This window comes from Zosterops lateralis, assembly GCF_965231275.1.
Source record: "Zosterops lateralis genome assembly, chromosome: 15".
Classification (NCBI taxonomy): Eukaryota; Metazoa; Chordata; class Aves; order Passeriformes; family Zosteropidae; genus Zosterops; species Zosterops lateralis.
The window spans coordinates 11,215,789-11,337,684 of NC_139775.1; the positions used below are offsets into that span (position 1 = coordinate 11,215,789).

The following is a 121,896-nucleotide window of genomic DNA, read 5'->3' on the forward strand; positions in this document are numbered from 1 at the left end:
TGTCTTTCAATTAGCCAACAAACCATTTAAAAAGGCTACAAAGTTTCCTTCCCCATTTAGGATCCCGTGGCAATTTTGATATACAAAAGCTTTAAACACACTATTTACAATAAATCCTACTACAAAATGCAATTTCACTCTCTGTTAATGTAGTCACCTGTGCACATCAGTTATAACTGTGTCTCCAAAAGACTTGAATGCGATGGATTAAGTTGCTTTCAAACTTGGGGAAGTGTATTTCTGGCTACCAGTTTGAGTAAGTTTCAAACCACAGTAACAGGTGGGACAAATCCTGTTGACTACACAATTATGCTCATCTTGTTCATCATAGGTTTGCTATCAGAGCTTTGACAACACCTATTTCATTTTCATCTAAAATACTGTTATGTCGCTCTTCTTAAAATACATGAACATATCCACTCCAACTGTGTTTACTTGATTTCCATAGAATTTTCTCGATGCTGATTAAAACAGCATTTTATATTCTTGTTTTATTAATGAAGCCCAAGGCAAAAAGCATTTGCCCAGAACATGAAGGTATTTCTTTAAGAACAGCTATCCCACGACACTGGTTTACAAACAGTGATGTACAAGTGCAATGTAGCTTTGTCACACTCCAGAACCCCAAAAGAACTACTGTTAAATGCTACCCTTACACTTATATTCTAAGGCACCACTGCACAGTCCAAAGACAGCACTGAGATCCACCTGGCCAAAGAGCAGCACTTAAAACCCAACACAACAGACCAAAACCACCTCAAACTGAGCTGAGTTAAATCCTGGAGCTCTCGGAGTATAAACTAAACAGGTACACAAAGGACACTTAACCTGTTACTTTTATCCACTCTAAGAGTATTTTCCCTGTACTACTTTGTAATCTAAAGACTACATTTACAAATGCTAATTCCCCTGAAAACAATGGTAACATGACAGATTATTCCTCCTGCCATTTTATACTCCACAGCAGCCCAGACTCCAATGCACTGGCAGTAAAAGCTGCCCAAACACTCTGAAGCCAACTTGGAAACCGAAAATACTCCTTTAATCACTTCCTGAAATACCAGGAGTGTCCTTCTGAGGCTTGGAGGCCACCTTTACGTCAATACTCTGCTTTCTTTGTGTAAAAGAATGCATTACAAAGTGCTAACTGTGAACTAGGTATGAGGTCAAACACTGACTGCTGATGCAGCCCAGAGAAGTTTCAAGCATCATTACCCCAGCTAGATTAGATTTTTATGGTAAAAGCCACAACTACTTTGTTGACAAAGTTAAGCTGGCAAAACCTAAGCAGTCAAGCTGCATATAGTCTGAAATAACTAAGTCAAAATTAACATCAGAAAACATTCAGGTTTTCTTTTTTTATAAAAACAAGGTAAATTGCAGGCTCAGAAGTCTTCTTCTAACATATACCTAGAACACCACAAAGTGGCCTTAAGTTCTAAATCCTACATTACAAGCCATGCCTTCACTTTTTCAGTGCAATCTGCAAGATAGTGATGTGCCTTGAATGCAGTCTCTATCACCAGCACCAGAAATTCAGGATATAAGACCATCAGTGTGGTATGATATTAAACTTCTAATCTATATGCAGAAGAAATGCTGACATTCAAGACATCATGGCATTTTCATTATGCATCTCTTGGGCTGCTCTTGTTAAAAAGATGATGCCTCAAAAATCCAAGTATTTATCAGATCAGAAAGCAGCTGACAAGGCAAGTTTGTGGTGTTCAGTTCACCACACCAAGTATTCCTCCAGTGTTTTGACAGAGTCCTCCAAAACAAACAGTACCGAGAATGTGAAAAACAAGAGTTTTTTTCAGAGCCATGTCCACCACTAGGGAAAGCAAGTTCACAGTAAGAGATTTCAGCTTGTCAGACATGACAGTGTTCAGCTGGTTCTACCAGGTTACCACCAAATTTCTACTGACTTGCAAGTTAACTGAAAACTGAAAGATGGCATTCCTGAGTAACTCAGGTACTTCAGCTCTTTAGCACCTGTTTGAAGAAAAGATTTGTTTCAGGTGCTGGTTTTTGAAGTATTACATTATACCTGACTAAAGTCAACTTCCAACTTAAACTCTGGTTTCCCTGGTCACCTACTCATCATTTAATCACATCACTGCCAACAAAAAGACTCATTTTGCCTAGAGCACAAGTAATCAAACATTTTAACCAGAAATAAACAGTCTAAGTCTTCATACTAAAGATGCTGTAAGGGAGAGCCATGACATTTGTAAAGACAGGCTGTAATTATTCCAGACAATTTATTAACACTACCTGCTGCTACTCCAGCACCAGTCTCAAATGACTGCTGTCCCCAGACGTGTTCCAGTGACCCACTCCCTCAGGCCAGCACCTTCCTGCTCTGAGGAGCTGCCCCTCCACATGACCTGACACACACAGAGCACCCAAATGCACTTTCTGCAGGAGGCAGGACTCTGGCAGTGAGGGCTGTGCACCTACATTTCCTCCTTCCTCCTTCCACATTTGTCAGAAACCTGATCACCCACCACAAACACATCGAGTTCAACTGCTTAAAGCAAATCCAAAATGACAAAACTGGAGGCAAATGAAGAAGCATAGTGGTGGAACTACAGATAATGCTGTGCAGGCCAAGAAAAAAAAAAAAAACAAAACAAGGGGAAAAAAAAAATCAAACTATAAGCCAGAAAAACAAACATCTGGAACTTTAAAGCACTTCCCTTCCTTGGAATGGAAGGCAGTAACAATGGGAATCACAATGTGCCAATTTCAGCCTTCACTGATACGTATCATTTTAGCACAACCTTCTAAACAAAGTTAAAACCACTGAATGATCCTTTGGCAGACAAGAATTCCTGTGACAAGCCAAAGAACTGCAGAGTTCAGGAACACCCAGTAAAGCAGCACTAAAGCACAGCCACATGCTGAGCACACTCCTATCAAAGTTCTGGCTAACACTGCCTTCTTACAGCCACGCTGGACACAGCCATAATGACATTCTAGTGCTTAAAATAAACTGGGAGGCTTACTTAAGAAGCCTCACTGCCACAAGACGATAAAACTTTCTGTCACATAACATCTATGCAGAATTTTATGAACATTAAACCCAACTTTGCTTCAACACAAAAGAGAAGGCATTATACTGACACCCCAACAGCTAATGCACCATGAAACATAAACAATGCAGGGAATTTCAGTACTGTTTAACCAGGCATTGTACGCTTCCCTTGAATTCACAAGAAACAGACACATTAAAGATACCCTTTTTCAAGGGTCTCAAAGTAAAACAGCTTTTAAGTTTATGAGTCACTGACATGAGGCAACAGAAAAGATTCAGCTACCGTCAGCTAAAGAGGCCCAGGGAAAACCTGCAAGATTCAGGAAGCAGTCTCGGGTTAGATTTTATCAGGGTGAATAAGAGACATTAACAGGCCCTACTTATGAGTAAGCCGGGGCAGGAGGCAGAGTGGGGCCCGGCTCGGCGGGGAGGGCTGCCGGGGCAGCGGGGGGGCAGCCCCTTACCTTTGTAGAGGTTGGTGACCGCGGTGGCGGCGTTCTGGAAGGGGACCCAGAGGGAGAGCCCCGGCTGCTGGCACACCCGGTCTGCAGGGAGGGAAGGACACACGCTGTTTATTTTGGAGTCACCCGCTCCGAACGGCCATGTTAGGTTTCGCCATTTTGTTCCACCTTCCGGAGCCAGCTCCGGATCGGGGCCGAGCGGGGCGGGCGGGCAGCGGCCCGGCCGGGGCGGCGGGCGCGGTGCCCCCGGAGCGGTGGGGAGAGCCCGGCCGCCCCCGCCCCGGCCCCGCCGCACAATGAGCCCGGCCCCGCTTCGCCATTTTGTCGGAGCCTCTTCCCGGGGCTGGGCGTCGGGAGCCGCCGGTAGGGCCGGGCTTCCCGGCCGCCCCCCTCCACCCGCCCCGGCACTCGGGGCTCGCCCCCGCCGCCCGGACCCTCCCGGCGCGGCCCCCGCCGGAGCGCCTCGACACCCCGCGGCCGCGCTCCGGCCCGAGCGCCCCGGCAGCCGGGGGAGGGAGGGGGTGCGGCCGGGCCGGGCCGGCGCAGGAGCCGCCCCGGAGGCCGCGCCGGGCGCTGTCCGGGCCGCGACAGCGGCTCCCCCTCCCTCTCGCCATTTTGTTTTCCCGTCCGTCTCTGAGGGCGGCCGCGGGCCGGCAAAGCCGCTCCTCCCGCCGCCTCGGCCCCTTTGTACCGCTGCGGGCACCTCCCCACCCCGGCGGCTCCGCGGCTGCTCGGCGCCCCCACCCCGCGCTGCCCGGGCCCCGACTCCGCCGCGCCCGGGCCCCGCCGGCCCCTCGGCCGCAGCCCCCCAGTGTGCCCTCCCCGGGCCCCCGGCCGCGCTCACCCTTGTAGAGCTGCGCCACGGCGGTGGCCGAATTCTGAAAGAGGTGCCACAGCTTCTGCTGCTTGTGCTCGGGCTGAGCCGCCGCCTCGTCCTGCAGCTCCGGCGCCAGCGCCTCCTCCTGCTCGGCCTCAGCCAGGCACTGCCGCTCCCACTTGCTGAACCAGTGCTCGGGCCCGTGCTCCTGGATCTCCGCCTCGCCCTCCTCCTTCTTGTCCTCCATCCTCCGCCAGGCTCCGCGTCCCACCGCCGCGTACACCCGGTCCCGACAGCCGGCCGCGCTCGCTCCGTGCGCCGGGCCGGCCCTACCTCACACCCATGCCGGGCCCGCCCGTCGCTCCGCCGGCCCCAAACACTCCGAGCGCCGGCACCGCCCCGAGCGCACTGAGAGCCCGGCCGAGGCGCCTGGGAACGCGCAGCCGGCCCGCCCCGCCCGCAGCGCTCGATTGGCCACCGCCGCCCCGGCACCGCCGGTCCGTGCGGGATTCCCAGCGTTCATTGGTCTGTTTGCGCGTCCGTCAAGCGGGACACCCCGGGGGGCGGGGCTAACGCAGGTTTGGTTACGCCGTCACAGCCCCGTGCCGGGGGCGTCGGCGCGGTGCGCGTGCGCAGAGCGCTGCCTCGCGCGGCCCCGGCCCCGCCCCTGGCGTGAGGCGGCCCCGCCTGCGCCCCCCCCCCCCCCCCTCCCCCGGCAGCGGCCCCGGGGCGGCCCCGAGCGGGCGAGGCGCTCCCGGCCCCGGGCGGGCCCGGCTGCCGCTCTCCGCCGCCCAACCGGGAGGTGGCAGCGGCCGCCGCCGCTCCGCCGAGGGGCACAGCCCGCCCGGCAGGCGGTTCCCTTCACGGCCCCGGGGGAAGATGGCGGCCTCGCAGGGCCCGAGGGCCGAGCCGTGTGACACGGCCGGGCCCCGCTCCAGCGTCCGGCAGGAGCCGCTGAGGGGTTTGCCCCGAGAGCTCAGAGCCGCGGCATCACTCTCCTGCTTGTTTTACACATTATTTACTATTCTGTAATTCCGCGCTGTACTCGGCACAGTCCCAACAAGCAGACTGAAGTCGCAGCTGCTTTGCCCACGTTTAAAATCCCTCCTTTACCTCGCGATCTCGTAACTTCGCCGCTGTGAAAATGCCTTTCCCAGCTGCTCCGGCCACGCTTCCAGTCAAAGGAAATATCCAGCTACTGTATTTCCTAAACCACTGAGAGTAATTACTAAGGACCACCTACTTTTGAGTTATGCCCTGTCACTCCTTGTGAGTAGAAGGGGTCAGAGCACCCATAACTTTGTACTTGTCTCCTTAAACTGAAGTTGTGGCATTGGTTTTTAATATAAGTATCTCAGATATGTACAGTAATGCACAAACACAAAGGGACAGATATTCCCTTCCTTTCTACGTGAGGCTCTGTCCAATTCTTGTTTAAGATTATGAACTTCAGCCAAATTGGTTCTGTAAATCATCCATTGATCAGAAGGGCAGTAAGGACTAAGTATTGTGATGCAACATGGATTTTTCTCCTGTGCAACTGGTTTAAGAAAGCAAAGAACAGAAAAGTAAATCTTTCTTATAAAGTACCTACAACTTGGAAATATGCATTCTTTATGCTCTTTAATTGTTGAAATATTGTAAAGCATCACACAGGAATGTATGATGGGCTTTTATTCTAGTATTTTCCAATAAATCAAGTACTGAAATTCATCTCCCTCAGCAGAAACACAGCAGAATTTCCTGTCAGCTTTCACAGGCTTTGCAGATGCTCTCTGAGATCAGAAGTTAGGGCAGGGAGCTTGATGGAAGAGGAGGAGACATGGCTATCCTGGACTTTGTCTACCACACATCTGTTTTTCTATTTCTAAAGAGTTGCATAATGTTGGCAACTATGAAATAAACAGTTCATTCCTGCAATACAATGTAGTGTCAGTCATGATTTATCAGGCAGACTGTCCTGAAATTTGGCTGTGGCTGATGCCCATTCAGTGGAGATCAGACAGGGAGTGGTAATGGATCTCTGGGCAATCCTGGGTAAAAGCTTAGCACCCGAATTTCCTGCTTTAATTTAGACAAACCTGGCTACACACCGTTCTCAGGAGTAGCTACAGTTGATAAGAACTGCTGGGATTCTGAGGGTTGTTTTCCTTTCTAAACATGTTGCACCAGGTGGGGTGGATAATGTTGGTGTTGTATGAATGATTTGAGACTTTTGTGAAGTGGCCATTGGTGATTTCTGGGATAGTAATGGAGAGAGGCTTAGCTTAGAACATAGGGATACTGAAAAATGTCATGTTTTTGGTAGAATAAAGAACTTTAACTTGGTCTACAGAATTCTTTATGCCACCTGAAGATAAAAAGGGTGTTAGGGCCTTGGGAAAGGAGCCAAGCGCTTTCTGGGATTTTAAGAATAATGTACCCAATGAGTCCTGCAGGAAGAGAAGGAGAATAAAATGGAGAATGAAGACAATGTAGATTGACTTTTTGAGGTTATTTGTGGAGGAGGCAGCAAAGGAGAGAAGAAAAACGAACAAAAGCACCGTGCATAAAACCCCTTAACACACCCAAACACTCCCCGAGACCTCCTGAGCAGCCCTGAGAACGCTGGTTCACTAAAGAATCTTTTCTCCCTAGAAATAAAGAACAAGTTTTGTACTTTTGACCCACCATCAGTGGCCTGGCACAAGCAGAACGGGGCTGGTTTTGGTTGCTGGTAAGGGATTTGTTGGCACAAAGACTGTGAGGGCACTGGTGTGCACATGGCAAATGTGGAATCTGAGTCATCTTAGTGTTTTGCGTCTTAATTTCCCCCATGGGAATGCTGTAGTGATGAGAGCATCCCAACTGAAGTATCAATGGAGATAATTACTGGAGCATGATGAGAATATGCTAATTGTAGGAGGCTCTGAAGACTTGTTTTATTCCCTTATGCAGACTCTTACTGGGGGTTGAATTTAATGATAAATAAGAGAAAACTTTTTTTTTTTTTTTTAATATGAAAATATAGAATGGGGGAAGAGAAAGGTTATAATACAATCTATCTAAAGTGAACGCTAACAGTTTAAATTATCTGAATGTGTAGATGGCTGAATACAGACATGGGAGTATTTCCACAGTGCTGCAGCCAAACTTGGACACTTGAATAAGAGAACTTTCACGATATTTTAAGAGGAGGAAGTGAAGGGAGTAGATATTGATTTCACCAAAGGGAAAACCCCATCTGAGTGACAATATTTTCATTTCTCTTCACCATTTTGTCCTTTGGGATCAGACTCTCAGTATGCTGTCCTCCAGAAAAGCAGGTCAGCAGGGAAGGCAGTTACTCAGCTGCAAATTGTAACATTTCTCAGACAGAATTTTTCATCCTGGGGAAGTCCAACATAGTGTGGCTGAGGAGGCAAGGAGCAGGTATTTATGAGAAGTTGAGCTCATAGCAAACAGCCGTGCACTGACTGTTGTATTCGCATTATCAAGACAATTGAAGCTGATCCTGATGTGCTCAGATGAATTTTTATGTCTGCTGGCTGTTACTGCTGTTCCCCCTGAAAAATGTGACAATAGAGCAGCACCCTTAGTGCAAACACTTGATCAGTCTGAAACAGGAACTGATTGACAAAGGCTGACACCATCAAATATGAGGGTTCCTTATGGTTGCAAGAGCTTCATATTCCCCTGGTTTTGAGTCAGGGAAGTAGAAATGTAAGGAAATAGGATTGAAGGATTTCTTTTCTAATATGTGCTCCTAGGTAATGGTTTACTCTGAAAAAACAAAACTAGGTAAGCACTGCAAAAAGTTAGTTGAATGCTGTTTTCAATTTTAAAATGTTCATAACTTTAAATGAAAGCATCTGCATCCTTCCTGCAATTTCTGGGAGCACTTTGGTAACAGCACTTCTAAGACCATGATCAAAATGATGTCACATAAAAGCAACTTGAAACTATGTGAGTAAAGCTTGGTCAATTTGGTTTTGCCTACAATAGTGATCCAGAGACTTTGCCCAAAAGCTGTTCTCAGTTTGAGGAGGAAAGCAGTTTGACCCTGCAAGAACAAGATTCTCCAAACCTCATGTCAGGGCTCTGATTTCAAAATCATTAAACAATCCAGACAAGGGGCAAGACTCTCCTTTTGTGGGAAATACCACATGACTCCTATGACATACAGATAATTTATGTGTGAGTTTAATCTCTGCCAAAAAGAGTAGGAGACACAGTTTTCAGTTTTACTGGGTTGCACCTCACTACATGTTTGGTTCCACTGAAATTAAAGCTGTTTCTTGCATAACAGGGTAAAACATGGGATGAATGGGCAGTTGTCCTGCTCAGTACTTCAGAGCAGCCTAATCTTTCTTCATGCCTTAAGAACTGCTCTGAAAGGAGAACTTTACTTGTCTATAAAATTTCTCTAAACAGTTAGTTTATTTTTTCTTAAAATGCTAACCTCTAGAGCATCATCAAAAATAAAACCAGTTTCTACATAGCACACCAGTCAAGATTTGCCAACAAGGTCCTATTGCTGAGGGCTGCATACAAATGAGAGAGATGGTCTTTGCTGTGAAGGACTAGCAAATAACATTTTTATGCTATACAATGAATGAGCAGATGACTTCTAATAACACCACCCTATTTGTCTGTGCACAAGCTGGTTGTCCTTAGTGTTGTCAGCACCAAGGAAGGTCTCCAAGCTGAATTCAGTTTGGGAGCTTCTGCTGTGGTTATGGTTAGTAAAACTGCTGGCCCAATATGCAAATTTTTACCCAAAATTGAATCCCAAAGCCATGTCCAAGGCTGCAGGAAAAACAATATCCCATAATTTCCAACTGCTACAGGTCACATTCGAACTGTAAAACCATCTTAATTGCTTACTGCCAATACATAACCGTATTAAATTTAAAAAAAAAAGGAAGTGTTGAGACAAACCAATGTGGAGGTCATCTAAGTATTTCCTTTGCTAGTAGAGTAGATTATTTGCTCCAGTACCTTCATGAGACAGGAAACCAAGGGATTTTAAAAAACCTGAATGAAAGTAGAATTTCTCCATGTGCATTTTTGGGGATATTTGTCACTATGCAAACCTGCAGCTGGCAGGTGTTTCAGCACTTACTGTCGTGTTAGTTGAAGGAGGAGCAGGATGCCAAAGGTCTCCAGTAGGTTTCCTGCATGCTCCCAAAGGCAGTTCTGAGTCACTGCAACATTTAATTGCTCTCTTTTTATAGAGCATCACAGACTATGAAAGAGAACGTAGTTTGCTCTGTCACTCTTTGCAGACTGTTTTGGAATTGCAGATTTCAAGGGTGTTTCTAAAGCTAACCCTGTGCTGAGGTGGGTTGGTTTGTTGGTTCGTTGGCAGGAAGTCTCCATCCAATGGCTTTCTCTCTGAGCTGTCAGCAAACCTGCACACAGCCAGAAATGTCGCATAACCCACCACTCCTGAAACCAAGAAATGGGGTCATAGACAGAGCACGAGTTCATTACTTGTTTTGGTGGGTGCAGTTGTGCAAACACTCACTTTGTGCTGCTGGAGTTGGCTTTGGAGGGCAGCATCTTCTCATACCTGGTGTTGTTGCAAATGAGAACAAATGCTCTCCCTTTTTCTGGTGCCCACACCAGTGCTGGAGCACTGCCTCAGCCTCACTGACTAACTCCCACTGTCCCAGACACACACCAACAGGAGTGCTGCAGGCTGTGATTCAGCTGTGCCCCTGGAGCTCTGCAGGGAGTGATTTCAGCAGGATTAGATGGCTGAGTAAGCCATGACAGCTCCCTGATCCAGCCTTTGAGGCTCAGCAGAACCCCCACTGAAGCTACTGAACATTTGGCTTGCTGAAGGACAAATGAATTTGAACATTTTCTTTAAAAGAGCAAGTGGATATATTGTGCATAGTTGTGGGTTGTAATATGAACAGAGGTTAGACATTGGATTTGGGATACCAACTTCAGTGTTCTTTCAATTCTTCACCAAATTATTTCTTTCAGAAAGTGCATCTCTCCCCACACTCTTCTAATCAGTTGAGTAGGAAAAATCCAAACCACCTACTCCCATGTTGTAATGTATGTAAAGACTGACTGCTCAAGTTTAAAGAATTTCAAGTGCTAAATATAATATTTACAGTCCTGGAGCTCAGTTATTGGAGGATTCAAGAACAGTTGGAATACCAGTAATCTCTTAGGACCCTGGCCAGGGAAGACTTCATTTAGTTTGTGTGGGAGTAGGATGCACAACACTTCCCAAAATGGATCCTCTAGCTTCTCTGCTCAATTCTCCACCTATATGAAGGAGATAATACACTTCTATTCCATCAAAAATGTGGAATCATACTTGCATTTCAGGGATCCCCACAGTGTCAGTTCTTTAAAACCTTCTTAACAATTTGTCCTGAGCAAACAGAACATGAGCTGGGGAAGGTGGTGGAATCATTTAGTCTCAGTGGACAATATATGTGGTTTCTCTTCTGCAATGATCAGTTTTCTAGCTCAGGGGAAAAGGGAGTGATATCCTAATGAAATACCTGGTCTCACCAGGCAGACTGCATAAAATTTTTTTGCCACGAGGTGTTAATAAAATGTTTCAAATGAAACCGGATGAAAATACTAAAGAACACAAAGTTTAACTGATGAATTCTGGTTTGTAGGTGCAATGTGACTTTATCACCTCTGGCTGTCTGGCTGACATTTGCCAGGAGCCTCAGCCAGGACAGCAAGAATGGCAGGACTGTGGCAGGAGTGGCAGGAGGTGGCAGGAGCCCCAGCACCAGCTCCTCCAGAGCAGCCTAAAATCACCTCCCCCGGGGCTCAGGGCATGATCTGAGCCCCCTTCTTCAGAGTGGAGTAGTGGTAGAGGGCAATGTTGTGAATAACAACCAAAACTTCAGCTCAGGTCATTAATCCTCTCCAATACTCTCCATAAAGAGTGAGTGCTGAGCCCCAAATGTTGCTGTGTATTGAAAAAATTGAAAATCCTCTTTCCCAGGTTTGACCCCAGTTTTCAACAGCTCTCTGCAGCAGAGGAGAGCTGCTGCTAATGTTCCCAGTGGCTGCTGTTGGATGAGTGCAGGAGACTTCAAGTGGCACTGGAGCTGAGGCTCGGTCTTCAAGTGCTACTTCAAGTCCTGAATGTATCAGGCTCCTTTGAGAAGCAGGGACAGGGAGAGATGGGTGTTGCAGAGTGCAAACCTCCTGTGATGGGGCAGTTTTCTGGGTTGCCATGGTGAGAGCAACCACCATGCTGTGCTCTGTTGTAACAGCCTCAGAAACACAATGGCCAGAGTCTATTCCAGTGCAGATTTATGAGGATGCTGAAGCACTTACTCCAAAGCATATTTTTCTCCCCCCATTGCTATAGTCCATTGTTGTCAACAAATGTTCTGTAACTCTTCCTGTATTTTACTCCTGGGAACAGACAGAAACAAACCCTAAAATCCAATAAACATGGAAATGGGAAATGCTTTCTCTAAAAACTTTTTTCTCCTAAATTCTCTTTGCCTTTTACTCCAGATCTGAAGTTCTAGTTCTGGCTTTGCAGATCAAAGTATTTTGGGTCATCTCTGCCTATTTTTGCTGCTCCATCTCACCCCATTTCACTGTGGGCAGTGTCAGCCAAATGGGGACAAAGTACAGGCACTCACCAAAAGGTCTTCAGCCAGAATTTTCCCTCCATTTCTTTTTTGTCAGCATTCCCAATTGCTCATCACATACCAAAACAGATGAGATTCGAGGCAATTTTCATCTCACTGTGTTTGGGACAGTGCTGGTTTTCAGTCAAATTGGTTCTCCAACATGGTCATTGGCCTCATGCAATGTGGAGGTGCCGAGACACGTTACATGAATCAATATAAAGTCATCAGGCAACAGCAGCTAAATACTGTATTCTCAGTCATTCTTCTCTTCTGCAGGTGAAATACTAGCTGCCAAATTCCTTCACCTTTAGGTTGTCTTTTGGGAGGAAAGAAGAAGGAGTAAGCTGAGGGAAGGAGAGTTTTTTAAACATCAGCCATCCCTGAGATAAAAAATATCTGCTGAAATGGTGAGGAAAAATCATAAATAACCCCAGTACAACTTGTAAAAGAAATAAGGCATTCTAAAACTCAGCTGAAATTTGTTTTAAATTCCCTGTGCCCCTGTTGGCACACATAGGCTTTAGCAGGCTGTGTCAGCTGGAGCTCTGCCAGCCCAGGGGTGCTCACTGCCATCCATCCAGGTTGTTTATCTGGAATAAAGTACCAAAGTACCCTCCTGCCAGCCAGCAGGTCCTGTCTGCAGGTGGCTGCTGGATGCCAGGTGGATAAGAGCCTGTGGGATCTGCCCAGGCTGGAATTCTTGGGCTGTATCATCATTTGGAGCACTGGGTTGGTTTCCTTTGATGCCTCAAGTCTGCCATAGGTTTGAAATGATTGAACTTGCCCACTCAGAGCCATTTTGGTACCTTTGTGTTTGCAATGAGTACTGTGAGTTCTACCTGGCTGCAAGGTACCTCTGATGTGTTTTCAGGGGCAGCAGTTGGGTCTTGTTGGATATTTTATAAAGCGTTTTTAGGTCTGGGGGTTTTTTCCTGTACCCAAAACCCGACAGTTGTCACAGAGCACAGCAATGAGATCAGCTATTTGATACATTTCCCTTCTTACCATGAATTCTTACTATTCTTCCTCTGAAGTTATGCTTTCCTGCTGTCACCTCTTTTGTTGTGTTGTTAGTTTCTTTCAGAACTGAATTGTTCTAGTCCATATCATGTTTTCTACATAATGTTTTCTCTATTTTGGAGAGAGTGACCATCATTTATCATCATATACCCCTTTCAAAAGCTTCATTTGTATTTATTTCTGTCAACTTAAGGTCAGTATGCCAGGTCCTTCCCTCTGAATCAGTGGAAACAAATTGTAAAAATACGTATGGGATATGAGATGTCTGCATTTTCCTCTCTGGAGCAGACTCAGGGTCTTGGCTCACGTTGTGCCACAGCTGGCAGTTCAAGGGATGTTGGAGATAAGGATGGAGGAGAAGGTGTGTGTCAGTGCACAGATGTTCAAATATTTGGGGGGGAAAAAGATACGTATTCTGTTCTTAAAAGCAATATGTTTCTCAAACAGCCTAGAAGCATCACAGTGAGTTAGAGTTGGGAAGGGATGGACTGCTGGTTTTCATTTGAGGAACTTAATACTGCACATATGCTTTTTATAACTGTTTTATCTGAATTTGTGACAGTTAGATTATCCCTTGGCTTTATATTAGTCTCTAATATATTTAATATTCATAGATCCGTAGTTCAGCATGTGTAATCAAATAATTACAGATGCCATTAGCTGAGTTATCACACTAATCTGGGTGTATTTCTATGGATAATAAGTTAATGAAATTATCACTTAATTTCTGGAGCCCTCTTCTCTGCACAGAACTGAAAAAGAAATGAAAGTGCTGCTCTTTTCCTTCATTAAGAAACTCCAGCCTTGATTAACAGGATCTGAACATCCAAACATTTAAAACTTGGTTTCCTGGATTTCTGCTCCCAGTGGCATTCACAGGAGGACAGCAGATTAACAAAGTAGAACAGAAACTCCCCATTTACACAAAGGCTGTGTGGGAGGGAGGAGGGAGCAGTGGTGCCTCCTCCTCCTCCTCCCGTGCTGCACTCCTGGAGCAGGGAACAGCCCAAGTTTTGTGTGGCAGGACAAGCTACAAGGGGGAAGATCTCTGTCCACAGGCAGCTGCCTTCCACCCCTAAAGCCTGTCTGTGGAAGGTGTTGCTCATCAGAAAGGCCAGGACGACAAAAATGTTGGGAAAGGAGATGTGAGGGGGAGGAGGGACTGGATGGCAGAGAGGCTGTTCCCCGCAGAGCCCCAGGCACTGACAGAAGGCTCAGTGATGGGGCCTCACCTCTGCCCTGCCAGGGCTGTGTCCTTGCTTTGTGTGGTGCAAGTCACACAGCAAATGGCTCCTCACTGTCACTGGCAGCAGGGCTTGTTTCTGCACTGCTTTTGAACCAGCTTTGAACTCTTATTCTTTCTCAAATAGATTTGAAAATTATATGAGGTTAGAGCAATGCTGGCAGCTGCAGAGCAGTTGGATCTCCAGGTGTTCCCTCCAGATGTTCTCTCTCACCTTACCTGATCCTCCCATCACCTCAGTGTCCATATCCTTCACCCCTACACAGCACACAAAGCCAGGCTTGGAACCCCACAGCATCCACAGGGGACAGAAGCTGGGACAGTGAGCCTGGCACAAGAACATCAGGAGCACCCACTCCTGGATGCCCCATCCACTGGAGAGCCACTGCAGCCCTTAGGACAGGGAATGCTGCACCTGGGAGAGCCAAGGGAGATGGAAACAGCCAGGGATCTCTTCAGGGATACAGGAGAAACCAAATAAAGGGATTCAAGAAATTAATGGATTCATTACCAGCATCACAGTGGTCTGGATGCTTCTGACTTAGGAATTCCCCAGGTTCCCACTACAAAGCCTGCAGGAATAGGGCCAAGGGGGTTGGCAACCATCTTCAGCAATGAGGCAAGTACATATCAGCCCTTCCCTGGTGCACACTCCCACAGCAATGGGTTATGGACTTCCTGAGCCCATGGCTCCATCCATTTCCAATAGTAATAATGCCCATCTGTCCCTTTATAAATAAAAACAAAGCTGTTGGGTAGTTATATACTATGGGATCATTTTCAGCAAACCAGACTGTAAGTAGCCTTTTTTCCTTCTGTTTGACCCAGGAGTGAGTGCAATTGGATGATGCAAAAGGATAGTGTGGTACCAAGGTGTGAGTATGGGGACCCTGCCCTTCAGTGCACTTGACACTCCTCTGGTCTGAAACTTTATGTCTGAGATCCTCTGTTCTGTCATTTGCAGAAAGTCAGATTTTCATAATAGAGTTTCTGGTAAGCAGGGAAAATAAATTGGAATTCTGGATTGAGCTTCTTGTTGAAGCACTACCTTATTTCTGGGTTTAAATCCCTCCTCATTTTCAGACCTATCCTTGGATGTGGTTCTTCACTTTCTATGCTGGGTATTGCTGTGAGCTATTAAGGGAATGTTATGTTCCACTTGAGAGGTGGTGAAGTGAAAATCACATAAATACTCAGGAAGAGCTCTTTGAGATACTTCAGGACTTAAAGACCTATGAATTTGCAAGCTCTTTACTAGCATGATTTCCTTTTATGGCACATGTTTGTATCAAAATTTGGTATTTTTACACTCAGATTTGACACGTGGATTCCTTCCAACAGGAATAGAAGGATGGCATCAGTCATCTGCATTTAAAATCCAAATGGAGGATGTTACATACAAGAACTGGCATTGGGTAATGAGAGGGAAGTCACCAGTGACTTCTATTGATCCTCAAAGTGTGACCCTGAGCAAGTCCTTGAATCTTCTGTGCCTCAGCCTGTGATGCTCAGACATGATTAGCATGTGTACTTTATCAGCAAGGTTGTTGTGCAAGTTATTTAATGAGTGCTTGCAAAATGATTTGCGGCATTTGAATGGCAGGGGCTGTGTAATTGCTCTGGTGTATAATTGCAAAGGCTGCAGGGAGCCTGTGGTGAGCCACTGCCTGCCTCCCTGCTGAATAACCCACGGACAAATGAGCATTTTAGTGCTGGGAGGAAAATCCAGTTACCCTGGAGCATGAGTGTGGATCCTCTGCATTTCTGGGCAGTTTGTGGTTCCTTGTGTAAAACTCAGGGGTAGAAGTTTGCTGCTGAGTGCTAAGCAGATTTTCCTAGTGCTCTCCTCTGACTTGAAAATATTATTTAAGCAGAGAAAAATCTGTCAAAGTCAGCAACAATCTTAATAGCAGGGAGAAAATACCATACTTTGAGTGTGTCTCCATAAAGATGAAGAGCTTGCCACTGGAGGTATGTCTGTCCCAGAGAAGGAGTGCAGTCCTTGCATGGATTTTGTCAGGCCTGTCTCTATAGCCCTGTGCTCCTCACATGTCCAGCTGGAAGGTCAGCCCATGGATAACTCTTAGCTGTGACATAACACTAAACCCTGCCAAACAAACCTGTCCAGCAGTGAGAAACATGTCCAGCACTGGATCTCCCTCAAGAGCCAGGATCCTGCTTGCCTCTCCCTCTGCCACCTCTGCCTTCAGGCTGATGTCCTCCCTGATGTCCTGGCCCTAAGGACACCAGACACAGCCCCAGCCAGGGCTTTGACCTTCTGTCTGTGTAAATAGAGCAGCTTTTTTCCAATGTTTGCACTAGAACTCCCAAACTGCAGCAGTGCAGAGAGGGACTGGTTCAGCTGTCACTTTTGTCACTTTTGTCACTTTTTTCTCCTGAGCAGGTATCTTTACAGAGAATTCTTCTGGTTTAAACTTCCCAGCTGTGTCAGGAGGCTTTGATACAAAAGCCTGGGCACCTTAAGACACAAAATATTTACTGTTAAAGAACATCTGTAGGAGCTGCTCCAAGCACCAGCCTGTGCTGAGGAGATGAATTCCTGCTGATTTGGCCTTTTGCCCCATACCACAGCAGTTTTATTAAAACTTCCTCCTCACCTTTTGAATTGTGCTGCTCCTTTGCGGAGCCAGGGCTGTGTCTCACCCCATGTATGCAAATCCCTCAACATAGGGTTAAAAATACTTGTTAAAAATTACCATGTGGTTCATTTTGTTCCACGTAAAGGTATATGCCCATTCATTTTGAATGTGAGTATAAATTCCATGGATTCAATGTAATCTGCTTCATTCCTCTGTAGGGATTTCACTCGGATGGAAGGAATAAAGCTGCTGCCCACCCTTGGACACAAGCTGACTTTGGAGGGGATTTAGAAGCATTTAAGCTTTAAGGTAGCACAAAGACAAGAAGTTTGGATTGCTATAGCTGTCTTACCTCGATTTAGTTTCAGTCCATTTCCTTAAGGAACTACTTGTGAGCATAATTTGAATAAGCAGCCTTTAATACGAAGCCCAGATGTGCTTATGATTGTAAATGACCTGTTTCTGTAGTGGGTGTTGAATTACTCTTTGTGATTTGGGAAAAAAAAACTCCTGAAAGAGATTTTTAAACAAATAAACCCATTTCTTAGGCAGATGCCAACTTAGGTGATAATCTAGAAATAATTATTCTTTCTACCACTGCAATATAAAACAGCTGTGGCATGACATTGTGAGCTGTGCTTTGGACAATGTCAAAAACCATGCCCAAAGTCACTAAAGGTCAGAAGGCTTCTTATATGGAAAAATCATGGGCAAAACTCTTAGTATCTTCCAGAATGAAAGAAATCTGTGTGAGCATTTCAGATTTCTTCATTCTGAGTGCAGATCTAATTTTTTTTAGGCCAACTGAGCAAAATGTCTGTCTAGAGAGCTCCAGAAAGAGGAACAAAAGTAAACTATAAATATTCAGCTCTTGATTTCAGATTTTAATAAATTATGAGCTCTGGGAGAAGCATTTTTTCTTCCAAATAACAACTGGCTTGATTCATTTTATAATTTGGTTGTAGAGTGCTTGTCACCCTCTATCTGGATACAATCCATAAGACTCTGGTAAGGCTTTGAGATGACACATCCTGAAGGAAATTGGGACCAAGGGTCTGATGAGGAACAACCACTCCCTGTGGAAGCTGCAGTCTGTATCTCTGTACCCGTGTCTCTGGCTATAAATAAAGCCTCCTGCACGGGCAGGTCTGATGTCAGACATGATGCACAAAGATTACCTGACCTATATAACAATCAGGAAGGGCTCTGGTGCCAGCCCCAGGCTGTGTCCCCACAGCTGGGTCATGGGCAGGACAGTGCTGCCACCCAGACACCCAGGAGCACATCTGGCACACCTGGGCACACCTTGGCTGGGCACACCTGGGCTAGGCACTGTTGGACTCCAGAACATCCCCTTGGATGACCTGGGACCCGAGGAAGGGAATTTGAGCCCTGCACAGGGGGGTGTGGAGCTGGTCCAGGGGGCTCAGAGACCTTGGCACAGAGCCCAGGAAAACCCTGGGTTTGATTTTAGTCCATGGGAAAGACTTCTGATACAGAGAGAGGAATTGCAAACCACTAGGAAGTGAAAGCAGTAGTTTAGCACAGTAGAACATGCAAAATTCAGTAGTTTGAGGGTTCATAGAATAGAGGCAAATGGGGGACAAAATAGTGGAATTTGGGTGGTACCTCCTGTCTCTCTCCTTCTTCCTCGTCCTCCATCTTTTGGGGTGGTGATGACACAAGGTAGTGAGAGTGGGTTGGGTCAAAGTAGAAACGACCCTTTTAGTGTGAGCACTGGGCATTGGTATAAAATAGTAAATAACCTACACATAGTTATCTGTATAAATGTGAGGTGATGCCCCATCAATGGACAGTCCCCTCATGTCCCAGCTGCTGTCTGGACCTCGGCTGGGAGTGGAGAAAATTCTGAGATATCAAATAATAAACATCACAAGAAACCTGAAAACAGAACCTTGAAGACTCCGCTTCTTTATACCAATGCAACTCGGGGCTTTTAGAGGGCCAAGGACTTTAAACAACTTAAATCTCAAGTGAAGAAACCCTCCCTGAGAGACACACCTGGGGCTGGGCACACCTGGGGCTGGGCACACCTGGGGCTGGGCACACCTGGGGATGGGCACATCTGGGCTGGGCACACCTGGGGCTGGGCACACCTGGGCTGAACACATCTGAGCTGGGCACACCTGGGGCTGGGCACACCTGGGGCTGGGCACACCTGGGCTGGGCACACCTGGGGCTGAGCACACCTGGGCTGGACACACCTGGGGCTGAGCACACCTGGGCTGGGCACACCTGGGCTGGGCACACCTGGGGCACACCTGGGGCATCCTGCCCGCCTGTACCACTGCCTTGGCTGGACAGCCTGGCTGTGGAGACACTTCCAGCTCTCAGGGAGACACAAGGAGTCAGGAGTCAGAAGAGGTCCCCCTTCCTGCATCACTATTCTCACCTTGGAAATATCTCTGCAGACACGGAATTCCGGTGGGAATCTCTAAGCTGCACCTGTCCGGTGCTCCCCTGGCCCAGTGGTGACTGTGGCAGCCCCCGGGCTCTCCTGTCGGGAGAACCGGCGATAAATCATCAACCTGCCCGTTTAGAAACTGCCGATGGATTTTCAGTGCTCAGAGGCGGATTTGTGGATGGGCAAAACCCTCTCCCGGAGCACTGGGCGGGATGGAGGGAAGGAAAGGCTGGGAATGCCAACTGTTGCATTGCAACCCAGGGAAAGAGATCTTGGGAAGGTGAATGACAGGGGACTGGCTGCCCTCTGCTGTCCCCTGCCCGCCGCTGCTGTCCCCTGCTGTCCCCTGCTGTCCCCTGCCCGTCACTGCTGTCCTCTGCTGTCCCTGTTGTCCCTGCAGCCCGCTGCTGTCCCCTGCTGTCCCCTGCCCATCACTGCTGTCCCCTACTGTCCCTGCCATCCCCTGCCCGCCGCTGCCAGGTCCTGTGTCACTGCTGTCCCCTGGCCCAGCTCCCAAGGAATATTTGCAGGGAGCGCCTGTGCCCCAAACCTGTGAAAAGGGTGTTTCTCTGGCGATTTTGAAATTATTTCATGTAACTTGAGGCTAAGCAACATTTCCTCCTCTCTCTTAGCTCAACGCCCACCTCCAGGGCAGGAGAAGGGTGGCCGCTCTTCCCCCCAGCCTTCCACCTACTGACCTTCCACGCGGGTTAATTATTTTAAGATCGACCCGAATATATATTTAGAAATTCCAGCAAATAACTTCTCCCCCAAAATAAACGCTTCCCAGCGCTGCAGGGTTTGCCGCACCATCACCCTGCGCTTCAAAGCGAGAACATGAATAACTAATCATAAATGTGACTCAAAAATTCACAGGGCACCTTTTTCCTTTAATAGAAACCATCACATTAAATTCTCCCCGCTGCTTTAAGAGGGGGAATTCAATTTACCCTCAAAAGATCATTAAACACTAACGCAGCTCTAACTTCGGGAACCTGTTTAAAGAAGTGTTTGTTTCCAGGAAAGATAAACCTTCTGGAGTTAAAATAACGAGTTGTGTCAGGAGTGACTCAGAGAAATCCTACAGAGAGAAATCCCGGAGTATCAATCCCTGGTCCAGGTTATTTGTAGGGATTTCCACCCCCTCTTGCAGAGCGGCTGATGAGGGGAGGGCAGCGCCTGTTGTGTGGGGCACAGAGCGGGTGGTGGCACATTGTCATCGTTGGTGCTTGTGGCGGGTCCCTCACGGTCCCGCAGGCACCGATAGTAGTCTCTTGTTCCCTGGGACTTGGAGTTGTGAGCAGATCGCCAGCACAGGTTCTGGCCCACACTTATTCTGTGTTTTATTCCAAACTCCTGCGTCCTCTTCTCTCGTTCCACCCGGTGCTGGGATACCTTTGTCTCCTGACGCTGAAAGATGTGCTGGGAGCTCCTTTTCTACGCAATGGTGCCAAAAAAGCTCTTCCAGATACCTTCCTCTGGGTGAAAGGAAGATTCCACCCCTACCACCCCACTGACACTGGACATGACAAAATAACCGGGCTGCTGCCCTTTCGGGGGGACATGTTTGGCTCGGAAGGGGGTTGCCCAACCCAGGAGCCCCTGGGCTACCTGCACAGCCTGGGCTGATCACCATCCTTGCTTAACATCCTTGCTCCCCATCCTCACTCCCCATCCTCACTCCCCATCCTTGCTCTCCATTCTGGTTCCTCATCCTCACTCCCCATCCTCACTCCCCATCCTTGTTCCCCATCCTCACTCCCCATCCTCACTCTCCATCCTTGCCCTGCCTCTCCATCCTCCATCCCACCCCTCCCGCAAGGGAAGCAGCAGCTTTTCCCCCTCTTGTCTCTGTCAGACGCTGTGCTGTGTCTGCCCACCTCACCCGCAGATTCCCAAGTTTTAGGGAAGTTGCTCTTCAGGTTGATGGGGCAGATCCCGAGCTCGGGCCGTGATTAGGAGCACTTTTGTGGGGCTCTGCCTCTAAAAGCGCAAAGCTTCCCAAATCATCTTCCCCTCTTCTGAAAGAGCAAGCTGCGGGTTACGAAAAAAATTATATAAAACCTGGGCTGAAATTCTCACTTTGACATAATTCCAGCGTGTGAAGCTTTAATAATAATAATAATTAAAAAAAAATTAAAAATCAATTAGATAAAGTATTGCGAAATGCTTCATATCGCAATTGAGAATTGGCAGCGCCGCAGGAACCTGTCTGTGTACCTGAAAGGCCTTTTCTGTCCCCTGCCAGCCCACTTTAGGGACAAATAGCTGGGTGTTGTTAAGATCGGGAGATTAGGGGGAGCTGGCAGAGCCCAGGAATGTGAGCTGTTAAGCAGACATCTCCCATCCATCCCGGCTGGGGGTTTGCCCTCCCCCCGGGGCCCTTCCCGCACAAAAGTCACCTTTTCAGCCCCAGAGCTCCCTGTGCAGCCTTTACAGAGCTTTAGCTCTGCCTTGTTTTCAGCTTCCACCGAGATGTTCCATGGTTTATTTATCTGCTCCTGAGATTGTCCCTGTGCCTGCGCTGTGCCTCATCCTTCTGCTCGGACTGACAGCATCCACTCCCTTGACAGAAAGGGACTTAATTTTATATCTTCCCTTTTTTTTTTTTTTTTTTTTTTGGTTGGTTGGTTGGTTTGGTTTTTGGTGTTTTTTTGGTTTTTTTTTTGGTTTGTTTTTTTTTTTTCTAAAAACCTCCTGAAGCAAGGGGGATTCGCACACAACACCTGGCAGGAGCTCCTTGCAAGGCTGACTCTAATTGTCACAAATTCTTGATAAGGAGAGGCTGCAAAGTCCTGAGCACAATATTCTGTCCTTCCCGTTCCTGCTGAGCTCTCAGATGTGCTTAAATGCCTCTTGGTGACTCTTGAAGTATGAATGTGCTCGGATACAGAGTATTTGTCATTGTGCACACTCAATGTTTGTGTCAGTGCCATCGCCTGTGGGCAAAACAATGAAACTTCCTTTTCTGCAGAAGTGGGAGCAGAGATGCCCCTCTGTGAGCTCGTCTCCCTCTGACATCAGAGAGGGACTCACAGATTTAAGATGCATCCAGCAGGTCTGAGGAGGTTCCCCTTCCTGCATCACTGTTCTCACCTTGGAAATATCTCTGCAGAACTGAAGTGTTTCAGGTTGGGGTCTGGGGAGGGCAGGCAGGGCTGTGCCTGGTGTTGGCAGCCGGGCACTGGCACAGCTGTGTGGGGAGCAGGGAGCTGCTCCTGTCCTGCATCAAGGGCAAGAGAAGAGCCCCGGCACTGGGGATGTTATAAATGTATATTATAAAATTGGCTTTTCGCAAAATGTGTGCTATATGATTAATAATGTTATGGTAAAGATATAGGATATAAGTGTTTTTTATTTCTGCTATTAGTAAAAGAAGATTAGGCAGAGTGGTAGTAGCTAATATAAGTATGCTTAAACTGTCTGTTTGGTCGAAATAACATCCAGTGAACATATAAAGAAAACTCTGCTACTAATATACCAACTATCAATGTCTACCACCTAAAGAAAGTACAGACCAAGGCCCCAAGCTGGAGGTGATAATGAAGACACAGCCACAAATCCAAATGCTCTAAAAAGGCAGACCCAAAGAGAGACCATGCAAAACAGTTCCTGAAATATAGAAACTAGTTTATGGAATTATATGAATATTCATAAACTGATGCAATTAAAAAGGGTATTTAAAGAATGTCTCTAAGATAGCAAAGTGTAGATTTAGCTGAATGCCAAGTCACCCGGCCGGCCATACTTGGCTTTTTTATCTCCTAATGGTCTTAATTTTTTTATTAAGCATATTTCTCAAAATTTACCAAAAAGTGAACCTCGTTTTTCACAGGGGAGCAGCTCACTGTGCCAGGCTGGCTGTTACCCACATGAATTGGGAGCAGGGTTATGGTAATTTTCGATGAAAGCCTGTTCCTCATGGGCACAGCAGCCCAGGAAATCCCTTCAGGGCAGGTCAGAGTCTGTGCAGGCCGTGGGGAGCTGGGAAAGCTGCTGGACTCCCGGCTCCAGGAGAGGTGGAGCACAAGGGAATGTGGTCACCTCACACAGGGTCACTTTGCCTTTAGAGAAACGTGAAAGGTCTCAACAGGCACCTTCTCACCAGAAATACTCTCCAGTGTGTTCGCCTTGCACAGTCTCTGTGTCTGTGGTGCCTCTGTCCCTGTGTGGTGTATCCAAAACAACATTCCAAATTCAAATGGAGCACCTTATGGTCCTAACAGGGTTAGGTTTGGGTTTGGGTTTGGGTTTGGGTTTATGTTTGGGTTTTTTCATTGTGCAGCTTTACAGCTACGTCTTTCTAATGAAACAAGAAAACCAGACCAGATCCTGACTGACCAATATCCCTGTAAACGCTTCTAGAGCAAACCTTCCTGGGATAACGGGTGGATGCGTCGCTTCCTGGGAAAAATTAATTTTCAGGGACCTTCATGCTGAATATTTTCACATAAAATCTGTCTGACACCTGTTAACGGGAACAGACCCTCAGCTGAGGCGGGGAGGAGATCAGGGTGCGGGTCAGAGGAGGGAGGGGATGGATGAGCTGGCCCGGCCCGGGTCCTTGTCCATCCTCCTGGGCACAGCCGGCCCCTCCAGGGACGGCGGGATTAGCTGGGAGCCGGTGTGTATTGAACGGAGGGAGAAGACTGAAAAGGTGTGCACAATAACGCTGAGTGCTTTGGAAATCACGGCCATCAGCTCGAATTAGCATTAAATCGCTGCCCTGAGCAGCGCCCGGGGCTCAGAGCAGGGAGGTACCTGCTCCCAGAGCTCAGCATCCTGATCCCTGCTCCCAGACCCCAACATCCAGATCCCTGCTCCCAGAGCTCAGCATCCTGATCCCTGCTCCCAGCGTCCTGATCCCTGCTCCCAGAGCCCAGCATCCAGCTCCCAGCATCCTGATCCCTGCTCCCAGAGCCCAGCATCCTGATCCCTGCTCCCAGAGCTCAGCATCCTGATCCCTGCTCCCAGAGCCCAGCATCCTGATCCCTGCTCCCAGAGCCCAGCATCCTGATCCCTGCTCCCAGAGCCCAGCATCCTGATCCCTGCTCCCAGAGCTCAGCATCCTGATCCCTGCTCCCAGCGTCCTGATCCCTGCTCCCAGAGCCCAGCATCCAGCTCCCAGCATCCTGATCCCTGCTCCCATAGCCCAGCATCCATCTCCCAGCATCCTGATCCCTGCTCCCAGAGCCCAGCGTCCTGATCCCTGCTCCCATAGCCCAGCATCCATCTCCCAGCATCCTGATCCCTGCTCCCAGAGCCCAGCATCCTGATCCCTGCTCCCAGAGCTCAGCATCCAGCTCCCAGTATCCACCTCCCTGTGCCCAGCTCCCTGTGCCAGGCTCTTCCTGGAGCCTTCAGCAGCCACAGAGGTCCTGGCTCTGTGCTTGGAACACACACACCTGCCCTCAGCTTCCCATCCAGGCATTGAACTTTCCCACAAAATAAGTAAATGAACATGTACTGGCCACCAGGAACTGAGACATAAAACATAAAGTTACACAGTTCGTAATGTCCATTTATCTTTTGGCATTTTTCGATAGTTGCAGTCCCTAAAGGAGAGCAGTGATCTCAGAAATTTCCTAACCCTTGCAATCATTCCTGTACTGAAGTGCTTGGCAAAGCAAGAAGAGCCTTACAGAGGAGTTACATCACCACCCCTCTGTCATCCCGTCATCAGCCTCAAAATGTGGCTGAACCAAAGCCAACCCAAGCACTGCACTCACCCCTGATCTCTACACAGGGTCCTGTACTCTCATTATTCCAGAAGCTTTATCAGGTGTGTGTAATTTATTGCAGAATCCTGCCTGGATGGCCCCGGGAGCAGTGAGAGCACAGTGCCCTCCCCTGGGGTGGGTGCAGGGCACCCCAGGCTCCCCACGGAGCCTCCCAAAAAGGGGGTGCTGCCCTCAGAGCACACAGATGTAGGGCCCATCTGGCCAGCCCTGCACTCAGGGGCTCCTCAGGACCATCTCTCAGCAGCAGCCTGTGACCCAGGGCCCTTTCAGAGGTGCTGGATGAGGTGACCTGGAGGGGACTCTGTTGTCACCACAGGAATTGTCTGCTGCCTGAGCACACAGACCCAGACCATTCACTTCAAGCTTTTTAGAAGTCAGATCTCCAGAGTGGAGGAATTGCTACTCTCTACAGGAGGGGAAACAGCAAAAGAGATTAATCTTCTCCAAGGCAAGTGAGCGTTCAAATAAAATTCATCACTCAGTGAAATGGCTGCCATTAAAGCAATACCCTCTGAACCTCATGAGAGTGGTTTTGCTTTAAGCACAGCCTGAACTGACAATTAGGAGACCTGTGGCTGATGTAACTGAGACCCCAAGGGGTAACAGAGACCACAGGGAACTCAGTCAAACACAAGGACAGGAATTACAGGACTGGAATCCCCATGAAACCAAGACAATCCTATTAGACTTCACTACTTATTTCCCAGTAAATCCATGGCACTCCTACCACATCATTTTTTGGAAGCGAGAATCACTCAGGAGCCTCAGCAAAAGTGCATGAGATTTTTTTCCTGTTGGAGAAGGAGACACCAGAAATCCCCAGTGCCAAGATTGTGCTGACCTGCAGTGGTGACCACCTCGGGCCAGTGGAGCTCTGCACTTCCCACTTCTCCTGGGAGTTACACAGGGAAGGTGATGAGGGCAAGGATGGAGTGCATCCCTCTGCCTCATAGCAGAGCTCCATGTGCTGGGACAGGTTGCAGAAAAACCTTGAAGTTTATTTTATAGCTGTGGTTGGAACAAGGTTTAGGAAACACAAGTAGCTCCACTTTAGAAAATTGGAAAAGTGCCTCCTTGGGAATAGGGCTGCATTAGCAGGGTGTTTTGGCTGATTAAGTGAATTTGCATGCAGATTTTGCTGTTTCAACAAAGAAAAAAAAGAAGATTTTTCATCCTTCTTGGCTGTTAATTTTTCCAGAATTTGCCTGCCAGGGCAATTGTTTCGGATGGCGAGCGATTAAGATCTGTTTTGCAAACAGAAGTATAATGAGGTTTTAATATCTGGTATTTCTACAGCAATACCCTCAAATCCCCATAAGATAAAATACACTCAGGAAGAACAACAGACATCTCCTGGGTTGTCACCAAGAAGTTTCTGGCTTCGGTGCTTTTGTGTGGTTTTCAAAAAAAAAAAAAAAAAAAAAAAAAAAAAAAAAAAAGAAACGAGATGTAAGATTATAATTATCCATGATGGCAACACAATGCTCATAATGAGAAAACAATGCTCTTTGGACTTCCACCCAGGGCAGCACCCGCCTCTTCCTCTCTCCATCCCTCTGAGTAGCTGAATTAAAAATAAAACACGAGCTGGAGGAGGAGGCACAGTGCCCATGGGCAGGAGGAGCAGCCCCAGCCCCGTGGCCCCGCTCGTGATCCTGAGAGTTCTGGGCCCTCGCCAGCCCTGTGAGGGAGGATATTGGATCATTTTTTGCTCTGACAACAGGAAGCCCCAGACAAGGCATTTCCCATTCTTGTTCCAGCATTATATGAATGGCCTTTTTAAAAAAAGGAATGTCCCACAAAGGAGTGGTTTTAACAATGCCCCTGCTCTCTCTGCATTCAGCCGAGTGTGCTCCTCACAAGTCAGAGCAATGCTGCTCATCAGGGCTTCCTCGGGCACCTCCTCCTCATGGCCCTGGCCATGGGACCACCTGCACTGTAAAAACAGCCCTTTATCTGGGGCTCTAACACTAATGGTCCTTACCTGGCACATTTCCAACAGGATATTGGAGTCAGATCCAGGTGCTGCCCAGACCAAGTGTTTAATGCTCACTTCAGTCATAGAGGAGGGAGAGGAGGGAACATCCCAGCCATGCTGGGGTCTCACTTCTGGGGTCCCACCACCTTCTAGGCATGGCTGAAGAGATTCCTGCTATCCTTGATGCCCAGGGAGAGCCCCTGCCAACTCTGACCCTGCTGTCTTACTGTCTCCTCTCCCCTTTTGCAATCCCCCTTTCTCCTCCTTTCTTCTGCAAACCCCTTTTCTCCCCAAATCTCTCTTCCTACCTTTAGTCCCTTCTGACACTGTGTCTCTAGAATAAGGTCTCATCTTCAGTTGCTCAATGTACAGACCAGCTTAGACTTCTCCCAGTCATTGTGTCAACAGCTGGACCCAAGAGAGGATAACTGATGCTTTCACTACTGCCCATCCCCTCCTTCCCTGTAGACATGGATCCTGGCTGCCTCCAGACACGCTGTCCATTAATCAATGCTTAGCTAAGTCATAAATAATCCCTTTAAACTCTTTTTGCAAGTCTTCCAGCCTTTGAACTGCTCTGTAAACTTTGCTCCAGAGCATCTTGGAAAGACCCTTTAAATGATTCAAATATTGCCTGAATTTTTCATGGGTCCTCTGCAGAGAGGTGACATTCGTTTGAACAATCAGCTTCCACTTGCACCACGTGGGCAATGGGACACGGAAAAGTTAAATGTTCTCCTGAGGGTCATGCAAAAGCCTAGACAGAGATGTGGTTCCTTGACCCCAGTGCCAGTCCTGGCCCCAAACCACGTGGCAAGTAGATATCTATCTCTCTAGGAGGATTGCCATGCTGATCTCATCACTGGCATCTCACCCTCCCCACTTTTTTATCTCTAATTATGTACTGACACAATTATCCTTCATTACAGAGAGTGCCCGCTGTGCACACACAGACAGGGAAACAAGCTCTGCACTGCAGCTGGGCCAGGCTTTATTCTGTCTGCAGCAAGATTTACCCACCAGCAGCATCTTTTAACTGTTGAGTGTTATAGAAACCAGTGAGGGGGGTGGGTTTTTGTTTTCTGCAAAGAACTGCCCTGGTGTCGTGGTTTACAGTTCATCCACAGAGATACAAATTGTTTTCATTTCTTCTCGCTTTTAGCATTTTCTGCAATATTAAGTTTATCATTAGACATGATAAAACTGCCATCACTAAAGGCTTCTGCTTGGTTCAGGGCACTTTCCCATGTCATCTACCTGTATTTATTTCTCCTTTGCAGGGATATAAATAGACAAAATGCATGGCCTGAGGCAATCTGGGTATGGCAACCACTTCAGAAGTCACCAGATGGAAATCAATCAGATTTTAACTGCATGAGAGTGAATAAGGATCCCTGGCCTGATGACTGCCATCCATGGGTCATCCATGAATGAGATTTTGGAGAGGAGAGAGGACTGCAAGTGAGGCTGAGGTGGAGCCCCACACCTCCCACTCTCTGTGCTGCCCTGACCCTCCAGCCTGGTTTCCCCCAGTGGGGTGTGGGGTGGCGGGGATGGCACCAGCCCCTGGCTGCCCTTACTGCCCCAGGCTCCTGCAGAGACCTCCCTGCACAGGGACTGTCCTGCAGCCTGTCCTGGCTGCACAGTCAGGGCTATTCCCTGCCAGTGGGAGCAGCTCCCTCCTGCCCACAGGTGTGTCCCTGGCACCTGCAGGAGGGGCCAAGGGCTCTCTTTATGGGGGCCCAGTGTCTCTTGGGGGGCTTCATGTGCCTCTGGTTACAAAGAGCTCCAGCCCAAAGGCAGTGGCCTTTCCCTGGCACATGGCACCTTCAGAGAGCCAAGGCATTTGGTGACAGAACTTGTCCAAATCAGTCATAGGTCAGTGCTTATTAACTCTATTTGTATCTTGATTCCTGTTTTGTTTCATCTTCACTTTTGGAGTCAACCTGAGAAAGAAAGAAACAGATCGTGGTGTAGCATAAACCTCTGTTTTAGCAGCTGAGGGTGTGAACCTTTATGTCTCACACCAGAAGGGAACTTCTCTGCTGTCAAGAGCTGGCTTTCCCATTTAATTCAGTCCTCTGTCCTGCTGCCAAGGGAATGGGTTTCAGATTCCTCTGAATTTTCTTGGATGAATGGCTAGACCATGTTGGTTTGCAAACTTACTAAAAAAAGGAGACAGGGCTGTGTTTTCATTTGCTTGTATTGTTTTTAAGGAAGTCGATACTTTCCACAAATAAAGATAGTCTTTGTTTCATGCATAACAGTAAAAGAAGTTGGGAAGATGAAGCTCCAGAAAATCCATCAGGAATTCCCCAGCCTGGTTTTTAATCTGTGTCACCTCACCAGGAGTGAGGTGCTTTGTGACTGATTCATGTTTTGATAGTGCTGTATTTTATGTGCCATTTCTCAGGTTTTGGCACCATCTGAAAAGTTCTAGTGAAACATTTTTGTGGAGGACAGAATGGGAGGAGGACTGAATGGGAGGTGGACAGGAAGATGATTCTCCCCGACTTGATGGAAGAAATGAAGAATATCTCCCATAAAAAAGAAGTGAATCTGCGAGTTCACAGGGCTGTAATGCAGCCTGCCCGTAGCTCTGCCATGCACTGTGCTCAGAAACTCTAAAAACTCTCTTTTTTTATTATTATTTTAGAATCAAGAGGAGCTGTATAATATTTACACCCTTCTCGAACAGAGCAGAGGAGTGAGTCATCACACTTATCTCACCAGAGTCCCTGACAGCAGCTCTGAGGCACTGGGCAGCATCACTGACCCAGAGCAGGGTGGGGGCAGCCCCTGCAGGAGCAGACCCACACCTGGTTGCTGGGCAGCACTAAGACACACACCTGCTACAGCAGAGCCTCTATCTCTCTGGACACTTTTTTAATTTGGGGCACACTAGTAAAGATTTGAGGACTCTTCAAGCAATTTTTTGTTTTCAAAGGAAGTCTTGGGCAAAGCCCAAACAGCTCTGGCTTGGTGAGTCAATGTTTCTTTCAAGCTTTTCACCTCATTTGCAACATGATTGGTAGCAAAGTGTATTTGAAGGGCTATTTTCATATGATCCTTGATGTTATTCCATCAGATCAGTGTAACATTAGTCACCATGCAGAGCAGAACCAGCTGGAAAACAGCACAGAAACCGTGTGTTGCTCTTGTTCAGAGTTCAGAGAAACGCTCAGACACAGCTCAGCATCCAGCTCTGTCAATGCACCTTAAATTGATCTTTTGTTCCTAATCCTGCCTTCTCTGGAGATAACGTCCAGTGAAATTGCTCTAACTTTATTTGTGTTGGTCTAATGCTGATCAAAGATCAGGATACTTTCACATCCAGAACATTATGAGATAAAGACCAATCTTAGAACCAGAGAGGGTGCGGAGCATGCCATGTCCTTCCATAATGAGCTGTGACAGGGAAATAAAATTACTTGTCTAATACTTCTGAATCTGGGAGGACTGAAGAGAGGTTCCAAATAGGTCCCTGTGTTACTTTGCTCAATGAAAATGACATTATTTTATCATGTTTTCATACTAAGAGATTGGCTTATATCCTTTTGCATACCAATAGCAACATTTCTAGTTCAGCATTCAGGACCTTTTATCTCCCCTACCACTCCACTGCACATACCCATTTCCCCAGTGAGCAGCTTCCAGCACGGAGCTGTGTTACCATTGTCAGGCAACCACCTCGATATTTGAGTGTTGTATCACAGCTGCCTGTAACACAAACTGAGCTGCTCAGGACAGCCCTGCAGCACATGTTTAGAGAGTGATTTGCCTAAAATAAGGGAGAAGAGATGGACTTTGGTCTCTGCTATTAAGCCTTCCCACAACCTCCTGCCAGCCCTTCCACTCTTCTCCACTGCTGAGCTTTGCCTCTCATTTTTCCCCTGGAACACGCTGGATCCGTACAGTCTCTTAATAAAGCACCACATTTTGTTCTTCCCCCTGCACGACGTCTCACAGTTTGGAATTTAGGAGCTGAGGCAAGAGGTGAGCAGGTTGGTTTTGGATGGTCTCAGTTTGCCACTATACCAGAGCTGAGGGAAGGTTAAACCAAAATGAAAAGCAAACAGCACTGAGCAAACTGGAGGTGATGATGGCAGTGGGAAATGAACGCTTTGGGGGCGGCTGCCAGATATTTTTTGAGCCACTCTCAACCTATGAGCTTTGCTTTCCGTTGATTTATCACCCTACTGCTCTCGGTATGAGGATGACAAAGACTCTCTCAAGCATCTTCCATGGTCTCCCATGCCCTGCATAGCTCACACTGGTGGCCCTGCAGGCTGTGACAGTGTCCTCCTGCATGTCTCCGGAGAGAAACGACAACTGAATGTCTCACAGAAACTTTGGTGACATCCCTGAGCATCCCTGAGAGGTTTGTGACATTTGGCCACTGCCACACTCGGGGCTTTTAAATTCTGGATCTACAACAAGGTCCTTGTGCTTGGGCAGCACATCTCAAAGTTTGCCTTTCTATCCCCCAGCTGGCTGTGCCTTGGGCTGCAGTGCAGAATAGAATCCCTTCTCTGCAGGAACAAGGGAACAGAGCACTGGACACTCTGGTTCTCAGGTTCGGGCTGTACCTGGTATCCACATTTGCTCTGGTGTACCAGTTTCTGAGTGTGCCCCTCTCATGGGAAGGGTGACATGTGAAGAAATAGGCCTCCTCTAATTAGCCAAATTCAAACTGTAGAATTGAGTGGCTTTTGCACAATGCATCATTTACATTTACCCAGGAGCAGTACCCCGGGTTCTTGGAACTTGTCAAGAAGGTTCTCACCTTCACTCTGGGAAGAGATCAAGTGGACAGTTAATATAAAATTTCCTTTTATCCTTTTATATTTGCTTATTGCCTCTCTCTTTTCAGCCCATTAGGAAACAAGGTCAGCATCACCTCAGAGAGTACCTGTCATGCTGTTTTGCTGTCCTCTACTTCTTTTTATTCACCAAAAGCCATCCTGATCTTGGCTGAGCTTTGCCTCGGCCCTCACATCTGGAGGGTCCATGTAGTGATGAACCAGGAAGACTGCATAAAGAAAAGGCACATTCACAAAACAGGAAAGGTTATTACCCTTAAAATTCTTCCTGTTATTTTATTTTCAGTGAAAATTTGAAAATTCTCTTACAGAAAGACCCTGGCCACGAGGCAGTGAAGTATTTTCCCAAGTTTCTTCCCAAGCTCTTGTAGGACAAGAGGGCTCCATCATCCCTGATGCCATCAGTGATCTTTCCAGAGCAGGTATCAGTTTGATGCTCCAAATTCTCACTGCTCCCTAGGCCCTGCAGGCTTGGTTATAATGTCCAGTGAAAAGTCTTCTAACCTGCTGAGCTGCTCTCTGGTGTGAGCTTATAAAAGTCCTGCTGCCTCTCTGCCATCGAGTCCAGGCTTGTCAGTAAGTGACTCTTCCTTCTGGAGTCCCACATGCTGAAAGCAGATTTAGTTTCATGATTGTTTCCCATGGAACCCGGGTGACTCTTAGTCCTGGGAAGAAGTAGGTCGTATTAGCGAGGCTAACAGGATTAAGCACAGTTCAGTAGGACACTCAGATGGCCGCGGATTTCTGCCCTGCTGACAAGCACCGTGCAGCAGCACATCACAAAGTGCCAAATGCCCCTGACAAAGGAAAAACTTATATTCGCCTTCCTTCGGTAAAAACCTACTTTTACCTTGCATAAAGCAAAAAACTGGGCAATCTCATGATGTGGTCCTGGGAAAACTCAGACAGAGGATGTAAAACGATTCCCGTTTTACCCCTGACTTGTCTCTTTATGCATTACCCCTCGGAGCACCCACCAGCAGAGCAGGAGCCGGGAGCGTTTGGGGGATGCGGGGCCGGGCACAGGCACAGCCCTGACTCCTGCCTCCATCAGAACCGCAGCGATTGCATCCTCACCACTGCCTCTAGAGGGTAGAGCAACCATGAGTCTCCACAGGGGCAGGCGGGCTGAGCAGTGCCATTTCAGGCTCCTAAAAGCTTTAAAATTTCCTTAGCAACCCTGCACAAAAAAGCTGCCAGTCAGTGCAGCCAGCCGGCGGACCCGAGACTGGTGATGCAGCAGTTTCGCAGCGCGCTGCCAGATCCATCCCGCTCCAAACATATTCATAGCAGTCTCATGGACGTCCCAGGACTGCTTTGGCAGCAATTGTGCGGGATAAATAAAGCTCCCATTGTTGCAGATGACTCTGCTTTCAATTGCACGGAATCCAGGCCAGCGGGGACTTCTGCCTGATAAAGGCTCGCCCATCTCGCACATTTGTGCCGCTGTTCTGTTAATGCAGGGCTCAGCTGCAGCGCTGCCCTGCACCTTCCCGAGTTTATTTTGGGGCAGCTGTTTCCTAGTCATTTGTAGCGCTTTTATCAGCAGCTACACCTCCACTGTAATGTTTAATTCTTGTGTGTCCAGCCTCACTGCCCTGCCGTTTGAACAGGCAGCAGTTAATATATCCTCGGCCATAGGCAGGTCTGGCTCTGCACATAAAAATAGAGGGTGTCTTTGCCTCAGAAATACTTTTGGGGAAGAGGGGTTTATATCATGGGATGCAAGTCTATAATCAAGGTCTTGTGTGATTTCTGAACTACTGAGTGGAAGGAATGGTGTTCTTTCTATGATATGCCCTGACAGAAAGTCTTTTTGTAGTTGAGCATGAGCTGTGCTTGTTCACTTACACCATCCCCGATCGTGACCTCTGAACATATGCCTGAAAACTCCTTGGATTTCACTAGCTGTAAATATTCCTTTCACAGAAGAAAATTAAAAGGGCCTGATGCAGATGTTTGCATTCTACTTTAACTTAACAACGCATTTATTTGCCCCTCCAGCGATCTACGGAACAATTACTGCTCCTGACTCATGTGCAGCCTGAACAGCACAGAGGTTCAGCCTCCTCAGAGAGAAATACCAGTCCATCTTCATTTGCTTAACTACCTTCCTCCTAAAACACTTCAGAAACTGCATGCGACTTCCCTGGAACAGAATTTTCTCACTAGTAGGCACCTGAATAATTACAAGTCTTATTGAAAATTTTATTCCAGCAATCTGCTCTGCCTATACAACACGTGTGTTTGAAGCTAATCAGAGCTCAGAAGGCAGTTTATATAAATCAGCCTGGGGATGGTAATATGATAGCAGCCGTGCTTGTTTATAACACAGCCTTCTACATGGTGCAAAGTCTGAGTTTGATTGTTTATAGCAGCAATGAAAAGCCATGCCTCTGCCTTGCCCTTTGATTGCTCGTCTCATCTGAACCACTGAAAGCTGCAAAAAAATTCCAAAAGCACTTTTTTTTTTTTTTTCTAGGTGTTTAATCCACTATGCTGCAGGCTGTAGAATAGGGGAAAATAAAAAAAGTAGTAAAGTTAAGGTAGGCAGTTTTTCAGGAGTCTAAGCTCTCTCACAGGGGCCAGAATGAGTGTCAAAGCACGTGTCCCTCACAGGAGCACTGGGACAAAGCTCCCCATGGCCCTGCAGCAGCTCCTGGCCTGTGCACAGCCAGCACACACAGCCCAGCTGGGCTCACAGGGCAGGCAAGGAGTGGAATGAGGACTGTGAGAGAGTCGTTTGTTTTCCCACTTCTCTGGATGCCAGACGTCTCAATCTGCTTGCAATTTGGGGAGGGAGAGATCCCCAGGGGAGCAGGAGGGAAAGGAATGGAGGAGGCTGCTTCCTATGCTCTCAGCATGGCAACCCACTGAGAAACAAGGGAAGACAGACACAAAACTTGCTAAAATACAGTCAATTACGTCTAAGGACTCTACAAAAGGGAAAATGTTGCTCATAAGCAATCCTCTAGGAACAACAGCAATGACGAGGCTTGGTTTCTGCACATTGCCCCGTGCAGATCAGATTCTCTGGTGTCTGATAGCACAGCTGTGCTCTCATTGCAGCTTTTATAACTGGGGAGGCATGGTGGGGCTCTCCCCTGCACAGCACACTATTGGAGTGACACACAGAGCACTCTGGGTGTATTCATTTGAGAGCTAATCTCCTTGCTGCTTTGGGGAAAAATGACAAAATGTGTAGGGCACAGCCTGACCCCTCACAGCCACACTGAGGGCAGTGCCTCACTGCTGGAAGGAGGGTGGCACACCTGACCTTGGTGCCAGGCAATAACAAGTAACACCACGTGCCTAACTTGGGGCTCACCTTTGCTTTTTCAGGCAAACAGGAAGCTTTCCCAGCAGGTTTCCCATGGCCCTGCTCCAGCCACGCAGAGCACACGTGGCTGGCCAGGGAAGCACAGAGCCCTTCCCAGCACTCCTGGTGCATCCCACACTGAGGAACCCCAGAGCTCAGGTCACCAAATGAGTACCCCAGCAACTGGCACAGTTCCTTCTAAAGCTCTGAGTGAACAGATCACTCCTGAGTGTACAATGACCACTCCATGGGCAGGGCTGGCTCTGCAGGGAAGGTGTCACTGTCCCCCATGAGCACAGTAGGGTGGGTGACACAGGCCTGGCTCTGCAAGGAAGGTGTCACTGTCCCCCATGAGCACAGCAGGGTGGGTGACACAGGCCTGGCTCTGCAGGGAAGGTGTCACTGTCCCCCACAAGCACAGCAGGGTGGGTGACACAGGGCTGGCTCTGCAGGGAAGGTGTCACTGTCCCCCATGAGCACAGCAGGGTGGGTGACACAGGGCTGGCTCTGCAGGGAAGGTGTCACTGTCCCCCATGAGCACAGCAGGGTGGGTGACACAGCCCTGCCTCATGGCTGTGGTAAAGGTCATGTGAAAAGCCACCTGAGGCTGGTGGCTGAACATGACCACGGTTTATGGCACACTGTTTTCCCCTTTACCAGGAATGTGGTGTCACCTGAGATTTGCAAGGTGCACCCTGGGGTGTGTAACAGCACCAAAGCATCCAGTGCACTGAGTTAATGGATTGGCTGTGCTGAACTGCTCATGTTCCAGAGCTTGAGGATGCCTCTTGCAAAGCCTGTAGCATGTTTGCATTTATTTTGTTATCAGACTCTCCTGTAGCTCCTGGGAGGGGAAGTGTGCCCACCCATGGCTGTCCTGGGCCCTTCCTGCAGGGTGAGCTGCTGCTGGAGAGTGAGCTGCTGTGTGATCCTCTCCTCTGCTGGTCCAGGCTGTGCTTGCTGTGAAAGACCAGGATATTCAGAGGGCATGCTCTAGTAATTTCATTGGTTCCCTTCATCAGTTTTCAGCATCCATCTTTAACCTGAATTATATATTTATATTTCTGGTGACTGCAACAGCTGCCTTTCCTCCTCTCAGCATCACTGACAGTAATAGTGTAAATGAACAGATGTATTTGCCTCCTTAGTGTACAACGAGTTTAAATCCATAAAGAAAAATTAGACTTAAAACTGCTATTTTGGTATTGGCCTTTTTTATTAGAGTGAGATACAAATCACAGAACTCTTAATTTTCTTTATGCTGCTGCCCAGTACCCTTGTTCATGAATTAGCTGGCATTTCTCCTAGTCCACCATCAGTGCGATGAGATGATGATAAACCTCACAGCAAACTATTTTGGGAGTGGGAGTAGGTAGTCTGAATTTGTGAATTTTTAATTCCAGATATATCTCAGAACCATCTTATCTTTCTGTGACAACATTCCTCTGGGACAAACTGAGATTGCCTACAGGTTACTGCTATCAATTTGTGCTTCTTTCACTTACTTAACCTATTTTTCTGCTTCCTGGATTCAACCATCAAGCTATCCAGTCCTTCAAGGAACGATTCAAACTTCCTAACAGGTAAGTCATTGATATTCAAAGACTTGTATTTCTTGGGAGCAGCTGTTCTACATGGCCTCTGCAATACCTCTATGTATTTATTTATTTCCAGTGTAAGGGTTAAGGAAGTGTCCCAAGCCACACTGGCTGCTGGCTGCTAGCCACCACACAAACACCTCCCATTTGTAACAGCCCCACTCAAGTGTCTTTTGCACATTAAAAACATTTAGCAACAAACACAGGCCACAGGAGTTTATGTGAGTCACTGTCCAACACAACAAATGACAAACGTGAGCCTCTAGTAAACTGCAGGGGTTTTAAACTGTCACCAAAAGTGGTTTTGGGAAAAGAATCTCCATGAGTGCTAAAGTAAAGCAAGGTGACAGGTCTGGAAGGGAGGATGTGGTCTTCCTGCTCTAACAGCCAGTTTTCCTCCTTTTCACTGATATGAGCCTGTTTCATGTAATTTCCGTAGTGAGTTTTCTGTATGCAAACTCACAATTACTACAATATGTGTGTAATTGGTTCTTCTGCTAGTTAATCGTGTGGCTAAATCATCTCTCCATAAATAAAGCAGGAAGAATCACACCCCATCAGTCTAGGAAAACAAATGAAAACAAGGTTTTCTACATAAAGTTTTGTAAAAAGACTTAATTCCCTCAGTCTCAAGAGGAGACAGAGTGCTCTGTCAGCCTTGCTGCTGCTGGGTCTGGTCATCTCCTGCTCCACTCTGGTACCAGCTGGTGTTCCCAAAGGGATCCTCCAATCCTGGCCATTGTCAGATGGGCTCCAGCAGTGTTTGCTTGGTTTTGGAAACCTGAGATTTATTATTTTGTTAGTTGATCCACTTCACATTCTGTCTTTTTGAGATGGAAAGAAGTGGATTGAAAAATAACTGAGGAAGAACGAGGAAGCTCCTTTGGGCAGGAACAGTCAGAGTGCTGATGAGCCAGAAGAACAGGAAGAACAATAGGCCTTTGTCCTTCTCACACTATTTTGTTTCCCTTGAAGTTTGATATCCCAAGAAATGACTCTCAAACCAGCCTTGGTTCCTTCCAGTTGCCTCAAATGATGCTTTCTGGTGAGAATTTCCAAAGTGCTCTGAAGATTTAAGCTTTGAAAAGTTTCAGCTTCCCTGACAGTTACAAAATGTTGTGGTTTTAATTTTTTTTTTTTACCAAAAAAAAGTGATTTTTAACTAAAATAACAGGGAAAGAAAAGTAATGAGCCTGAGTTTTACATAACAGAGAAAGAGGAAAAGGTGATTATGGGAGCCCAGGCATTGCACAAAGCACATGTGTTGGCACAGGTCTCCCTGTGCAGCTCCCTGGCAGTGCCCAGACCCACCAGAGGCAAAGAACCAAGGCTGGGCACACACTGCCCAAATGTACAGATCCCTCCTGGAGCTGCACCCTGGCACAACCTGCCTGTGCTGCCCATCCACACCAGGACTTCACCCTTGCCTCAGAGATTCTCTTCCCTTAAGGCCTGGGCTTCCATTCCTGCCTCCTTCCACCTCCACACCAAGATGCAGCTCCCCCTGCTCAGCCACCAATTCCCAAAATCACAGCTGTTCCTACAAGTCCTCAAGAGTCAGCTGGAGTCCTCCTCCAGGTTTCCTTGCTGCCCTGCTGCTGTGTATATCTACTTCACTCTTCTGTCTGCCCCACTGGGGCAGAAGATTGAGGCTGTCCCATGGATTTCCAGCCAGCCAGTCCTCAAGATTTTGCCTGGCAGGATTCAAAAATGGCTTATCTATGTACAACCTCTCCAGAACCAGCCAAATCAGACCAACAGTCTACCGGCCTCCAGTCCCTGCCACGCTGCCCAGAACCTCTCCATCACTGCCACTGTCTGATGCTGAACCAGGCTCCAGCATGCTTGGGCCAGCAGATTAGATCAGCAGTCTGAGGTCACAGCACCTTCAGCCTTGTTCCTCTCCAAGACAGAGATATTTGATCCTCTGGGGAACCAGGTCTTAGATTGCCACTGTCAGCCCAATATACTGAAGCAACATAACTCCAGCCTGGATTGGCCTTAATACAGAATTGCAGCAGCCCCAGTGCTGATTCACAAAAAGTTGTCCTTGTTTTGAGGGCAGTGACAAATGGCTAGAGGATTGGAAAGGTGAGCACAGTGGTGACATCTTTACACATACTGACTCTGGCAACATAATATTTCTGTGACTGTGTGACACTGCTATAAATTATTATTCACACACAGAGGAAATGAGGACACTGGACTGGAAAAAGTATCCTACTCCCTTGAAAGCAGTGCCCAGCTGTTGGACTGAGAGATGATCAGTAGCAAGGTGGAAGAATCTTTGTAAAACAACCTATTTAAACATCAAGTTGCTCTCACATTTAGACATCACTCCCTCTACTACAAGTAATTTTCAGCTCTCAAATTGTAGGCTGTAGAGAGGAAGAAATCAATTGCACTTGATTTGCAGGTCTGCAAATGGCCATGTGTGAAGTTATGCACAAGAATATCCCCTTTGCAAAGCTCTGTGAGCCTGAGGTCATCAGGGCTCATCGTCTTCCAGCTGTACCTGTGCTGGCTGAGGCACTGTCTGCCTTCCTCAGGTCCTGAGTGTCTGTGTAACCTGTGCAGGACTCCTTCCTACTATTTTAAACCCCTTAAGGCACAAGCTTCCACCTTTTTCCTGGAAAGGTGTGTCCATGATTCAGTACCTAGCACTAAGAAGGCATTTTTCATATACTCAGTCTATAGCTTTTGAAAATATTCTTCTCCTCTATTACCTTTACTTGAATTCCCAGAACCCATAATAGGTCTTTTTTATTTTGTACCTGTGTAAATCTGAAATATTCCACAGAATAATCCATTTCTGAATTGATACATGCATGGCTTTTCCTAGTTGTTGGTTTGTTCTCTAATTCTGGTTAAGCATTAGTGCTGTGAATGTCCAGTGAGGTCTTAGAGTGTACTAGCAACACCCAAACAGCATTTGGGTAGAATATCAACTCCTTAAAAAAAAAGGTTACTGTTGGAGAAGAAGATTCAGATCCTCATTTCAGTGAAGATTCTCAGTTCTATACCTTGGCTTCTCAGAAGGAGATAAACACAAGCCTTTATGACCCAGAGAGGTGGTGGCTGGTTACAAGTGCCAAGCACAAACTGGGGGTCTCCACAATAGGATAAGCTGCTCCATGGAGCTCCCAGTTTGAGCAGGAGTCAATGTTTTACCAGAGAAATAAATCAGAGGGCAAAAAATGAAAGAGGATGAGAGTGGGAAGGAAGTCTCACGGAACAATACAGAAGTTACAAAATCAATATCTTATCAGACTCTCCTGTTAAAGGACAGGAGTGAAGAGTCTCTTCAGAGGACTCAGCTCTAGTGAGTGGCTGCCCTCTCTAGAAAACTGGACTCTTACCCCTGGAGTATCAGGAGGTGACAAAAGAGAAGCTACAACTATGAGAAAAACCATGTCAGGGTGGAATTACTGGGAGAAAGGGGTGGATGCAGAAGCCAAGTCACATTTGAAACAAAAGGCGTGGTAATTCAGAGATTTCCATCATAGCATTGCATTCTCTGAAAGATGAATGCAAGGTTACAGCAAAAGCAGCTCAGAGTTAAGGAATGTTATCCTGAAACAGATGAAGTTTCTACTGGCTTGAGAAGCTTGATTTCTATAATATCAGAAACAATTTCCACAGCACTGGATGACTAAAATAGGATTTCGTGCTGTAGACCAAATCTAAAGCATTATGGTTTTGTAGAGGCATGGAGAAAGTCTGCATAGTTCACCTTCAGTGGCCTTTTCAACTTTACCTCTGGTTGCTGACAAAAATTTAGAATAGGGCTTCATTATAAGATTCAGGGTAAAAATGGCCAAGTGCCTCAAGTCTCCTCTTTGCAGGGACTCTCAGATGAGTTCTCTGCAGCACTCTACCATTTAAAATCTGAAAGATGATAAAGAAGTGACTGATGCATGAAACTCACTTGAGGTCAGCAAAGAAGTCTTTAAGAAACCAGACAACGATTGGATCCAAGGAAGTCAGCAATAACAGACCCTCATAAAGACCCTAGATAGAACAGAGCTTTTTGTAGGAGGTTTCAAAAATACCCATTGCCATATGAACTCACAACAAAGTCTTCAGAGTCTACCTTGGAGTAATTCAGTTCAGGTAAAAGTTGTTGGCATTTTTACATCAAGGAGCCAGACTGCTTGGATGCACTGCTTCCCACACGTATAGGGAAAGCCAGTGCCCTAACTTGGTGTTATGATGGGCTAAATCACCTAGGAACCATCAAATGGAATCATCAAATGAAAGCACAAGTTCCTCTTCACTTGCAGCTGTAAGTCTTCCCAAGATTGAAATCCAGCTGATCATCACTCAAAAATCTTCTCCTCCTTCTGATCAAAGGGCAGAGGCAAAAGATTCGTCTTTGATAGAAAGCTCCTGACAAGGACTTTAAATATTCCAGCCTCCTGGGGCTTGGGCTGTGCTGAAAGATGGCTTTTGGTCCTTCAGCTTCTGCTGTGGAGGATCCCTGAGACCGATTGCCTTGAAGCTACTCAGAAGCATAAAATCCTATTAATAAATAAGAACCCCTGTCCCTTGCTGTGACCAGAGCATTCAGGTGACTCTGAGTTAACCCTTGGGAGAAACATCCAATATATAACTAAAACTGCTCCAAATATCTTCCTCTGACCCTTCCCACAAGTTTTCTCAATAGAATCAAGTGGGTTTTTATTGTTAAAACCCAAGCTCAACCAAAATGTAGTAAGCTGGGATGTCAGCACCAGCTGAGTGCCTCCTATTCAGAAAACAAACCAGCTTGATTAAATACAATTAATATTCATGGCTAAATATTGAGGAGAAATAAAAGTAGTCAGATCCCACACTTGGCTTTGACTTCATCACTGTGGAAATGTTAATTCATGCTCTCATCTTGCTTCCCACACTATTGTCAGTTCTCCTTCTTTGTTCTTGAAAGTCCAGCTCCTCAAACTCTTCTGAATGTAAACTGCCACTGATAATAGGAAGAAGTGCAATTATGTGATTCCACCAGCAAACAACTCCATTTTCAGTTCCATTTCAAGAATCCCAGTTAAATTAATCCTTCCTATTTTCAAGTCTTCAAATTGCCTGAAGGAGCCTTCCAGATGCTTATCTCTGTGCTCCAAGCCCTGCTCTCTCTATTACTCTAATTGATATCTTCCTCCTCTCTGCAACAAGCTGCAAAATCCAGGCATTGCTGGGATAAGAAACTCCTCCTCCTCCTCAAAAACACATCAAGAGGAGTTTTCAGCAATTAACACTCTTTCTGCTGAGAGTTTCTGCTCAAGTGTCTGTAGCATTTACCTCTGAAAATTACTTTAAGGAAAAGGCAGCAAAAAAATAATCTCATTTGTTTCTCAAGACCTTTATGACAAAAGATTAAAGATACCTTTTTTCAATTCTGTCCTGGATTTTTGGCTGGCTTGCACTTTGACCTCTCCAGCTTTGCTGGCTGGCAGATAGCACAGGAAAAACAGGAGGGTGACAATGGCAATAAGGCTGATATTTGAACAATCAGAGGGCAGGGGGTTCTAATCAAATTACTTCTTCCTCCTACTGAACTCTAATTCATAATAATACTTACTCTGGGCTAAATTCAGCAGTCACATCTTTATCAAAAGCCAAAGGGCTTTTACTTCATGAGTTTCTTGTAGGAATGATGAAACTTCATAATTCTGATTTTTTTTTAAAAAAGAGAAAAAAACTTTCGTTCATTTTACTGGGAATTTTTGACCTGAAATAAAAACTTGAGACACTGAAGGACACTGCATTGATTTTTGGATCTTCCTGCCCAGAGCTCCCTGCAGGATCAGGGCTCTCATTTGAAAGTGATAGAAAGAGTTCTGTCTTCTAGGACCTAGTTTTATTCACTTCAAAGCAAAAGGTGTGTCTTCCCAAGCTTATCTTTTAGAAGTTTCTCTCATACTGGTTTCACTTCTATTTTATTCTCTCTCTAGGACCTTTTCTCTGCCACTTAACAAAAATGGATTAATTCAGCCAATGCTGTGACACTCACATGAAGTAAAAATGCCAACTACAGATGTCACTTGCCTTGTTTATTTAGTCATTCTGTGAATAGATTTTGTGAGGTTTGCTAGTGAAATAGTTCACAAGAATAATCTTCAATACTGGAATCCGATCCATCCGTGCAGACTCCACTGACTTCACTGGGTCTGCTGGGGCTGATCAAATTGCAGGATCAGTTCCTACATTTGTACTGAACTCTGCCAGGTTGTAAATAACACATTGGAAAAGAAATCAAATCCATCCCTTAGTATACAACAGATTATTCTAATATGACAGATACAGATTGGATGTAGCCATGGCATCCCCAGGTTACACTGTCCTTACCCTGCTTTCAGTTTGTTAAACAGTTGGGATGAAGTGAAGGCCAGGGTGAAGAAGAACCAGTGTCAGAGAGAAGGTCATCATCAGTGTGGAATCTTGGAAGTAGGAAGGGATTTGTGAAGGCAGGTTTTCCTTTGAGGAAGAAGGCATTGGAAGGAGATAAGGAAATTGCTGGAGGTAGATGGCAGGGTGAGTTTCAAGGCTCATCATCTCCACAGTACACAAAAGCTAAACTCAGCATCCAGGCTGGGATGTGACAGGCAGTCAGGCAAAGGGAGGTGATTTCAGAGAGGAGAAATGGCTCAAATTTTAAAAACTCACATTTTTTATGTTTTATTTTATATCAATTTTTATTTTAACATAGTAGTTTCCTTAATAGTTTATTTGCCCAGCAGCACTAACATCTGCCAGAAAAAAAAAAAAAGTGTTTTGTTTAGCAGAGACAGTACCTGCCTATCTCTGTGTCCCTTTCCTGCAATCCAAGCAGAGGAACACATTTGTGGATACACAACTTATGCCTCTAGTTAGCAGGGCCACCTTAAGTGTGTGCTGTGGTCTTTGGGGTCAGCCACTGGTGCTTTGCAGAGCAGGTGGACAGGTGTGACAAAGACAAGAACTGAAGTACCATCTCCTGAGTCTCAGCGTGGTACCTTAACTGGAAAGTTTCTGTTCTTGTGTTCAAGAACTCTCTGGGCAAAATGCACAGAAATTCTTTGGTATTCTTGGCTGAATAGAAAAGTGGCCAAATGCCATTACAGGTGATCCTTGTTTTTGATGGCAAAAATCAGGAAAATTAAAAATGAAACAATTTTTAGCAACAGGGTGATCAATTGCTTTGCCAAATAAAGAATTCACCTCATTTTCATCCCACTGCTCTATGCCACCTCTGTTGGGGTGTGCAATAGAGGGATGGACAGAACATACAAACCATTATTTTTTCTAAAAAGGCCACTAACTCACTTTAATACACACACAGCTCACATTCTGGACTGGTAAAGTATCTTCCATTCCCTTTTTACTTTGGATGTCTATTGCTGTAATACTTCACTTTATACTTTATATTGTCCAATAAAATATGATGAGAAAAAAGAATCATTGAGCTTTTCAAACACAGACTGATCACCACCTACCAGCTTAGATGTAAACATTTTCAGCAAAACAGTTCTGGTTTTATTGTGAAAATTAAAGTTTTTCAGTTCTTTCTTTTTTTAATAGTTATGACATTAGATGTCTCAACTACCTGTAAATGCCATATGAAGATTTTGGCTTTGCAAAACAGCTACAGAATATATTTTAAATTATGTAAATCTTTGAATTATGGTGTATTCAGTTGTAATGGGTTCACCACCTTTTATTACTAAGGAATAAGGATTTATATCTCTCCTTAAAATATAATGTTTGTGTGATTAAAGAGAAACCATCAAACAAAAGATCTCTGTATTGAGAACATCCTTGAAAAATGTTGTAATTATGTATTTTATTCTAGTTTTCTAAGGAAACAAAACTTAAGTTATTGGACTGTCTGCCTGTCCATCAGTCTCAAAAAAAAAAACAAAAAAAAACAAACAAACAAACAAAAAAAAAACCAAACCAAACCAAACCAAAACAAAACAAAAACCTAATCAGTAAAGGGGTAAAAAACTGAAGTGGGAAATACCTGCATACTTTGTGGAAATTGCTGGCACATTCAAGAATCATGGAACTATTGCAGCTTGGAGGGACTTCCAGAGGTCATTGAGTCCAGCCCTTGCTCAGAGAAAGACTGGGGTTATTTGGAGCCATTTGCCACTGGAAAGAAAAGCCATAAAAGTCTGAGGTTATTGCAGGATATTGAGTGTTACGAAATGTAGAAAATACATTTACAGGGCATGAAACTTCATCCATCCCACTACTTGTGGAACAAGTCACTATAGCTAAATACATACATTGCAGTCAAACAAATAACCTCGTTTTTCCAGCTCATTTTGAACTTTAACAACATTTTATGGCTTTTGCCTGTTGGCTTCTTGTCTCACGTGCTGCAGGAGGCTTGTGATTGTTTCTTTCCTCACACTCAGCTTGAAGGTGTTTGGCAAGAGCCACCAATCATCTGCTTCAGCTGGAAGGTCTCTGGTTTGCAATTATGTTGATCTAGAGCACCTGGGACAATGGATATGATACTTTGGGTCCCTAAAGAAAGGTTCCTTTCACTCTTTCTAGGTACAAGGCAGCACAGGCAATGGGGCAAGGCATTAGAAGGACCATGGACAACAGAATAGGGGGCTTCTGGCCAGCGTGGGATAATTTAAAACTACTTTTATCACTGTAACAGCAAGTGTCTGATTGTGCATATGTGAAATGGAAGAGAAAAACAATGAGAGACCAGAAGAGGCTGCCTGAGTGGGACACACTCAGTGTCTCGAGTGTGTGTCAGAGCCTGCTGGCACAGAGGCACGTCTGCATTCATGGATATTCACCCACAAACACAGCAGAAGAGGCTGCACAAGCAGCAACCCCAGTTCTGCAGGTTTAATACCTCTGTATTAAGGGCGTGTGCTGGTCATCAAATGGTTATACATCTTCTTAATTACAGACACGGCCACCTACACACATCGTGGAGCACCATCCGTGGTGCTGGAAATGAGTCCTCACTGGCCATCCCCAGGCTGAAGCAGGGCAGCAAATGGAGCCAAGTGGGAAGCCAGGTTTCCTGCAGCAGGGAGGAAACAAGCAGGCTGGCAGAAACACGCCTGGTCTGGCCGATTCTGCCACGGGGCACAGGATGGGCTGAGCACCCTCCTCCTTTCCTTCAGTTTTCCGCAGTTCCCTCCCAGAGTTTTCCAAGCAGTGGCCACCAGGCCCTGCTGAAGATGCACAGAGCAGGGTGGGATGAACCTCCCGACCCTGCCGCGGTCAGGATCTCTCTCCTGGAGGGCAGAGGCACAGGGAGACACGGGGCTCTCTCTGGCTCCCCAAGGCCCAGCCTGGAGCACAATCACGGGCTTGGGAGTGTTTTAAAAATAAACAGCATGACTTGGATTTATTTTTACATTTCAGGGAGGCTGAGGAGCAGGTCAGCCTCTCAAAACAAAGCCCATTCCTTCAATGGCATTTTAAAGACGATAGCACCTCTTTAACTCCATCTCATTAGGATGACTAATGTGGAGGGAATGCGGCGATGCTGCGGCCAGTCCCAGCCCTCCTGACCACACGGGGGGGATTCCCTTTGCCTCCTGATCCATGGCCTGGACCTGGGAGGTGAAATCCCGCGCTCAGGTGCAGCTTCACCAGATTCCCAGGGGGCAAGAGACCAAGAGGGAGGGTTGGGAGACAGGATGGAGGCCTGGCTTTACAGAAGATTCTGTTAGTGGGTGTAAGAAATTAAAGGAAGGAGTGAAAAAGCAAGGACAAGAATGAAAGGAATGGATACTTAGACTCTGTTCATGATGTTCCTGCTAATGGTATTTACTTTAGTTTTTTGTAAATATCAGTAACCCATGGCAGAGATTTGCCCAACTCTCTGCACAAAGAATTTGCCATCAGAACTACAGTGGATGGGAGTCACAGGAGGACGTGGCGTGCAGTGCAGAAACAGATTTGTAAGAAAATAGGAAGCATTTATGGATCAGCTGGATGAGTAAGCGATTTGGAATCAGCGCTGGAATGGAGGCAGTGGGAAGTGCTGGCAGCAGTGACCATGGCCAGGTGGTTATACAAAGGTGATCATCCCTTCCTTCAAAGGACAGAGCCTTCGTGTCTTGTGCTGGAGAGCAGAAAATCTCAGGAGGGAGTGGCAAAGGGTCAGGAATATTCAACAGACATATTATTCATGTAGTTAGGATAAAGTGTTAGCACATGTTGAGATCCAGACTTCACCTTAGGCTCAACAGTTAATAAGATTTCTATTTCCTGCTTAGGAACAATCTAATCACACTGCTACAATCATTGGCTGATGGTATAAAATGCCTCCTATTTAATTATTTCATAAATGCATTTGATATTGCTATATACCCGTACTTTAAATTTATTCCTTCTTAAATATAAATACTTGAATCAATTCTCAATAGATTTTTGCTATTTTTTGCACGATATAAACAACACATTTTAATATGTTTTTTTCAAAACATTTTAAGGTCCTTTAGACCTTATTGTAGCTGGACTCTCAAAAGATAAAGCTGACTTAAATTAGGAATATATGATCAAGTGCTGGATTTTGATATGCTGTATTCACAAACTGATGATCCATTGTTCCACATGCAGCTAATGACAGGAAAATTCCTGCCTCTCTCTTCAATACCTTTTTACTTCCTTACCTTTTATACTTTTCCACAATAAAGGATTTCTACAGATGATTTTTGCACAATTCTTAGTCCCCTAAAACAGTAGGAATTTTGGAACATTATCTCAACAATTTTGGAAAATTATCCACCTTGAAATGAACAGAAGCCCGGAGAAGTTTTTGCACACAAAATAATGTTTTTAAGGCCTATGATAACATGACCCTACAGTTAATTTTAGGGACTCGTTCTTTGCAGCAGTGAAATTGTTCTCCTCAGTTGTTCCTTGCCCACAAGCCCAGTGTCCGTGGCTGAAGAATCAGGTAATAATAACCCGTAGCCACCTTGTTGTGACATACTGGTTCATCCTGTATTGGGGATCTCTTGGAAGGGAGGATGGAGGGATGAGTTTAAACCTGTGTATGATTTAGGAGGTTGGAATGGAAGTCGTTAGGAAAGAGTAATTGTTCTGGGTGGTAATTATAGGGAAAGCCTGGCAGTAGGGAACTCAGAGTTTAGGACATGAGGAGACTAAAGATATGTGCATCAATCTCTGTCTGAACCTCTGCCTAATCTCCCCCTTTTCCTGAGACACTGTAAACTCAGATTTGGCAGATTTGGCATGTTTTTGCCTGGGTCAATAGTAACAAATAATTTCCAGATTTGTAATTAATTTTTCTTTAAAAAAGCTTTTGAAAATTCAGACGAACAACAGGGAATGTCAGAATATACATTTTGAGAGGCAAGCTATCAAATTAAGTGCTTATAAAACCTGATCCTCCCACTATGATCCTCATCTTTGCTTATTTTTCCATTTTCTAGACCTGGAATTTACTTCTTAAGGCAGGGTTTCACACACCACACCTGGAAATTATTTTCCTCCCCTGTTTACCCCTGTAGACTCCTGTGCTGCTGAGATGCCAGACACGTTGAATTTTCCCCTCAAATTGGTTCTGCTTTGCTCATTTTATAAACCAGAAAAACAAATAATTTTTAAAATTAATTTATCTACTCGCAGGCAGACCAGCACTGTCTGCATAGGTACATTTTCAGTCCCTTCAGGAGGCCTAATTTTGCACGTTTTGAACCCTTCCTTTTGGAGACTGCCCTGCTGCCTGTTTCCCAGGCTCCTGAAGTAAACACTGGACTGTTTAACAACTCTCCATGGCCTTCTAACTACACTTTCACCCTTAAATGAACCAGCTTCGTTGCTCTAACCGCAGCCTGGACCAGTCAGGTATTATCTATCCATCTGCACCCCTGCCCTCTCCATCCATCCTGGGAAAACAGATCCTGGGAGCGACTACATCCTGCAGACGAGGCTGGTGACAAAACAGTGGCACGCAGGCGAGGGACAAACTTGTTTACAGCAGATTCTTCCCTTTCCCCACATCACACAGATCCGTCTTTTGCCGCACGGGTGAGCGGCAGCGGGTGCCCGCCAGGGCCGGGCCGAGCCCCGCGCAAGGCCCACCTCGGGCACGGCCCCGCCGGAGCCCCCGGCCCGGCCGAGCCCCGGCTCCCTGTGCTGGGCAGGGATCGCCCTGAGCCCCCGCACGGCCGCGCAAGGAGCAGCCGGGCCCAGGGGCCCGCACCGGGGCCGGGCCGGAGCCCCGCGGGTCCCGCGAGAGGCGGCCGGTGTCGGTGCGCGGCCGAGCGGGGCTCCCTCCGCTCCCGGCCCGGGCCCGCACGGCCACAGCCGGCCCGAGCAGCGGGGTCTCCGCCGCGGCGGCCGCCGAGGGCCCGGCGGGCAGAGCAGAATAGGGCAAGGCAGAGCAGAGCGGAGCGGCAGAGCTCCGCACGCAGGTGGCGGCGGCGGCCCTGCGGGGAGGCCGCGGCGCTGCCCGGCCCCTGTCCCCGCCCCTCCGGCCTCCTGGGGCGGCGGCGGCGGCCGCGGCGCTGTTCCCCTCCCTCTCTCCCTCGCTCCCTCCCTCCCTCCCCGGCTGCGGGGCTGTTCCCCCTCATGCGGATGTGACATTTCACGGCGTTACCGCAGCCGCCATTTTGAGGCACAGAGCGCTGGAAGCGGCGGAGCGGCAGCAGCGCGCCGGGGCTCGGGCGACGGGGGCGGCCCGCGGGCCGGGAGCGGCGAGCCGGGCGTGGGCCAGCGGCGGTGCCGGGGCGCCGGGGGGGGCGGGAGGGCACGGCAGGGGCCCCGCGGCGCCTCCCCGACTTCGCAGCGCCGCGGACACCTCGCCGGGGGAAGGGGAAGCGCCGGGCGCCGCCGGGCCCTGACTCCGGGTCTCCCGTCCCCCCCTCCCGGTCCCCTCCCCTCCGGCCCCCGGGTAAGCCGCCGCCGCCCCCGGCCGGTCCCTCCTCCCAGCCCCTTTCCCCCGACCGGGTGCCGCCGCCGAGATTGGGCGAATAGCGAGTAAATACGTGCGCGTCTCGCTGCCTCCGCCGGCGCCCCGCTCCCTGCCCTCCGGAGCCCCGCCGCAGCCCCCCGAGCCGGGCGCGCAGTCCCGGCCGCTGCCCAGGCCCCTCCGCTCCTCCGCCCCTTCCCCTCCCGACACAGGCCCGCAGCCCCCCGCGGGAAAGGCCCAGCCCGCCGCCGCCGCCGCCGCCGAGCCCCAGCCCCAGCCCGACATGAACCACCATCAGCAGCAGCAGCAGCACCAGAAGCCCGGGGAGCAGCAGCTGAGCGAGCCCGAGGACATGGAGATGGAAGGTAAAGCCGAGCAGGGCCCGCGCCCTCAACTCCGCGGAGAGTTTTCCCCCCTTGTTGCCCCGCTCCCGGGGCTCCCCCAGCGCCGCGTCCCCTCGGGGCTGCTGGGCCACCCTGGGCGGTAAACACGCTGTGCCCGGGCCGCTCCTGCCGGCTCCGGGAGCGCTGCCCGGCGGGGCTGCGGGGGAACGCCGGGGAAAGTTGCGGTGCGGGCCCGGGGGAGGCGGCCCGGGGGGCTCCGCAGGAATTCGCTCCGCGGGAGGGGGAGGGCGCGGGGGAAGCGCCGCTACAAAAGGAGCCCCGGACCCTCGGAGCCTCCCGCCGGCCGTCGGGGCCAGCCCGGGCGGGGGGTTGTACGGGGGGTCCGGGCAAAGTAGTTGCCGCGATCCCGGGGCAGCGTTTAGCCCGGGGCGGGCCGGGGGGACGCGGCTGTGGCGGGGCTGCCCGGCGGGGCGGGGGGCTGCAGCCCTGCCCTGCCCGGCCGCTCATTGTATGCAGGCAGCTACGCTGCTCGCCATTTTTAATTAACCCTCCTCGGAGGGTTATTTACAGAAGCCGCTGCCGGCCGGGCCTGCGCGGGTCGGCGGGCAGCGCTGGCCATGTGTAGCGCCTGCACAGCCCGCGGCCCGCATCCTGCACCGTCATGCAGTTGCGCTGGCTCCATAAAGGAGGCACTACGTTTGCATGTTCCCTACCCCCGTCCGGTGTAGTCTCCAGTGGTGCCTTTAGCGGGGCCTTTTTTTTTTTTTTTTTTTTTTTTTTTTTTTTTTTTTTTGCACGCCCTCCCCTCCTCTGAATTCGACGCTGTAAAATTATTTCGGGCAAATGTACGGCGGGGTTTTCCTTCCCAAAGGAAGGACGGCCACAGTGAGGGAGCTGCTCCTACCGATTGACTTGGAGGTCAAAATCACTAACTGCCTAAATATCGTTTAGAATGCCTGGCTGTGAAGATGACAAATCTCATTCAGCCGTTTTGGTGAAGTGTGACATAAATACTCGCCAGCACAAGATATTTTGCTTGAAAACGGGACAATCGACTTAGCAAATGTACCTTTCTGCTAAATAATAGCCATTGAAATTGGGAGGAGTGAAGGTGTTTCAGTAGAAGTTTGTCACAGTGACTGGCGAGATTACATTTCAAGATTAGAAGGTCATTACATAAAGCCTGGCTTTTTAAAACATGTGTCTTATTTCATACAATACTGGCTAAAACTTATTTACTATATAAGTTACTCTTCATTTCTGTTTTAGTAAAATCTCCAGATTGATGTTTCTATACAATGGGACTAATATATAAAAGGAGGTGACTTAAAATATACCTATTTGTATACATACAAACATTAGCATCTTGTGAGTTACAGTTTCCAGCAGATTGTTTGATAGTCTTTAGTAATCTGCATTTCTCAGTGTCCTTTTCAAGTCCTTTCGAATATTGACTGTGTTTACTCTTTTTATTTTGAATTTTGTGGGCTGGATGCTCTCCCATGCTGGGCTCACTGTGACATGCTGGACATTTTTATACAGTTTAAGGGTGTCCTGAGCTTCTCTGGATTGCACCCTCTCTGCCAGTGGGAATATGGGAGTCCAAAATCCGTGCAGAAATCACTGTGCTGGTTGTGAACATCATGCTGGTGGCCACCTCCATTGGAGGGAAGAGTCTCTGCACATGTCAACATAGGGACACTGAGCATTCATCATTGTCTCAGAAATCTATTTGTAATCTGTTAGACCACACACAGCTGATTCCAACTGATATGACAAACTTGGTAGTTTTTGAGACTTTACAGAACTGTCCATTTGTGTAAAAACAAAACCAGAAAAGTTTAGGCTTTGGAAGTTTATTCCCATACTCTATTTTTCTTAGAAAAACATATTAATTTTACTGACTGCAGAGATCAGATTATTGCTAACTTTTAATAAACGTTGACATCATGGGTATATATTAATTTAACGTGTAAAACAATGTTCATCATCTTAATATATGGATGTTTGTGCTTTCTTTAGAGATGTTTTCAAGCAGTGAGGAAAAGACTTAATAACATGTAGTTAGCTTAATTTTAACGTGCACAGAGCAGTATTGGATGCCATTCTTCAGTGAATGATCACATTAGATTTAGGAGGCATGTGAAGAATGCACAGTGGAAAATTGCACATCTTGATTTTAAATTACTTGAAGGTTTTCTTAGTCTGTGTACAGGTACACTAGATGAACAATTTTTAAAGAGTGAAATAACAATTTCAGATGTAGTAATCAAAGTGTGGAATTAAACTCTTCAGGGTTGAATCAGTTACGGTATTTTGAGTGTTTGCTCTCATGTCCCTGTTTTTTCACCTCCTCTTTCCCTTATGACTAATTTACTCTTCCTTGATGACCTTATGGACACTGTGTAAATGAGAGTACTACTGGACAGGGCTTTTGGGATGAAGGAAGGATCAAGGGATGAAGACATTCCCTCTAGAAAGAAAAATATTCTCTGCATCCTGAAGGAAAGAAACAGTGACAGCCGTGGTAAGGGCCAGGTACCTGCCCAGCAGGACCAGGCTGGTGTGGCCTCACCTGCCTGCATTGCTCCCTGCAGTGCTGTTGTGTTACCAGCCATCCCTCTGTGTATTTAGTCCTGTTACCTGTGGGTGTTAGTAATCAGCTTTAGCCTCACTGGGTGATATGTGGACAGAGAAACTTTAAATTTCAGGGCACTGTAGGGGTTGTGTCCCTGTAGCTGAAGGCAGCTGCTTCCCAAGCTGAGAGGACACTTGGACATCGCAGTGTTTGCTGCTGCTGGTTGTGTCCTCGTGGGCCACAGCAGCACCTGGGCTGCTGCACATCCCTGTGACTGTTACAGACAGAAAGTGAGGGGTTAAAATGCAGTTCAGGTTGTTACTGGGTTCACCCTGCAGCCCCATTTAGTGTGTGAATGGGATGAGGGTTTGGCACTGGGGCAGGGAGGAACAAGAAGGGCAGTTTGAGGTGCAGAGATGCCCACAGTTACCGGGCCAAATTCTGTCTCTGGTCCTGGATTCTGTGTGCGCCCCTCATTTATTCACTGCTGCATAAAAGCATCTGATCCTGGCTGCCTTTGGGCCGAAACAGAGTGGGAGTGTGCAGATGAGCCGTTGGTGCCTGGCTCTTAGATAAATTAACAGTTTGGGGTGGTGATTAGTAAATTATCCTGTGGAAATTCTGCAGAGTTTATTTGTATGCTAAATAAATTTAGTGGAAGAAATATTATTTTTTTTTCTGTACTGTAAGTAGGGTGTGTAGTTTGCTTTATCATGCAAAGAATTAGGGCTCTAGCGTTGCTAGTGAGTTGCTCTATGAAGTGTAATTGAATCCAAGTCTGATACTTTATATATGCTTCCTCTGAAACATCTTTTCACAAATGTGTGCACTTCAAAGAACTGAGCTTAATACAAATCTACAGTTACATGTTGCATAGAGTTCTTTCATGAAAAGTCTCATTTGCAGTTTAATAACTTTAAGTTTCCCTTGTTTATAATTTGAATCTGGTTTTTTTTTTGTAGTTTCAGCCTCTGCCCATAGTTCCATAGGTACGTGTGTTTCTCATTAGGGAAGTTTCTTCCCTGAAGTAGCCAGCACAGTGTAACAGGCAGGGAACATGCAGTGACTGATAGGTAGTTCAGGTTGCAGACTTGTGTTCTGTCCTTGTGTCAGCTCTGCAGCCTCACAGGCAATCCCATCTTTTAAGTTTTCCCTTACTTTGGGCAATTTAAAATTAAGTTTTGAATTACAGGTGAAACAATGCAAGATATGTACCAAAAAACCTCTGGGAAAATGTGGCATATCTGTGTGTATGTGAAAAGTTTAAAATCACTATTTTGCAGTTTTTATGCAGCTGAAAGTTTGTGTTCCTTGCTCATTGGTGTTTTTGCTCATTACTGACAGAATTTGCCAGATTTCAGAGCCAGTGTGGAATACTGGTCTCAAATACTTAACTTATTTTTGCCTGTCTTCTAAATGCTTGCTTCCCTCTCATTTGTCCTCATTAGTATTCTCAATTCCTGGCAATTTAATATCATTTGCATACATAACCCAGTGTTCACTTCTTTTTCTGCTTGTTTCTATGCCTTCCTTTTGAAGGCCTGCATCCCTCTTTTTCCTTGTGCTCCTTTGCTATCTTCTATGTTGCTTTTAGCCAGGTGGTGATAAAATGAGGCTGTGTGTTTGAGAGGAGAATATACAGACTAATTTTATTATACAGCTGTGGGTATCTACTTATTTATGTCTTCTTCCTGCCCCTTCACCTCTCCTGCATTTTCCACAAAATAGATGATGGTCAAGCAAAGGAATATTAAAAATGCTGATGCAGTGGACCACAAGCAAAATTAGGTTAATTCTGGGAGAGTACCAGGCCTTGTAATGATCATTTTGGTAGCTCTGGAAACAGCTTGCCTGGCCTTGGGAGAAGATGTGCATTGGATCATTCTCAAGTAGCCACTTGATGCCAGCCAGGAAAATGGCCTTGGTGGCTTCTGAAGAGCACAGGCTATGTCTGGAGTTCCTTCTGTGCATTCTCAGTAAGTTGTCAGATTTAGTAAACTCTCCGTGAAGGAGCAGAAATAGTGGAATAGTGGAAAATGTGTGCAGGCTTCAGAGGGAAGGGCAGATCTCACGCTGCTCAGGATGAGCTGTGTATCTCAGACTTCCTTACAGCGCTCCAGTTGTTCCACGCTGTTGACTGAATTCGGAAGTGGTAAAAACTGCTCCCTATTGTTCCCAGGGAGTTCAACAAAGTAAAGTAGCAAGCTGTCAAGTTGTGTGAGGAGAAGTAATAAGAGCCCAAAAACTTTAAAAAAGCAAGTGAAGATAGTTGTTTAAAACTAACTGAATCAGTTTCATTGCTGCAAAGTAATTTATCACGAGAAAATCTAAACAGTGTATCCAGCCTGTAGCAGTTAAACCAGTTTAACCAGTACATCTTGCATGACATCATTCGATATTTGGGGTAAGGGTGAAAATGAGCTGGTTTAAAGCTTGTGAAGCATCCAATTCTTCTTGAATGATAATGAATTCAAAATAGGGCATTGTTTGCTTTACTTTGTGCTTTGAGGTGTCTCAGATCAGTTGCTGTTGTTTGACTTTGTATCTTGGGGCTGTAGGGCTTAGGGCTGTGGATTATGAAGGAGTAAAATATTGAGTGGCTTGCAATACGAGTTATTAGTAATCCATAGCAAGTGTGCTTTTTCCCCTAAAATACATATCCATATTAATATATTCAAAATCTACTACACGCTGATTTGACATTACCAGCAACAAGGTTAACAGTTACTAAAAGGTGTTCTGACAATTAGACACGGGGCTGACATTTGTCAAGTTATTAAATATATAGCGTTGTTTTCTGAAACACTTCCATTGGTCACTTAATGTATTTTGCTGCAGTGGTTATAGCATTTTAATTTCATATAGTAGCAAAAAGGGTGAAAGTGCATCTAATCAGAGGCAATGGCTGTAGCATAATCTGTATTGTTGCAGGCTTAGACTGCAACATTTTAACATTTCTGCTAATCCATTTATTTTTTGTCTTTGCTGATTGTAGTAAAACTATTTTTATAAGTTCAGAAACATTGAGTAGGGTTTGAATGACTTGCCAGCAAAATAAAGACTGGTGAGCTCAGAAATAATCTTATTCTGACTTTGATTTGCCTAGATTCCCTAGAAGGCTGAGATCTTGTCCACTAGAAAGAAATAATTAGGCTTTTTGAAATTAGTAGATGGGTTTTGAAAATATCGTGCTGACTAATTCCAGTTCGGGGAAGACAGTGTTAGTCTAAGAATCTTGGGGAGTCTCTTCAGAATTTAAAAATACATTGGAAAACTGTTTTATATTGAGCTTGTTATGATCTAGACTATCACAATTTGATTGTCCAGTGTAACAGCATGGGCATATTTGTTAGGCAAAATGTATTAAAAATATGGAGATTAAGTGATAAATTTTGAAAAAAACTTTAATTCCATGCTGTAATCAATACGGCATAGCTCAGCTAGTTTTTTAATTGCTCTTTGGCAGCTGTTTTGAACATTACCAAAATAAGTCATTCCTGACCCATATAATAGTGAAGATTTAAGCAAAACCATCATGCTCTGTAGCATCAAATGTCTGAGGAGAACAGGATGTTCACTGTCTGCAAACCTGAGTTCTCTCTGACTGCAGCTGTAAAGTGAGCTCCAGAGAGATGCCACTCAGGGAAGGTGTGCCAGGAGCATCCTGCTTAAACTGGGGAAGGAAAAACACTGTTCCCTCAGCCTGTTCTTGGATATGTGTTGATGTGTGGATCTACAGTCTTCCAGCTGTCCTGAACACCATCAGCCTTGGCTGGCACTCCACAGCCTATTGCAAGGCAGAGGAAGACAATGTGGATATGAGCTGGAATGTCCTGTAAGGAGAAAGTTCAAAATAGATTTGTTTGGGGTTTTTTTTAGCAGTACTGCAGTGTTTTGCAGCCTAGGAGAGGTGATGAGTTTTTTTAATATAGTCACATCTCTTTGATATGAAACATAAAATTGCTGGGAAACAGAACTTGGAGCGTTATATGTTGTGTGTTAAAGGGGTTTAATGCACTCCAGTAGAACTTGATTTAAATGCAGAGATCTGTGAAAATTATTAAGGTAATTTTTCATAATTTCCCTTTTCCTAGTGTAAATAGCAAGGAATGTGTAGGAGTATCATTGGTGTTCTGAGCTCTAATCTTGATCATCTGATGGTTTCACAAGGTGCAGTGTAAGATGTTTTTTAAGAATATGGCATCTCCAGCTGTGCATGTGTGTTTTGGTAAAGGTCTAAGGACAGTTCTAGATGTGTATCCTAATACAACAATTGGATGAATTTCTGCCATGTTTGAAGAAAGGAATGGTTGTGTATTCCCACAACAGAGAATTTCCTTCAGTGAGTTTTCTAATATCCCTGATACTAGATTCTAGATACTAGATTCAGCAGAACTTAGGTGGAGATTTTGATAAAAGTGTGAGAGTACCTATTAAAATTTGGTGATGGTTTTGAACTCCAAATACAACTTAGGAGGTTAATATTCTTTCTGATAAATAGATCAGTTATTAGTGGTGTGAATTGGTTTCATAGAATGTCTTGTCAGTGAATTTAAAATGTACAGACATTACATCTATCTTTAGTAGATAAGGTAATAAGGGTCCATTAAGGATCTGGTCTTACCAGGCTGCCTCAGCCCCCTGTATGACTGTGCTGTTTAGCACTATGCAGTTTTTGGATAGTAACCTGTAGCATTTTTTAGTCTTGACAATCTCTGATTGCTGGAAAAGAATGAAGAGATCAAGAAATGTTTGGGGAGTGAACATTTTATTTTATTTTTATGATTTTCCTCTTCCCTACCATGTAAAAATGCTTATTGTCTCAGTCAAGGTGGAATTCTGAATCCTAGTACAGGGACATGGTCATTTCTGCATCATCTTTGGTTTTTTCAAGACCTGAGATCACTTCACTTGGGGGTGGGGCAGAACTTGGATTCTCCCTTCCTGCTCACAAACTCAGACAGTTCCCTTGATGCAGCTGCCTCTTTGCTGCTCAGTAGTTGTGAGATGTGTCTCAGTTATTTTTCACCAGATATTTCTGGTGGTCACGGCCAGGTAACAATTTTTAGGCACAAGTTTTCCTTCAGAATGTTTCTTAATTCTTCCAGTTAGAGAAATGGTTAATTTGCTTCTTTTACGGATGTTGGAGCTGGCTGGACACTCACATGCTGCTGTGTGGGTATACAGGCTTCAGGTCCTAAAACAATGTGAGGTGTAGTTGTTGTAAAAGCAAATTTGCTTAAGCAGAATCTGTGTGAGCCTTTTATTATTCATTAAATCAAGCTAAGGATGAGTTAGATTTCCTTCTTCCTTGGGAATAGCAAGGAACTGACCTCTTCTAAAGAATTTTTCGGCTGGTTAAGTGTTTGTTGCTTAATAATATCAAGGGGTGAACCTAATTCTGGAGAACAGGAGAGAAACTATTAGAAGTTTGAACACAGAGATAACTCAAATGTGTCTGTGTATTATATGAATTAAACAGTGGGTCACAAGGCACATGCAAAACCCTCCCTACTAGTAGCAATTAGAGTAGTGGTATTTCACAATTTTCATCTGCTTTCCTCTCCTTCTTCTTCCTGTGTGGCTTTCACCTCCTCTATTTCAGTCTAACTGTTTTAAATACTTCTTGCACTCTTGCATCAAAAAAACAGTCCCCTTAAAAGCTAATATAGCACTTAGTAATATTTCTGTCATGCCACAAAGGTAACCATAAACTTAAGTGTTGGGTTTTTTCTTTTCTTTTTTTTTCTTCTTTCTTGAAGTGTCCTTATGGTTGAGGATTTAAAAATATGCCAAGTAAAATCAACCTCAAATCTGCCAGAACTAAAAATTGACTAATAATTCTTTAAAAGTAGTTTATTGTGAAAGTTTAACCACAAAAAAATTATAATAATTGGTCTTTTTCTTCAAATATACTGCTTCAGTCCCATAGTGATTTTAAAATATTTCCTTATCCTCAGTAGATTGTCTTGTTTTTTCAACTAATTTTGTTCATCAGGCTCATGCTTTGACCTGATACCTGTGCCCTGGAGTGTATCAAAGCAGGAGAGGGGGCTGCTGTGGGGAGGATGTGGTCCTTACCGGGAAGGATCCTTGTGGCTTCCCTCTGAAGGAGGGAAAGCTGTGCAGCTCCTTTGCTTATCAGCACAGCTCTGCTGGGGAAACCCTCTTGATTTTGATAATAGCACAGATTAATGGGAAGCTAATTAGAAAGTTGCACAACAATGAAGCTCGTTGTGCCTGTGTCAGTTACCTGTTGATAAGGCACGGCTGGTGTGTCCCCTGTGCTGGGCTGGAGATCAGGAGTCAGACCCGGGGGCTCTTCACTCCCTGCAGGGAGCAGGAGCTGAGCTGGCTCTGGGGCAGCCTGGGGTCCAGAGGTGGGGCTGAGCCTCTTGGCATTGCCACTGAGGAAAGGTCTGTGGAACCTCAGCATCTGTCTTCAGACTTTTAAACTCGGGATAAAAACACTTCAGCTTTATTGGTCAGTGACCTCTCTCTTGCTAGATTAAGAAAACATTCCAACTAATTCTATAAGACCTTTCAACATCCTGCAGTTACAGTGAACTGAGTGCAGTGAGAGCCCGTGCCTCGAGTGGTTCTCCTCAGCATGTTTATCTGTTTGCTGTCTTTCAGATCATGCATACCCCAGAAGTGTTTGTGTAAATCTGTATTCCAACTAATAATTAAGATGAATAAAAATTTAGATATTTTATGCCACCTTTGAAGAACAAAACTGTGGTCAAATCCAAGAATAGTATGTGATTGCTGTTCTAGGGACAATTGTGACTTTTTTTTAGAATAAAAAAAGTCTACTGGATGTGCAGAGCTTCCATGAGATTTTTGTTATCAGTTTTGACTAATAGTAAAGCTTACTCAAGGTCTGAACGTGAGCCATGGGAACCTTACTTATCCAAATGTATAAACACTTGCTTTTGCTGGAGAAGTTGTACCAGTAGCACTGAAGTCAACACAGACTGCCCATTTTGTTCAAGATGATTATTATTATTATTATTATTATTATTACCTGGATTTTGCTTAAATGAGTCCCGCAGAAGCCCACTGAGCAGGTGTGTGTGCTTGACCTCTCTGGAGCCAGAGGCATCTCCCACATCCAAGGAATCTCTGACTTGTGCAGTGTCAGGTGGCTGTGCAGCAGTCCAGCTGAGAATAATGACTGCAAGAAAGAGGAGCTTAACCCAAAATTGAGCACAAGCTGCAGGGAAGGTCCTTGATTTTGGTCTGGGCACTAGACTCCATTGTGTCAGATGGCTTTTACGTGCTGCTGAGAGCCAGGGGGAGAGTTGTGTCTAGTTCACTTCAACATTGCTACAGAGAAGAGGTTGTCTTCTGGAGCAGGGTTTTTTGACCTCTCTTGCTTCCCTTTTGCCTCCTTGCTCATAAAGAAGATGAATGAAGAGATCTGAATTTACAATAACTTCCTTATTTTGTGTATATTTTTAGCCTAGCTCAGTTCACTTGTCTGCCTTATTGTTTGGCCCCACAAACAAGTGGGTCAACTTTACTGAGGAGGATGAGGAAATTCTTAAGCCCTTAATGGCTTCTATAACTTGTTTTTAAAACATACCCAAGACCCTTTATTGAGCACCTGGGCCTGTCTCCCCCCAAGAAATGCGTTGCAGGGCTGTAGCAAAGTTCCAAAGGTATAAAATCCAAGTTTACAGAGCTTTTAGTGCAGACACATGGTTTTGCCATTATAAAAATTGAATGCTGTTCAGATGCAAACCACTTCTGGGGTTGAAGTTGTTCCTATTACAGGTCTGCTTCTGAATCTCTCTACTTTTTTTTTTTTTTCTTCCCACAAGGGTATTCCTTGTAGCTTAATATAGTTTCTTGCATTTTCCATCTCAGAGATACATCTGAGGGGTCTTCAGTTTTTTCACCTGTACAAAGTGGGTTATTATTTTCTGATTCAAGTACATATTACAAAGTCAAACAGTTACCTAATCTAAATTATAGATTTAAATATTAATATAAATTATAATTTAAAATAATAATTTAAATTAAATTATTATCTACGTGTATTTGTGGGGGTTTTAATCTCCTGTCCAAGCTGTCTCTTTGTGTGGGATAAAAATTTCCAGCTTGCATTCAGACCTGGAGTTGGTGTTTACTGCAGCTGTTTGATCAGCCAAGGTTTCTGGCTGGTGTATTGGTACTAATTTAAACAGGAGACACAGATTTATGGAATATGGTTGGAGAATAAAGGTTTTTAGCAGGTGTGTTAGAAGCAGAGAATTTCTGAGTTAACCTGCTTCCTGATCTGGAAAGTTTGCAGAAGAAGATGCATGAAATTTCTGTCATTTTGAATTCAGCTTAAAGTGTGCCTGTTGTTATTAGCATCACATTCACAGGTTAGACCTAGGAAGGTAAAATTGGCTTAGAACTGATGAGCTTAATTCTAGACAGGGTCTAGTTAGCATAGCTGGAGCAAAATGTTGGCAGAGATTACCTGGGCTAATGCTAATTTTTGATCTCTCATTTTTAATATACCTTGAAATGCACGTTAACCACCTCAGATGCATGTTTTATTAAATCAAAGGATGGGTGTACAATTGAAGTATTTAAAATTTTGGCAGCATACAGCTTTGTAAATAGATGTTTGTGTTTTCTGGAATAAGAAATTTTTAAAAGTAAATGGAGTTGTTGGGCAATTACAGTTGATTTCTACCCTAAATATGGACCTTCTGTGAGAAGCTTGTTAAACTCTGTGTTGTAAAACCACTGCTGGTGATGTGCAATTTTGATTTCTACATTGTGCTCAGAAATTTGGGGAGGGGTTATTAATTTGGTAACTTGCTTTATACTGTAAATGTATATATAGACATACTATGTATATATATGGGATATACTGCACTCCATAGCAGTCCTGTACCTGACAGCACTTCCTTCCCGGGGATCCATCTCCCAGCTGGGTGACCTGTTGGGGTGGCAGGACACTGCTCTGTGTTCCTCAGGTGAGGCTGCACCAAAGGTAGGGAGGAAGGGCTGCCTTGGGAGGATAAGCTTTAAAAATATCTAACTGCTTCCAGAAGAGAAATGTGCCCTACCTCCTGATCCACCTCAGAAGGGCACCTGGAGAGGTGGGCAGCTGGGAAGAATGCCTTGTTCCTGGTTGTAGCCTTGTCTAGGTGCTCCTTGGAGCTGAGCAGAGGAGAGGCTGGAGGGATCTCTGCTCCTTTTTCCTGCTGCCTCTGAGAAAGAAGATGGTGTGTTCACTGCCTGCCAGGCAGGGAGTGCTGCCAGCACTCGCTAACATGGAAATTTTAGTGGTATATGTTCACTTCAGAAGTTCAGCTTATATTCAAAAGATGGCTTTATACTTGGCTGTGTTGAGTGGGCTTGAATTTTCTGGGAGTTGGAATGCTTTCCTCACCCTCCTGTTTTTCTTTCCCATGTTAATTTACTCACCAAGATCTGTAACTGGAAGTCCAGAATAACTGTAGTAAGTCTATGTAACTGTAGTGGTTGAATGTGTGCAGCTGCCTCCTTGATCTGCAGAGAAATTTGGACTCTCTCTGTAATGTTCAGCAGCAGCAAAAGCTATTTTTAGGTGCTATTTTAATGGTAGTTCAGCACCTGAATATACCTGAATAATTTGATTTGTGGCCTACCCAGATTGCTTAGTCACTTTCTGTGTTGTAAGATTTGGGAGAAAATACAAATTGCGGTAGATATGCCACTTGTAGTGGTGAGAAATACCTTCTCTTTTCCACAGAGTTCTACCAGCTCTTTGAGATGTGTATTTTCAAGCAACAATAATAAGAGACAAGGATTGGAGTTAAGTTGTTTGAGCTCTACTGAAGTGCGTGTTACCATTTAAAAGAAGTTTCTAGAGCAGCAGTGAGAGAGCAGGAGCCAGCAGTGGCAGGAACAGCTCCTGTGTGCACATCATGTACCTGCCATCCGTGTGCATCATGTACCTGCTGAGGTTTTCACTCATCCTCTCTGTAGTTCTGAACAAAACTCAAAAACTGAAAACCCTTAATGTGCCAGAACTCCAGCTTTTTGTCTCCTGGTTTTCTCTGTTTCCGCCTGAAGATAAAGCATCATGAAGGTTATGGGCCTGTGTAAGCGCAGATTCTGGTTGTTGGATGTTGAGAAACTGTATTGCTGGCACTTGGATTGCTGATCCTGTTCAAGATCTGGCCAAAACTTGGTATATGAAATAAAATGTAGGGTCATTTCTTTAATCTCAGATAAAGTATTTATGTAAATCTGGTATTACAGTAATAGTGTCAGTAATACTAAAATAACCCTAAATTCTATAAATAATACCAATACTGTTTCTGATTTAGTCTTCACTTACAGAACAGAAAGTGTGAAAGCTGTATCTTTGTTGAGCCAATTTGCATAGTTGTTAAAACTGATAACAAAAATCTCATGGAAACTCTGCACATCCAGCAGACTTTTTTCTCTAAAAAAACATGTCATAGTTGTCCCCAGAACAGCAGTTGTAACATGCAGTTAATGCAGTGCAGGCGGGGCTGTTGTGGAGCAGGAGTTTCTCACTCCATGCTGGTTCTTAACCTCAGCTGCAGAGGGATGCCAGGATTCTGCTGGAATGCTGGGGAGCAGTGTCTGGAGTTTGTCTGTGTGTGTGCAAATGCATGGGGGCTGCATTTATTGGTAGGTGTGGAATCATCTTCCTCTTCCCCAGGAGCTGGAGCTCAGCATTCAGGTGAGAGTTCCCTGTACAGCTCAGCAGGGTGAGTTCAGAATTGTGCCTGAGAATGAAGCTTGCAGGGATTGGGAGTATGCTCAGACCTCAAGGCTGCTGGATTATATTCAGACAGGGAATGAGGACTGTCGGCATTGAAATCCTTACATTTGTAGCCTTTCTGTTTGCTTGAGACATTTGTGGAGTTGATTGCTAGTAGGATTTGCAGAAAATAATGAAAATACCCATCCCCCAGTTATAACCCCAAATTTGGCTGTGAACACTGCATGTGTTAGGTATGACGGCAATAGCAAAAGCTAAAACCAGGTGCCTGTAAGTTAATTGAAAGGTGTTTCTCTTTGTTCTGGGGTCATTTATTCCATGTCAGCACTTTGAAGTAAATTTTTTAATTTTCAAAGAGGAGAGGGTGGCATTTGCAGTGTTTTGAACACAGAAGGAGCACCTTTTTATCCTGCATTTTGCAACTCAGCAGTCGTGGATGTGGTATTTTCCCTGTGTGTGCAGCCCAGGCCTTGGGGTGCATTGCCTCTCTGCTGCAATTCAGCTGCAGGTGGCTTAAATCCCATGGCCCTGCCTTGAGAAGGGCAGTGTGGGGAGATCCTACAGCTTGATAGAGGTTTGCTGATAAAATCCCAGAGATCTCTAGCTGATAAAATCCCACAGATTATCATCTAGATGTTTAGAGAAATAATCTTTTTCACCTGGATTGTCCACGTCCAAGTGAGAAAGAGATGTACTCACCCTGTCCCTTTGTCTGCTTTTCTCTTTTTGGTCTTGTGGGGTTTCTTTGATCCTAAAGTTTGCTGAAAATGCATCAATAATAAAACATCCACAGGGACATTAAAATACCTGAGCTTGGCCATATGAATTAACAGTTTATGTTTATTTTAACATTTTTATGGTCAAAGGATGTAATGAGGGGGAAAAGATACATCTGCTATGTAAAAATCTAGACAACGTGTTGCGTCTGATGAGGTTTGTGAACAAGCTTAAACAGGTAAAAACTCTCCTGTTACATGTGCACAGATAAATTTCCTGTTGTGTAGTTTAGCTGTTTGAAGTGTACAAGTGTTGTTTTACCACCCAGATAAACACAGCACTGCCACTTGTGGCCACCTGGTTTCTGTAGGTAAAATAACTGAATATTCCTTCAAAGGGTCTGTTTGGTTCTTTTGCTGGTTTGAGAGCAGCTTCTCCTCCCTGATAACCTCCAGCAAAATAACCACTAAAGTAACCATTCTCTTTTCAGTCCTGGTCTATTTTATCTTCTCCTTTTAAAATTTTGTCTTTTATATCTCTTTTTATTCTTTATTGCAAAAGCACATTGTGTCACTTTCTTTCAGAGAAAAAGTTTCCCCCTGCAGAAGGGATAACAGTTGCAGTTAAATTACTGTCTTTAGTAATTCTTAAATCCTGCTCTAATTCTGACTTTGACCAGTAACATCTGGAGCTTGTTTCAGGTTTGGGTCAGACCTGACTGTAATGGCATTTAAATTGGAACTCTCTGGTTCAGTTAGTTTAATGAATAAAAAAATTTAGTCAGTTTTGAGTGAAAAACATGCAAGTAATGCATTAATTGCAAATACTTTTTTTTTTTTTTTTTTTTTTTTTGTATGTATGTCTATTTCTTTAGCAAGATCTCTTAAATCATGTCTTCTCTGCTCCTGAAAGAAGGAACATCCTTATGACTTCTTAATTGAATTTTTTTGGAGAAAAAAAGTCTGGAGCTAAGGAAGTGCCAGGAATTACACACTAGACAGTTTGTGGTGTACCTCTGTGTTTGGGTTTATTTTCCTCTTCTCCCCTGTGATCCACTGCCATGCACTACTCCATGCTCACACCCTTCAAGGAAAACTCTTAGCAGTTTTAAAGTCATGGAAAAGGAGTCCAGGAAGAAGAGAGGCCATGAGGATCCAGTAGTGGGGAGGACTGCCAAAGAAAAAATGTGCTTTTGTATTCTCCAGAGATATACTCTAAATAGTGGGAGCATTTATGGGGTAAAAGTTGTAGCAGGAAATGTGAATGGACTGACTGGAGCAAAAGAGATGTGAGTAGTGAGGGTTTCTGTCCCAGCTGTGTGTGAGGTTATAGTGGCTGATGATGACACGGACCACAAAATGCTGCATTATTAGAGAGAAAAACACAGGGTGTGGAGTAAACTTAAGGGACTTTGGGTTGTCCTGAGACAAAGGAAGAATCGTTCATCATCAATGGAATAAGGAATGTGAGATACAGCTCAGTTCAGGGGTGGTGTTTATACCAGCTTCTAGCCCGAGGTAAAGCAGGAAGGCAGTAATTAATTTTGGAAGTCCTCAAAATTTGCTTCAGGTGAGTGGCACTAGCAGTGGAGTGAAAATAGAAGTAGTTGGGAAGATTTTCCAGAAAGGATAGAATATTGGGATTGGGAGGGTATTTCTGGAATCAGGGTGTTCTGCAAAGCATAAGAAAGATGTCACTCACTAGTGATGTGCAGTAGCCAACTGTCCTAAAATGTGTTTTCAAGTCTGTTTTGTTGATTTTATGATCTAAGAATAGTTGACCAGAAAGCTATTGAAATCCTGTCTGAGGATTTGGCTTATGAAACAAAACCTAAATGTAATATGTAGTAAGGAAGTAAATACACAACAAACATGTGAGCAGTGAAATGCAATTTCCTCTTCAGAGTGTATTTCTAGTGAAAAATGTGCTAATTATAACTGCTGCCACATGTGAAGTAACTCGGTTTTCCAAAAAGGAGAAGAATTTTGACCAAATTGTTTTGTCTCCCTTTACAAGAGAGAACTAATTTGGGTGATTATTTGGGATGGTGACACATCAGGACATTACCAAGAGCACTGAAATATCCAAGAGCCCCACCATATACAATAAACTCCATCAGAAGCATCATTCTCCCTCCACCTCCGCCATTTGATTGCTCTTTAAAATGAAATTAAAATTAAATTACGTAGGTGTGAGGTCTTCCTTCTTGTACATCTCTCAAATTTCTGTTTCTGAAACAGTTGTTTTCATAAACCATGTAGTTTTGAAGTTTGCAGGTGTTACTGTATGAGGTACAGGGTTCAAGAAGCTCTGTCTGTGATTCAGTTCTGAAAGATTACTAGTTTAGAGGTGTCTCAGTGTATTATCAGTAGGTTCTTCTTTATTCTTGTTTGTATTACAAATTGCTCAGGTTTGGAGATCTGAATTTGGCTGTGCCTGTGGAGGAGTACACAGCAGTTCCTTTGCCTCATGGATTTCAGCATGTTTGTGTTAGGATTTAGAAAAGGAAGTTAGACTCAAAAATCTGTGTATGGCTGGGTGTGTATAGTGTTTTCTCTAGAATACAAAGTATAACTTCATTCCTGATTGTGATTGCTTAACTAATAGGCCTTGGGAAGCAGGGACTTGGTGCCTGGTCCCAGGGCAGCCTGTTTGGCACCAGAACAGCTGGTTGGCTATTTAACACTGAATAGTTAAACAGGAAAAGCTTTTTCAGTCACTTAAAAGTTTTCTTTTGTTTTCAGTAAGAAAAGAATGCGACTTGAAATTGCTGACAAAGAAAAGTGATAGAATTGTCAGTGGAGTGCTTAACTGAGGATTATAAAGTCCTCCTGCTGCATTCTTTTAAGAATTCCATGGTAAATCGTGGAGACTGACACCCGAGATTCCATCCAAAACAGTTTTTCAGCTGTGTTATTTGTTTGAAGAAAGTTGTTCTCCATGTAGACAGTATTAAATAATTAACACTGTTTAGTGCTAATTTTGGTGTCTGCTAACATTTGGATGTTTTCAGTACAGTAACTTTCATCTTCAAAGCAGTAGAGTGAAGCTGATCTTCAGAACATTTTACAACAATAATCAGCTCTTTCTTAGAGCCTAAGTAATAATTTTCTTGCATTAACACTTGGGGGTAGAAAGGTTGCTGTCAGAATGGAAAGGGAAAATAAAGGTTAAATCTTAGTTAAAACGAATGCTGAAGAAAGTGTAAACTGCTTTGGGATTTAATGGTTCTGTTGTAGAGACTGACGAAAACTCTTGGATCAGTGCTCTGTTAAGGCTTCTAAAATTATTTTAATGATTGCTGGCGTTCGTGCTAAAAAGTAGAAGAAAGCAGCCACCTGGCAGATGAATCAGTAGATTAAGGCTGGCCAGAAATTTAATGGCTGGGGTTTCTTGGGAGTGTCTAGACCCCAAAATCTTCATGGAGATTCTCAGTGAGAATGGGGACACTGATGGAGGGAAGGGGATTTCCAAATGGGAGCAGGATGGGGTGAACCACCCCACAGCCTCTGCTCCCTGGGGCACCAGCCCTGAGCCTTTTTCATCTTCAAGGCAGGGGCATCACCAAATCTCCTGTCCCTCTTCCACACACAGTCACTTCGTGTTCATCCTCTTCGTTCAGTGGAGCTTTTGCAGACCATGGCACAGTGCTAACAGGCAAGGCTGGAAAGTTGAGCTTACTAAGGAACAACCTCCAAAGCTCTTGGGAGCCACGTCTTTTAGGAATTTGGGAAGCTAGTGGAGAATAAAACTCAGAAGTCTATGTCATAGAGAACAAGAACACTTCTTTTCCAGATCATCCTGTTTGGGAAAAGGAACGTTTTTTGTTTTGCTTATTTTGCAGTTGTTAATTTTAGCTGAGAGTGTAATTACTTGTTAGTTACATCGAAAACAAATGTTAAAATTAACCCAAAATGTAAATTTTTTTGGTAGTAGGAATCTCTTAAAATCATGGTTTACTATTATGCTTGAAATGTATCTGTTACTAAACACAGCGAAAAGTGAATTTCGGTAGAAAATAATGATTTTGTCAGCATTGCTCCCTGTATGGCTGGCAGGAAGCAGTAAATGTTCCTGCGTTACCAGGCTGTGCACGTGTGCATGTGTATCAGTTCACATAAAGGACTTAACAAAACAACCTCAAACCTCAGGCCTTGAATGGTTTAATTGTTGTTGTCGTTTTCCCCACGGTTAATCTACACTTGTAAAAGCGACCCTGATGTGAGGTTAGGATTTATCAGTACCGGGCACCCCACGCTAATTGGTTCAGCTCTGCACTTCACTGCCTGGTGCTTCTTCAGAGCAGGAGGAAATTCACCTGGGCATGTAGGGCTCATCCTGCTCCCAGCCCCACACTGCCTGGGTGCTTCTCCACAGCTGGGAATGTTTTTCCTGAAGTGGAAGAGAAGCATGACTTTCCCTTCATTTTGAAGGAAAAGTTCCAAACACTTTGGCAATAGGCATTTCTTTTCTACAGTAAAGTTTTATAGATTCTCTAAAACTGTGTTCTCAGTCAAGAATTTCAGTTGGTGTTTTTTTTTTTTTTTTTTTTTTTTTTTTTTTTTTTTTCTAATACTTTAGGCTAGTAACAGGGTTTTTTGTTTGAATGTTCAAAAGGTCCTTATGGAAACCCTGAATATTTGCATAAGATTAGCCACACTGTATTGAGCAAAAATTGGTTAACCTGATGTGTTGAGGTCTGTCAGTGGCAGATGCTGATGTTAAACACGAGTGCAGGGGAGGGATGGCAAGTTCCCTTCTCTGCTGTGCACACCCCGAGGGTGTCTGAGCCTGGCCATTCCTCTGTACCTTTTCACTGCTCCTCATAGAATCTTCTTCCATTCACTGCATCGCCTTTGGAAGTGAACTGGGAATAATGAAGGCTTTGTGCAAGTTCACTGTGCTGCTGCATTTGGAGCACTGAGTGCAGCCTGGTTAACAGCCTTGCTCTCCTCCTCCATCTTGAAAAGGTATAGGAGAAGTAAAAAAGTTACAACAGGGAAAATAAAGATGGTACAAGGTATCAAATGGCTGTTTAGTGGTATTGACTGAGTAGATTAGGAAGGATCGTGGATAGCTGGAGAAAGATGTGCTGAAAGTCTGGAGAGCAGATTTTGTTTCTTTAGGTTGCGTTCTGGTCATTTAATATGCAGTCCCTCATGTATTAAAAGTAATAGAAAATCCCATATCCTACTCCAGTCACGAAGAAGCCAAACCAGCACATAAAACAGGCTTGATTTACTGTTCTTCTGTAGAAACAGTATCTTTCTGCTTCCATATTACATTCCAGATTGCTCTAGTACTCAATGCACTGTGCTAATTAGAGCCTGTGCTGGTTCTTGGTTGCAGAAACCACCACCTCAAGAAAAACTAAAACAGTAGTGAGATACTGTGCTACTGAGATCATCCAGTTGTGCATCCCAGCTGGGCAGTGTGTGCATCCAGTGGCATGGCAGAGGTCACCACTCCGTGTGTCCTCAGGGACACAGTTTTTACGTTTTTCTAGATTTTTCTAGATTCACCATGGGACTGCCAGATCAAGTTTGGAGATGCTTTGGCCTGGGATTTCAGGCTGCTTTGCTGTAACAAATTCCATAGTTACCCTCAAAGGAGCACTTTCTTGTGAGCATATTTGATTTTGACTCCTTTACTATGCAGCAAAGAAGCCTGGATTTAAGCTTGTTTGTGTTGTCAGATGAGAAGGAAATACAATTAACTGTGTGCTTGCCTGCTTTTTAACAGTTTTATGTAGTTTTTAATGTTATTTTCCTGAATCTGATTTATTTGTCTTTCCCTCTTCTCACCAAAGCCTAGTCTAGAACTACCAGCTACCAGCAAGCACTGAGTCAGATTCTGTGAACCTGGAATACCTTACAGACCTATCCATTTTTCTGCACAGCTGGGAGCATAAGGAAGAAGAGGGAATTTTGATCAGTGTTAGCAAATCTCCAGTTATAAAGGAAGACCTTTAAAAGCATCACTAAAAAGAACAAGAAGAAATACTGGAAGTGTTAGATCCGTAAATGTGAGGGGTTTGGGCATATTGCACAGTTTCTGTGGCTTGGAGTCATCTTTTTGTTAAAATGTTAAACAAAAGATGGGGCTAAAATAAGTGGGTTGTATTTTTTGCTCCTAGTGCCTATAAAATTAATTCTAGTGCAAATCCATATTGTTATCCAGTGTTATTCTCTACTAGGAAATTAATTTTGCTTTTAAACTCCAATGTGGACAGATCAGCAGTGTTTCAACAGTTTAAAAATCACATCACATTAGGAAAATACATTCAAGCTACCTTCCTGTGTTACTGTTAGTGTGAGCAAAACTCAGAGTGCTTCAAGGCTGAGTTCAGGAGTGAACTCACAAATTAGCATTTGCTGTAAGGATGAATCTGGTCTCAAAACAGAGTTAGAGAATCTGAAATAGTGACGAATAATATTTTGACTCTGTAAAAAGTAGCTGCGCAGAAGCAGTGCATCTTCAGAGCTAGTTTGGGCAAGTGGTGTGTGTGATCATACCCATGTAAGGCAATGTTTTGTGCTACTGGTAAGTGTGCAAAACCTTTCTGCTGCTTAAGCATATTGTGAGGGTTCAGTTCTTGTATTTAATTAAATGGATGTACCCCAAGACTCTCTGAGACTGTGGATTGTACTCATCCAAAATGATACAGAACTGAGTTCTGAAAAATTTATGTATCAGAGTACATAAAAATTGTGCTGGTCCAGGTGGTGGAAGTGTGTACTTTTCTAGACTTCTGCAAGGAAAGAGGGAGGTGCTGAGGGGAGCAGAATCACTAATTCTGTAATGTGCTTATATTATTGTCCATATAAACTCATTTGAATTGCTTTTTAATTGTCTGTCATAAACACACCAAGAACATGTCCACAGCACTGCAGCATGCTGCTTATAGTGTCACACAAACATAAATACCCTGTGGCCCTTGCGCTGCTCTGGCTCCAGCTGAGGGTGCATCCTTTTCTTCCCTCTTTTAGAACTTCATTTTTTCTTTGAGCAGTTTTGCAGCCTCTCTAAGGATGGCACAGATGGGAGCCTTTGTTGTTGCAGCAGAGAAGGGCCATTACTCAGTAGAGCAGCAGAACATAAAGAGGGGTGTGATACTGGAAAAACACATTGTTTAGGGTGTGTTCGGTAGGTTGGGACCAAGTGCCCGACCCGCAGCAGAGATGTAATCACACTGCCATCTCTGGAATGTGCAGAGACAAGACGTGACGAGTTGGGATAGTTGCTCCTGTAGTCCTGTTGCTCTAGATACAGCGAGGAGAAGGTACTGCAAGTCCAGGAGCTGCTGCCATAATGGGTCGTGACACTTCTGATGTTTTGGCCTTTCCTGATCATGAAAGAAAATAATTTATCTTGTCAACTGTTCTAGTCACTGATTTTTGAGTATTACAGGGTAGCCAGAAGCAGTCTTCCTGCCTTTCTTCATGAGCTGATGGTTTTCTAGATGCACAGCCTGAGCTAAAAAAGCTCTTCAGACTAAGAAAAGGAACCTTCTCTTGCCCTGATGACTGCCAAAAAGTTGTGACACTGTATAATGCGTAAAACCAGGATAATGAGACAGGCAGGTTGGTATCTTCTGCTAAATAATTTCACTCTACTGAAGAAAAACTCACAGGGCTGCTGTCTACCCCAGTTATTAAACACCTGGGGCGTAAAAAGCATTTGAACTATCCCTTGAAACGTGAAGGCTGCCTATACACACTCTTCACCATGAGCATAAAGTTGTAAATTTGTTGGATAATTATGGGCGTGTTGTTAGTGTCCAAACTGGACTCTGGTTCATGCAGTCTTTCATCTGACATTGAATTATTCATAAAGCAAAGGGTTAAACTGCTGAAAGCAGGTAATTTAGTCACTCTTGGTTTCAGTAGATTTTTGGGGTGACCTCTTCAATGGCAGCTTAAAGTCCCCTGAGTAGTTGTATTGATAATACCCAAAATGCTTTTTATGTGTCAGAAGGAAATTAATCACATTTTAAAGACATTTTAAGGGTTTTATTTTGTAAAGTGCCATCAGACTGCTCCTGTCTTTGAAGATCAGCAGATAAATGAGTTGCTGCAGCAAACTCCTTAGTTACAGAGCAGGTTCTGGGTAGGCATTTGTTCTCAGCTATTTTTCTATCCACAAAGTTACATTGTACCTCCTGTTTATTTTCCCATGAAGATAACTGTGTCAGTGGGCTGAAGCTTCTGATACTATTTACCTTACAGACTGGTATTGTTCATGCGTGTTGTCCGGCGTTCAGGGGCTTCTTAGAGTGTAACTGCTTTGTTTTATCTAAGAATAGAATAATCATGTAATCGAGTAATACAATTTTGTTCCCATTCATTGGTTACATTGGCGCAGTTAGGAACCAGTCTGGCCGTGCTGTGCTTTGTCAAAGTGTCCTCTTTGGCCAGGCAGACCCAGTGCTGGGAATGAAGGGCAGCAGCAGCATAATGATTGATCAGTGCAATAAGTGGCGGCTGCAGTGTTGTTACTGTCTGTCTAGTCATTGCTACATATTCTGCAGGCACGGCAGAGATGAGTCGGCTTCCAGGAAGTTGTCCCATCCCAGTTCTTCATTTGCTGTCTTGTGTAACATCATCTCCTTCTGTGGGAGATTTGCAGTTCCCAGTCAATAATGCAATAATTACTTGTTTCAGATGACAATTAGAGAGCAAGAGACTTCCGTGTAATACTGTTTCATTTTTGTTTTGGGTTTTTTTAAAAGATTTAGCATTGACTACTTGCTCTTTAGTAAATAAATGTCTTTTCTCTTTTGTTTCTAGACGTAATAGAGCAAATTTTGAAAGGATTGAAGATCTCTAGCCCTTTTCCCCTAGCTGGAAATCTCACTTCCTATGCCCCTAATACCTTTCTCCCTTAGTTTGTAAGCTTTGCTCTGCCTCCTGATACTTCTGTAGAAGCTTTTTCCCCTTAAGACTTAGTCATTGTCCTTCATAACTTTCTCATTAAGGTACATACATTTCTAGATACACCTTTTGGCACTGGATCAAGTAATTAAACATGGAGAAAGAAAAACAGTAAATGAAACCAAAGTAAAATTTCCCCAGTTTCGCTAATGGGAGAATTAACTTTTAACTGCTAAGACAAATGACATAATATTTACAAACAGTTATCTACATCTTCATCCTTAGGATCGTGGGGGTTTATGTACTTACCTTTTCCCTCTTCCCATTCTTCTGGCCAAAATAATCTCAGTCTCTGTTACTGTTTGAAACCTTTGAAACGTTGTAGGTGAATTGCTTTATTTTTGGATGCCTTTTGAAAGGCAGCCAGAGTACAGAAATTGCTTGATTCCTCTTCAGATTTTTCATTATAGCAACCTAGGACTGTCTTGGAGAAATGAAACTGTGTAGAATGCTTTTCATTTAATTCCTTTTCTCTTGAGTCCCTTGGTGCAATAAGTGGTGTTTGTATTCTAACTGCAGGTAGGGATTAGAGGCCAAATGGTTTCTCTTACTTTGGAAAAGCTGAGTTCTTTCAGAGCAAGTAAAGGGGGAAATTTTTCCTCTGAACACTTCTAATAGTTCAAAGATTGACTACTGTAAATGAATTCCATTCAGATCATGGAGTTGGGAGCTTGTTGGGCTAATTTTGGTACATGTGGTTGTTTTGGTTTTATTTTTTGGCCTGAGTATTTGTTTTTTTTATTGGTTTGGGTTTTGATTGTTGTTTTTAAACCCTGCCCTCCTGGGAGCCACCCTATTCATCTGGCTTTCAGAGCAATGGTTTCCAGACTCCTGGAGAAGCAAGCTGCTGGAGCCCACAAGTTTTCTTGTGAGCTGTTATGGGCACATAAAAACCAGTTCCCCAGGAGTGTCTGCAGCCCCCTTACAGGCATGGTCTGGGCAGATTTGCTCCAAAGTTGTGAAGTAACCTGTTGGCATTGTTTCTTCCAGCTCAGGGCAGGTGTTTCTTCATCATCTTCTTCATATTTTTCTAACTTTCTTGTTTGCTTTCAAGAAGTAATATTCTTGCTTTCTGTGTGAGTCTCTTTAGCATCCTCTTTTCACCACCACAGTTTGGTAATTGCTTTGGAAAGTGTGGCATTTACTGCTTGCTTTAGGAATTTCTCAATTATGTGTTTTGATATGCTGCCCAATGGCTACAATAGCAAGGATCAACTTGGTGGTTAAATAGGTGATATTTATTATAGCACTTGGAATCAGAGAGTGTTTCTTTGTTATGATTTCTAGCAGTGATGATTTCTTAATTTTTTTTTAAACTTGCATGCTATTACCTGTGTCAGGCTGGTATTTTAAACTATGCCCTGAAGTAAACTTTTAGATATTGATTTATTTAAAATACTGATACATTTTAAAATAATAATTTTTAAAAACTTTTGAAGAGATAATGGTTTGTACCACAATAGAAGAAATGTTCTGTAGTGAGTGCAGAGGACCATGACTCTGCTGGGCTGCCCTGGGGGCTGTGACAGGTTCAAGTCCTGACACTGAGATGCAAAGCTAGACCTGGACTGGGTGTTTGCATGCAGTGGATATCCTTGATGCTGATGTAGGTTGGCTGCTACAGCATGGACTTTGCTCATTTGCATTCTCTGACTTTATTCTTATCTCCTGCCACCTGATATTTTAGCTCAGTAAGTTCTCTTCCTTGTGTTTACTGCAGGTTCAGTCATCCTCTGGAATTCACACACACATGCCTTTGTATCTGTATATGGTGTTGTATTTGCCTTTAAAAATAAAAAATGCCCTTTTAAAACCTTCATGAAGGTTTTAATTCTGGAATGTCCATTTAGTCCAGCAGAAGAGGAGAAAGTCATGGTGTTTTCTGCTTTCCTCTGCTAAAAACAAGACCCTGGATGTGGAAGTTTATGGTACTCTCCAAGCTGCTGCCAGCACTGAATGACTGACCCTTCAGGCTGCTGATGCTGCCCTTGGTGCTACTCTCTGCTCATTTTAGGATTGCTGTGGCATTGCATGGAGGGCTGTGCAGGCTGTCTGCAGGGCCTGTAACAGCCCTCAGTCCCAGTGATTTCCAGCGTGAGGCGGATGTGTGTGATAACTGTAACCAAGTTTTAGTATCGCTATTACTCCTCCGCTGTGGTCGCCTTAACCTCAAAAGGAAACAAATGTTTCATAACCTGCTGGGGAGAGACTGCTTCAGTTTCTCCTCTGTGGCTGCCAGCTCCAAAACCTAATGGCAAACATTATAGATAGTCTTTCAGACTTTGACTATGATGTGAGTCATGACTGAAAGCTCAGTAAAGTTACAGCTTGGTGTCATCATTGTTAAATAGAGGCAGTTTGAGCTGTGGTGGAATCTCGTGGAGTCATTCTGTAGCTTTTGGCCACACGTGACTGCCAACACATGTTAGAGCTGAGCAACGTGTCCTGCAGCTCATGGACACAGCACTCTGCAGTGCTCCTGTCTTAGAACTGGATTTAAGTTATCCCAGAAGTCACGTGAACTTGACAAAGTTTTTTCTACTTTCTCATTCATCAGTAGGAAAAAAAAAAAAAAAGGCAAACAGATTCCTTCCTTGTAGATTTGAATGTTGTGAACGGTAGAGCAACAGAGCAATGTGTCTTACAGTGACACTTGAGTTCATGTTATTAAACAGACTGAATCCATCAGAACAGGTTGTTGTTTTTTTAAAATACAGGGGTTTCTTTTTTTAATCACTGATGCTATTTTAGTTCTGATTGCTTAATAGTGTGAGTATTCAAATATGATAATACTGAGCTCATAGTCCATAACAGGCAGATTTTTTTTCATATATATACTTTCTATAGGGTCTGTCATTGTATGGCAGGTTTATAGTTTCAGAGAACTTAGTTGGGTTTTTTCCCTTCTCCCTCCCACTTTCCCCTGCAGCAATTGCCACAACCGTTTTGCTTTCAGGCTTTCATCTCAACACTTCAGTGACAGACTTAGTTAATGAGTGATGAGAAGTGTGCACCTGCAGAGTCATTTATATATAATCCAGTTATTTGTCTGTGTAAGGTGACTGACTTCTTACCAGCTTCCCAAACTGTGGCATCACACTCCAGTTTTGTTTCAGTTGCATATCTCAGTGTTTAGACTTCAGCATTCATGATCTTTCAGTAACTAAGTGAAAACTATTTTGTCCACAAACTCACTAAAACCTGAAATGTCTCTTTCTTGGAAGTTGTCTTAACCTCCAAACACAGAGACCCTCTGTAAACTCTTCAAGATATAATTTTCATTTGTAATACAGTGCCATGGACAGAGAGAAAATGGCATGGGATGTTAAATATTTCAGAAGAAATTGTCATCTCTATTTTCTGTATTGCATTGCATTTCTTTTTGTAATGAAAGAATATTCACAAAAGTTTGTGTTGCAAGCTGTATTCATTTAATATTGCAGTAATGTATATTTAAAGAGTTAAAAACACTTCCTATTCCTAAAGTCGCTTTGTTGTGATGCTTCCTTAATTGATGTGGTTTATGTTAACTTTCAGTTGATTCATAGACTGCATCTCAAATTTATTCCAGGGATATCATTAAAACTGGGTATGGTGATGTGGGAATGGACAGATGACATGACTGGAGTGATGTTGACACACTATGGTTTAATTAAAGACAGCAGTGGATTAAGTAGTATGTTTTGTAGGAAGGTTTTCCTGGCCAGTGTGGACAGGTATTTTTTCTCTTTCTTAATCCTGTAATGTCTAATTTGAATAAGTCTTTGGCATTGCCTCTGCTTGAGGCAAAGGAAAACATGTTTCTTAATTAAACCTTGGTATGATTTTACAATTCTTTCCTATGAGCTCTTAAGGACGAGAGAGAAAAACACAAGTTACTGGTTTTCAGTACCCTAGTAGAAAATGCGTTTTGTTATACTGCTTGCTGGTACATCTGTTGAAGAGGGATTGTGTTCTGTTTGTGTAAAGGATTAGTAGAATTTTATTAGCATTTAAAATGCTTCCTTTGTTTACAGTAGCCAAAAGCATTGACTGGTGTTATCTGGTTTCCATATTGAAAGCTGTATCACAAACTTTGTGTCCATCTATGTCAGAAGCAGCAGCAGGGGCATTCATCATGGTTCATTTGTCTTATCACTGAACAGTATCTCTCAGAAGCTGTCTCTGTTTAAGTTGATTGCTGTGATCTCTAACTCCTCATACTTTCAGAGGATGTAGAGCAGTAGCTCACAGAAAGCTCTTTATTTTCTTCCTTAAGGACAGTTCTTTCCCGTGAAACACGGTGTCAATATTTAAACTCCCTGTTAAAAGATAACATTGGATGTGCTTTTGGTGAAGAATGGAGCTATTCCTCAGGTGTTTGCTGCTGTTTGTTTCCAGATACTAAGTTGCACTGATGATAACTTTAGGAGGAAAAATAATTTTTTTAAAAGATTAGTATCAATTTATTGTAAACAATTGTTGCATTTTGAGAACATGCTGTATGTTTTTGGAATGCAGTGATCCAGAGAACAGCTTTCTGTTTAGACCAGCATGTGCTGTTAAAAGGTTAAAAAAGCAGGGGAGAAGGGAGGATGGTGAAATGAAATTGGAGATCTTTCCTTCTCACTCTTGATTGTTGTCATTTTCCCTGCTCTTTAGTTGCAGGAGTTTAAACCTGTCCCCCCATGATTTTGTTGTGGTAAATGTTTAACTTGCTGTTGTACTGCAGCATTGCCAGTGCCAATTGCTGCTGGGGGAGCCCCTGAGGCTCCTCCACACCCGGGCCAATCTTCTGCAAACCTTTTTCTTACAAAGTCAAAACTTCAAGTCATGCTTGATTTTGCTTTTGTTCTAAAGCTGAGAATTTAGAAAAGTGCACATGTTGCTGTGTGTGCTGCACAGTGTGTGTTTCACAACACCCCTTTCACTGGTACCTCAGCGAGATCTGCTGCACCCTAATAAGTGTCCAAAAGCCGTGTGTGAGCATTACGTTTGTGATCCAGGGTAGCTCTAATCCACCAGTAAGTCTCTAACCTGAGCTGTTTCTGTCGTGCTGGGGGCAGAGGTTACTACTTGTGCGGATTTACTAGGAGAGTAAACAATCAGAATAGAAGTGCTGGGTGTGAAAGTATCTTCCTGTGTGCTGTGAATTGGAATGAGGCTGCAAAAGCATGGTCTGCTCTGAGGAGAGGCAGGACTCTGAAGCACCTGGTGACTGATGCTACTGCACTTCCCCCGTGGCTTATCCTACCTTTGGGACGAGCTCCCTGGCTTTTGAAAGGCTCGGGAGATGATTACACAGCGATCTTGTGTTTGTCTGTTTTGCCCAGGAGAAACTCAGCTGCAATCTGGTAGAAGGCGAGTGTGCAGGGTAGCTGGCAGTTCTTGCGAGCAGCCTGGGCCCTCCCCCGGTCCCTGGGTGTCCCCCGGTCCCTGAGTGTCCCCCGGTCCCTGAGTGTCCCCCGGTCCCTGAGTGTCCCCCCGGTCCCTGGGTCCCCTCCGTGCCCGTGTGGAGGAGCCCAGAGCCGGGGGGAGCTCGGCCGGGCCGGTGGCGAGGGCAGCTCTGTCCAGGGTGCTGACGGGCGAGGGCACGGCCCGGCTGCTGTGCTGGAGCCTGGATCGTGCTGTGTCCCTCGGGAAGGGTTTCCAGGCTGTGGCACAGGTTACCTGTGTCCCCGGCAGCAAATACACTTATGCGTCGCTTTTGTATATAAAACTGTTCCTGGTTACACAAATCAGTGACCTTGGGGCTTTTGAGGGGTATTAAAATATGTAGTTAATAGCATGAGTTGTATAGAGATGAGAAACTCATCAGATCCTTTAAATTAGAGTGTCTTTTAACTAGTGTTTGTCCTTGAGATGGTTGCAAGGGCTTATAAGTTTTACAGTTTGATGATAAAACCCAGTTTAGTTTATCCAAGAATATATCCACTTTTCTGAAATCATGCTGAAAGTATCCACTGGCTTTTGGTGTGGAAGCAATGGAAGGAGGTGTTCAGTTGTTGGAGGAATCAGGAAGGTGCTTGTTCAATCAAAGCAATGCATCTTAGAAATAGTGGGGTTTCAGTTCATCAGGTTGTCTCATATCTCTTGGTTTAGTGGCATTTACATGTGTAATGGTCACTGGAGCAAAACTTAACGGCAGTGATGGCTAGAAACTGGAAAATGTTCTTCTAAAATGTTCCTTAATCCCGAAAGATTTCCTTTTCAATTTTCCCCAAGTAAGATTTAAATCTTACCATTACATTTGATTAGAGATTCAGGTTTTTTCTTAAAAAAAACCAGTAATGTTGAAGATATCTTTAAGTAACTTTTTCATTTAGAAAGTCTGCTATTAGGAACTTGTGTAAAATTTTCTTGCATTGTAAGAATGCAAGAAAAGGTAAAGAAAAAGTTCTTATTTTATGAGACTTGATTATGAGATGCTGATTGTAAGGCCATTTGGAAACTTAAAAGTCAGTTTATGTTCTGTGTATGTGTATTCCACATTAATGTGGACCATTTTCTTCACCCATAAATATTCACCTATATAGAGAATTTTCATTAGACACATATCAGTACAGCTGTTAAACAGTAACTTTATTAAATACTGTTCTGTCATGTGTCTCATAAACACTACCTGAGGCAAAACAGTTAATTTCTGATTGTTAATTACATGATTAATTCTTACATACTTTGTTTTATTTTAGCTGGAGATACAGATGATCCTCCAAGAATTACTCAAAATCCTGTCATTAATGGGAATGTAGCGATGGCTGATGGACATAACAACACTGAAGAAGACATGGAAGATGGTAAGTAAATATTTGCTAAATGTGGTTTATGGGTTTTTTGGCTTCTTTAGTTTTATGATTTTGAGGAAAAAATGGTCCATCTCTTATCCCATATCCTGTGTTCTGCAGCTCATTAAAAAAATGAATCCCTCTGCTGCTGGTTTTCTGTGTAGGCATCCCTTTGACAAAGCTGTACAACAGGATTAGACTTCTGAAGGCTTGGGATTTTTTTTCTGGTACTCTTTCTAGGCACTCATTTAAAATTGCTGAAAGTGCTTCTGTCCATTGTTACGTTTTGTGATACAGTCCTTTAAAGGTGCTGCAGCTGGGCTTTGCTGAATAGTAATTTTATCAGTTATGCAATTCCTTCAGGGTATTTAGAATCCTTATCTGTCCTGCTCTCATCAGGTGGCAGCTGTGCTCTGGTTTTGTCTTTGTGTGCTAAGTCAGTGGTAACTATTCTGTTGAATAACATCTTTTGCTCTCAGCTCTGATGCCTAATTTTACTTGCAAAAGCAAATGTAAAATTATGTATTAATGTCCTGTTAATAAAAGGAAGACATGTATTTTTGAAGTCATTTTCTTGGTCCATTAAATGAAAAATGAGAGTGTACATTTTGTTGCAGAAGATCAAATAATCATAACTTTGAGTATATTTAAAGAAAGGTAACAAGTTTCTAAATCTGTTATGTTTAGTGAGGAAAATGGGCATTGATATTTCTTTTTTTAGGAAAGGATATGGACAGGGACTGCTCATTTTGAAGAATGAAGTAAAATTGAGTTGGGAGAAGGGAAACATCATATGAGTGGGATTTGTTCCATTTTCCGTGCTGTCTTGTGAGAGTACAGTTAGGACTAGGCTTAAACATTTAGTTAGATTTGGGCAAAAATGTTGAGTGACTTTTTCAGAAAAATCAGAGTTTGAGGTTAAAGGTCAAAAAAGTGCTTACTTTCATGTGTTCAAGGAACATAGAATGCTGATAGAAAACAGTAATGTTCCATGAAGAGAATAGGGTTTAAATTCAGAACAAGAGCGTCTCATGGTTGAATCACCTCTGTATCATTGGCAAAGATAAAAATTTCTATGATCAGAGTCTTGCAATGAAAGAAAAATGTAGTCTTCTTAGCCTATGAATTTTATTTGTGTGATCACCTAATCCCATTCAGAGGGTTTTGATTTATTGCTCAGTGTAAATAGGTGAGACTGAAACAGGGAATTCTGTTCTTATCAAAAGTTTTTATAAAAGATGTTAAATGTCTGTCAGGCTGTGATATTTAGAGGGTGGCAAGAGAAGACCACATGGGTTGGCCCAACTGGCTAGAACAGATCTCTTTAAGTTCTGTTCTTGGTAGGGATGTTTTTATGTAGAAAGCCGGATAGTGTTTGCTGTTGGTACAACCACACGTAACACGTTGGTGAATTAGAAAACTCATTTGTCTACTAGTTGGTCTGCAAATACTTGTACGAATCAGCCAAAATAGGGACTTGAACTGCAGAAATAGCTCATGAATGCCAGGCTATATCAGGGCTGGCAAGTAATCAGATATTCACCTCTTCATTCAAAATAGCATTGACTTGTTAACCACAAAACTACTGTGAACCTGTTTGTGTCAATTCCCAACTGTTTGACTCCTCTCAGAACTGAGTGTTGAAGGTGCTGAACCAAGGAGAGGTATTTGAGAGGAGGCTTGTGAAAGCTTCTCATGCCTTTATGGGCTTCCAGCCTGGTCTGGAGCTTGGGCCACTCTGCAGTGGGACATCCTTCAGGGTGTGATTATTAAGCAATACTGTTAAGAGTTCCTCATTATCACATTTGAATAAGGAGTGTCTGGCTACATGTTGGTGCTGCTACAGCTGTGCATTGACACAGATAGAAAAGAGTGTTATTGCAAAACGTTAGAGTTGCAAAAACATTCCTGAAGACTTGCATCACATAAGTGGATGATGCCTCTTTTCCAAGTCTTGTAAATCAGATTAGTTGCTTGCTGTTGCATTATTTACACATCAGTGCAATTGCTCTCTTCTTTTTGTGCTCTTGCTAACCTGGTTTGCAGCATGATGTGCATGGGTAATGGACAGCTCAGAGAGTCCTAAGACAGGAAAAATGGGAGATATGGGCTTCTCTGATAAACATGCAGTTTTCCTTTGCTGTTACTCATAGCAAGGGGCATCAATCTGAGCTGATACAGAATGCATGAGGAGAATTTAGATACCTCTTCAGTGAAATTAATGAGTTTAATGGTTCCTGTGACAGAGGTGAACAGTAAGATGAAAGCTTGATGCTTCCAGCTGGATCACAGAAATTGGCTTTCTGGTGATTTTCTGAGTTCAAGAAACTTTTGAGGTGATTTTGTTATTCCAGCTTAGCACATAAAGAAATGACTGATAAGATTGGGAGGGGAAAAAAGTGCAGCTCTCATCCCCTTTGCTAGGCAACAAGCTGCAGGCATTGTGAGGCACAGGGAACGGGAGCAGCAGTGGACCACCAGCAGGACTTTCAGATAAGGCTGTGTTCTCTCAAGCACTGTGACCAGTACCTGTTGCTGCTCTGTGTGAAGTCTTAGCAATTAAAAAGAACCAGCTGAAGGACTGTGCTGTGCTTTGTATGGAGAATGACTTAAATGAACCAGACTTTGAAAGCTGGAATAGCAGCCTCTGCAAATAAAGGAAAAAATAATACAAACAAGGCTCTGATCAAAACTTGTTTGCAAGTGCATCAGTATTCAAAGCAACACATAGAATAAATTCTCTTAGAAGTTAAAGTTCAAACAGAAGGTCCCTAGCTGAACATAAACCCACAGCTTTGCCATTACCTCCTGAAGTCTCATTTCTGTGAAGAATTGCAGAGGCAAGAAGGCTTTCAGAAGCATCAGTCTTAGCTGTATGCTGGTATTGCATGCTGTATTTGGATCATTATTAAAATATTCATAGAATATTCAGCCAGTTTTTCCATTAATAATTCAGGTTCAGAATATTTTAATAACTCCAGTGCACTTTCAAGGTAGCAACATTTACTAAGAGAATAAAGAAATCTGCTTTTCCCAAAAGTATCAACATTTAAATAAGTGTTTCAGCCTTAAAATGGATCATACTCAGTATTTGGATCTCTGATTTGAAGGATCTTTCTTCTGTTAAGATGCTGAATGTGACATTCATCACATAGCAAAGACAGTCCATTGCATGCAATTTCTCCAGGTATTGTCAGCTGGCTCAGTCCTTCTTACCTTGTGTTCAATTTGTAGTTCTGGGATTTATAAAAGTCTCACTTGCCAGTCACTACTAAATTATCCTGCTGCCAGTTGCAGTCTTTAACTGGCATCTGGAGGACATGTTCATGATGGCAAGAAAATACTTTATTTATTGATGTACTCAAAATAATTGTCACGTTTGCTGTGTAAACTTCTTTTTCTAGTAAAATTCATCCTTTAATCCATTATACTTGCTAAGAAAAAATGGGCTTACTGGAAAGAAAGGAAGGTTGTTATTTTTAAAGAAACTTCTATTTTAGGGTTGACCTGTGTTACGAGGCTGCATTTTTATGGAGCAGTTACTAGTGCTTGCTCAAATATTTTACAGAGAAGAGTTCCCATTCCCTGGTGAGCTCTCATGCACAGGCTTTCCTGAAAAGAAATCAAGAGAAACAGGCAAACTTTCTCTGAAGCATCTGCAGATGCTGCGTGGGCTGCATTTTTTAGCTGACACTGTAGCAGCACTGCTGCATCCTTGTGCTGAAGTGCCCTGAAAGCTGCATCAAAGGAGGCGGAAAGCAAACTTGGCTCGTTCCTCAGCAGCTCAGACTGAGCCCAGAAGCTCTGATATCGTGATTGTGAGTAGGGAGGTGGCCTCAAGTTGGTTTGAGGTACACGCGATGCCAGACTGATTTTAAATTGTTCAGTTACAGATCTGTTTTATCCTGGCTGCAGATCAAGTTAGAGCTCCTCTGTCTGCAGCCTGTCAGGTTCTTGGGTACAGGAGATCAGCTCTTCACTCTGTCAGCGGGCAGTGTGAGTAGTGAGACTGGGAAGAGAGCATTTTTTACGTAGGTGACAGACTGCTAGTTAGCTGCACTTCCAGGCAGGGAAAAAGGAGAAGGAAATCCTTTGAACTCGTGTGTTATTGAGGAAGCTGACAGCACAGGGCAATACGAAGGTCTTTGGAGGAGTAGAGGGGACAGCAAGCAGGTTTGGGCTGTAGTACCTTCAAGAGACAATTGGAATGCTCAGGGGTGTCAGGCCATATAAAAAAAAAATCCTGTGTTGCAGTTCAGGAGTAGGACAACTGCTTGAAAACTGCTTCACAAGGGAGAGGAATGAAATCTGTCAGAGTTCCCTGGCAGCGGTGGATAGAACTTAGTAATTTTCTGTATGAAATGTATAATCTTTACCCTGTTGCATGTTGTAATCAAGAGTGTTCCATTTTTTAAGGAAGGTAGCAATCAGGACTCACCTGTGTTTTGGAAAAGTGATTCAGCGCTGTCTGTGGTGCTGTGCCAGGCTGAGTAAACCCCTGCTGTCCGTGTACATGGACAGGAACATGTTTGTTGTACTGTGTGCCTTGTCACAATTTCACAATCTGCTTTCTGGCGCCGTGGTGTTGTCCCTCAGTGCTCTTTGATTTCAATGGGGTGTCACAGCATTTGTGACACACCTTCAGCTGTAAATTGAATTGGGTGTCACTGCATGTGTGACACACCTCCAGCTGTGCATCCCCCGTGGGTGCAGTGAGAGCAGCAGGGTGGCCATGGGTGCTGCCTGCTGCCCTGTGTGCTGCTCCAACCTCCTTACAACCACGAGGATTCTGTGTTACACAAGTGTCAGACCGGAGCCATGGAGAAGGAGGGGAGTGTTTTGTGCATCCCTGGCCTGTAGAGCTGTTGGGATAAGTTGCAGGTTTTTCCTCCCTGAGTACAATATGAGGCGTGTCACAGTAAAGAGAGCCTGGCCTTGCGCCTTGCTGAAGCTGTCACAGTCTCTCCAGCACCCTGTTATAGCTGTGTACTACAGAAGCAGAACAGATTGTGGTAGGTGAAGAACTGGGTATGTGGGAAGAAGGCAAAATTACTTTAATTGTATGTGTCAAAATAAGCTCTTCGGAAAAAAAGTAGTCTCATTTAATTTTGTGCTAGACCACTAAAAATCTCTAAAGTCTTTGCATAGCACAAAGAAAACACGACCCTTGTCTTGAGCTAATTTTCAGCAAACTGATACAGTTTTACAAAAATCCAATGACCAACCTATGGCATTCATCTGTTTTAAAATACACTATTGCAAGCCAAAAACAGCTAAATGGTGGCATGATATCAATGGGGCATTTGAACAGATTGTGAAATTCCTTTGTGTGTATGGGTTCATGCAGGGAAGTGACTTGAGCTGGGCTGTGGAGATGCTACACAACAAGAAGAGTTGGAGTTGGCTGTGATTTAGTTGTAGAGCATTTGATGTCTCTGTCTTACTGCACCTGCTGCTTTAGAAGAAACTGGAGTGGTAACAAATCCTGCTGTTAAAGAACCATTTAAGGAAATAGTGTACAAAAGGAATGAATCTTGCAGTGCCCTGTTTGCCTGAATGGAGTTAAAGTGTTTTTCAAAATGAAAAAAATTGAAACATCAGTAATTAAGTGGTTCACTGTCCCTCTGGGATGGGGATGCTTTTGTTGCTTCCCACATCCCACTACATGAAACATGCTCAGGTTACATGATGTGGGTCATTTTGGAGTGAAGAATGTGAGATGTTTCAAACAATGGTTTGTGTGTGTGTGTTACAGATACAAGTTGGCGATCAGAAGCAACATTTCAGTTTACAGTGGAACGCTTCAACAGGTTGAGTGAGTCAGTGCTCAGCCCTCCCTGCTTCGTACGGAATTTGCCATGGAAGATCATGGTAATGCCACGACTCTACCCGGACAGACCACACCAAAAAAGCGTAGGATTCTTCCTTCAGTGCAATGCTGAATCTGATTCCACGTAAGAGCCTTTTAATTATTGTACAAGTCCTCACTTGATACTGGTTAATCTATTGCGAGAAATACAAACATCTAAAAAAAACCCCTTCTCCTTGCTTTCTGCAGGAGGAGAGAATTCTTGCAAAGGTTTGAGTGCCCTTTACCCCCTACCTTTCTAAATCTCAAGGCATAGGAATAATCCCTTCTTTAGGATAAGCTAAAATCAGCTTGTGTGACTAGAAGTTTGTGGTAGAATTTAGATATATGCTTGCTGAAGGAGAAGTCCTTAACTGACAGTTTTCTTGGCATAGAAAGAGTTCTGGGTTTATTTCAAATGAAAATGGAGCTTCTCTAACCATGCCAAGCTATAAATGCTGCCCTGTGAAGCATGTGAACAGGTAACTGCTACCAGTGCAGGCAGAGCAGGGCATGAGTCCTCTCCTCAAGTGGAGTTCATTGCTCATCCAGCAAGATCTGAACACGTGAGTGTTCTTGGAGTCCTGCATGGAAATCAACACTGACTACCTTTGACCACTTTTGTAAATAATAGAAAAATTTTAAAAGATAATGCGAATTTCTGGGTCATACCTGTAGCTTATCCAGGAAGAGTGCAGAACCTCTCAGGTGGCCTTTCCAATAGGATAATTCCATTCTGGCCCTGAATCTCACAAAGCTTGTTGTTATATACTCTGAATAATACGTTGCACTTCCTCATCATTTTTATAATGTAGAGGTGAATGCTCAGGGCAGAATGTAAAGAAAAAGTTGTAAGTGTATTAACAAGTCACAGGATGTGATTCACATCTAAGTGTTTACAGAAAAAGGATAATGTGATCTTCAGAAGTCCAACCAAGGTGCAGCTGGTGGAGCTGAGCAAGCAGTGCTACTGTGTGAGGCAGTGACAGGACCTTGTCTGAGCTGTGTCCAGACTGATTGCCCTGCACAAGTAGGGTGGGTGTGAACACCAGTGGTCCTGAGGAAGTGCTGCTGAGACAATTAGTGTTGGGGAGTTTATCTTGTGGGAAGGAGGGTAGAAGCTCCTCATCTTTTCCTCACCAAAGTCTGAGACCTCCACTCCATAGACACCAAGAGCACTTGGAGTTGGCACATCCTTGTGCAGTGGGGCAGATCAGAGATAAGTCACCTGGGAGTGCTGTCAGCTTCTTAAACCAGCCTGCAAGTCACTGACACACTTTCCTGTCAACACTGTTGCCATAAGAAAATCTCCATTCCAGGTTCATAATGTGGCTTCAGAAAGCCCCAGAGGTTCATGCCCTCAATAACAATTAACATCTAATAAGGGAAAAAAATCTGGTGTGTGAAAGTAATGTACCAAAAATCCCTAACAAAAAAAAATTATGTAATGACTATAAAAAGCTTGGTTTTGAAAGAGTTTCAAGTGTTTCTTCTGTATTTATAGGTCATGGTCCTGTCATGCACAAGCAGTTCTCAAGATAATAAACTACAAGGATGATGAAAAATCATTCAGTCGTCGTATTAGTCACTTGTTCTTTCATAAGGAGAATGACTGGGGCTTTTCTAACTTCATGGCCTGGAGTGTAAGTAATTGGACATGTATTAATCTGTTGCTGGACAGGATTCTGTACCTGTACTCCTGCATACTGAGATGCTGATAGCAAAGGGATTTTATCCCCAAGCTGTTATTTTTTCTATCATTGATGTAGATTTTTTCTCAATTTATTTTGATTTTTGTAGAGTGCTTTTACTTACTTTGTAATTTAAATATTCCTTCATTATTTTCTGCCTGAGTGCTTGTGTTTTGTTATCACTGTGTGATAGTCAATGACATTCTGAATCAACATAAATTTACTTGCATTTCCATATGTTCTTTGTGTATATGTACATGTGTATTTAATGTCCTCATTATGCTACTAAGGTTTCTCTTGAATTGCGACAACTTTTGAAGCATTTACAAAGGTTTTAGAATATTGTCCAGAAGAAGCAGAATATTTGATTACCAACTCTTAAATCATTGAAAACTGAAAACCTACTGCAAAATCTTAAAAGGCAGGAACAAGTTTCCTGCACTGAGACACTGAAAAAGAGTTCTTATGTAGTAAGCTGAAAAACAACTGTTTTGGTGTTCTTCAGTTTTCCTTTTTTCAGTTTGTTACTATTGATAGCTCAGGCTTGGACTTCAGAAAGTGATGTTTAACTGGATGCTTCACTGCAGTCATGTTGCATGTTCCATTTTTCATGTTCCTGTGTCATTCATGTTTTACAGGAAGTTACTGATCCTGAGAAAGGCTTTATAGAAGAGGACAAAGTTACTTTTGAAGTCTATGTTCAAGCAGATGCTCCACACGGAGTGGCGTAAGTATCTTCGATTAAAAACGAAGCAATAGTAAAAATTCTTCATTCTAATTGGGATCATTAATTTTTGGTTGGGATCATTCAAGTATTCTGTGTTATTGCCATTTGTGGCTTCCATCAGACATTCTCACTTTGTCATTACTAGTTGATGAATTCTCACATGGCAATATTTTCATAGTCACATAGAGATTTTGTATAGCTTAAAATTCTGTTTGCATCAGTCAGCAAAATGTTGGGGTTTCAGGTATAGCCAAGTGGCTCTGCTGTCTCACTTGCCTTGGTTTACAGTTGTTGTAAAACTGCTCCATCTCAGTTGTTCTCCTTCATGGCACCTGTAAACAACAGGGTTGTACAGAGGTGCAGACTTGCCCTTAAAAGTACAGCTCTGAACTCCAGGACACTCTCACAGGACAAAAAAAAAAGTAATAAAATCACTAAGCATTTAGTTGCAAAGTGTTGTTACTGGCAGGCAGCAGTGAAGTGTAGTTTATTTGAACCTTCAGTAGCAGTGGAGAGTAGCTGATACCTACCAGCAGCACTGCCTTAGAACAAACACTCGTTATTATTGGAATACAGAACTTTCTTGTTTTTAACCGCAAACTATTTTCTAGGTGGGATTCAAAGAAGCACACAGGATATGTTGGCTTAAAGAACCAGGGAGCAACTTGTTACATGAACAGTTTGTTACAGACTTTATTTTTCACAAATCAGCTACGAAAGGTAAGTAATACATGAAAGAACATGAGATTGTAACATTGGCTGTTTAAATTAGCATTTATAAATGCTTCAAAACAGACCTGTGTGATCCTTTTGCCTCCTTTATCCTTTCAGTGGAGTTGTGGCTTATATGGTGATGCATGTCTTAGTGCAGGCAGAGAACAGGAAACTGCCTTTTGTAGTTTGTGGAACACAAGCTTTTGTCTTTTTTTGTAGCAGGCAGAGCACCTGGAGAAGATCTGAGCTTAGGGGGTGTTTCTCTGACTGTATCATATGTTAATATTGCTAGGAATTGCTGGGGGTAAAGCAGTTTAATCTTGCAGATAAAAGATGGAAGCAATTTCCCTTTTCTGAAATAGTTAAAATAGGGAGTTATGGCTTCTCAGCCCATAAAAAAATGCACAAAGATACACATTCGCTCTATCTTGAAATTCCTATTATGCAGCAGAATTTTTTGTAATTATGGTTGCCATCCTTGTAGTGATGGAAAGCATTGTATTTTCAGTAGTTTAAACAACGTCATTTTATATTTACTTTAGTAGTATTTTTTTGTTTTAGTAGATGTAGATGTTATATAAATATCTCATCTAAAGCCAGGATAAAATACACTAGATAATGTATAATTTTTTAAATGTTGCAGTACCCTTATTGGATTTAAAACCAGAAGTGATGACTTGATATTGGAGGTGGCTATTTAGAAGAGGGGACATACGTGAAGAAAAAACAACTTGGCATTATTCAGTGTATTGGAGTTTCCTATTGATCCTAATTCATCCTTCTGTGCATTTCTGCACTTACTGTTTGTCTCTTGGTGAAAATGTTCTAACTTGGGCTTTCTCTTATGTAGGCTACTTGTTGCAGTTCAGTTAAGCTTTCTTTTCCCTTTTTAATGTACCTGCTTTCCACTGGCTTTAATTCCCTACCATCTTACTATTTATATCCCTGTGGCCTGTGAGTGTCCCAGTTGGCATTTCTGTTTTCTCTTTGCAATGTGCTGTTTACTCTGAAGTGCTGCAAAAAAAAATAACATCTCAAACTCCAATAGAATGTAACAGATCTTTCCAGTGCCATGGGCAGCAGATTAATACTTGACTTGTTTTACATGATGCACCTGTTGCTTTTTTGCAGGATGTGTAATTTACTCATTCAGTTTCATTTGTTGTAATGCCTATTCTTTTTGCTCAGCACTCAATGTTTGTGCATTTTACTTTTTTTGGACAACTTCACTTGGCTCTTGAGAGAAAAAAGTGTTTTTGTGATAGCTCCATCTAATGCAGTTGAGTAGTTTGTTCAAGACTGTCTTGTAGTCATTAAATCAATATGTATCATGAAGTTGTGAAGAAGAAATTCTTTTTGTAATATGGATTGTTTCAACTGAGTTTATTTTGCCAGCCATTCCCTGCACTTCTTCACCACCTCCAAAATAAAAGCAGCTTTTAGCATCTCTTAATATCTGGCTAGTGACCACATGAGAAAACTTAATTTACTAGAGGTGATAGTTGCAGCTTCCTTTATGGAAGTGTTCCTGGACATCAGCTGGAATGTTCAATTCCTTGCTCATTCCTCAGGCTTTCAGAGCCCCCCCAAAACAGAGCAGATGACAGTGGCAGTTTTGGACAGCTTTAGCACTCATTTGCCATTGGTACAGATCAGGAAGAATCAGTTGTTGCCTTGTTTGAAAAAAGTATTTTTTACATTTTTGTTTTCACTCTGACCAAACTTGTTCCTCTTAAACCAAAGTAAAATAAATGGTGCAGTATCCTTGGTTTGCTTTTCACCATTTCCATAATTTCTTCCTTGGAAGAAAATCATGATTTCTGTTGCTGTTACTTAGAGCTTTGTTCAGAGAGAAGCTGCTGTCAGGAGCAGAGCTGGGGAAGCAATGAACAATAGCAAAGGCAGGCACACACCTCTGGAAAGTCAGGCCCTGGGGAAGCGTGGGTGAGGATTGATGGAGAGGTCCTTTCTTCTCTGCTCTGCTTCCACATAACAGATGGGAGGTTCTGGGCTGTTTCAAATGAGACCTCCCTTTTAAGCAACAAGAGGTGGCTTCAGTGGTAGGGAATAAAGGAACTGTCACATTAAAGCATATTGTTATTTGTTGCTTGTGACTGATAAATGTGTGTTTAACTACAGGCAGTGGTGACTTCCCAGAGGGTCCAGGTTTGACCCTGAGCTCTGTTACCTGAGTTGTCCCAGAGCTGTCCCAGTGCCTGCAGCCTGTCAGTGCTGGTGGCTTCATTCAGTCCATTTTGGATCTTTTTGCTGGTTCCCTTGCAAAAATCCCTACAACTCATGAGAACATTACAGAATGTTTCTAGAAATGCATTAAAATAATAAATACTGGTCCATTTCTCCCTGATCTGGCTCTCTTCAAGTTTTCCAATAGATTTTACCTAACCTTGGAATTTCATGCACAGTATTTATTTCCCTTCTTTAAGTAATTCCTGGCTTTAAGCAACGTGATCAAAGTTACCTGTACCATTCTATTATTATATAAATATCTATAATTTTTCTCATATCTGTCAGTATGCCTATACATGTCCCTAGCCCTCTTTGTATTCATTTTGTGAGGGAACTGCTCAGGTGCTAAATAGGAAACCCTGCTTTTTTTTTTTTTTTTTTTTGTGGATCAGAAGGCCTCACTCCTTTATCTTGAGGTCAAGCTTTCAGAATTTGAGAGGGTAAGGCAAAAAAATAAAGGTTTGAAGAGGATAATAATTAAAAAGTGGTAGTGTGGAGAAAAACTTAGAGAAATGAGCTCCAATATTATCTAAATACACAAACAGAATGAAGAGCCAAGAAAGGCTGTGTTAAATGTCTGCTTTGTCATAACACATGTAGAATTTCCAAAGAAATATAACTGGTGTTTTTATTCAATGACAGCTGGAATGTAGTAATTGTAAGTAAATTGTAAATTATTATTTGAATATTACTTGGGAGATATAGGAAGGGAATTAATTGTCCAGATGGTATGTGAGAAAAGCATTTTAAAAAAATAGGAACTAAAGGCAAAGGATTTGATTTTGATTAATTATCAAGGTATTCTGAATTCCAGTTTATGCATTTTTAATGGAAGAGTCAATCACAAGGTTGATTTTTAGCCTGCTGTAAGTTTAGCCTTTTAGTATTTATTTTTTGAATGTATCAGCACTGACTATATTTGCATTTTTTCATGACTTGATTTTCACACCTTGTTTCTATTTGCTTAAACATAGCAAGTATCTATATATTTAGGTTTTTAAAACACATTTTTAAAATGCTCAAAAAAGTTAATAGGGGCCGATCATAGAGTTTTGGAAGATTTGAGACTTGGTAGTACAACTACTTCTGTTTCTACCTTTAGCTAGTGACACCCACTCTTAAAAAGGTTCATAAACCTGGTACAGGAAGAGGTTTAAAGTTGACCCTTCAAGGTGTTGACTTGTTATGGTGTTGATAATTTAAAGCAAGAAATAACTTTTGCTTGTGAAATCAAATGTATAGGTCTAGCTAGTGGTATTTGGAGTTTGCCCAGATTGACCTGGTTAACTGGGTTTTGGATGATAAAAATAAAACAGTTGGAAATTATTTACTTTATTAGCTTCTTTGAGTTGTTCTGAAATTGAATGTTCTGAGCTTAGGAAAAAAAAAATCATGATCAGGATGGTCCAGCTTTACATTAGGATGTGTGGAGAAGGTGGTGGGATCTCCATTCCTGGAGATGCCTCTGAACTTAACTGGATCTGATCCTGGGCAAGTGGAAACAGAGCAGAAACAGAGAACAGAACCTACAAAGTTCTCTTCCAGACTGCATCACTATAAACTCTTGAAGCAGTGCTTAACACATTAAAAAAGTTGAAGGTTTATTGGGTTTCAACAGTTTAAAACCTGTTGCCAGTGATAAAATTAAAGATGCAATTCTCTTCAATTTATATAAGTTATAAATGCAGTTTAAGCAAATCTTAAAGTGGAGCAAAAGACTTTTTTTTGTTGTCATTAGGATGAGGTTGGGCTATTTTTCTTAAAATTACTCTAACAAAGACCTCTGTTGACTGTCTTTCAGAAAAAAGAAAGTTGATAAATATCAGCTAATTTTAATTAGTGTTTCCTTTTTATATGTGCAAGTACCACTAATGGTGTAGCTTCAACTGAGAAGTAAAATTTGGAAGTTCCTTGCGTTCATGATTCTGTTTTAGGTCATCCCTATTAACTGGTAACTTCTGAAAATTAAATCGAAATTTTTAAAGATACAGTCATGAGTTATATTAGTTTACAATTGCATAATTAATTATTGTTTTTCTGTCAAAATATCAGGCATTTGCTTTCTTAATGAAATTGTTTCTCTCATTTCATCTTACTGTAGTGATTCTTTATTCTTTGAAGTATTTCTGTTGCTGTACTTCTGGAAAATGTAGTGGATCCTCAGAACTGGAATAGAAAACTGACCTGTCAACACTTTAGGCATTTCTTTTGTTGTTTTTCTTTCTTATTTTGTCTTTTGCCACACCCTCGTATTGTTTTTGTGCCAGCGTAGTGTTTATCTGGTGCCTGTCCCCTGTGGCTCCCATGGCTGTGCTGGGCTCTCCTGGAGCAGTGGTTGGGCTTGCCCAGCAGCTCCCAGCTGAGGTGCTGCCCTTGCTCTGTGCCCAGGGTGAGTGGGATGTGCTGCACACCTCCGGGAATTCTGGCTAATGCCAGACTGAGGGACAGTCACTGAGGTTCACTTCAGCACTTCACTCACAGAAATGGATCATTCCCTGTTGTTTCACTGGCAGAAATTCAGATGGCAATTTTTCTGGTTTTAGCAGGATATTTTCTCATATGCTGCTTAATATTGGAGTCTTTTTTAGTTTCATTTGTTGCCTAATCTCCTTCCAGAGTTGTCTGTTTCTTTTTTATATTTACGCTTCATGAATGAACATCCCCCGTTTGTTTGTTCTTCCTTCCCCTAGATGTATTGATGTATACTTTTTAAAAAGTAAATCTCATTTCAGTGACTATCGAACTCTCCTAATCCCTGTTTGGTCTATTTGTGTAATTTCTTTGTTCCCAATCCTTCCCAGATCAGTATAATCAGTGAATTGAATTGTTAAGCTGTTTATTTGCTGGACAGTGATGATGTTAAGTAGGAATGAATGAATGAATGAATCGGGGGCTCTCAGAGCTTCCTCTGACATCTTTCTCCATGTGGACCATTTCTGTTTTCCTTCACTTGATGCCCTCTATGGTTTCATGTGGTTGCTTTTTCACAAAATCAGTTATTTTCAAAAGTCTCTAGTATTGACTGGTACATCTGGTCCTGCTGTAATGATTGCACAGGTACACGGGGCATGAGAAGGTGTTTGAAGGTGTTCAATGCTTTAGTGCATTTACTGTTCTAGGCTGCAGTAAGGGAACTCTTGAGATAAAATAACCATGAATGGAATCTGTTGTTCACATCTTTCTAACCACTGTGCTCTAAGAAGACTTGTTCCAGACAATTAACGTTTTTACACTACAGTACAAGATTTTTTTTCAGACTATTTTGAAGTGTTGATTAAATTGAGTTCTATGAAGGAAGTCACTGAAGAGGAAAGAATGCATTAAACAGGATGAGCAGTAAACTTTTCTGATACTAATTGAACTAAATGCTGTTTCAGGCTGTGTACATGATGCCCACAGAAGGAGATGATTCATCCAAAAGTGTTCCTTTAGCATTGCAAAGAGTGTTTTATGAGCTGCAACATAGTGACAAACCAGTTGGAACTAAAAAGTTAACAAAATCATTTGGGTAAGTTTCAGAAACTTGGACTATTTATTTGACTTGGGCTTCCTAAAGCTTTTCTTTAAAAAGATTGTGTTTTAATAAGGTTACTTTTAGAGAGGTGCAGAGAAGTGTTAATATAACATGGTGTTAATTGTTAACTTTCTGTAGTCTACTTGCACAGGTTTTTATTTGTAGCCAGTACTAAAGACATCTGATCCAAAAGTCAAATTTTTTGGGAAGGGGAATGGTACAGAAACAGGGTTATTAAAAGCAGGGTTATAATTTACCTGAACATTGTGTGATGCATTTGACTTAAGTAAAATTCAGAACGAAATAGTCATTGAAACATTGCAGTTCATGTATTGTTAATTATCTTCAAAAAGTGGAATCTGTTTTAGATTTAGTGCAGTAGCAGTAATTTGCATGTCCATGTTGTTAAACATTGATGGCTGTTGTAACATTTCCCTACAACATATCAAAGACACAAGTTGGGACAGAAAGATTAACATTAGTATAACCTTTACAAGTCTTCTCTTTGCATGTTAGATAAGTGTGGAATAGGATGTTATTATTTATTATCTATTTATTTTGTATTACTTTGTCTCACTGTATTTATAGGCTAGTCTTTTAGTAATATTGTCAAGCACTGTTTTATTTCAAGACACAATTAGGAACACATTTTATTTCAAAACACATTTTATATCATCTTTTTAATACAGCTATCCTTGTGTTCATCCTGCATCTGCTGTTACAGCCTGTAGTTGTGCTCTGTCCTAAGAACACTTCTTGTGTCTTTGCAACCTTGACTCTTCCCCTTCAGGGGAATCTTAAAAGGAAATCAGTAGCCTCAGCATTGTCTGTTCATTTGGCCATCCCCTGTTCCTACTAGCACACTGTATATTTGCTTTATCAGTGCTCCTGCTGTCCTGTTACAGGACAGGACTGGGTGGTAGAATAAATATTTCATCTTGAGTTAAGATCCCAGTTTGTGTCATATTCAGTAGCTTGAAGAGGCCTTTCCCAAGGGTGTTGCAGATGTTTAATTTTGTATCTAACAGCAGGGTTTTAAAAATGTGTCTATGCCTACTTGTGTTGTTGGAAAAGAATTTTAGAATGTGTTTGAAGATTCAGGTTTCCCCCTTCCCTCATCCTTGAATCAGAGAGGGGTTTTTGGCCTTTTGAGCCCTAGGTGCTGGTTAGGGTATTACTTTTTCCTGAGTGTTGTGAATTTCTATTACTTCTTTAAGTAGAAAATGATGCCATGTCTGAAGGAGCACTTCTTTGTCCTAATTTCAGTGGATGACCTTTTTCTTTGGTTTGTCCTATGAGCTGGCTAATGTTTAAAGCCTAGAGAGTCAGGGCATTATTTTCTATTCTTAATTATCTGACAGGTCACTTGATTCAGCTTGTTTAAGTGTGGACCCCACACAGTTGTTGGCACACTTTGGAGATTAGTTTGCTGCTGTGTGACAGTGGGGGTTGAGTCACTGAGAAGAGAGTGGGAGGGAGGATAAAGACAGCACTGCTCCTGATCACCCTGCTGCTGATTCTAGGGCCAGGGTGGAACATCACACTGAAACTGGAGCCTACAGTCAACAAAGTTTGTTTCATGTAGTTGGGAGTGATGACTGCTGCAAAAAAAAGTTGTCAGAGACTTAGAACTTAAAAAGCTTTCTTGAGTTGAAGTTACAGGTGTATTTAATGCTGGAACTAGAAACGCTTTATGCTTCTTGTTTTATTGAAGGCAGGAGTGCTGAACACCCTTGTTGCAGTGTGCCATGCTGGCCATGAGGCACTTAGATCCTGCTGCCCTCGTCCCTGCTTTCACACCGTGTGTTTGCACATGGACAGTTCAGAAAGCTGAATGCCTCCTTGGAGTTACTGCATACCCAGGATTAAGTGTTTAGATGAGCACAAAGGAGCCAGTCTTTCCTGTAAATCCATTTGCTTCCTTTCCTGTACTGAAATAATCCCTGAACACCACTTGACTGCACCTGAAGGGCCCTTGGAACAGAGGCAGCTGGAAACCTGCTGTGGAAACCGATGGCATTGAATTGCTCCCAAGCCTTTATTTAAGAGTTTTTTTGGCATGAACTGAGACTGGGTTGTAGACTGGAAGAGCAACAGCTTGGCTGTGGCCTCCTCAGCTGGCTCTGCCTCCTTTGCAGTCCCTGCACCAGTCCCACACAGGAGAAAAGGGAGGAGCTGCCAAAATGTCCACAAGTTCACTGCCTCTTCCTACACAACTAAAGAACCTGTGCATCAGCCTGTCCCAAATCTCAGTCTGTACATCTTGCTGTATATTACATTCTTGATCTGCAAAGAAATCAAAAAGTGCCTTTCGAGGTGTTCCTTTCCTAATTAGTAATTATTTATTTTCCTTACAAAGGTGGGAAACTTTAGACAGCTTCATGCAACATGATGTCCAGGAATTATGTCGAGTGGTATGTTTATACTATTTCTTTCTGATCTCTGATGTATAAATTTCTCTTGATATTCTGTGTCTATATATATATAATAGAGCTTAGGGATGATCAGAGTGATAGTGGCCCTGATTAATTTAAATTAGATCTCAAAGGCAGAGTTTTCCCTTGATTTCTCTTTAGGAATGGGATTGCTTGTGGCATTTGTGGGTGAGGAATTTGTGAACAGTAAGGAAGCTTGAAAGTTGCTAGAACATGTGCTAGTGGTAACTTTTATATAGCCATGGAGAGAAATGCAGTTTTGAAGATGAAATGCATTATTACATCAGTGGGGGTTTCCAGACTCAAAGGAATGGAGTAGCTGGAGTAGCCCTCAAAGGAATGGAGTAGCTTAGGGGGAAGAAGAGGATTTGAAAGACTAGAAAGAAGATGTCAGTACAAATAGACTAACATTTCATTTTTGTCCAAGTCACTTAGCATCTAATCAGTTAAGTAGTCACGTGTGTGATGAATGAATTTAAAAACTTCAAGTTTATCTTGTGTAAAAACTGATTTTTCTTTCAGCTCCTTGATAATGTGGAAAATAAAATGAAAGGCACGTGTGTAGAAGGCACTATCCCTAAATTGTTCAGAGGGAAGATGGTGGTATGTATTTTATACCTTTCTCAAGAATAATTTAAATTAGCTCTTGTTACTTTTATCAAATTGAACTCCTGTGTTGTTTTGCTTTTGTTTCCAGTCTTATATTCAATGCAAGCACGTGGACTATCGATCTGAACGAATAGAAGATTATTATGACATCCAGCTAAGTATAAAGGGAAAGAAAAATAGTAAGTGATACATTGTGATATGCAGCAATCCAGTACTTCAACATGTTGGACAGCTTTTAGTGCCTGTTGTTTTCAAATGAGTTTGTTGGTGAACAGTGATTGAAAATATGTGCTTTAGGACACTTTTATTGAAAATATTTTCAATGCAGAGAATGTTTTTGCCTGCATTGCATTTATGTTTTTTTTTTCCTTACTCCATTTCCTTTCCCTGCTCCTTCCTCCCTAATTCTCTCACTGGTATCTTTTCATAAAACTCTTAAGAACTTTAGGAGTTTTCTGTTGTCATAAAACTGCCATGGTGATTATAGTGGTATCGTCACAGTAATTATAATTTATATATAGAGATGAATTCGGATGAAATAGATTCTTATTTAGACCTGGCCATAGTAATAAGGAAAAAAAAAAAGAATTAACTACTCAGAACAGCGTAACAGTGGTTCCTTATCATGTCTGTGCTGAGCACTTGGGGTACAAGGCACAGGAAGGGATGTGTAAGAGTCCAGCAAACAGAGGCTTCTGGCTTGATGCTTTACAGTTGGGAAGTGAGGAGTTGTGGCAGGCAGCTGTAACTGTGGGATTTTAAAATCTGCTGGTATTCTTAGATATGCCTCTGCAATATGGTGCATTTCTTGACATTTTTAAACAGTATAAAACTTTAAGTAAAGTAAGGACAGAAATATTCAAATGCAAACTCCCCTGTCCTAATGTCTCATTTGATTAATATCTTGCAGGCCTAGAGTAAACTTACACTTTTTCCTCCTTCTGTACAATTCCCCAATCTTTTTTCATTCAGTTTTTGAGTCCTTCATTGACTACGTTGCAGTGGAGCAGTTGGATGGTGATAACAAGTATGATGCAGGAGAACATGGCTTGCAGGTATTATTCTTTTTTTTAACCTGCTTTTAAGTCTTGTGTCTTTATCCTTGATAAAATAACAATGTTGCAAAACCCAGTCTAGATTTTATGAACTGATTTTGATGATGTTACTTCTTAGACAAACTTTTTATATAGCTCCTCTTATTTGGTGTTAGGTTTCTTAAAATGGAGCTCAGATTTTATAGCAATTTAGTTTGTAGTGAGTTCTATTAGGTCCAAGTCTTCAGTTGCTAGAATGCTTTTCTTTTCCACCAATCTTAAGACTGAGAAGTTCTTCCTCTATGAGTAGTCTGTTCTTCCAAGTGTCAAGTAAAAAAGCACAGCTCTAAAAGTAACTTTGGAGAGCTCATGTTTGTACTCTCAGCTAGAACACCGAATGAACCCATGGAAATTAAACATTTATGTGTGTGCATATGTTTCTGAGCTCTTCAGTTGCACTTTGCTGCACCCACTGGAGTAAGCTGAAATCCTTTATAAATAATGTTTTACTAAAGCTTACTTCTGCAGCTTTGACATATCAAGTTTTGTCAGTAATGTTCTACATATTCTTTAGCTGTTTTTAGGAAGGTAGAGCACAGTAGCCAAATCCTTGTTGGCAGGATGCAATGTATATGAAATTCTTAACTGATCAAAAATGAGCTTTTGCCTCCATATTCTCTCAATTTCATTTATGCAGGTAGCTTCTCTTAGTGCAGTGGGGTGTCCACGTGCTGCTTGTATGAGTGGCCTAAATTTAATTTAACTGAGTTCTTGTGTTGCTGGAGTAGCTGATGGGAAATTGGTGCAGCATTAGGATACTCAAATTGCACCCAAGTTTTGAACTATTCTGGTGCACATTGCCATCAAGTCTATAAAAGTCTATATGAAGGGTGTCTACAACAAACAAGTATTTTGAGTTGCTAAAAATGCTGTTATTTCTGCCCTCTATTTCCTTTAAAATGTCTAGGAGGCAGAGAAAGGTGTGAAGTTCCTAACATTGCCACCAGTATTACACCTACAGCTCATGAGGTTTATGTATGATCCTCAGACTGACCAAAACATCAAGATAAATGATAGGTAAGTGAGTTGCTTGGTTTAGCGTGTGTGTTGGATTTTGCTGTAGAATTTAGACCTGTGGATGTATTTTATCAAAAAACAGCTTCCCAAAATCCTGGTTTTAACTAAACTCTGAGAGGCAGGCATGTGCAGTCACACACAGTGGAGGTCCCCTAAAAGTGCACTGGTTGAATGTTGAAGTTCAGAATGATAAATTGAATGCTTGGTAGTTCGTGGTGATTGTTTTGACCATGAACTGCATCTTTTAATGGCTTGTGTAGCAGTCTTTGTGCAGTGTGTGGCTAGGCTGCCACCAGAGTTAGCAGCATGAATAAGGAGTTACCTGCTTGCCCTCCATCTGTTCCCATGGATGGAGGGAGAGCCATTTGCCCACTCACTGTAAGCAGAGGCTTATAATTTCTCGAGGAGGTACATGGTTGGTTGTAAACTGAATGTGTATTGCAATTATCTCATTCTCACCAAGGTGAGATATTTCAGAGTAATGCTCCAGTCCAGTGGTACCTGTGCTAGGAAAGCTGTGTTTGTCTGCTAGAAAATAACAGATTTTAAAGCTTTTGCCTTGATGCGGTGAATCCAAACCAACTCTAATTCAGTTGAAGTGCTCTTGCCCTTGTTACTGAGGGCGCACTTTCCTGAGCTACTTGAAAAGTTTATTTTTATTCCATATTTAAACAGTATAAATTCTGCCACTGTATGCAGCATGTCCTGGATAGAAATGGCATTGTAACAGTAACAACAGTAAAAATGTTCCATTTTTATACTTTGCTTTAGGAGTACACATAATGTTCCATAATAGTATATAATAATCTGTGTCTATCTTAACTACAAAAACAATTGTCTTCATTCTTTTCAAAACTAGGTTTGAATTTCCTGAACAGTTGCCACTAGATGAATTTTTGCAAAAAACAGATCCTAAAGATCCTGCGAATTACATTCTCCATGCAGTTCTAGTGCACAGTGGAGATAACCATGGTGGACATTATGTTGTTTACTTAAATCCAAAGGGCGATGGCAAAGTGAGTATTGAAAAGCACCTATAAGTATTTGTGTGTTGTAAATGCATACTTGCAGTTTTTATAATGGGCAAATATTCAGGATTTTTGACCCCTAAAAGAATAGTGCACACACACTTGGCTTTTAACAAAAGACTTTTTAACTGAGGAAATCCCTTTGCTTGTGTGTGTATGGGTTGAAGTTCTTTTGCAATCAGATTTTATCCAGCAGGTTTTTGAGGCTGACTTTGCTGAAGCAAATATGAGCATTTCCAGTGTTTCTGTGACTCAGAGGTTCAGCATGTTTGTGTATGTCCCACTGTTCCAGGTTTAGGTGACTTGATTGGATTGGACATTTATAGGTCAGGTGCCTCTTCCCTTGAGTTGACTTGTTTTGTGTGTACATGATTGTTCACAGTAAGAGTAGAAGTCATGTTTTACTGGGAATTTGTTGCTATTTGTAATTTATTCAAAGTTGGTTGAATTTAAAATTTGACGTCTATTGCTCTAAATGTACAAAGAATTCCTATAGATGTCTTGTGCATCACTGCTTTTTATTTCATTTTACAACAGCTAAAGTCAATTTTCTGTTTCCTGCAGAAATATTAGATATTTGAATAACAGTCTTTAGAAAGGTTTTTGGACTAATTATTGTGCTTTTGGTACTCATTGTGAAATGTTCAGTAAAGGTTTGGTATTTATGGACTTCCTTATGCTGAGCACAAGTAGCAGGCAGCACAAACCATACTGAATTAGCTTTCCTTTTAAAATCCATGCCGCTTGAAGGTAATTTTAGTGACTTCAAAGAGCTGAAAGACATGCCAGAAATAGGATTAATTTCTCATTCAGGAACTTGTTTTTACGTGTTAAAATCACCTTTCTATAAAACTTCCTCCCCAGTGGTGTAAATTTGACGACGACGTCGTGTCGAGGTGCACCAAGGAGGAGGCGATCGAGCACAACTACGGCGGGCACGACGACGACCTGTCCGTGCGGCACTGCACCAACGCCTACATGCTGGTCTACATCAGGGAGTCCAAGCTCAGTACGTGTCCTCTCTGTGATCAAAGGGGCCTCACAGGCAGGGAGAGGTCAGGGCTGCTTTACCTCGAAATTGTTGGCAGTGTTCTACACAACAGGATTGCCTCGTTTACAGTCGGAACTCAGAGATGATCAGCCAGCCATTCTCTCACGTTCGGGAAGCGTCTTCTGCTCTGGGTCATCTTTTAGTTCAGTCATGCACCTGCAAAGTGCTTCAACCTGGGCTGGTTTATAGGATAGGAAACTTAGTGATGAAACTGGATTCAGTGATGGAATTCAATCAAATTGATTGTAAAAATTGATTGATTGATGTAGATAAATACATGCTTAAAGAATGGGGGCAAATATTGTTTTAATTCTGAACTGAATATTTCATTCAAAAGTCAATGATACATATTTCACAGAAGTAGTGCATTTTGACTTGTCACAGAAGTGCTTCTTTTGCTAAAGCATGATGATATCAAACTGTGTTTTAAAGTGAAAGATAAAGAAAGCTGGTTTTGACTTCAAATCAGAGGGCAGTCAAGCATGTATGAAAAAGAAACTATTAGATGTAAATCTTGAAATATCATCATAAAATTTGCTTTCTAGGTGAAGTTTTGCAGCCTGTCACCGACCATGATATTCCTCAACAACTTGTAGAAAGGCTACAAGAAGAGAAGAGGATAGAAGCTCAGAAGAGGAAGGAGAGGCAGGAAGCTCACCTCTATATGCAAGTGCAGGTCAGCTTTTGAGACAGATTAAGTTACACCCACCTACTTTACCATGAAAATTTAGAATATTAAACCACCCTGGAGGCAAACCTTGATTTTCTTTTTTTTTTTTTTTTTTTAAACTTTTCTTCTGAAGAGAAATTATGGGTTTAGTGCTTTTAAATATATTTCCATATGCACCAAACTGTAATAAACCACACAGTACTGTATGTTACAAACATTTCTGTTTTCTTTAGAATTTGTTGTGCTTGTGAGTAAAAATAGTAAGTTCAGGTGAAAGGACCAGGTTGTTTCAAATGGCTGCCCTGCCACTGCACTTTTATCTCCTTCAGGAATTATTTTCTAAAATTAGAATGTATCTAGCCATAGGCTGCAGGTCTGGACTATTGCCAAACTGAGCTCATCAAGTAGAAGCAGAAGGAGAGAGTGCTTATATTTGCAATTATCTTTTTGGAAAAGCCAGATGGACTAGATTGTTATGAATTGCCTTAAGGAGCCCTGTTTATGGCTCTTTCCAGAGCCCATCTGGCACAGAGAAATAGAACCCATTTTCCATGTGCCTCCATGTTTCCTTGCCTGTTCTCTCTGGTGGTGATAAGCAGAGATACTGGTGAAGTCCATCTTGTTCTGCACTGAGTTTGCAGTGGGACACTGGCAGCGTTGCACTCTTTGTGCTTCTGTGAACAAAGAGGGCAGGGGAGCTGTGGGAAATCCAGGGAAAGAGTTCAGTGCCCTCCTTGCATTGTACCAGTTACAGAATTATGTAGCCTTTTTATTTTCTCCAAGTGCCAAGATTGTTAGAGCACATTCCAAGACTTGGGATCTAAGCACGACTGGTTTTTAATTGCTTGGGATTTGTAAGAATTAACGTATTTAATTACTTGCACTGATGAGATTATCAATCACGATTTTTTAATTTCATTATAATCTGTATTCTTGCAAATTTGCTCCCTGAGAACATGAATAGTGTTAGCGCTGTGCCAGAGGGCCAGAGAGGTTGCATAGTAAAGCATCCTGAGAAGGTATTATGTGGTGCAGCTGGGCTAATCTGAATAGTAACCTTTAAATGTCATTTTTCAGATAGTGGCAGAGGATCAGTTCTGTGGTCACCAAGGCAATGATATGTATGATGAAGAAAAAGTGAAATACACTGTTTTCAAAGTATTAAAAAACTCCACACTTACAGAATTTGTTCAAAACCTCTCTCAAACTATGGTGAGTTTTCTGTAGTGAATACCTGCATGTATTTATTTTGTTACATTATGGTTGTTTCATAGCCCTTACCTTCTCTACATATTGACAGTAATCATAATTTAGACCTTTTAACACAGAAGACCCGTTTAAGTTTAATAAAAGGATCTTAGCCTATTTTCCCCTTGTTTTGATTTAGTTTCCTGTCACAATTTTTGTTTATTTTAGGGATTTCCCCAGGATCAAATCAGATTATGGCCAATGCAAGCTAGAAGTAATGGAACAAAAAGACCTGCGATGTTAGATAATGAGGCAGATGGCAATAAAACGGTAAGTAGTCACTGAGAGGTGATATTGCTTCTGTGCATCTCCTGTGATTTTTAGTTCTCTTTAAGAATATGTAACTTTGAGACATAAGATTTTCCAGTCTTTTAATTAAAATTAATTTCATTGTATCTGGTATTTGGGAAGACTTGGTTTAGTGGATTAATTTGGATAGGGAGCAGGAGTGTGGTTTGTGCATGATTTTTCTGCTGAGGAAGAAAAAGTGTGATCATGATTTGTTATGTTAGATTAAAACAAATGTCCCTTTGACAAAAGGGACAAACCCTCTGGATTTAAGGAATTCTGTTTAAGATGTAAAAAGTATCTAAATACCACAAAAAACAGAGATTGGTTTCACTGTCCTTTTATTCTAAAATGAACTGATGTCCTTGCCATTATAAAGGTAGCTGTAGGTAAACTTTTAGAAGATAAAGAACTGGGTTCATTTTAAGTAAAACCTACTGTTACTGCTTCATCAAAGTTACTAGTAGTTTTATATCTATATTTGTTTGTCTTTAAAAATTTCATAAACTTCCTTTAACACAAATTTAAGAAAACCCTCTCCCTCTTGTAGAATATCATAAAGTTCTTGTATAGGATTAAAATGCAGATACCAGGTTGTATTATGTTCTTCAGAGACTTTTTTTTTCTTCTCTCACATCTTTCTACATAGATGATTGAGCTCAGTGACAATGAGAATCCATGGACAATATTTTTGGAAACAGTAGATCCAGAGATGGCTGCTACTGGAGCAACATTACCCAAATTTGATAAAGATCGTAAGCATATGGGCTAAACATTTCTAAAATACAAAATACTTTCATTTTGGGTGTATCTCCAAAAACAGTGCACACTCCTTTTTTCAACTATGTCACTGATGTATCCATCAAACTTCTACAGTGCTGAAATAAGTTTTTCTCATGCGGTTTTTCCTTTATTTCTCTTGAAGTGGAAGACATGCTTTGCATATTTTTAGACTCACTGAATAAATTTCTCTCTATGTTTTAAGGGCACCGAATTAATAAATTGAAGACACATATTTGTTACTGTGTAAATAAAAACAGGTGATCTCCATCCCCACGCCTTACTTAAAATTAAATCTTGTTTTTTAATTTGTAGATGATGTAATGTTGTTTCTGAAGATGTATGATCCGAAGACTCGGAGTTTGAATTATTGTGGACATATCTACACCCCTATATCCTGTAAAATACGTGAGTTCTGGATTTCAATTTCATTGTAATCATTGAAGTTCTAAGGGGATTGCACATACTTTACCTTTAATAATAATTCCATTACTGAAACCAAAGCTACACCACAGAAAACAAATTCTTATTTCATCCAGCACCTGAGAGTTTTCTTCCCCATGTGGTGTCAGTGGCATTTCCTGCAGGTCTGAGCCTCAAAACCCCACAGCTGCTCAGTTCATTGTTGCTGTACTCACCAGGTGTTACAGCTGTTTCAGACCTGTTGTAAAGCTTTGGGGTTTGATACATCCCTCCCAATAGCTTTTCAAATAACTCTTCTCCAACCTTCACTATGGCAGCCTGAGCAGCTGCTCAGCCTGAATTGTGTGTGAGGCTTGATTTTCATATGGGTCAATTTGAGGAATTCCGCAAATACCCACTGACTGAAAATATTTCAGTTTTTCATTTTAAATGTCTCATTTTGTTAACTTATACATTTTTTTAATTTTATATTTTAGCTGTCATTATTCTTTTTTTCAAAGATACTAAACCTTTTCTCTGAAGAAGGAGCAGTGTTATTTCATCTCTTGGATTTTCAATGAACTTGTACATATTTTTGTTGTTCAAATGAAGTGGAAAGAAACCATAAATATGTGTCTGGTTCAATGTCACCAAGGGAAACTTTAATATGGAAGATTCTCTTTCTTAGGCATTGCAGAATCATCTACCCAGGATAAAGAAAGGGATTCTTTCCTTTCTATATCTGGTCTCACTTGCAATTAGTGCAACACATTTCACATTCTTTTTTTTTTTTTTTTTCTCCAACAGGTGACTTGCTTCCAGTTATGTGTGAGAGAGCAGGATTTCCACAAGAAACTAACCTTATCCTCTATGAGGTTTGGATTGATAGACCTTTTGTAACTTTGTCTTTTGTATGCTGTAAAGAAAAAAGAAGATTTATTAATTTAAAAAGATTGCTCATGACAATGGCAATTTATAAATTATCTGCACTGTAATCTGTAGCTTTGAAGTCTACAGTGCTGCAAAAGAGTAGCAGCAGAAGGTTAACTTCAAACAGATTTTATATCAAATAGATGCAAGTGCAAAGCTTTAAAATGAAAAAAATACCTCCATGAAGTCCTGTATGAGCAGCTTTGTTGTGCTAAGCCTGTGTTGCTGAGTTAGAGGAGCTACTGCTGCTGACATCATTGGCCATCCTGTTTTCAGTGCCCACCTTAGTGAAGTTGAGAAAATGTTGCATCTTCTTCCTTCCCCAAGCCAAAGTCAGCAAACAAAATCCTTGGTCTGCTATGCTGTTTCTGCCCAAATACACAAGCTGAATCTTCGTAACTGCTACATTTATTGAGTGCTGATGATGCAGATCTTGCCAAGGCAAAGTCCTTGCTAGTGTAAGAACAAGGAATGGGGGTTTTGCTGCAATTTCTGGTAGCAGTCCTGCTGCTCTCTCTGGTGGTTCTAGGGCACACACACACTGCCTTCCTAAAAAGAAAAGCTGTATTCCTTGCTCTGGGCAGGTCAGGGTTACAGTGTCATTCCAGTTTGTTTATATAAATGCTTTTATCCCTGGGTCAGCTGCTAGTGGAATTTGCATATAGATATTTAATACTACATGCATTGAATTTATATAGATGCATGTCTGTCCATTTGTTTCAGTTGAAAGAATGTACAGGTTACCTTATCTGATGATTTCTTCACTGTTATGACCTTTATTTTTGTCTTTTACTCTGTAATCAATAATTTTTGTTCTTTATTCCAGGAAGTTAAACCCAATTTAACAGAAAGGATTCAAGACTATGATGTATCTCTTGATAAAGCTCTCGATGAACTCATGGATGGTGACATCATAGTGTTTCAGAAGTAGGTATTTTAAGGGGGCAGTTTATTGCAATTTCATCACCTGGTTCACTTTGAAAACTGAACTTCCTTTAAGCTTTTTTATCAAGAGCAAATTCCAATAGTAGATGTGTTCTCTGCAGTTCTCATTTGTTTATTCAAAGGGGAAATGAGCAAATGTCCGGGGTATTTGAGTATCACCTGCCATGTTACATAAGGAAAAGGTGTCCTCCTAGTTTAGAAAACCAGTAACCTAAAATAGCTCATAATATTACCAGAGTGTGTTCAGCAATGCACCTGATTTGTGCTGCTTTGTACTGGAGCCACTGTAAAACAGACACTGAAGAGCCTTCCAGCATTTCACATCTTGGGCTCAGTACCATGGCCACTGGACAAGGCTCTTGGAGCTCTTTCAGCCCAGAACTACACTGAACTGCTTTCCCTTTTTGCCTCTCCTTGTGCTCACAGTCAGGTCCTTACTGCTCTGCAGTGATGAGATGCTCCTGCTTTGCCTGAGCACATGCCACTTGTAGGTGAACTGGTGCTTCAGCTGGAGATTTCTCCAAGGCAAAGGGGAGTTCCTCATCTTGTATCCAATAGAGGGATCTTTCATAAGCTTGGCAGGGCTATAAATCAGCATTTCTATGCTCTCACTCCTGATGGTCACACCCAACTGTGTTGCTCTGTTTCTCTCCATGGGCTGACAGTGGGTGGAAGCCAGCTAGTCTATCTTCAGCACTCTTACCCCAGATTATGTGAGATGAATGTATTTCTCATGTCATGCCTTGGAACTCGCATTCCCAGTTGACCCAGTTGGTGTTATGCACCCTTGGCTGGCTGCTGACTCCTGGGTAAGTGCACAGCTTGTACCCTGGTGCTATTTCTCTGCAGAGAAGTTGGGGTACCAGTCAGGAGTGACCCAAAACAGCCCCTGTGCCCACTGTTCTGCCTCTCTATGCCAAGGCATTGTTATCCATGGGGCCTCTGTGCAAAGTGACTGATCCAGGGGCTCATGGAAAGCTGTGCAGCATTAGTACAGACACACAGGGATGTTCCAGGGTGGGAGGGAGGGCCAGCTCCTGCTGCAGTGGTGCTGTGAACCCACAGGAAGCAAGAGCAGGGCCAGGCTGCCAAGGGAGCAGCACAGCAGGCGTGGGCGCCGGGCCCTGCAGCGCACAGACACGCCGGGCTCTGGGTCATGCTGACTGCACCAGTCCTACTGTGGACCACTGGTGGCTCTTCCAAAAGGTTTCTGAACTTCATCTCTCTATCTCTCCACTGTTGCTGACTCACTGTAGAACATGTTTTTAAAAGCCCCAACTGCCTTGTGTGTGTGTAACAATGTGATGTGTAATGGTATCATCATTTATTTGCTCTTGTAGGGATGACCCAGAAAATGATAACAGCGAGCTCCCAACAGCTAAGGAATACTTCAGAGACCTCTATCACCGTGTGGATGTCATTTTCTGTGATAAAACCATCCCCAATGACCCAGGCTTTGTTGTTACTTTATCCAATAGGATGAATTACTTTCAGGCATGTGTCCTGTTTCTCTTTTGTTTCCTTGTTTGGAAAGTACTTTTGCACTATACATATTTTTCTAAAAGTTCTAAAGCTGTCCGTGTACATTTTTTGCATTGTGTATTTTTCATTTTAAATGAAAAATTTAAGGAAGCCACTAAGGCTTGTGAGAAGAATATACTATAAACCCCCCAGTTTTATTAATAATGAGTTATTTGATAATTGAGTTCTTGGTAGACCATTCTGCTCTGTCAGGGAAATTATATTTTCATGAAATTATTCATTTGCTTTCAAAGTGACACGCAAAAGTTGCTCAGCTTATTTGGCCATTAAAAGAAAAATGCCTCGGGAATCTATTGATTACCTATTTTGTGCCTGTAATATCAACAACAATATTTATTTTGTAGACCAAGCTGTACTGCTTTCTTCACACAGTGAAGTTTAATGCTCAGGGACACTAACGGATCAAGCCTGTTGTGTTAAGAATAGATGAGTTGAGGTGTTTAGAAGAGGAAAACTAGACATGGAAACCTAAGAAAAAACCTGAAATAAAGCTGATCTGATCTATTAAGAGCCTAAGTAGATTTGACTCCCTGCAGTTCTCTTGCGGCTGCTTTTGTCAATGTCAAAGAAAAAACCACTTAAAACCAGATAATTTTATTTTCCGTCTCCAAGGACAGAAACTTTGAGCATCTGCATACACAGGGAAAGTCAGGGATGAGTTTGCTATACTGTTCTCACCATCTATTTTTAGGCCAATTACTCTCTTCCTTTTTTTTCGCTTGAAGTGTAAAGTCTGTATGGTTTGAGGGATTTTTTTGGTAAGGCAAAACCAGAATGCCCCTGCCTTTTGTGAGGCAGTGATGTGAAATGTACTTATGAGAATAATGTGGAGTGAATTAAAGGAGTGGGAATCTTCAGAGCAAGTCTTACTTATTTCCCTAATAGTATAATTTAAAAACCCCACCAGCAAAAAGCAATATAAACAGCAAAAACAGGCAAGATAAGAATGGAGCAATTGTGGATTTAGTGGCCTTTTGGCAACAGTAACATACTGTATTAAAACAGTTTCCTCTTTTTTTTTTTTTTTTTTTTTTTTTTTTTTTTTTTTTTTTTCTCCTTAGAATATCTTATTATGTGTCAAGAGTTCAGAAACTAACAATTCTAGTTTATTTAGCCTTGGGGAGGTAGGCATAGTGGGTTCTCTCAGAATTCCAGTAGCATAATGTTCCTGTCATGGAATGAATGACTGTATGATTGTAGAGCAATGTCATAACTGTGTGAAACAATTCAGAACTTACCAAAAATTTATTTTCAGGTTGCAAAGACAGTCGCTCAGAGACTTAACACGGATCCAATGCTATTACAGTTTTTCAAGTCCCAGGGGTAAGATGAATTCCTTAGTATTCTGTGTCTAAGCTGTTCCTTAAAAATTAGTCTTTTCCAGGTTGTTAACTAATTCTCTACCAGTAAGATGTTACCTTTCTGGCAAGCACAGGAGGTTGCTTTGACAGCTGAAGCATTGCAATGTCTGTCTCTAGAGCCTCAAAGAATTGCACATTTTAGAAGAGTTCTAGTAAATGTCATTTTAAAAATCATTAATTACTTCAAAGCCTGATGCTGTGGGATAAATTGCTAAGCTGATGCAAGTGCTGTTTCAGTGAATGCAGAATTTCTAGAATGGAGGAGAGCAGAAACAAGTGCACATAAAAGCAGTATTTTTGCTGATTTTACAAGTTTAAATGCAGGAGTTTACTTCACTGAATTCCCCCCTCCTCCTTCAAAGTCTGCAAATGAGGTTTTTTATGAAGATGACAACAATCTTAACAAGTTCACAGGTGCTCAGAGGATTATTTCTGGTTAAAGTGATGGTTTTACACGTTTGTGTAACACTAGATTTAAATCTGTATAAAACTACAGCAGAAGGTAGTGGTTTATAGCTCTGTGTATGTTCTTAAGGAATAATGCACACAAAAAACTTTGTGTATTCATGGAAGTGTAGGTGCTCTTTAGTTACCTGAGGCTGTCTCCCTTTGTCATCAGTGAGAATTTGAGTAGCTGTTTGTAGTTTCCAGTGCTGTGGTCACTGTGGAATTTGCTGTGTCATATGGCTCCACAAATTAACCTTTCACAATCTGAAGCATGTGCTGCTATGTCAGTAATTTCAGAGGAATGTGGGTCTGCCAGCCTGCAGCACTGACATGAGCTTGTAAACATCCAGGAGAGTTAATACACACCCTGAATGTTCTTCTGTTCCCACAGCCCAGCTGTGTTTAAAAATCACTAAAGTTCTGTGTGTTGTGCTGCTTAGGCTGTGTTAGCAATTACGTGAAACTGGAAGCCAGTAATAAAAATGTTCTTGGTGCTTCAATGTACTGAGCAGTGATGGATTTTGAAGAGATGGATTTTAAGAGGCTGTTTTCCTTCCTTCTGTAGTTATAGGGATGGCCCTGGTAATCCTCTTAGACATAATTATGAAGGTACTTTAAGAGATCTTCTGCAGTTCTTCAAGCCTAGGCAACCGAAAAAACTCTACTATCAACAGGTAAGAGTCTTTTCTTTTTATTGGGATGAGTTATAAAAGATAATTCTGCCCTATCCAAAGTATGCCTAAAGTGCTTTTCTCTTCTTCCTTAAGCTCAAAATGAAGATAACTGATTTTGAAAACAGAAGAAGTTTTAAATGCATATGGCTAAATAGCCAGTTTAGGGAAGAGGTGAGTGAAGCCATTACACATTTGCTGTCATTTCTGTGTCAGAGCTGGTGTGGCTGTGGTTATGGGTCACACACTCGACCCCTGAGCAACACAAATTTAGAACAAAGTTGTACATGATGTTAGATTTTTTTTACAACAAAAAACCCTAAAGAGCACAAAAAAATTTTAAAAAACCAGATCTGTTAACAAAAATTTTGAAGATGACGTAAGTGTTGACTTAAGTTATCTTTTCAAGATGAGTGTTTAAGAAGAACAATCCGGTGTGTTCTGTGCTTTAATGTGGTTGTTTACATTTTGAGATTTTCTAATGTTTTTTTGTGTTTCAAATTCCACAGGAAATAACAGTATATCCAGATAAGCATGGGTGTGTGCGGGACCTGTTAGAAGAATGTAAAAAAGTTGTAGAACTCTCTGAAAAAGGTTCAGGGAAATTAAGGTAAAACTGGAAGTCTATGATTTCTTCTATGTGATCATGTAAATTTTATGCAGCAAAGTATCTGTAGTATTTAAAATACTGTAGAAACCATTAACAGATGAAATGTAATACTGTGTTAAAAGTTTCCAAGTTACCACTGTTAAAGATTTTTCTTAACGATAAATTTAAATTTTACAGAGTTATTTAATTTTTTGTATTTGATAAAATTACATCCTTGAGTTTCATCAGTTGCATTTGTTAGTTATGACTTAATAGTTGTTTAAAATCCAAGCATTTCATGCTATTCACTTCTCAGGAGTTACAGGGGTTAAAAGTGAGGTCATTTAAAGAGGATATTTAAAATAATCACACCTAGAAACCTGTATTTTGTAATGGCACATCCTGGCTTTTTGCCTTGAGCCAGAAATAATTTAACTTCTTATGGCTTTACTGCATAATTTTTACTAAAGATTTGATTTAAAAATTTATAAATACAATAGCAGCATCAGTTTACATTCTACACTAATCTCTCTGAGGGTTTGAGAAAGAAATTGTTGCATTGATATATTTTTGTAAATGCTTTGAAAAATCACTTTTTAAAAATGCTTTTCCTGTTTATCTTTAAGGCTGCTAGAAATTGTAAGTTACAAAATAATCGGTGTCCATCAGGAGGATGAGCTGTTAGAGTGTTTGTCACCTGCAACAAGTCGAACGTTTCGAATAGAGGTGAGTCGTGCTTGTCTTGGAGAAGCTTTAAAACCTGACTTTGAGAGAGGAAACTCTTTCTAGGGGTAATTTGTTTTTTTTTCTGGTCTCCAAATATTGTGATATCTATTGAGATTTCATGGTAATATTTACATGTATTTTAAAAAAAATAATGCTTTTAAAAAGATCATCCTTTGTTCCATCTGCTTCCCTACAATGGCTTCATTCTTTGATTTTTACATATGTTTTTATAACAATACATGAAGCCTTTGCAAGAGCCTGTCAATAAGACATTTAATGTCTTGGTAATAATTCCAAGGTTTGTTTGAGAGATCATGGTAGAAATGTTTATACTTAGAACCCACTTTTGTACTCTAATATTCTAGAAGGTTTTTTTTTTTCCCTTTTCTGTTACATTTTGAGGTTCTTGAGCAAATTTGATACTTGACATGATCTTTCTTCCTAAACACCTCATCATTTAGATCTGCTAACTTGCCTCAAAGATCAGAAATCAAATAAAAAGTTTCCAGTGTAAAACTGTAATGAGGAGCTGACAAGAGACCTATGTTCCTGTCAGCTCATTCTGCACTGATAGAAAATTTCTTGTCAAAAAAGCCATTCAGGGAAGCCAGGAGAGTGTTTTCTGAGTAGGGGGAGCTGAAGTGCTGTCATGCCAGGGCTGAGGGACTCTGGTAAAAAACTCTGTCAAACAACACAGCTCTTTTAATTGTTTTTGAATAGAATTGTTTGAAATCAGTTATAGTACATCAATAATGCTTTCAGTTTCTCAATAACTGGAAAAATAACTTTGAAACTTTAGTTTCTTTTTGTGGAAGTTTAGCTGATTGGAGTCACAATTCTCTGTCTGGATCTAGGAAATTCCTCTGGACCAGGTAGATATAGATAAAGAAAATGAGATGCTAATCACAGTGGCACATTTCCACAAAGAGGTTTTCGGGACGTTTGGAATTCCATTCTTGCTGAGGATACACCAGGTGCAGTATTGCCTCCCTTTTTCTCCCTGTGGGATTATACTGATGTTGTTTTCCCAAAATACTGTTGAAGAAATGCATTAGTGTAAGAAGTGTGTAGGAAAATACAGCTCTTGTACCAAAGGCTCTGCCCCATCTGTGCCTTTTTATGGTTAAATCATTTCCCAGCTCAGTTCCTTTGGCATATCCAGGTTGTTCAGTGTGTCAGTGAGCCTGTGCAATACCTGGAAAGGTGGCATTTGGCAGCAGCTGCCATCCCCTACCCCCTGCAGAATCCCCCAGCAAACCACAACCCTGTTTCCAACAGCACTGGGGTAACTGCAGTGCAGAGTTGTTGTCAAAAGTGGCCCTGCCATGGCTGCTCACACTGAGACATGATTATGGAAAACAGGGTTTCATCCTCCATCACTTTCTGAGATGACTGCATTTCATCCTTTCTGGGATTTGATGTGCTTTATCTTCTAGGGCTGAAAGTTGGTACAAGAACAAAAGCTAATTTTGAAAGCTTAATTTAAATTCTCAAGTTTTTCTGTGGTGCTGCTCCAGCTGAATGTCACCCTGATTCTCTTCATATCAATATGTATTTCTGGGAGCAGTTAGCCATTTGCTTCTAAACTTTTTCTGCTTCATGTATGTTATTTTGTGTGAAAATTACTTACTTTAAAAATTTGGGAATGAGAAATATGTCCATATCTCTCTACCTCTAAAACTCTAAAATTAGAATTCTACTGATTTCCATATTTTTGATCAAAGAGTAAAACCTGTGTGCTGACTTGGTGGAAACCATTTTTTCTGCATTTCCTAGTTATGACAGTTAATTTATATTACTCATCTCTAAGTTGATGGTATCTGTCACTTTTTTGGGCAGTGTACATGGAAAGGGAGCAGCAATATACTAGAAAAAGTAGTAATATGCTGAGCAAGAATATGTTTGGGGTTTTTTTTTACATATTCCTGTTTTGCTGCTGATTTTCTAGCTTTGCTACTTAAATTTAACCTGACTTGCACATATCAGTGGTAGTGCCTGGCCAATTTATGGGGCAGTTTGCATAATGAAGAATCAATAAGACTTAAAGTTCCTGAATTTAAGCAAGTTGCCTGCTGTTGTTCCATATTGTAGAGAATGATGCCATTTTGTAAATAACAGAGAGATTGAGGCAATGTTTTTTAATGAAGCTTAAAACAGGAAATACTAACAGCCTCCCTTTTTTTTCCTAGATTTTTTTGACATTAAAAATCTTGTTGTAATTATTAGGGTGAACACTTCAGAGAGGTTATGAAGCGGATTCAGACAATGCTGGACATACAAGAAAAAGAATTTGAAAAGGTAACTTCAAGTTGGGAGAGCTTTTATTGCTGACTGTAAACCCTAAATGAATTTATTGTAGTAGGTTGGAACACCACAAACTTGGGATAAGTGTAGATTTTGTGTGATAGAACAGCTGCTTGACTGAAATAATGCTTTTTCTAGGACTAATTAGTTAGGATGGGTAGGATCAGTGGAGAGATCAAGAGAGATATTCTGCAAAACATTAAAGTAACCCAGAAAAGTGTAGCTGGTGTGGGACCTTTAGAAGCCACCCCCACATCACATTCCTGCTCAGAGCAGAACGTGACTCAGTCAGGTTGTGCAGGGTTTTTTAGTTGCAATTTGTTAACTCCCTAGGCTGGGAATTCTGCCCTGTTCTGGACACTGTGTTTTAGAGTATTTCCACTATCATTGGGAAGGCTTTGCTTTCCTTGCACATAATCAGAATGTTTCATTTTGCAACTTGTGGAGGTCACCTCTGTGCAGTTTTTTGAGAAGAGCCTGCTCCTGTGCACCACCCTTCAGGTGATGGAAAGCCATAAATACCCTGTCAGTCTTTCCATCTAACCAGCTGCAAGTTAGACTGTGAACTTAGACTTGAAGATGAAATTTTAATGTTGTATCCTACCACTTGGTTTTTGTGTGTTTTTTTCTTTGCATAGTTTAAATTTGCCATTGTAATGATGGGCCGACACCAGTATCTCAATGAAGATGAGTATGAAGTGAACTTGAAAGATTTTGAGTCCCAACCTGGTAAGTTGTTAAACGACCTCACTTTTCTTTTGGCCTGCTGAAGTTGCTCTGCCAGCAATGTATTCATCCTTGACTGAGGATGCAGAGAGTTTGTTCTTTTTACATGACATACATTAGATGTAGTGATATTTATGTAGCTGTCTGTGTATTTATATACACCTGTGTGCACACTGAGCAGTGTTACATGAACGTGTTACTCCAAGAACATGTATTTTATAGGCATATAGATAAATAATCTGTTTCCTTTTGAGTTAAAAGATTGCATGTGAATGACCAAATGAGTCCAGTATCAGTATAACACACTTTGCAGCATCAGTTGCATCTTGTCTTTATTGTCCATCTGCCCTCTTGCATGTTGGATTCTCACGGAAGGTTAATTCTTGTTTATGCTTGATATCCACAATGAATCTGAAGATTCTAACAAGAACATTAAATATGTCAATTTGATGCTGGTTAGATTTTTTTTTCCCCTCTGAAGAGGTGATTCACAAGGTACAAATGCAGCTCCATTCTAAATTTGTCTCTGCATGGGCTGCCATCTTGTTTACTTGACTGACATTTAAACCTCTGTTTTCTTAGACATTTACACATGGGAGAATCTGGGTTAATCCTTCAGGAATTCCACCACAGGAGTGTTTTCATAGTCATAGAATGGTTTGGGCAGGGAGGTGCCATGAAGACCTTCCCATTGCACCCTGTGCCATGGATGCCAGACACCAGGCCAGTCACTCAGGGCCCCATCAGACCTGGCCTTGGACACTTGAGGGATGGGGCAGCCACAGCTCCTCTGGGCAACCTACACCAGTGCTTCTAAATCCAAATCTCTCCTTTTCCTTTTTGGAGAGTTCTATTTGGAATGGCACCTTTGGGTCCACAGTCAGAAATCCATTGAAACCCTTGAATTCATTGGTGTTTCTTCTCCCAGCTTACCTGAGTGTTCCTCTCTGTGAGTTGCACTGACTCTCTGCAGTTCTGTTTTTCTGACAGGAATTCTGTTTTTTATTGGTGGGTTTTGGGGTCGAGCTTTCTCCAGTTTTTCCCAGCTGTGCTCTGGATTGATGTAACAGCTGCAAAGAAATCCTGTAGCTGTCCATTTATTTCAAAACCTGCAGAGTTAGACCTGTGTTATTACTGGGCACTTGCAGGAGCCCAGCAAACAGTCCTTTTGTTGTGTATGTAGCACAGGCAGGTTCATGGCTCGTGATTTGCCAGAGCTGTGAGTGTCTGCAGCTGCACAAGTCTCACACACACACCCAGGAGTCACTGCAGGGCCTCTCTGTGCACCACTTGTGAAGGGTCTCTGGATGGTCAGCTTGGAGGTGGACATTTCTCCACAGGCACATAAACACTCTCTGGTGTGGTCAGAGCAGGCAGAGAACTGATTTTATTCTGGGGGTCATCCCTCTTGGCTCAGGGAGGGAAAGGCAATAGTCTGGAATGAACCACTGGACTTGGTGGGCAAGGCAGAGCCAGTGGTGCCAAAGCAGCTGGAAAAACTGACCAGGTCAAAGGCACAGAACGTGTCAGAATGTGGAGAGAGAAAACTTGAACTGCTTGTAGGAATTGTAGGGAATGTGAGGTCAAAAGGTTTTAATTTGAGAGTTCATGGAATTCACCCCTTTGATAGAATTAATTTCTACAAATGCCGAATGTTAACACCCACAGGACTGATGGAACCAAAGCTGTGGCATTGTCCAGTTTGATTGGTATGGCTGATGCCAGTAGTTTCCCTTTGCTTTTGCCAAGGTTACACTGACTACAGCCATGACTGTGCTGGCACCAACTTTTCTAATTTCTTTCTTCAAAAACATTCAAATTCTCCCATGAAGATTGGCAGTTCTCTTTTATTTTGATATTGACCGTTATGTCAAACAAGAGAAAAAAACCAAAATAATTTTGATTGAAGAAAATATATCACAAAATGCAGATGCAGGCAACCAACAAGATCATGTGTTTCATGCTTTAGTGGTTGCAGTTGATGGCTTTGAATGTAAAATGTACTTTCCTTGCTGGGAGCCTCTTTAGGTTCTGCCTTTATCATTTAACTTCAAAGAATATTGGATGCTGTGCATTGAGAACATCTTAAAAGGGAATTTCTCTTATTTGCAAGAAGCATGTGGACTGTGGTTTTTCAGGAAAACTAGCAGTAGAATAAGTAATATTGGGTTGAACAAATGAAAAAATCTGTATATTTTCCATGCAATCTAAGTGACTAGAGATTTTTCTTTAAAAATAAAGAGGAGGGTCAGTTTCATGATTCCTTAATTAGTATTATTTGCATTTTACATGAATTTAACAGATATTCCCACTTAAACCTGGTGATAGGAACAGCAGAGTTTATGGCAAATACTGTTGGTTGTCATGTTGTCAATGGCAGATTCCTCCCTGTTTGAAACAGGCTCAGCACTTTGCTGGTACTGTGATGTACCTCAGCCATAAGTTATAACAGTGGTTCTTTTGCTTTAGCACACCCTTCAGTGCTGTAAAGTCCTGTAGGTGGCTGAAGAAGAGAAGAAGCAGGTCCCTGGTGCAGAAGGAGCTGTGGAATGTGCTGTTGGAAGGAAAGCCCTGCCCTGCACTCCTGTGCCCACCCTGTGATTCCCAGCAAACTGTGGGCAGGGCACACAGGAGTTAGTTTGTGTAATGTAATGTAATTTTTCCAATTTAGTCATAAAACTTCATTTTTGTTTTTTCTCTTTTCTTTTCTAGGCAACATGTCTCATCCAAGGCCATGGCTAGGGCTTGACCATTTCAATAAAGCCCCAAAGAGAAGTCGCTACACTTACCTTGAAAAAGCTATTAAAATCCATAACTGACTTACTTAACCAGATTGTCAAGGCAAGGGACAAAAATAAGTGTGTGTGTGCACCTTTTTAACAACTGTAGAACTTTGGTACACGTGCACTATATCTGAAGTCTTCAGCAAGAGGATTTGCTGCTGATGTTAATTTTATTTTGTTGAGGCTGTTCAGTTTGGCTTCTCTGTATCTATTGACTGCCCTTTTTGAGCAAAATGAAGGTGTTTTTATAAAAGCTTGGATGCCAATGAGAGTTATTTTATGGTAAACGTAATGCAAGGCAATTGTCAGCATAATGAGGGAAGAGTTTAGTAGAACAGTTGACATTGGCAAAATTATTTGTCTGTAGTACGTTTATAGATGGCATAAGCTGACTGGCTGCCCTTCCCGTGTGGTGTTCACCATCACTGCAGCTAGTAAGTCTTATGTTTAGACTCACATCAGATTTATTTCCTTCAGTTATACTTTAAATGACATTTTTGTGCATTTGTAAATGCAAAAGAAAAACTCACATCATCAATAAATAGCAATCTCTACTTCATTGTGTACATTGTTGGCACTTATTCGGGATTTTTGTCTCCTCCGGCTTCATAGAATCTTTTTTAATAAACTAGTTTTCATTTAATTTAGTCAAATACTTTGCATCCCGTTTTGTCAAGTGGATGCCTCGAGTCCTAAAAAGAGATATTTGGGTCTTTTTATTAAAATTTCCAACCATTGAGAAATACCTTTGTGATTGATTATGCCATCTTCTGGCAAATAGAATGACACTCAAAAGTTGGCAAAAGCAAGTGAAAAGATTATAAATATCATTAATTTAGTTACCATGGGAAGAGATGGGGAAAACATAAGAACTAGCCTTTTAGCACAGAGGGCATGCTCACTAGTGTTTAGTAAGCTGTTGACTTTGTATAAAAAAGGAGGAAAAAAAACAGAAAAAGAAGAAAAAAAAACCGAAAAAAGAAATTGTATATTTAATGAATTAACATGTACAATTTAACACTTGGAGGTTAATTTTATTGGGTGAGTCTGCAAGTGAATTTCACTGATGTTGATATTCATTGTGTGTAGTTTTATTTCAGTCCCCAGACTGCTTCCTTTTCTTTGGAGCTAATGCCAGCCGCGTGTCTAGTTTTGAGTGCAGTAAAGATAGAATCAGCAATTCACACTTAATTTTACATTTTTTTTCCAGTATTTTATTTTGTTTCTGTAGCCGCAGTGTACAACTCCTCTTCCTGTATATTGCCTTTTTTTGCTGGAAAATGTTGTATGTTGAATAAAATTTTCTATAAAATTTTTTTCGATGAGTGATGACATGGACATTGAAGAAGATTTCTCCTCTCCTTGGAAGTAGAGTTTTGGGAGACATTTTCATTCATGAGATTTTGCTAAAGGTGTGGTTTTCTTTTTCCTTAAGTGTTGACAATTGTATAATCCTCATTGGTTGTTTTGGGGAAACTTTGTGGGGGTTTCTGTTTAATAGTTTTGGGGTTTGGAGGTTTTTTTGGGGTTTGTTTTTTTTTACGTCCTAACTAGTCACATTTGAGCTTAACAAATAAAAAGGTTTTCCAGGAAAGGAGCCATGTACAAAAAAAGACAAATGGAAAAAATTATTTTACTAGTTTGTTTATAAAGTTTGTAGTAGAGTCTTTGTGGTAGACTGGACTCTTCCTGCCTGTACAAAATTTTGTGGTCCAGATTCTCAAGTCTAATATAAATGGTGTAAAGTGAAATCTGGAGTCTCTAAAGGTAAGGTCTCTTCATAGAGTAATAGATTCCCTCTGTAATGTGTTCCCTGTATTCATAACCAAAACAGAAGGTGCAAGTTCTAGGTATGTTTGATTCTCTCTTTACTTTGTATCCTGCAGTGCTTTTAACTGTCTCTTATTTCCAGTCAAGGCAAACTAGTCGTTTACTTTTGTTTTCTTGTCTGAGTGTGTAGGTTAGAGATAGAGGGAAGTGCTTAACTGGCATGCCTTAAGTGGAGAAAGCTTTCCTTTGCTCTGCATTTGCATCAAGCTGGTGAGAATTGTACCATCCCAGGGGTGTTCTAACTGGTACTTGGGTTGTCTCTACAGGCTTTCAGTAAATGTCAGGATTTGTTTCCAAACTGTTTTTGTGAATCAGAGGCTCTGGTCAGCAGTAGTAAGCCCTAATTATATTTAGTATTGTTTAGATTGATACAAAATTGAATTTGTATCTGAATGTCACTAAGTTTTCACATCAATTTATGGGATAGTGGCAGCTTTTAGGGACTATCTTAACACAACCCTTCCTATTTCAGAAGAAAAAGCCGCTAACAGTAGATTTTGGGTGCCTTTTGGGTTTTAGATGACTGGATTTTATGTGTTTCAGTACTTGTGCTATTCCTGCACTAGTTTGGTGAAGTCCATACTTTGAGCCATTCTATTGGCAGTTTTCAATTCCTAAAGGATTTTCTGGGGGGGGAAAAAAACGTTCTGGAGCACAAGTGAGTTGTTACTCAAATGTGGAAACACCTTTGAAGAGAAGAGGAGAACAGGAAAGTTTCTCAGGTGCAGTATGTTTGTTTAGTAAAAATTTACAATGCAGTCTTCAAAACTGCCATGCTTTCCATTTCTTTATTCAGAGTTTGGAATTACCTGGATAATAGACAGTAAATGCATTTAATTAAGGTAATGGTAATGTGTTAAGCAATAAGGATGTAATATCACAGTACACAGCATCAGAGCAACATGTTAACGGCCCATCCGAATTCTCCCTACGAAAACAGAGCGTCGTTCCTGTAGATTTACATAGTGCCTTTTATCCTAAAGGAGTCCAAAGCATTGTGTGAAATGTGAGCACATCACACCAGTGATAGCTGCTGACTAGAGAGTAACAAAGCCAGCCCCAGCCCCTCTTCACCTGGCTGGGCTGGCACAGCGACCCCGACCAGGACGAGCAGAGCCAGTGCCTCCCGCATCCCGGATCTACCTCAGCTGCTGCCCTCCGGAGCTCCTCCAGCATCCCTGTGCCAGCATTGCCAGCAGCATCCCTGTGCCAGCATCACATCCCCTGTGCCAGCCTTGCATCCCTGACCCGGCTCCGGAGCTCTGCGCCCACACGGGAGCCGCGCTGGGGGGTTGCTGTTTGATATCCTCTGTGAGAAATCGCTTTCTGTAGGAACTGTACATATTGTAAATAAAACAGCCCGGGTGAACACTGCATTGGTGTCTCGGCTCTTTGTTTTGGAGAGGAGAGGGAGTTACAGCTCTCGGGTCGCTCAGAACTCAAGAGGGTTTTGGTTAGATCAAGTGGATGAAGTTTACAGGATTCAGCCAAATTGTGTGTCAGGGATGGCATTAATAATGTGAGGTGTGCTGGCCAGAAGGCGAATTCTGGCTTTTACATCAGCTTCCATGGTTTGAGCCCTTGATTTTTCCTGAAACGTTTTGGTGTTGAGGTGGAGAGTATCATTGTTTGGTGTGAGAGCAACAAGTGTCATTTATTGTGGGCAGTTAAACCTACCTTGGTTTTGGGGGTCAGAAAAAGGGGGAAATGTTCACACGTGATATGTCCTAATCTGGCTCCAAAGCTGTATTCCATTTAATTTCTGCCCCAGGTGATGTTGAAGTTAGCTGTATACCAAGCACAGCAGGAAATTAAATTTGCTATGGCTGGAAGCCTTTATTTTTTATTAAACAGTTGTGTAAAGCTACTGTACCTACAAATTGTGGTGTAAAAATATGCTAACTACTTCTGTTAAATACCTCTTGCACATCTCAAGTCATATATAATTTCTTTGCCATGTCTGTATTCATGTGGATTTGGGTTTTGCAGCTTTCCTGATTGATGTCACTGGCTTGGTGCA

At 42.7% G+C, this 121,896-nt stretch overlaps 2 protein-coding genes across 3 annotated transcripts in view; one reads left to right on the forward strand and one right to left on the reverse strand.

Annotated features, from left to right (window-relative positions):
* HAPSTR1 (HUWE1 associated protein modifying stress responses) overlaps positions 1–4,724 on the reverse strand; it is a 16,408-nt gene extending 11,684 nt beyond the window's left edge. The window contains exons 1-2 of the mRNA XM_083872408.1: positions 4,346–4,724; positions 3,505–3,585 (exon numbers count right to left, since the gene is read on the reverse strand). Coding sequence (XP_083728534.1) covers positions 3,505–3,585; positions 4,346–4,565 — 301 coding nt within the window. The 5' untranslated portion in view covers positions 4,566–4,724. The remainder of the gene's footprint in view (positions 1–3,504; positions 3,586–4,345) is intronic.
* Positions 4,725–49,770: 45,046 nt separating this feature from the next.
* On the forward strand, positions 49,771–119,362 carry USP7 (ubiquitin specific peptidase 7). Of its 2 annotated transcripts, XM_083872646.1 has the most exons (31): positions 49,804–49,944; positions 79,567–79,671; positions 85,415–85,613; positions 87,012–87,150; positions 87,837–87,925; positions 88,537–88,645; positions 94,264–94,394; positions 96,760–96,814; positions 97,358–97,438; positions 97,533–97,623; positions 98,417–98,499; positions 99,446–99,555; positions 100,415–100,571; positions 101,448–101,592; positions 102,180–102,310; positions 103,382–103,516; positions 103,721–103,822; positions 104,490–104,595; positions 104,936–105,028; positions 105,830–105,897; positions 106,779–106,879; positions 108,238–108,391; positions 109,695–109,762; positions 110,813–110,921; positions 111,015–111,092; positions 111,428–111,528; positions 112,134–112,233; positions 113,088–113,207; positions 114,460–114,531; positions 115,176–115,266; positions 117,976–119,362. In XM_083872646.1, exons 1-31 carry the CDS (start codon positions 49,863–49,865, stop codon positions 118,080–118,082), a joined length of 3,312 nt encoding a protein of 1,103 aa, XP_083728772.1. In that variant the 5' UTR covers positions 49,804–49,862; the 3' UTR covers positions 118,083–119,362. The 2 variants fall into 2 exon arrangements, with proteins under 2 accessions (XP_083728773.1, XP_083728772.1); XM_083872647.1 differs by lacking the exons at positions 108,238–108,391; positions 109,695–109,762; positions 110,813–110,921; ... (5 more) ...; positions 115,176–115,266; positions 117,976–119,362 and adding an exon at positions 107,563–107,899 and having other exon boundaries at positions 49,771–49,944.
* Positions 119,363–121,896: the final 2,534 nt, after the last annotated feature.

What these genes read in the sequence shown, in the direction of transcription:
- USP7 (XM_083872646.1), top strand. Translation starts at nt 49,863, where the DNA reads ATGAACCACCATCAGCAGCAGCAGCAGCACCAGAAGCCCGGGGAGCAG. An exon ending in TCACAAATCAGCTACGAAAG is followed by an intron (nt 88,646 to 94,263) that starts GTAAGTAATACA and finishes ATGCTGTTTCAG; the next exon opens with GCTGTGTACATGATGCCCAC. An exon ending in ATCCAAAGGGCGATGGCAAA is followed by an intron (nt 100,572 to 101,447) that starts GTGAGTATTGAA and finishes CTTCCTCCCCAG; the next exon opens with TGGTGTAAATTTGACGACGA.